The sequence below is a fragment of the Primulina eburnea genome, chromosome 2, assembly GCF_022965805.1.
Source record: "Primulina eburnea isolate SZY01 chromosome 2, ASM2296580v1, whole genome shotgun sequence".
Taxonomy (NCBI): Eukaryota; Viridiplantae; Streptophyta; class Magnoliopsida; order Lamiales; family Gesneriaceae; genus Primulina; species Primulina eburnea.
In genome coordinates this window covers 46,859,964-46,982,227 of record NC_133102.1, presented here as the reverse complement: position 1 = coordinate 46,982,227, position 122,264 = coordinate 46,859,964, and the positions used below count along the sequence as shown (strand labels likewise).

General features: G+C 35.0%; 13 protein-coding genes across 51 annotated transcripts; 9 read left to right on the top strand and 4 right to left on the bottom strand.

The window, feature by feature from the left end:
• The first annotated feature begins 8,717 nt into the window (after nt 1–8,717).
• Nucleotides 8,718–16,553, top strand: LOC140823848 (guanosine nucleotide diphosphate dissociation inhibitor At5g09550-like). 2 transcript variants are annotated; one of them, XM_073185387.1, is made up of 17 exons: nt 8,718–8,789; nt 8,877–8,918; nt 9,389–9,436; nt 9,567–9,673; nt 11,382–11,527; nt 11,961–12,023; nt 12,209–12,292; nt 12,511–12,618; nt 12,715–12,887; nt 13,701–13,812; nt 14,452–14,532; nt 14,625–14,687; nt 15,119–15,220; nt 15,333–15,457; nt 15,637–15,847; nt 16,132–16,206; nt 16,390–16,553. In XM_073185387.1, the coding sequence occupies exons 4-17, from the start codon at nt 9,637–9,639 to the stop codon at nt 16,441–16,443; spliced, it is 1,434 nt and encodes a 477-aa protein (XP_073041488.1). In that variant the 5' UTR covers nt 8,718–8,789; nt 8,877–8,918; nt 9,389–9,436; nt 9,567–9,636; the 3' UTR covers nt 16,444–16,553. The 2 variants fall into 2 exon arrangements, with proteins under 2 accessions (XP_073041488.1, XP_073041489.1); XM_073185388.1 differs by lacking the exons at nt 8,718–8,789; nt 8,877–8,918; nt 11,382–11,527 and having other exon boundaries at nt 9,405–9,436.
• Nucleotides 16,554–18,173: 1,620 nt separating this feature from the next.
• Nucleotides 18,174–22,519, top strand: LOC140823844 (KH domain-containing protein HEN4-like). Of its 2 annotated transcripts, none has more exons than XR_012116298.1 (7): nt 18,174–18,906; nt 19,712–20,146; nt 20,234–20,506; nt 20,624–20,749; nt 20,838–20,896; nt 20,989–21,071; nt 21,646–21,728. XR_012116298.1 is itself a non-coding variant. In XM_073185368.1 (7 exons), exons 1-6 carry the CDS (start codon nt 18,253–18,255, stop codon nt 21,749–21,751), a joined length of 1,824 nt encoding a protein of 607 aa, XP_073041469.1. In that variant the 5' UTR covers nt 18,174–18,252; the 3' UTR covers nt 21,752–21,756; nt 22,002–22,519. The 2 variants fall into 2 exon arrangements, 1 of the variants encoding a protein (XP_073041469.1); XM_073185368.1 differs by adding an exon at nt 22,002–22,519 and having other exon boundaries at nt 20,624–20,896; nt 21,646–21,756.
• A 1,399-nt stretch (nt 22,520–23,918) lies between these two features.
• On the top strand, nt 23,919–47,233 carry LOC140823845 (uncharacterized). 16 transcript variants are annotated; one of them, XM_073185374.1, is made up of 9 exons: nt 23,919–24,076; nt 25,729–25,785; nt 26,272–26,334; nt 26,456–26,735; nt 26,809–26,992; nt 27,074–27,155; nt 27,621–27,728; nt 28,683–28,841; nt 28,971–29,246. In XM_073185374.1, the coding sequence occupies exons 4-9, from the start codon at nt 26,608–26,610 to the stop codon at nt 29,177–29,179; spliced, it is 870 nt and encodes a 289-aa protein (XP_073041475.1). In that variant the 5' UTR covers nt 23,919–24,076; nt 25,729–25,785; nt 26,272–26,334; nt 26,456–26,607; the 3' UTR covers nt 29,180–29,246. The 16 variants fall into 16 exon arrangements, 14 of the variants coding, with proteins under 14 accessions (XP_073041475.1, XP_073041478.1, XP_073041476.1 ...); XM_073185370.1 differs by lacking the exon at nt 23,919–24,076 and adding an exon at nt 25,271–25,396 and having other exon boundaries at nt 26,481–26,735; XM_073185371.1 differs by lacking the exon at nt 23,919–24,076 and adding an exon at nt 25,271–25,396.
• On the top strand, nt 30,571–34,320 carry LOC140823847 (KH domain-containing protein HEN4-like). Of its 3 annotated transcripts, XM_073185386.1 has the most exons (7): nt 30,571–30,609; nt 30,711–30,818; nt 32,429–32,701; nt 32,794–32,876; nt 33,443–33,554; nt 33,798–33,925; nt 34,018–34,320. In XM_073185386.1, the coding sequence occupies exons 4-6, from the start codon at nt 32,824–32,826 to the stop codon at nt 33,918–33,920; spliced, it is 288 nt and encodes a 95-aa protein (XP_073041487.1). In that variant the 5' UTR covers nt 30,571–30,609; nt 30,711–30,818; nt 32,429–32,701; nt 32,794–32,823; the 3' UTR covers nt 33,921–33,925; nt 34,018–34,320. The 3 variants fall into 3 exon arrangements, with proteins under 3 accessions (XP_073041487.1, XP_073041485.1, XP_073041486.1); XM_073185384.1 differs by having other exon boundaries at nt 30,573–30,609; nt 33,798–34,320; XM_073185385.1 differs by lacking the exon at nt 30,571–30,609 and having other exon boundaries at nt 30,691–30,818; nt 33,798–34,320.
• On the bottom strand, nt 30,835–32,314 carry LOC140822996 (methylmalonate-semialdehyde dehydrogenase [acylating], mitochondrial-like; the record flags this gene model as incomplete). Its single annotated transcript, XM_073184044.1, has 6 exons — nt 30,835–31,097; nt 31,319–31,382; nt 31,554–31,711; nt 31,798–31,876; nt 31,961–32,122; nt 32,252–32,314. Coding segments are annotated over 6 exons (615 nt in total), but the record flags the coding sequence as incomplete, so codon positions are not given.
• A 2,730-nt stretch (nt 47,234–49,963) lies between the features above and the next one.
• Nucleotides 49,964–52,189, bottom strand: LOC140823843 (EH domain-containing protein 1-like). 5 transcript variants are annotated; one of them, XM_073185366.1, is made up of 6 exons: nt 51,968–52,189; nt 51,195–51,880; nt 51,041–51,090; nt 50,835–50,963; nt 50,495–50,746; nt 49,964–50,399 (listed from the first exon to the last, which is right to left on the bottom strand). In XM_073185366.1, exons 2-6 carry the CDS (start codon nt 51,280–51,282, stop codon nt 50,316–50,318), a joined length of 603 nt encoding a protein of 200 aa, XP_073041467.1. In that variant the 5' UTR covers nt 51,283–51,880; nt 51,968–52,189; the 3' UTR covers nt 49,964–50,315. The 5 variants fall into 5 exon arrangements, 1 of the variants encoding a protein (XP_073041467.1); XR_012116297.1 differs by lacking the exons at nt 50,495–50,746; nt 50,835–50,963 and having other exon boundaries at nt 51,195–52,189; XR_012116295.1 differs by lacking the exons at nt 49,964–50,399; nt 50,495–50,746 and having other exon boundaries at nt 50,833–50,911; nt 51,003–51,090; nt 51,195–52,189.
• Nucleotides 52,190–66,512: 14,323 nt separating this feature from the next.
• On the top strand, nt 66,513–69,896 carry LOC140823842 (heat shock 70 kDa protein, mitochondrial). The gene is made up of 6 exons (XM_073185365.1): nt 66,513–66,715; nt 67,304–67,371; nt 67,450–67,528; nt 67,629–68,195; nt 68,261–68,881; nt 68,978–69,896. The coding sequence occupies exons 1-6, from the start codon at nt 66,641–66,643 to the stop codon at nt 69,602–69,604; spliced, it is 2,037 nt and encodes a 678-aa protein (XP_073041466.1). The 5' UTR covers nt 66,513–66,640; the 3' UTR covers nt 69,605–69,896.
• A 1,666-nt stretch (nt 69,897–71,562) lies between these two features.
• On the top strand, nt 71,563–79,829 carry LOC140823840 (fatty acid amide hydrolase-like). 4 transcript variants are annotated; one of them, XM_073185363.1, is made up of 21 exons: nt 71,563–71,712; nt 71,831–71,934; nt 72,026–72,135; nt 72,295–72,355; nt 72,681–72,871; nt 72,945–73,074; nt 73,181–73,258; nt 73,333–73,480; nt 73,991–74,103; nt 74,177–74,252; nt 74,491–74,562; nt 75,258–75,309; nt 75,591–75,671; nt 75,745–75,828; nt 75,997–76,100; nt 76,216–76,308; nt 76,562–76,630; nt 77,286–77,350; nt 78,309–78,370; nt 78,942–79,037; nt 79,486–79,829. In XM_073185363.1, the coding sequence occupies exons 2-21, from the start codon at nt 71,856–71,858 to the stop codon at nt 79,546–79,548; spliced, it is 1,827 nt and encodes a 608-aa protein (XP_073041464.1). In that variant the 5' UTR covers nt 71,563–71,712; nt 71,831–71,855; the 3' UTR covers nt 79,549–79,829. The 4 variants fall into 4 exon arrangements, 3 of the variants coding, with proteins under 3 accessions (XP_073041464.1, XP_073041463.1, XP_073041465.1); XM_073185362.1 differs by having other exon boundaries at nt 71,591–71,744; XR_012116293.1 differs by lacking the exons at nt 78,942–79,037; nt 79,486–79,829 and adding an exon at nt 77,903–78,001 and having other exon boundaries at nt 71,591–71,744; nt 78,309–78,344.
• Nucleotides 79,830–81,195: 1,366 nt separating this feature from the next.
• On the bottom strand, nt 81,196–84,836 carry LOC140823839 (uncharacterized). Its single transcript, XM_073185361.1, has 9 exons — nt 84,494–84,836; nt 84,006–84,070; nt 83,865–83,923; nt 82,760–83,761; nt 82,583–82,655; nt 82,345–82,467; nt 82,134–82,259; nt 81,782–81,930; nt 81,196–81,675 (listed from the first exon to the last, which is right to left on the bottom strand). Exons 1-9 carry the CDS (start codon nt 84,690–84,692, stop codon nt 81,420–81,422), a joined length of 2,052 nt encoding a protein of 683 aa, XP_073041462.1. The 5' UTR covers nt 84,693–84,836; the 3' UTR covers nt 81,196–81,419.
• Nucleotides 84,837–86,926: 2,090 nt separating this feature from the next.
• On the top strand, nt 86,927–91,422 carry LOC140823838 (probable pectin methylesterase CGR3). Of its 4 annotated transcripts, XM_073185360.1 has the most exons (8): nt 86,936–87,133; nt 87,227–87,260; nt 87,891–88,020; nt 88,322–88,361; nt 88,768–88,806; nt 89,525–89,899; nt 90,213–90,268; nt 91,245–91,422. In XM_073185360.1, the coding sequence occupies exons 3-8, from the start codon at nt 87,901–87,903 to the stop codon at nt 91,395–91,397; spliced, it is 783 nt and encodes a 260-aa protein (XP_073041461.1). In that variant the 5' UTR covers nt 86,936–87,133; nt 87,227–87,260; nt 87,891–87,900; the 3' UTR covers nt 91,398–91,422. The 4 variants fall into 4 exon arrangements, with proteins under 4 accessions (XP_073041460.1, XP_073041461.1, XP_073041459.1 ...); XM_073185359.1 differs by lacking the exon at nt 87,227–87,260 and having other exon boundaries at nt 86,927–87,133; XM_073185358.1 differs by lacking the exon at nt 87,227–87,260 and having other exon boundaries at nt 86,937–87,133; nt 87,881–88,020.
• A 1,177-nt stretch (nt 91,423–92,599) lies between these two features.
• Nucleotides 92,600–100,037, top strand: LOC140823837 (protein trichome birefringence-like 13). 4 transcript variants are annotated; one of them, XM_073185355.1, is made up of 7 exons: nt 92,600–93,082; nt 93,791–93,968; nt 94,950–95,090; nt 95,571–95,691; nt 95,803–95,937; nt 96,294–96,392; nt 98,890–100,037. In XM_073185355.1, the coding sequence occupies exons 1-7, from the start codon at nt 92,689–92,691 to the stop codon at nt 98,899–98,901; spliced, it is 1,080 nt and encodes a 359-aa protein (XP_073041456.1). In that variant the 5' UTR covers nt 92,600–92,688; the 3' UTR covers nt 98,902–100,037. The 4 variants fall into 4 exon arrangements, with proteins under 4 accessions (XP_073041456.1, XP_073041455.1, XP_073041454.1 ...); XM_073185354.1 differs by having other exon boundaries at nt 98,887–100,037; XM_073185353.1 differs by having other exon boundaries at nt 98,847–100,037.
• A 310-nt stretch (nt 100,038–100,347) lies between these two features.
• On the top strand, nt 100,348–102,342 carry LOC140823835 (uncharacterized). Its single transcript, XM_073185350.1, has 2 exons — nt 100,348–101,023; nt 101,585–102,342. Exons 1-2 carry the CDS (start codon nt 100,424–100,426, stop codon nt 101,960–101,962), a joined length of 978 nt encoding a protein of 325 aa, XP_073041451.1. The 5' UTR covers nt 100,348–100,423; the 3' UTR covers nt 101,963–102,342.
• A 790-nt stretch (nt 102,343–103,132) lies between these two features.
• On the bottom strand, nt 103,133–112,433 carry LOC140823832 (aspartate--tRNA ligase, chloroplastic/mitochondrial-like). 7 transcript variants are annotated; one of them, XM_073185344.1, is made up of 17 exons: nt 111,956–112,433; nt 111,656–111,799; nt 110,873–110,982; nt 110,005–110,116; nt 109,791–109,862; nt 109,174–109,265; nt 108,924–109,044; nt 108,011–108,133; nt 107,558–107,635; nt 107,440–107,524; nt 107,162–107,337; nt 106,980–107,051; nt 106,778–106,876; nt 106,605–106,685; nt 106,140–106,197; nt 103,537–103,565; nt 103,133–103,493 (listed from the first exon to the last, which is right to left on the bottom strand). In XM_073185344.1, exons 1-17 carry the CDS (start codon nt 112,340–112,342, stop codon nt 103,218–103,220), a joined length of 2,115 nt encoding a protein of 704 aa, XP_073041445.1. In that variant the 5' UTR covers nt 112,343–112,433; the 3' UTR covers nt 103,133–103,217. The 7 variants fall into 7 exon arrangements, with proteins under 7 accessions (XP_073041445.1, XP_073041443.1, XP_073041444.1 ...); XM_073185343.1 differs by having other exon boundaries at nt 103,136–103,493; nt 107,162–107,349; nt 111,956–112,427; XM_073185342.1 differs by having other exon boundaries at nt 103,135–103,493; nt 107,440–107,635; nt 111,956–112,429.
• Between the last annotated feature and the right edge of the window lie 9,831 nt (nt 112,434–122,264).

The following is a 122,264-nucleotide window of genomic DNA, read 5'->3' as shown; positions in this document are numbered from 1 at the left end:
TATCCATATTAAAACGTTTAAGGATCTTTTCTGTATAATTTGTCTGGTGAACAAACATTCCACATTCTTTTTGTTCAATTTGTAAACCCAGACAATACTTGGTTTTTCCAAGATCCTTCATTTCAAATTCTTCCTTCAAGTATGACACAACTTCTTGAATTTCCTTATTCGTTCCAATGATGTTTAAATCATCAACATATACAGCAATAATTACGCATCTGGATTTTGTTTTCTTAATGAAAACACAAGGGCATATTGAATTATTTACATATCCCTTTTTCATTAAGTGATCACTTAGTCGATTATACCACATTCGACCTGATTGCTTTAACCCATATAATGATCTTTGTAATTTCACAGAATAACATTCCCTGGGTTTTGAACTTTGTGCTTCAGGCATCTTAAATCCTTCAGGGATTTTCATATATATATTACTATCAAGTGATCCATATAAGTAAGCTGTAACAACATCCATAAGACGCATTTCTAAATTTTCAGATACCGCCAAGCTAATCAAATACCGAAACGTAATTGCATCCATCACGGGAGAATACGTTTCTTCATAATCAATTCCAGGCCTTTGAGAAAAACCTTGTGCAATAAGTCGAGCTTTATATCTTACTATTTCATTTTTCTCATTTCGCTTTCGAATAAAAACCCATTTGTATCCAACAGGTTTTACACCTTCAGGTGTAAGGACTATAGGTCCAAAAACATTACGTTTATTTAGCGAATCCAATTCAACCTGGATAGCATCTTTCCATTTTACCCAATCATGTCGATTTTTACATTCACCAAAAGATTTTGGTTCATGATCTTCATTATCATTTATGATGTCGATTACCACATTATAAGAAAATATATCATCAATTTCTTCTATATCTTTTCGGTTCCATATTTTTCCAGTATTAATGTAATTGATAGATATTTCACGATTCTCGTCAGTTTGTGGTTCTGACAGAACATTTTCATCATCATGTGTTTCTTCAGGAACATCATTATCTATTTTGTGATCATCATGTGTTTCTTCAGGAACATCATTCTCTATTTTGTGATCATCGTGTTTCTCTATGAATTTTCTTTTTCGAGGATTTTTATCCTTGGAACCGACTGGCCTTCCACGCTTCAGGCGTTTAATTACATCATGAGTATTTTCAATTTGATTCTTTGGAATTTCAATTCGAGCAGGGGCATTTGCAGCATGTATATATGATTTAGTTACCCCTTTTGTGTCTGCAAATGCATCTGGTATTTGATTTGTTATTCTTTGCAAGTGTACAATTTGTTGTACATCATTTTCACATTGTTTTGTTCTTGGATCCATATGTAACAATGATGATACATACCACGTAATTTCCTTTTCGGTATGTTTCTGTTCTCCCCCTAACATTGGGAAGATTTCCTCATTAAAATGACAATCAGCAAAACGTGCTGTGAACACGTCGCCTGTCTGAGGTTCAAGATATCGAATGATTGATGGACTATCATAACCGATATAAATTCCAACCTTTCTCTGAGGTCCCATTTTCTTTCGTTGTGGTGGTGCAATAGGCACATACACCATACATCCAAAAATTCTCAGATGAGAAATGTCTGGTTCTTTACCAAATGCAAGCTGCAATGGGGAGTATTTATGATATGCACTTGGTCTGATACGAATTAATGCAGCAGCATGTAAAATTGCATGTCCCCATATAGAAATAGGGAGCTTTGTTTTCATAATCATTGGTCTAGCAATCATTTGCAGACGTTTAATCAATGATTCAGCCAATCCATTCTGTGTATGTACATGAGCAACAGGATGCTCAACAATGATTCCCATAGACATACAATAATCATTGAAAGTCTGGGAAGTAAATTCACCAGCATTATCAAGTCTAATTTTCTTGATTGTATAATCGGGAAATTGATTCCTCAATTTTATTATTTGAGCAAGTAATCTTGCAAATGCAACATTTCGAGTTGACAATAAACATACATGTGACCATCTGCTGGAGGCATCAATCAATACCATAAAGTATCTGAATGGTCCACATGGTGGATGGATTGGTCCAAAATATCACCCTGAATACGTTCAAGAAACATTGGTGATTCAGTTTGGATTTTGGTTGGTGATGGTCTTATAATAAGTTTTCCGAGAGAACATGCTTTACATTGAAACTTATTATTCTGAAAGATCTTTTGGTCTTTCAATGGATGACCATGTGTATTTTCTATAATTCTTCGCATCATTGTTGAACCAGGATGTCCTAATCGATCATGCCAATTGATCAGTATTGAAGAATTATCAACTACCATGTTTGATTCAATTGGACTTATATATGTATAATGCAATCCAGTAGGTAGCATTGGTAGTTTTTCAACTACATATTTCTTTCCTGATTTATATGTGGTAAGACACATATATTTCTCATTTCCTTCATTCATTGTTTGAGTATCATACCCATGGGAATATATATCATTAAAACTCAACAAATTTCTTTTCGATTGTGGTGAATATAAAGCATCATTGATCAAAAATTTTGTACCATTAGGTAACAAAAATTGTGCTTTACCACAACCTTTAATCAAGTCTACAGGACCTGATATTGTATTCACCATTGTTTTTGTTGGTTTTAGTTCCAAGAAATATCTTTTATCTCGGAGGATAGTGTGCGTTGTACCACTATCAGGTATGCAAACTTCATCTTTGTTCATAGTATTTTCCATATTTGAACTTCAAAAAAATATGCAATGAAATAAAATTACTGACAATACATTTATAAAAATACAATACAATACATATGCCAAAATATAACACACGATAAAATATTATCATACAATTACATGAAAAATAAAATGTTTTACATATTTATTCCACCCGCAAATTGATCATTGTCTGAGAAATCAATCAGAAAATCTCCAGCATCAAAATGAGTTGAATTACTCAAAGGTTCACTGTTTTCATCGAAGTTGGTCTCCTTTTCTTTCCCCTTTATTGATTCTTTATAAAGTTTGCAAAGGTGCTCAGGGGCTCGACAAATACGGGACCAATGTCCTGGAGTACCACATCTGAAACAAGAACTTTCAAATCTTTTTGAGTGATTTTCATTTACACTCATGTTCTCTTGATGCCTTTTCGGTGGATGATTTGGGACGTTCGTTTGAGATGAGTTATTGAAGTAACTATCTCGATTATTTTCAAAACCACTGCCGCGTCCCCGACCACGACTATTTCCACGTCCCCGACCACGACCACGACCTCGATTTCGTCCTCGACCAAAATCTTGTCTATAACTTTGATTTTGGTTGCCAGATTTAAATTCATTTTTGCTTACGACATTTGCTTCAGGAAATGCCGTTGAACCAGTGGGTCGTGCCTGATGATTTCTCATTAATAGCTCGTTATTCCTTTCCGCCACAAGGAGACAGGCGATAAGTTCAGAATATCTCAAAAATCCACGCACTCTATATTGTTGTTGTAGAGTTATATTCGATGCGTGAAAAGTGGAAAATGTTTTCTCAAGCTTTTCCAATTCTGTAATCTCGTGCCCACAAAATTTCAACTGCGAGATTATTCTATACATCGCCGAGTTGTAATCGCTGACTTTTTTAAAGTCTTGGAATCTTAACGTATTCCATTCATCCCTAGCGATCGGAAGTATAACTTCCCTTATATGTTCGAATCTTTCTTTTAATCCCTTCCATAAAGCCATGGGATCTTTTTCAGTCATATATTCACATTTTAATCCATCGTCGAGAGCTCTTGCCTTTTCTTGTGATGTGCATATGCCATTTTCTTTTATGGTCTCATTTAGACCTAATGACTCAAGATGCATTTCTACATCGAGAGTCCATGGCATATAATTTTTTCCAGTAATGTCAAGAGCGATGAATTCGAGCTTTGTCAAGTTTGCCATGGTGGTACTAAAAATCACGATGCATTTTATTAGTTAATGAATATTGCAATACAAAGTAATGGATAAACAACAAGTACAAGTATTCGTAAAAATAAAGAAAACACACGAGGAGGATATTCTCCGATAAATACAAGACTCGTGAGTATGATAACTAAAATAATTAAAAATAACCTTGCGAAAGCCATCTTCTTTTTTTCTCCGAAAATTTGATGAAGAATAATTTTTAGAGAAGAAGAGAAAGTTGGGGTGATTGAATGAGTTTGAGAGATCATATTTATAGGGCAAAAACTAGCCGTTTTGTTACCGTTTATGACCGTTGGTGAATAAAAGAATAAATGTATGTATTTGTATAATTTTATGGTAATAATATGGTATATATAATATTAGACATGTTTAAATAATTATATATATCATATCATAATATTATAACGACTGTCATAATTTATTTTGTTTAAAAACCTTATAGGCTTTTATACTTGTCGTATCCCTTGCCGGGAGTGTGGGATGTCGTCTTAACATCCTCCCAGGATTTATAACAAGTTTATGAAAAATTTATTTTTATTATTTCTAATAATAACATTATATTGTATATTAAATAAATACACAATAAACAAATAACAGTAAAATAAATATAATTACTTTTGTTACCTTTTTCTTCTGTTTGGAGCTTGGAAAAATATGTAGGACTTTTAGAGCTTCGTGCTGATAACGTGTTGTGAAAAAGTAAAAATTTATGGTAAAAAGTAAAAATCTCAAACACTCAAAATTTACCAACTAACACACTTTATAATATTTTTCTTTCTACTCAATTGTGATTTTCTTCACAAATGAGAGATCTATTTATAGGAAATCTTTACACATAATCCAAAAATAAAATACATCATTACCTACATCATCACACACTAATTTTCAATATTCAACACCTATTTTTCAACATTCAACATTCACATTTTCAACACAAATATTTTTCACATTTTAAATAATATTTCAACAGTTCCACATATTCAAATAATTATAATTTTCCAAATTTAATATCTATTTATATAATATAGAATATAAAGTCGTCTGTCCAACTATATATGATCCGTCCCCACAACACCTAATATGGGGATGCTGCATTATTCTCGTTCGATCTGAAATCGTTCATACCACTTGAATCATTTTGCTGCGATATTCTTAAAGATCTGAGGATAACTTTCCTTTTCTCTCTCTCTTCCCCCTCTAGGGTTATTGCTTTCTTTCTTTATCTTTCCCTTCTGCAAGTCAGGTGTGTCATACATTAATCTTTTCCTTGAATCAGCAACTGAGAAAGTTTCCATTTTTACTCAAAACAATGTACCGCAGATTCTTGGTTAAAACCCAGAAAGATATCGATCTACTATTTCTTTTGCTGTTATTGTATATTATTATATGAATAAAAGATTCCATTTAATTCTCGGCTGAATATATAAGGGTTTCACTGCTTTCGGATTCTGTGTTGTACTTAAAGATATGCTTTCCTCTATGAATTTTTTAAACCAATAACCCATACCTTATGTCCTAGATAAATTTTCAGTTCTTTGTAATGATATATGTGTTTCTGTTGGATTAGAGATTTAAGGTAAAACTAAAATGGTGAGACAGAAGATTGAGATAAAGAGAATCGATAACTTGACAGCGAGACAGGTTACATTTTCCAAGAGGAGAAGAGGGCTTTTCAAGAAAGCTCAGGAGCTCTCGACTCTTTGTGACGCGGAGCTTGGCCTCATCGCTTTTTCTGCTACTGGGAAGCTCTTCTCTTTCTCCAGCTCCAGGTCTCTCTCTAGCTTCTCTCTCTCTCACACACACACACACGAACACACACTTGGAGCTTGTTCAGAATTAATTGAAAACTTTAGGATTCGTAGATGAAAACCTTGTTGATTTGTTCCATGACGTATAATATTTGGTCAAAACAAGATTATAGAAATCATACGGTGCACTGATATTTTATGCTTCGATTCGTGGTTTGTACAAATTAAATCTTGTTTTCCTGTTTGGTTCATGTACATATATGTGCTCTACAAATCTTGTACTTGGATCCGTCCCTTTTTTATTTATATGGTATATATCATTAATGAAGAAAATTAAATACATCTGAATAATATATCGATGACACTGTTTGATAAATAAAATAGAAAAAAAAACTATCATCTGAAATCCTATTAATTAATTATGTTAGTTTATATCAAGAAACGTTAATGAATCCTATTTGAATCCATATTCTTCGATAATCTCACAGATTCATGTGGTCGTTTAAAGAATCTTTTAATTTTCTCTTTGTTCTTCAATGTCTCTTATGATTGAATATCAAAATAGAATATTAATATTAATTGATATCCATATTTTCTTTGGTGTTTCAATATTAATTCATCATAAAAAGACAAAAATTTGTGTGATACGATCTCATGGGTCGTATTTTATGAGACAGATATCTTATTTGGGTCATCCACGAAAAAAATTTTATTTTTTATGCTAAGAGTATTACTTTTTATTGTCAATATCGACAGGGTTTACCCGTCTCACATATAAAAATTCGTGAGACTGTCTCACAAGAGACCTAATCCATTAAAAAAACATTTTAAGTCTCTTTAAATACTCACTCTCTGTCATGTGTATAATCTGAGTGGAGATTACATAAATCAATAGTTCAAATTGTACTCGAAGGTAAGGAATTTCTCGTTTTTATAGGAATTTATGTACCAGAATCAATATTATTTACAATTATAGCATATTTGAGATGTAAAATATATTTTTTCTCAACATCCCACAATGTAAGAAACAAATGTAGGCATTTTGATTAGAGTTGTATTCTATGGTTACAATTCTACTATATATGTCTTTTTCATTTCGTCAAAAATCGATTTAACAATATAGACGCTTAAGACCTCCTTTCTATACCTTGCGATAATGCTTCCTCTGTCATTACAACATTTACCACAATGACAATGTCCATAGATCAAACTATTCTATAGATTGAATTTCACTTGACTGTTTACCGTCTCATCTCTATCTGACCATATAAAAAACCGGAAGAGGAAGACTAGGCCAAGACCTCCGACAAAGAACAACTACTTTTTACAATGTAGACAAGGTAACACAGTCCTATCTAGTGTAAAACTCAAAATTTGTCCAGGAATATTATTCACATTAACGATTTTACGTGCTATGTGGATATGCGCATCCCTAGCCAAGTAGTGGATATCTTGAACTCTTTATCATGCATGCATGCATGTAAGGCATAGTTTGGTATACATGATAGGATAAACATGTGATATATAATATAAGGATAAGTTAAGGATAAATAAGAGGTATGATATTATATTTAATGTTTGGTATGATTTTAATAAGAGTGATTAAATTTATATATTAGATTGTAATGACAAAATTAACCTTATCATAATAAATTTTATAATTTCAAAGTTGTTGCTTGAGTTCATATTTTTTATATGTTCATGCGTCGATAGTGCTTGCATGATTTATTTATTTTTACCTAATTTTATATATTATATAATATGATAATTGAGCTCTTGATTTTGTGAGTCAAGTCAAATATCAATTTTTAAGGTTAATCGAGTGATACTAATAATTTTATAGAGATTTATAAAAAATATTTATATAATTATCTCGAATTCATTTATATAATTATCATATTATATAATATATAAAAATAAATAAAATATTTATTTGATTTTAATTTATACATACTAGCATAGATTTATAAAAATCATTTACAAATGGAAGGTAATTAAGTCATTTGTAGTGTATTTTATCATTAGACTAAAATTATCACACCTAATAGAAGGGATATTTTATCCTTCTAAAAATTATTTATCAAGGGCCCATAATATTATCATGAGTTTTTAAAAAATGTACCAAACATGAGATAATGAGGATTATTTATCAATCCCTCCCTTATCTCATGTACCAAACTATGCCTAAGATGATAAAGGAAGTATGGATAGAGATCTGGCCTAAGTAGACATTCATTGTATAGTTGTTCGAGAAGTCAAGTTCAAGTAAAATAAGAGATGTACCTTCTAAAGCTAGCATATTCCAAGCATTTGTCCCTTGATCTTTAGACCTTCAGGTTCCTTCAACTTTATACTCGAGATCGATTTTTTTCTTGGACATATAATAGAATCAATCAAAACGAATCAGTGTGCTACCTATTCATATCAAATATGGAGATTTAATAAAATTTATTTGGAACCAGCAATTTTATCACATATATACGTATATAAGTAGAACATCTAATGTTACGTTATAATTATCAAACTCTATTAAATTTAGCTGAATGACCGCGTTAATTAATTGAGTATATTCATATATGCCTATGATTTCTTATCCTTGAAGCATGACACAACTCATTCAAAAGCATAGGCTGCTGACAGACAAGTCCAACAAATTAAGACAATGGCCTCCTCAAGAAGATCAGGTGAGTTCCCACACTTTTCGCCATCTATCTAGTTCTAACACATGTATTTTACTGTGAAAATATGGAACGATTCGTTTATGACCCGTGTGCAGATTCAGATCTAAGAAAAACTTAAATTTTATTACAAAATTATATCGTCCCAACTCCTTAAATTCTTTTGTGATTTCTTTTACCTTTTAGCATGAAAATAATGGCAATGAAGGGCTGAAGAAGGAGCTCATGGAGAGGACTATTGAATTACAGTATGAAACTCATGATCAAGAGCTTGTTGCATATATTTCCACGCACAATGTCCTGATATTTCTTCCTTTTTCTTTTTCTAATTTTTTCGCAGGCGACTCAAGGGAGAGGAGCTTCAAGGACTTGGGCTGGACGACTTGATAAAACTAGAGAAATTGGTCGAGGGTGGATTAAGCCGTGTTGGAAAAACAAAGGTCGTTTTTTTGTCCTATTTATTCTTAGTTTTCATCAAAGTTTTTGTTAAATCATATATAATATCCAAGTCCTTGGACGTGTTGCAGGACAACATGCTTTTCCAAGAGATAAGCTCGTTGAGGATGAGGGTAAGTCATGAAAAGGACTAATGCTAACTTAAATATTTCAAATTAAAATATAGAGCCATGTTTATTACTTTGTTCTCATGATATCTTCTATTTGAATTAAGGCAAAAACTTGTGTGAGACGGTCTCACGGGTTGTATTCGTGAGACGGATCTCTTATTTGGGTCATCCATAAAAAAGTATTGATTTTTATGCTAAGAGTATTACTTTTTATTGTGAATATGAGTAGGGTTGACTCGTCTCACGGACATGAGACCCACTGTTGAATTAAAGTTATAGTGCCCTGAATCTCTAAGCCATTTTACATATGAAATCTTTTAATTAGTTTTTTTTTTTAATGTAATTAACAGCAAGAAAAACTATACATGTCTATAACATATGATAAAATCTGAGAAAAAAAAAGTTATCTTCCGCTTACCTCCTGTTTCTTCCGCTTACGTCTACTTATACAAGTTTCGTCTCAAAAACCGCAGGAACTGGAACTAGAGGAAGAGAATGCAATGTTAAAACAACAGGCAGAGGTGATCCAAATTAAATATACATTAATTAATTTGGGCCCTTTATTATTTTCATATATATATATATATATATATATATATATATATATATATATATATTTATTTATTACTTAGTAATAAAATTTATTTTTAGATGCATAAATCGGAAGGCAAAGGAACTGCACCAAAAGAAGGAAACTCTGCGCAATCATCCATTGTCATCGATGACAGCAGCGCATGCGATACTTCCCTTAAGCTGGGGTATGTCCATACTCCGTTATACTTTTAATTTTAGTAAAGTTTCATTCATTATAGTTACATTTAATATTGCAAGGTTAAAATATACATATTATCTTCCAAAACATGAGAAGCATTTTCCTTGAATCACTCCATATCTTCTGTGTCAAATGAGGTTTTTAACATGTTTATATATATATATATATATATATATATATATATATATATATATATATATATATATATATATATATATAGTTTTGATATCTTGCGCACCTATCGTGCACACCTTTGTGAGCACCGATGAGGTGCCTGTTTCTAATTATCCTTGTGCTTAGATTCACGAAACATGCATGATGTTTGGAGTACTGTTTAGGAAATTATAATAACTTTCAGAAAGATATGATACATACTTTTATCGATGCAAATCATCTTCTTTGATGAATCAAACACTCGATTGAAATATCGTTTAGAACATGAATTTCGATAGGAACACCCTATCATGACACACACACACACACATGTAATCTTGTTCGAATTTCTTTGTTTTTTCTACTTGAATATTAAAGAATACATGATAAGAATTCAATTCCTATACTTGATAAGTAATGGGAAACGATTAATGAATTCTCATCTTTGCATGCAGCTTGCCTGACTTAAACTATTAGGAGGAGACATATGTATCATGTATGAATCTATGGAGAAATGGTTTTTTGCATTTTACTCCTTAATAATTAGTTTATAGCTAGTAAGTTGTTTTCTACCTCACAATATATATATGGGCATGTAATGTATTTATTCTGTTACTAATATTTGGAATGTGCTATGAATTTAATAATTAAGTAGCAATAAAATCTTCGAAACTTATATATTTAATTTTTCTAAAAATCTGTTTTGTGAAAGTTGAAAATACTATATTTGTTAAGAGGGTGGTAATTGTGTATATGGGAAAATAGTTTGATATCTATACATCAAGATTAAATAGCAGACGATGGAGTTCAAAATATTAATTAATGAATGAGAATGGATCAAAAGTGCAAATAAAATCTGAAATTTCAAAATTAAAAATTATTTTAACATGCAGGATATACTTGGAAAAGTAGGGATAAATACCATTTTAAATAATAGTGTACAATTTTTTGGTTATCAATTATATCAGAATTATGTCCCAAATTTTTATATAAATTGTCACTTTCATAGATGCATTACGAGAATTTCTTAAAATAAGCACTTACATTTAAAAACAAATCTTTTACGCACGCCATAACTAAAATAATGAATTCTAGAAAATCTAAAATTAAATTCTAAATTGTTATGCTTCAAATTCTATTTAAAAAGTTTTTAAAAAATATTTTAATATATATATATATATATTTTAATTTGGATACATACCACAATTATCGATTTTAATTTGGCCCAATTTATTTGATTTTAATTTTCAAATTAAATCGACATTTCAGATCATCTGGATTTAATAAAATTTTCTTTTATCTCCTATTTTTAATTTTGATAAATATTAATTATTTCAAATGATTTGCTGTGCCCACGAAATAGCGTCATGATTTAGAAATGGCGATGGCCCCTTCTTCCCATTCGCTGAAGACTCGTTCCTCTGCAAATCACACTGCACAAAAATGTCTTCGTTTCCGTTAATGCTACTCCCTCGATTTCTCTTAATTCCCATTCTGTTCTTCTCCTCAGTTTCTGGGTTTCGTTTTCCTCTCCTCTGCAGTTTCTTGGACTCCCTTTTATTGGAAATTCCCGGGATTTCTTATCTACTACTCGATCGTCATGGATGAAGAGTATGATGTCATCGTTCTAGGCACTGGCCTCAAAGAATGCATTCTCAGTGGTCTTCTATCTGTTGATGGGCTAAAAGTGAGCGATCGTTGTGTTTTGGCTTACGTTTTTGTTTATAAGTGTACGTGTATACTAGATACTTGTGATTTCTGTATGCTTATTGCCTGTGGCAATGCATGAATGAGTTTGATGTTAAATTTTACGTATTTTTTTATTGATCCCATTATTTATTTGGTTCTTTTAATGTTCTTTCATCGACTTATTCATCAGTAATGCATGGCTGAACTCATACGCAGAGAAATTGTTTTTCCCCCTTCCCTGTTCTTTGATCCATTATTCTGTAAGATGAGGATTTTACTTTTTCAGAGAACCTACTCAGAAATCCACTTTTAGTTTTTATTGAATAAGCATGTAATTTTTTGGTTAATTTGTTGATTAACTGAGTTTGATTAGTTTTTTGTTGCCAATTTATCAGTAAAATGTTTAACTAATCTCGAGTTTTTTCGACCAGGTTCTACACATGGACAAGAATGATTATTATGGAGGAGAATCCAGCTCTATCAATTTGACTCAGGTAGTTCCTAAGAACTGATTTTTTTTTTTAATTTGAATGCTAAATTTTTTTCTAAGAAAATCTACAGTAAAAAGGCCCGGCCAGTTTGAAAAAAAATGAAGAATTTGGAGTACATATGGAGAAGTGTTGCTGGATCTTCTTCCAGTTAACGAGCTTTTATGACTCATTTGTTTTCCATTAAGTAGCTTTGGAAACGCTTCAGAGGAAATGATCAGCCTCCTGCGGAACTAGGTGCAAGTAGAGAGTACAATGTTGATATGATACCGAAGGTATGTAGGATTTATGTTTATTACCAATTTAATGCATTTTACCATATAATCAAATCTCATTTAGATTTTTGGTGTCTCGTGCTTAGCATCTGTGGTATTAGAGATTGGTAAATAAAGCCCTCCCTTTCATGGTTTCAATCTTATATTATCATTTTATGTGATTATATGTGTTTATGAAACTTGGCTGAGATGAAATATTTTTGGTTTTATTTTTTTAGTTCATGATGGCAAATGGAATTTTGGTACGCGTGCTTATTCATGCTAATGTTACCAAGTATTTGAACTTCAAAGCAGTTGATGGTAGCTTTGTGTACAATAAAGGAAAGGTATGCCACTTGAACCAAGACTTACCTGATCTTATCCAGTCATTATTATGCACGGCTTTATATTTGTCTTTACTTTCTCTCAAATGTTAAATGCAGATTCACAAAGTTCCAGCAACTGATGTTGAAGCATTGAAATCTCCACTAATGGGGCTATTTGAAAAGCGCCGTGCTCGGAAGTTCTTTGTTTTTGTCCAAGAATTTGAAGAGTCTGATACTAAGACTCACGAAGGGATGGATTTGAACTCAATCACAGCAAAGGAGCTTATTACGTTGGTTTTTTTCACCTTGTGCATTTGTGAAACTCTATTTTGTTATCTATATTATTAGAGGTCTACACATGCACATATTCTTATCGATAATAGATTCTTCTTTGTTGATCGCATGCTTGATCATTTTAGGTCTAAAACTTCATGAAACCATGTGTCCCCATAGAGAGGGAATTTTACCTCCCTCATGCAGGGCAGAGTAATATTGGCTTAATCAAATAGAATCTGTGCTAGTTTCGTGTTATTAATGGATAATTCATGATATCTTCGCCAAACCCGTTTGCTGACTGCATATCTCAGAAAATCTGTTTCCTTGACAATAAAAAAGATTTGCTCAATATGTGAAATCATACAATTGTGCAATCCCTCCCGCTAAGAAAAATAAAGTTTGAGATCGTCTAAATGGTGAAATTTCTGCATGGTTTAGAGGCATCTGATTGAACAAAGAAACACAAAACATGGAAAACAGATTTCCTACCGATATTTTCCTATTTTATTGTTGTGGTTTCTTCAACTGTTGTAGAATGGATGGTTATTGAATTTTCCAAAGTGAAAGAATTTCAAATATGAATTATTCTAGGTTACTGATAGCTGATTTGAATGAATAAAGTGATATATGATGTATTCGACATTCTTTTTTAAAAGAATCTATATTCAACATGAAATATTCTTTAATCTTTTGTTAGATATTGTACTCTTCTTAGTAAAATATGGGTGCACGAGGGAAATGAAAATGAGGGGGACTGTCATATTTTTATGTACTGTGCTTGATATACTCATATCTAGATGGCTATCCCAAATTTTCTTTGAATGCAGAAAATATGAACTTGAAGACGACACAATTGATTTTATCGGCCATGCCTTGGCACTTCATAGGGATGATAGTTACTTGGACCAGCCAGCTATGGATTTTGTGAAGAGAATGAAGGTGGGTATTTTACCTGAAGTGTAGCGTTCATTATCACTTGCATTGATTAAACATTTTCGTGGAATTAAGACATAATACATTTGTTTTGCTCTAGGTCATAGCGCATTTCTGATAATTGAACTATTTTGCATTTACACAATTTGTGGCTGTTTCATGGATGCAGTTTGTCATGTACATGCTTCCTCTGTCTGTATGAGATGATATCTGAATCTTATTACATAAAAGCAAAAGATACATACAACATTAAGCAACTAGCAAGTTATTGTTTATCTGAGAGTAAGTGTAGTATGTTGTAAGAACTTAACCGAATAAGTCATTTGAGGTCTTCTTGGAATATGATAATGCAACTTTATTTTCTGAACTGTATTGGCGTGCATCTGGAGTGACTTGAATTTTGACAAGTAGAATGTTAATGCCATTTTACAACACGACGAGTTTGGTATTAATTAGATTTGCATGGTCATTTTTTATGGTTTTGAAGATGTATAACAACACATGTTTGTGGCACATTTTTCTTGGAAATAACAGAGGCTTAGAAGGCGATCCAAAATTCCTTTAAGCGCGGCATGAAAATTGTTCTTAAATATTTAATTTGTGAAAATTCTGGTAATAATGCCTACCATATTCTATTTTCTAAAGCTATATGCAGAATCTCTGGCACGTTTTCAAGCAGGATCCCCTTACATCTATCCACTGTATGGACTGGGAGAATTGCCTCAGGTTTGGCTCTCCCCATAAGTCATTTTCATGCGGAGAATTATCCTCATTTTTATGGTGTATTGACACATCTTAGCGTGCACCATAATTAACAGTCATTTGCACGCCTAAGTGCAGTTTATGGTGGGACTTACATGCTAAACAAGCCACAATGCAAGGTAATCTTCAAGAATTTGGCATTTTGGATGCTACTCTACTGTATTCAATGTATTCTTGTTCAGCTGATAAATCTGTAATTAGAGATTTGGTTTTAACATTCATGTCTTCTTTCAAGATTGAAGAAAAGAGATAGGTCAACTCCGTCAAAGCCATGCCATACTTGGTCATCGGCTGTTATGGATAAAAATGAAAGATACATTCTGAATAAATAGACATCCTATCTTGTCTACCAAATATAAAAGCAATCTAATCTACTTTAAATTCAAAAAACCTATCTAAGCAACCAATTATCCAAATAATTATCTTTAGATATTCAACAGTCTGTTACCAACAGTAACTTCATTTTTGGTCGTCCTGATTCTGTTAGCTGTGGGAGAGACATTGCTTGTGCTCTAACATTGTAGAATTGTTCTATTATTGGGTTTTACAGGTTGAATTCGATGGAGATGGGAAAGTAATTGGTGTAACTTCTGAAGGAGAAACTGCGAAATGCAAGAAAGTTGTTTGTGATCCGTCATATTTACCAGATAAGGTGATTTTCTACCTAGTAAATAGCCTGACATCTGACCACCTACTTGCCTGTATTTCTGTCGTGCATTTTGTTTTTCATGAAAAATAGTTTCAAAAATATCGGCCTACCACAGGTCCAGAAGGTTGGAAAGGTTGCCCGTGCTATATGCATAATGAGCCACCCAATTCCAAATACCGATGAGTGTCATTCAGCACAAGTCATTTTACCGCAGAAGCAACTTGGTCGTAAATCAGATATGTATGTTAACTAAATTATTATGGCACACTACCATATTGTCCATACATGCATAGAGAATAGAAAAAGTTAGTGCATTAGTCAATTTTACACAAAACGACATTGGAATCATGTCTTTTTTAAAATGTAGAAGGTTGATATAATTTCCTATCTGTAGAATTTTTATCTTTGATTTCCTACAGGTACTTGTTCTGCTGCTCTTATACTCACAACGTTGCACCAAAAGGAAAATATATAGCATTTGTATCTGCTGAAGCTGAGACTGACAACCCTGAGGTAGAACTGAAGATTGGTGTAGACCTTCTCGGCCCAGTAGATGAGATATTTTTCGACACATATGACACATTGGTGCCCACCAACAACAGTGATGCTGACCACTGTTTCATATCAAAGGTCAGCTAGCATTGCAATTTATAATGTCAGCAATTTCCTAAGATGTCTATACTTTCCGAGTTTAGAATTCAACAAAATGATCGGTTGTGTAATTTTTTGAAACCATCTGTGTGTCATTTATTGACTTTAATTAAATCATGGAAACTGATAATGCTAATAAAAAAATTATTCATCTTCCCAAGGCGTTTAAGCATATATATTCTCTTGGTAGTAGCATAAAACAAACGCCATCCCAAATCACTATCTAGACATTTGTGTAATTCTTTCAGCATTGTCTTTTGCAGAGTTATGATTCAACAACGCACTTTGAGTCTACTGTGACGGATGTGTTGGCCATGTACACCAAGATAACTGGAAAGGTAAATTGCCAATATGGGGTCATTGATATGAAAATCAAGTAACATTGGCACTATAGTATGGCATATAAACCACGAGTCTTTCAACATCAAACTGGAGTTGATGCCAATATAAAAGCAGGACTGTTTGGCAGTTTAGTTTAATATTCCCTTTTAATTTTTGTTGCTTCTGTTATCTGTTCTTAGGTTCTTGATTTATCCGTGGACCTGAGTGCAGCCAGTGCTGGTGTTGATCAATGAGCTTCTATCAGAGTGTTATCATCCAACCATTACAAATCAAACTCCAAATTTTTGAACGGTTCCGATGCTACTTCTCAATCGAAGATTGAATCTTGGCCTTGAGCTCCAACTGTAGTAAAAAAATAGTATAGATATGTTTCCCTTAAGCTCCGCTGAATCAGCATAGATAGTACAGATATGTTTCCCTTAAGCTCTGCTGAATCGCATTTCTTGAAAAGAGCATAGGACTTTTAGCTCGTGGGATCTCTCTCATCCATTTTCCTCATTTTCTTGAAGTTGTTTGTGAATGTTTTTTTCGGATATACATTGTTTGTGAATGTTTTCTTCAGATATATATATATATATATATATATATATATATATATATATATATATATATATAACCATAAATCTATTTACACAGTAGAAGTTCGTAAAATACCTCTCATTTATTCCACATGTGATACCCCGTTCGGTTTTCTTTTAAAAAAGAATATAGTGAAGACTTACACAGTAGAAGTTCGTAAAATACCTCACCATCTCCGCCTTGTGTACGAAGCAAATCTGCTTAGAATCTTGTCCCTCCAACTAGTCAAGCTGCACCAAAGACTTTCACTATTTCTTGGAAGTCCAGATGATATCGAAGAGTTGCAGGGTTATGGAGATGTACAGCAGAAAGAGAATCCTGGATATGAAGTTTGATCATGTAGTCGAGTTTTCTGCGTGTTTTCGAGCACTTGAGTTGGTTGCTCATTGGATCCCGAGGTCTACGTGTACATGGTAGAATGTATAAAAATGATGGATTCATGTTTAAAAAAAAGTGCCTTTTGTTGAACGGATGTTTGTCAAGATTATTGGAGCTATCTCATTTGTTGCATGGGAACATTGTAGTGGCGATTCTTTTAACAAAGGTTTATCTCTCAAATGTAGTGAACAGATTCAATTTCTTCACCACATGCACAAAAGGCAACATATGAAAAATAAAAGATTAGATTTTGACCAATTATTTATTTTATTATTAAAAATTACTTGAACGAAATTAATTACATAAAATAATCAATGCTAAGATTTCGTGTCATGAAATTTTTTAAAGGCTTCTAGATATCATAATCCAATTTCCAAATATGTCTATATTATTTTCAATAGAATTGTTCATGGTTTTATTAAAATTCCGACTTATCTTCAAAATCAATTATTTAAAAATTTATACAATTATATATGACGAGTGTGTGTAATGTAAGACGGTCTATTTGTGAAATGAGTTCATTCGATTTATACAGTTAAAAGTAATATTTTTTTATGAATTGTAGATATATATTACAAAATTTATTAGTCTCACTTGTAATATATTATTTAATATTATTTTAACAAAATTTTATTTTGTATTTGTCATAAATTTTAATTATACATCAATTCTATCTTATTAAAGTTGAGTACATGATAATAATCACCTATAAAAATACCAACTTTTTATTTCAATTTTACTTTTATATGATACTAATATTACACTGTTGTTTTTTGTTATTTTGTTTGTTTTTTTTAATTTCAACATACAATTTTATTTTTATTTTTTTATTTCAACAATTCAAATATCATTTTAATCACTTTATAAATGGTCAAAATACACTTTAGTATATCGATAAGAATAAAAAAATTTGTACATTGCATGTACACACTAACTAATATATATAAATGTTCTAATATTTCGAAAAAGTATTTAGAGGCTACCCTATAAAATGATTTGCTGCATCATTCATTCCTCTCCCGCACGCACGCACGCACGCTTTAAGCGATAGATACACGATAGTGTGTATGTAACGCCGGACTATAATGGAAAGTTCCTTCCACTTTCCACCAGCAAAACGCCATGTCCACGCTCCTTCAACCACAATGGACGAACCCACCAATAATCACAACAGCATGACCCATTTCAACCAATCGCTTGATGGAGGAGCCTCGCTTGCCTCACGTTCCAAGCCTCATCAATCGCCTCTATATGTTCCCCCGGGCCACGTAGCTTTTCGCGTCGTCTGCCCTTCTTCATGTGTTGGCGGCCTTATTGGAAAGTCGGGCTCCATCGTTAAGAACCTTGAGCAACTCACCAATTCCAAAATCCGGGTGCAAGAACATAAAAACTTGTCGGAACACCGGGTCATCACTGTTAGTTCCTCTCCCCTTGCGACCAATAGAATCACTCTCCACGGGGATGAGTGGCTTGAGGTGTCGGCTGCACAAGAAGGTGTAGTGAGGGTTTTTGAGAGGGTGGTGGAGGTGGCGATTAAGGTAGACTCTCTCGCTGTTGCAGGGGCGGTTGAGGGTAATGTGCTATTTAGGCTGTTGTTGTGGAAGAATCAAGCGGGGACCATCATAGGGATAGGGGGTAAAGTGGTAGATGAGATCAGGGATGACTCCGGGTCCCGAATCAAACTCTTGAAGCCAGAAGAGTTTCCTTCTTTCGCGTTGCCTACTGATGCAATCGTGGAAGTGAGTTCAGAACTTAAAAGGATGTATTTGTTGTTTTGAGTTCATGGCAATGGAAAAAAATTGATTTAAAGTACTGAATTTTGATTTGAACCGGTATTGATCATGTACATGGGTATGGTGGTGTTGTGATTCTACGAGTTGCCATATGTGAACTCATTGTGAAGTAATTGATTCTGTTGAATTATCATTTGTACTATAATTGATCAAATTATTGTTCTTTGTAAATGTTAATGCTACCATTGATAAACTGAAAGGACATTAGGAAGCTCCACATGGTATTGTCTGGAAAACACTTGTTTTAAAATGTTACACAGTAAGTGTAGTTTTTGGGTTAGTACTTTTCCGAAAATAGGCATGCATTTGTAGAGTGACTAGAAAACGTCTCCATGCAATTGAATTTAAACGGAATATTCCAGTTCACTGGCAAAGATTTCTAAATCCAAACTAGTGAAAACACCATGTCCCTAAAACATGTGTAGTGAAGTAGCTTCAAAGGGGATTCATTTTGACATTGTCATGCCTTCTCGAGTTCTTTTATCTTTAGAAAAATTCAATGGTTAAATTCCTTGCAAAACATGGTTTCTTCCCGTGGGTTGTTTGTGCTGGTTAAGTATCTGTGCCATGAGAAACTTTTGGTGAAAAAAGTTAATTCTGTCCGGAGTTGGAGAGAGAGGAACATGCTATGCCATTTGCTATGTATGAACTTCTAGGATTTTTGTTCTCTCTGTTACATAGCACTTAGCATGCCAGGATCACACTGGTTAGTTTCTGGTCGTAACGGATTATTGGTTTGATGTATTTACAGATTGAAGGAGATGTTTTGGCTGTTAAGAAAACTCTTGTGGCTGTCACTAGCCGCCTACAAGAGTTTCCACCATTTGAAAGAACAACAATGCACGGAGCCCGGCCTTTTGAGGTGGAGTCTTCATCAGTTCCACCTATGGGTTTACCTCGGCAGCAGAATCCAATGCTACAATCTATGCCTTCAAACTCCATTAAGCAAACTGTAAGAGATGATACTTTACTATCAGCGCCTGAAAAGATTTCTACCGTGGACTCTATGCCATTACAACAAGAAGTTGTTTTTAAGATGCTTTGCCCAACATACCAAGTTGGTGCTATTATTGGCAAAAGAGGATCAGTTGTCCGGGCTCTTGAAAGTGAAAGTGGTGCTTCCATACGTGTTGGGCGTGCTTTAGCTGAGTGTGACGAAAACGTAATAATTATTAGTGCTATGGAGGTATTTTCAGTTTTCACTTTTACAACTCTTGTTTTGTTTACATGGGCATATGAGTTTATTTGGTTTCCCTGTTTTGTGGTTGTGTAGAATGTAGAGAGACAATACTCGCCTGCACAAAGAGCAGCCATCCTCGTCTTCAATAGGTGTATGGAGGTTCGTGTGGAGAAGGGAAGAGGTTTGGATTCAAAAGGATCACCTGTATCCGCTCGACTTTTGGTACCAGCGAATCAGATCTTTTGTCTGTTAGGGAAACGAGGCGCAATAATTTCAGAGATGAGAAAGGTAACTGGTGCTGGCATATGGATTGTTGGTGGCAACCAAGTTCCTAAGTGCGGCTCGGAAAACGATAAAGTTGTTCAGGTGCAATAATTTTGAATGTTTGGACTTTCACTTGCTGCCTTCAATGCGGTCGTTGTGCCTTTGTGCAATGATCGTTATGTAAGTCCTAAACAGTTGTATGATTTTTCTTTTTTTCAGATAACTGGGGAGTTTGTAGGTGTTCAAGATGCTCTCGGTAAGGTAACTGCTAGATTACGAGATAACATCTCGTCTGCAAAACCGTCAATTGGAAGTGGAACTATTCAGAACAATCCTTACTTGAGAGTAAGAGATCCTCTTCCATTTGGGTTGTATCCATCTTTTGTCCCACCCGAATATCTTAATGAGCTCAAGTCTTTGCCACAAAGTATAGATAATCGACCTTCCTACGATATTGACCGGCTTCTGTCGCCTACTTTATTGGCATCATTGGTAAGAATTTTTAGATATTTTTCACCATTACCTCTTCTTTTATCTAGCTTTATCATTTGCCAAATTTTTGTCGGATGAATGATTGTTTGCAGACAATTTCTGGAGAAGACCAGGGGCGTGGTATGGAAATGGACAGAAAGACACATTCAATTCAAGCTGATGTGGAACTTGGCAGGTTGGTACCATATGCGATTTTCAAAATCCCGGTTATTTTACGCTATTATTTGTTATTGACAATCTAACATGTGCTAGGTTAACTTTAATTATATTTTTAGAAATATATGAAATTTCTGATGAACAGAGTGTTCGTGAAAAATAGTGCTAGGAATCCTAAGTAATTGCTCTGTCATTTCTGATACCTTCAGAAGGCAAACCTTATATTGGCAAGGTGTTTTTTGTCAAGGTAAAAAAAGAAACAAATTTGAACTGTGGAAGTACATCACTAAATTATTTAATGCTTATGAAGTTTTGATATTTGGTAGTTCTGGGATCTGATGGACCATGAGTAATGATTGATTGTGTTCAGCTCGTTTGCGCCTCTAGTAACTATGATTATATATAATAATATAACTGAGCCCTCAACACTAAATTGTTGATTTGAAGATATTATGACGTGCCCTAACTCTTTTGGTTACCTCGTGTAATGAATGTCATACCATGGGATGGCCATGGTTTGCTTGCATGTAGTAAGTTCTTTTACAAAACGTCCAAAGAAAAATTCAGTGCTTCTTTTCTATCTGTGTTGGCAGAGTAAGAGGATCTGAAATTGTGGCAAACACGACTGTGGAGATTGTTGTACCTGCGTATGCCATTGGTTCCGTTTATGGGAAAATGGGAGCAACTTGGATCGTTTGAGACAGGTATCTGAAAGTTAATATTCTTCCTGTTTTTTCGTGGAAAACATGTAGCAGCCACTGTACATCGCTTTAATTAATGATACGATGAAATATTTGGGGGTTTTGGGACCTTTTAATCGAGTTCTCTGTATTCCCATTGGGGATGATGTGCTGATTTCATATATTAAAATTTGATGCAAACTACAGTAAAGTTTATTGACAAACTTTGTTTATAGACTGTTTTTCATGAGTGAATATGTGATATATAGATCTCTGGAGCAAAAATCGTAATTCTCGAGCCCCAGCCCGGAGCCACCGATAGAATAGTCTCCATATCTGGGACACCTGATGAAACACTGTCTGCTCAGAGCCTACTCCAAGCATTCATATGATCAGGCTCAACATGAAAAAGATTCATTCACGATTTTCTTGCTAAAACTCTTTTGGTACTTAATGCCCACCCACGCCGACTCCGACTCAACATGTATGTAGTTGACGAAGATTATACTGCTTGCAAAGTTAACAGTTGGCTAGTTGCCTTCACGTTAACTCATAGATAGGGGTCTGTCTGATGATCTGGTTCAGTTTCTTCATGCACTTGTATACATTTTTCAGTGAAAAGGTCATACTTGTGAGAAATTGTACCCAATATTTGGGCAAGGATTTTAAAAGTTAGTTTTGGGAGATAAAAAAGGATATTAATTGTTTTTTTCGTGAGATACTTTATATTGTGCGTATTAAATCATGTAATATTTTGTTTGGCAATTATTATTATGCTATTTTCGAATTTGATATTTGTGCGAGTGATATTTAATAAGTTGAATCAAACGTAATGTTTTGAAAAGCATGCGATCGACAAAGATTTATAGTTGGAGAAAATATTGAAACATATTTAATGGAGAAAATATTGAAACATATTTAATTTAGTTTAGAATGGAAAACGAGTTCAGTGAACTAAAATTAAATAAATTGCAGAACTGTGGATTTATAAATTTTACTCTTTTTATTGTAACTCTGTCATCTCCCAATATTTTTTTGTGCTATATTTGCTTTGGCTGCTTTAGAAGATATATTAACTTTTCACAGGGACGTCACTTGATGTTGCTTCGGGTTTGATAGTAATTTCAACATTATCATGAACTCCTTGCAACAATAGTTCACCATCATAAGTTAAAACCTTACGTTTTTTTGCAGCCCGCAGTGTTCCAACTAAAACTTCAAATATGTTTGCACACGTATCGTCATTAAATAGCACGCCGAAGGTGACCTTGAAAATACAAAAAGAAAACATTGCAACATAAGAGATGGAAGATTTATAAGATGGACACTCTGTGTAACTCATATTTTATAATCTCACACAAATTTTTCTGTTAGACGATGATTCTTGTGATCAGTATATATTACAAGATACAAAATATATAATATTTTGATAGATGAAACATCATGTTTGTTATTCACTCTTATATGCATTCATCTTCTTCTACAGCATAATGAGACCGAATTACATCATAAAGAACCTTTCACATCTATTGATAAAATATTGCACAAAGCTGCAAGAACTCATAAAATTGTTAAAAAGAGAACTTGTGAAAGTTTTTGTTCAAAGTATTAAATGAGTAGAACTCTCTCTCCATGAGGGATCACATGCTATGTTATTAATTCATTTGATGCATCTTTTAAACCATTTCACCATTTTTTTTAAAAGAAATTTGAAAAAATTTCGAATTTACTAAACCAATATCATACCAACAGTTCAATTGTTGCCTATCATCTGAAGATACCTGATGCATATCATATATATTTTGGCGCCACCAGCCTACTGTACAGATAATCCAAGAAATACTATAAAATTATGCAAAACTGTAAAATATGAAGGGAATAAGAGGTTTATTATGTAGCACAAATACTTTAAAAAACAATTTCGAAGTATCGGATACCGCGTGTCGAATACGGAAAATCTGTATCGCTGACTTTTTTTAAAGTTGACCAGTCGGATACATTTTGGACATGGCGTTGATACGTTTTTCGGATATATTTGGACCAAAATTGCAAATATTTAAAAGTTTTAGGGGTTAATTGAAAAAAATTAAAATTTCTAATGACTAAAAGAAAATTAATTTAAAATAAATTGGCTTGGCTTTTAAATCTCTAGATACATTAGTTCGTCTCTTTCATTCTATTTCTGCTAAAAAAGAAAAGCGGCTCTCAATTCAATCGTGTCGCCCGTCTTCTCGTTTCTACCGCTGCTGCATCTGCCGTCGCCTTCGCCGCGCCGCTGCCGTCGCCGCGTGCACAGTGAATTTTCAGCGAGTTTTTTTTATTTAGAAAAGCTCTCGCCTATACCGTGAGTTTTCTACCTCTTGTTTTACTATTGAAAAATAAATTTCATGTATCACAAAAGAGTTTAATGTTATAACATTATTTGTAAGAAAGAGGCTTAGAAGTATTTGCTTCGTTCGGTTGGATTAACTAATCTAAGTAGTAAGAACAGCATGAGTAAGTACTTAAGTTCTGTAAAGATTTCTAAATTCTAATGTATAATTCATAACAAAATAAATTCTAAAAATGAATTATCCAAAGTTTTTGTGATGTAAATAATATTTTAATTGCATTCTTATCATTTAATCGTCTCAGAAGAAATAATTTTGAACTATTTGTTGTAAATTAGAATTTTGTCGGTTTGGATGACACATTGTATTCCATGGGTCGTGGATGACTTTATGTTTTTTGCTTGTCATAACTTTAAATTTTGGAAAACCCATCAACGCAGAAAGCAATTTGCATCAGTTTATAAACCGGAAGAATGATTGTTAAACCATAAAGCATTCAAGCTAATAAGAGTTTGGATGTTTGTCAAACAAGTAGTATGCGTACATTTTTCATATTCATGTATACGTAAAAAACATGATTTGAGAAAAATTCTAACAGCACGAACTTAAATTTGCCTTGATCCTAAACCTATTCGATTTAGTGGTCATGGCTTTGGTATTCATGGTTTGAGTAGTATAAAGATAAAACATATAATTTTTCAACATTTTGGTGTTGCATTAGATTCGTATTTTTTGCCTACATGACCTGATCAATTCGATCAAGCACGATAGTTGTATAATAGGATTAATGCTCAATATTAAAGTCAATGAAATCCTTCATATAAAAAACAAAAACGGAGTGATAAAATAAAAATTTATAATACAAGAATAACAGATTAAATTATATGATAATAAAAGTTTCGAACCCAAAAGAATAAAAAATTAACACACACATATAATATTAATAATAACGTGGGTGTGAATCAAATCAAGGTTTTCAGGTGCACTCGAATTTGTACCTTGTAGGAGCCATCATCACCTCCCAAACGTTTGATCTCCTCTTTGAGCCGGCCCACCTCTTCCTCCACGTTCAGCATTTTTCTTGAAACTAATGTCTCTTCTGATTTTTGAATCGGAATAGTCAACTATAAAAGGAGAAATTTATTTTTATTTTTTTTAAAAAAAATTAAAATATTTACCAGCCATTCAGATATTGACACGTATCACCATTGCTATAATTCGCCTATAAATTCATATCTAGGGCTTACGTTTCAAGCCACCAAGATCGAACCTTCATCTCCTCGTTGTTCTTCGCCAAAACCTTAAAGAAATAATGTCTCGCCGTAGCTCCGGAGGTTGATTTTCTGTTTCTTTTACTTTGTTATTATTATATCTTCTCAAGCGAATCAATATCGGTCCGATCTCTGACCCTGTGATTGTTTTGTTTCATTTTCTGTGAGATTTATACATATATACATGTATACGAAACAATCTTAAATGTTTGATTTCTACGAATAATTTATGTTTTCAACCATCTTTGACCATATGGGATTTTCCATTTTCGATTGATTGCGAGTGTGCTTGGTCTAGGGTTCTTCAAATTTTAAATGTGATTTGTGCTGCTTTGAACAACGAATGCTTGTCTGGACATTTATTTGATCGTCTTAATGTGAGCCGGTGACTGTAGGATCAAGGTCGCGGGAGGTGTAACTCAAACTATTCTGCGGGTGCCTTTTATATGCAGGTAAATTCATTCTCTTTCTGATTTTTCCATGTCCACTCATTCTTTATGTCTAACCTCCTGAGACAATTCATAAGCACTTCTTTCCTTTCTCTCTCTTTCTAACACACTCACACACAATATGGATTACCTCATATTGATTCTGCAAAGAACGCAGATTGACACTTGCTCCAGGATATTTAAGAAGCATCTTTTTATCTGTAAAGAGAACCCACATTTCCCTTTATTTTCGTTTGGTAAATTGATTTCTAGGTTGTTCTATTAAGTCTGTTAATTGATGAAATTTAAGACTTGAAACTGTCACTTTCATCTCTTCCCTTTTTTAGTTATTGAATGGATTTTATTCTCTTTCATCTCTTCCCTGTTGGCTACGATCGTGGGGATGAAGTTGATATACCTCTTGATTGTTCCAGTGTATGCCTTAAAATTTGTTAAATAACCTAGAGTTTGAGAGGTGGAAATAATATTGTTATTAATGACCTTATGAAGGATTTGAAAAAGACAGAGAATGAGCTCCAGGCTAAAGAGGCTGAAATGAAAAGGGGGGAACAGGTGATCTCTGTGGCATTGTTGCCTCTTAGTTAAGATAGAGTAGATACCGCGCTGTAATATGTTTTGTTGGCGGCTTCGTTTTTTTTCTTTGAATATTGGCTATGATTGCTGAATATATTAGGACCTTGGTTGAACTCGATCTCCAGATGAAGGTTGTCGATTTTGCAATACGAGGTGGTCCGGGGGTTCTTAGAATAAAAGAGGTTCCAAACCCCAGTTTGACATATAATGACACAGTAATCATACAAGTAGCAGCGGCTGGACTAAATATTTATGACACTTGGCGCCGACAGGGCATCCCTGGCTATTTGTGTGATTTCAGTACATATCTTGGATATGAATGCTCAGGGAAAGTTGTTGCTGTTGGCTCAGCTGTGTTTAAGTTTAAGGAGGGTGATGAGGTGAGTATTGATTGGATGTTTGTTTAAGCAATTAGATTTGTTAATGGTGATGACTTTTTTTTTGTTTTCCAAGGTTTGTGCGTTTCTTCAATTGGGGGGGGGGATATGCAGAGTTTGTAGCGGTTGAAGAATTTCGTGTTCTGCCAATTCCTTCAGGCGTGTCCCTTGTTGATGCCGCAGCATTGCCTCTAGCATCACAGTTAACTGTCTATGCTCTTTCAATGTTGACCAATGCCACCGCTGGCAAAAGAGTCTTGGTATTGCCATTTTTTCCGATGATTTATAAAATATTGAATTTTTAAAATGTTGATTTTTTTTAATTTTGAGAGAAATTGCAGATGCATGGGGCTGCCTCTGGGATTGGCACAATTGCTCTTCAATATGCTAAGCATGTTGGTTGCCAAGTATTTGCGGTATCTGGTAGTGTACTGGTTATTGTTTTCAGTTTGATTATAATTTTCTCATAAGAAAAATATAGAACTTGCACCACAAAACATGTTAATTCCTATGCTCGTGAACTTGCCAATCATTGTAGGAGCTACAGAATTTTGAACTTTTCACTTATAACCTGTTTGCGGTATCAGACATTGTCTGAATTGAACCATCTTTCCTATATTACCACAATTGATCTTTGATTTTTTTCAAATTTAATGTTAGACTTCATTTTTTCCGATGTCATTTCTTTGGGTGCGGTGAAAATAGCGTAAGATTGCGGTTGTTACTAGTATGGCGATAATAATGTACCAGATTGTTTTGCCCATGTTATGCTTCAGAAGTTCAGCAATATTAAATAAACCGATTCAGTTGTTTTAAATGTTAAAATGGTAACTTTTCTAAAAATTTTAAAAAAAGTTAAAATAATAACTAAATGGACCTTTTTTTTAGAGAAAGAAGAAGAGCTGCACCTTTGCAAAAAGCTAGGAGCAGAAGTCTGCATCAACTACAAAGAGCAGGACTTTTGCAAGCGTGCGAAGGCTGAAACAGGAGAAAAAGGTACGTGCAGAGTTATTATGCTTTTTTTACTATTCTAATTCGTGTATAATTAGACAATGATTATTAGTTAGAATTTAGTCAACAATGTTTGGGGCCCATGAATATGCACTTCTAAGGGATAAATAGCATTTGTCCCGCATATGAAAACATAAAAAAACACATAATCCCTGCATGAAATTAATTGTCTATTAAAGCATTGTGTTTTTTTCAAAAATCATGCATAAAAGCCATGCAAATGTGCTAAATGTGTGTGATTTCTAAAAACACGGGGTTGAAAAAACTTTAATTTATATTGGTTGTTTATACTTTTCGATATTTTACATGGATGATAAACACAAATTGTCAGCATTTATCCTATAAACCTATGTGTGCTTCACCGCTACGTGATTATCTTTCATTTTCTTGCCCTTTGTTCTCATGTTAAGTTAGAAGTTCACGAGTAAAGTTACTGACTCTTATTATTTTGAACCTACAATGTGAGATTATTGGCGAAAATTCCCAGGTTGCTCATTGACGTGGAAGTGATGTGCATACTATATTTATATAGCATTTTATTGCTGGAGCATATCTATATGGCTATATTATGATTTATGATTCACATGATAATGTGCGGTTATGAGTACCAGGTTTCCCCTGTCGGACATAAAAAGAAATGTGAAATGAGTTTGTAAATGAAAGGGTGAATCCGAAAAACATGTGCTTTGGAGTATGGTGATCAGTTACAAAATTGTTGCATATTCTTTTTTGTTGAGATATTATAAATCTGTATGATGCAATGTATAGTTTAATAAATGAGAAAAAGAGTTTCAGTAGATTTATTGGGATTGCATTTTAGCAACTTCAATGCTTGACTCAGTATTATGTCAGATGCGATATCTAGTAATCTTTGTCACCAATGCCTTGGTTATCTCGTGAGGCCATTAGTTCTATTTTAACTCAGTAATATCTTTATAGGTGTGGATATTATATTAGATCTTAGTGGGAGAGATCATTTTCAAAAGAACTTGGATTGTCTGGCCACAGGCGGCTCTCTTGTTATTTTTGGACAAAAACTTGGGAGTCGCGTGAATGTTGATCTTTCAGTCATCGTGGAGAAGGATATTAATGTCGTAGGTAGAATCACTACCCAACAATATTTTCTTATTTTTTAAAATGACTGTTTTGCTTAATTTATTTCTTACCCTGTTGATATTAATAAACATTTTATGTTCCATTTGATTAATGATGTTTGATGGTATGTAGGAGGGGATTTGCATAATCGAGGACTTCTAGCTTATGAAGAAACGAAGTTGCATCTGTTAGATGTTGTAGCAAAAATTTGGCCACTAATAGAAGCTGGACATATACAGCCAATAATTGGTAAAATTTTCAGCTTCTCTGAAGCTGGGGAGGCACATAGAGCCTTGGAGAAGTGTAGCATTCCAGGCAAACTGTTGTTAGTTCCAGGATAAGCGACCTCTAACGTACGAATTCGCATGAAATATGTTCTTGAGTAATTATTTTGATGACTGTCTTTTATATCTGGCCGAATTTTTATATCTACGAAATAGAACCGAGAACTTGAAAGAGAACAACTCAATAAAATAAAATAATGATTAATGAATCATCCAAAAGAAAAACAAAGTGATAAGTTATTGAAGTACCACGGGCTATGAAGATTGAAATTTGAAGCAGAGAATGGAGTTGCGCGAATTCAGACGAAGAAGAAAAGAAAACGGCTGATAGAAGTATAGGCGTATAGTGATAAGTGATGACTAAGTTCAACCATAACTCCCAAACGAGAAGATTAGTTAATAGTCAATATTGGACTTGTCACATGATTAAGGTTCATTTATTAGCCTATTGTTCAAAAAGCCCTATAACTAAATATAATATGGTCGGTTCAGTTATTTCGGTTTTCTGGGAATCAAAACGTAAACCGAATCGAAAAATCGAATTTCTTTAATTTTGAAACCGTAACCGGCCGAAAAATGGATAAAACCGAACCATTTAAACAGAATTTTTCGGTCCGGTCGGTTATTTCGGTTTTAACCAAACTATACCCACCCCTACGTAAAATCAATCTTCAATCAAAACTTTGAATATGTAATTCATGAAAAGAGATTAATGAGCAATAAAAAAGACTCTAAGTTATTTTTTACTATAAAAAATATATATGATATAATCTCTATAATAAATATAATTATAATGAATTGATTAGTATTTGTCAAAATATCCGAATTTTTACATATGATATTTAATATAAAAGTTTATTTCTTTTGTTATATTTCAAATTTTAATGGTGAAAATGATATCAACAGTTTAAAATCTATATTTAATAAATATTATATGAGTTTATTTTATATTTATCATATAATCTTATTTGAATGTGTATTTCTTTACATATGTTGATTTATTTATTATTTTAAAACTTATTTAACAAGAAATTAATAGTCATTAATGTTAGTATACGAAAGATCGATATATAGAATTTATTATCCATGATATAGAATTGTAAAAATAAAAAGTAAAAAAATTTTTTAGGATGTTAAATTAAATATTATGAATTTTATTTTACTATAAACATTACTATTTCATTTGTTTTAATATTTTTTTTATGAGTTAGTCAAGTGATTTTAAATTGATAATTATTTGTCTTTAATATATTTTTTTTTTTGTAGATTATTATTATATATATTGATAAAATCTATAATTTGGTTGATTTTAAGTTATTATGCTTTACACACGTTGTTTGAATTGCACTAAAAATATAAAATCTTGTTGAAGAATCCAGAATTTATTACAAAAAAGTTACGCTTTCTACGAAACGCACGAAATGCTATTATAAAATCTTCTCTTCAATATGCTAAGCATGTTGGTTGCCAAGTATTTGCGGTAGCTGGTAGTGTACTGGTTATTGTTTTCAGTTTGATTTAATTTTCCCATAAGAAAAATATAGAATGTCGGGAAGAAACTTTTGCAATAAATGGACCTTTTTTTTAGAGAAAGAAGAAGAGCTGAACCTTTGCAAAAAGCTAGGAGCAGAAGTCTGCATCAACTACAAAGAACAGGACTTTTGCAAGCGTGCGAAGGCTGAAACGGGAGAAAAAGGTACGTGCAGAGTTATCATGCTTTTTTTTACTATTCTAATTCGTGTATAATTAGACAATGATTATTAGTTAGAATTTAGTCGACAATGTTTGGGGCCCATGAATATGCACTTACTTCTAAGGGACAAACATTTGTCCCGCATATGAAAACATAAAAAAACACATAATCCCTGCATGAAATTAATTGTCTATTAAAGCATTGTGTTTTTTTCAACAATGTTAAGGACACCATCGGGCAAACCAACCTCCATAGCCAACTCTGCAAGGATCATAGAAGCCCCTGAAAAAGTTAAAAAAGAAAAAAAGAAAAAAAGAAAAAAAGAAAAAAAGAAAAACAGAGTAAATATTTAGCTGCAAATCAGGCATATAAATATTCTAGAAACATTATGCAAGTGATACTTGTGAAATCATTGAGGGAAAACTGTGTGTGTAATATATTCACAACAAAGACTAACTTTTATTGACAGTATATAGGACAAAAGATGTGAAGCAAACAGTCACCTGGATCTTTTTCAGATGGCTTAAGAACAAAAGTATTTCCACACGTCACTGCAACCGGAAACATCTGACACGAGAGATTAGAAAATGATGGCTTATTACCATGGATTGTTTTGAAATTTCATAAGAGAAAATAAAATTATTAATTATTAAACATAAAGACGGCTGAATGTAGGATAAATGAAAGAATTAAACAACTTAAAGATATGTAAGTATAAGAAACCAAAGGGAGATTTACCCATAAGGGAATCATTGCAGGGAAGTTGAAGGGGCAAATCCCAGAACAAACAGTACCAAGTGGTTCTCTAATGCTGTAGGTATCTATTCCGTTTGACACGTTGGAAACATACTCTCCCATCTGGAGAGTGGCCATTCCACACACATGTTCCACCACCTCTTCAGAAAACCCCAAAAACAATAAGAACTAAAGTCATTATCTATTCTCCAAAACAGTAGAATCAGCAAACACGTAGGTTACTAACCTAGACCACGGAACACGTCACCTTGAGCATCTTTCAATGTTTTACCTTGTTCCGTGGTAATGTTCAAAACAAGCTTATCCTACGGAAAAAGTTAAAATTGTTCTGTTGAATTGATATCATGGACATAAAAATAAATTATATTCAAAGAAATTAAACCACTAACCATGTTCTTACGAATAAGATCTTGGAACTTTAACATTACGCGTTGTCTTGTTGTTATTGGGGTGTTCCTCCATGATGGAAATGCTTGTTTGGCTGCAAAAACATCAGACTTGAACTCTTCCTTTGTTGTTAGAGGTACTTGTGAAACTACTTCTTGTGTTGCCTGAGGTAAAATGTCAAGTAACCAAAATGAAGGGCTAAAGAACTACAGGAAACTCGAACACATGCATAAACACCAAAAAAAAGAAGAAGAAGAAGCAATGCAATCATTTCAGCATCTAAAATCACTTACCAGGTTTATGACATCAATGGAGTCAGATGAATGTGAATCTACAAAGCTTCCTCCAATAAGATTTCGTGGGTAAAATAATTACCCACGAAAAAAATTATTACTTTTTGCTCATTGTGCCCTTTGTGCAAAGATTGTTATGTAAGTCCTAAACAGTTGTATGATTTTTCTGTTTTTCAGATAACTGGGGAGTGTGTAGGTGTTCAAGATGCTCTCAGTAAGGTAACTGCTAGATTACGAGATAACATCTTGTCTGCAAAACCGTCAATTTGAAGTGGAACTATTCAGAACAATCCTTACTTGAGAGTAAAAGATCCTCTTCCATTTGGGTTGTATCCATCTTTTGTCCCACCCGAAAATCTTAATGAGCTCAAGTCTTTGCCACAAAGTATAGATAATTGACCTTCCTACGATATTGACCGGCTTCTGTCGCCTAGTTTATTGGCATCATTTGTAAGAATTTTTAGATATTTTTCACCATTACCTCTTCTTTTATCTAGCTTTATCATTTGCCAATTTTTTGTCGGATGAATGATTGTTTGCAGACGATTTCTGGAGAAGACCAGGGGCGTGGTATGGAAATGGACAGAAAGACACATTCAATTCAAGCTGATGTGGAACTTGGCAGGTTGGTACCATATGCGATTTTCAAAATCCCGGTTATTTTACGCTATTATTTGTTATTGACAATCTAACATGTGCTAGGTTAACTTTAATTATATTTTTAGAAATATATGAAATTTCTGATGAACAGAGTGTTCGTGAAAAATAGTGCTAGGAATCCTAAGTAATTGCTCTGTCATTTCTGATACCTTCAGAAGGCAAACCTTATATTGGCAAGGTGTTTTTTGTCAAGGTAAAAAAAGAAACAAATTTGAACTGTGGAAGTACATCACTAAATTATTTAATGCTTATGAAGTTTTGATATTTGGTAGTTCTGGGATCTGATGGACAATGAGTAATGATTGATTGTGTTCAGCTCGTTTGCGCCTCTAGTAACTATGATTATATATAACTGAGCCCTCAACACTAAGTTGTTGATTTGAAGATATTATGACGTGCCCTAACTCTTTTGGTTACCTCGTGTAATGAATGTCATACCATGGGATGGCCATGGTTTGCTTGCATGTAGAAAGTTCTTTTACAAAACGTCCAAAGAAAAATTCAGTGTTTCTTTTCTATCTGTGTTGGCAGAGTAAGAGGATCTGAAATTGTGGCAAATACGACTGTGGAGATTGTTGTGCCTGCGTATGCCATTGGTTCCGTTTATGGGGAAAATGGGAGCAACTTGGATCGTTTGAGACAGGTATCTGAAAGTTGCTGTTCTTCCTGTTTTCGTGGAAAACATGTAGCAGCCACTGTACATCGCTTTAATTAATGATCTGATGAAATATTTGGGGGTTTTGGAACCTTTTAATCGAATTGTCTGTATTCCCATTGGGGATGAGATGCTGATTTTGTATATTAAAATTTGATGCAAACTATCGTAAAGTTTATTGACAAACTATGTTTATAGACTGTTTTTCATGAGTGAATATGTGATAAATAGATCTCTGGAGCAAAAATCGTAATTCTCGAGCCCCAGCCTGGAGCCACCGATAGAATAGTCTCCATATCTGGGACACCTGATGAAACACTGTCTGCTCAGAGCCTACTCCAAGCATTCATATGATCAGGCTCAACATGAAAAACATTCCTTCAGGATTTTCTTGCTAAAACTCTTTTGGTACTTAATGCCCACCCACGCCGACTCCGACTCAACATGTATGTAGTTGACGAAGATTATACTGCTTGCAAAGTTAACAGTTGGCTAGTTGCCTTCACGTTAACTCATAGATAGGGGTCTGTCTGATGATCTGGTTCAGTTTCTTCATGCACTTGTATACATTTTTCAGTGAAAGGTCATACTTGTGAGAAATTGTACCCAATATTTGGGCAAGGATTTTAAAAGTTAGTTTTGGGAGATAAAAAGGATATGAATTGTTTTTTTCACGAGATACTTTATATTGTGCGTATTAAATCATGTAATATTTTGTTTGGCAATTATTATTAAGCTATTTTCGAATTTGATATTTGTGCGAGTGATATTTAATAAGTTGATTCAAACGTAATGTTTTGAAAAGTATGCGATCGACAAAGATTTATAGTTGGAGAAAATATTGAAACATGAAGCGATGCCAATTTAATTTAGTTTAGAATGGAAAACGAGTTCAGTGAACTAAAATTAAATAAATGGCAGAACTGTGGATTATAAATTTTACTCTTTTTATTGTAACTCTGTCATCTCCCAACATTTTTTGTGCTATATTTAGCGGCCAAAGCAAATGCTTTTATTAAAAAATAAAAATTAAACACTATTAACATAACAAGTCACTCAAAAGTCTCAACCCGAGAAAGTTAAAAGAGATTAACATACAACACAAAAGAATACAACTGTAGTGACCCGTTCCAGAATCACCTACTAAACAAAAACTAAGCATGCAATTAACCTAATTAACAATAATCAGAGATAACAGCGGAAAAAGGCCAAAGAATCAAACGTTATACAACCCAATCGAAATCTAGAATAACCCAGAATAAAAATATTCGGTACAACCATATCGAATCAAATGGAAAACACTGAAAACTAAACCAACCAGCTACTCAACGTCCTCCTCCTGCTCCTCCTGAGCCATCCAACCTGAGGCCTGCCCCGTGGGAATGGGGTGTCCAAGAATAAACAAAACCAAGGACGTGAGCGATAAGAACGCCCAGTACAAAAGTATGAGTATACAAACCTATATGAAATGCACATGCTATGATATGATACCAGGGTAGTCAAGAAACAGGAATCACAAAGGATCTCAAAATGCTCAGTCTAGAGGCGCCAAGTGGATAGTGCCGCGCGGTACACCTCTGGGTCACTGCATCCACTACAAGACAGACGTGGACCTAAAATGTCCCGGACCACCGAAGCCCTCCCGACCCGTCGGCCACTGTGTACTCTCGGTGTCCATGCGTCCACAAGACAGGGCTGAGCGGCCCCAAGATATAGCTTATCTCGAAAGAGATACAGCTCAACAGTAAAAGCTATCTCGAAGGAGATACGGCTCAACGTGAAATGCAACGTGCAGTAATAAACGTGACATAATAGCATGTATCAAATGACATATATCAATGCACCACATAATCATGCAACACATATATGAATGTATACTCAACCAGGATATCTCGGATAGTACTTTCGTACCTCTATCACAGCAATCCTAATCCACTGGAACAACCAGACAACAGGTCTAATCCAAGCCTATTCATCAAGTGAAAACCATCACTAAACTTATCTACCAGACTTAACTAGATAATCCTGAGATAAATACTGATAAAATTCCAAACCTTCGTCCGTCGCTAGCCCGCTGATGCCGCTAGCTCCCAACTAGAGCACAGCTCTGCTACAAGACCAGCAGCTCCCCGCTAGTGCCCAAATCTCGGAACAAGACTAGAACCTGTCAGAAACGACTGAAATGCTATGGAATTCTCTGAATTGGCGAGTCAAAATGAGGAAATCCGACCACTATTTATAGGCCATGTTCGGATCGTTCGAACCCTCTTCGGAACGTCCGAACTCTTACGTGTCCATCAGCTCTTGACAGCTCATGATCGGATCCTCCGATCATACACTTCGGACCGTCCGAACATGCACGTGTCCATCGACTCTTGACACCTCATGTTCGGATCCACCGAACTCACTTCGGACCTTCCGAACTCTTCGTTGCTACCGAACCATCTTCGGTCCGTCCGATCATGACCACGGTCAAAATTACACATTAAACCTTCTTAATCACCATTAATCCGTTAATTACCCAATTTTGGAATTCGGGCTACTACATTCTCCCCTCCTTAAAAACGATTTCGTCCTCGAAATCAGGCTTAGAGGATGAACAAAATGAAATAACAACATTGTTATTACAGCTCAATGGTTGTTGAATACAACTGATTACAACTGAAAACACAACATACATCTGTAATACCACTACAGTACAATTCAAAAGAGCTCTGGATGTTCTGAACGCATACGACTCTCTAACTCCCAAGTAGCTTCCTCAGTGCCTCTGCGCTGCCACTGCACTAAGACAAGAGGAATGATCTTATTCCGCAACACCTTGTCTTTGCGATCTAGAATCCGAACTGGTCGCTCCACGTAAGACAAATCCGTATCAAGTTGAACTTCAGATGGATGCAAGATGTGAGACTCATCTGCTACATAACGTCTCAACAAGGATACGTGGAACACATCATGAATACTTGATAGGTATGGCGGCAACGCAAGTCTGTAAGCTAAATCTCCCACACATTCCAGAATCTCAAAAGGACCAATAAATCTCGGAGACAGCTTACCCTTGAGACCAAATCTCAATATCCTGCGAAAAGGCGAAACTCGGAGAAACACCTTCTCACCCGGCTGAAAATGAAGAGGTCGACGCTTTGTGTTCGCATAACTAGCCTGTCGATCCTGAGCAGTTTTAATCCGTTTCTTGATTACTGCAACCTTATCAATAGCCTGCTGGACTAACTCCGGTCCCTCCACCTGTCGTTCCCCAACTTCGTCCCAGAATAATGGAGTACGACAACGTCGCCCGTACAACGCCTCAAATGGTGCCATACCAATACTACGATGATAGCTGTTGTTGTACGCGAACTCAATCAAAGGCAAATGATCCTGCCAAGCGGGTCCGAAATCCATAACACAGGCTCGCAACATATCCTCAAGCGTACGGATAGTCCTCTCTGATTGACCGTCAGTCTCCGGATGATAAGCAGTACTCAGACTCAGTGTAGTACCCAAAGCTGACTGGAAACTACCCCAAAACCGTGAGGTAAAACGAGGATCTCTGTCACTAACAATACTGACAGGCACTCCATGCAAACGTACAATCTCCTGAATGTACAATCGAGCCATACGATCGAAAGTGAAATCACGATTATATGGCAGAAAATGAGCAGACTTGGTGAGTCGATCCACCACTACCCAGATAGCATCGCTGTTCCTCGAAGATAATGGCAAGTGAATAATGAAATCCATCGTAATATGCTCCCACTTCCATTCTGGAATAGGTAAGTTCAACAATAATCCTCCCGGTCGACGGTGCTCTGCCTTAACCTGCTGGCAAACTAGACACTTGGAGACAAACTGATACACGCTGCGCTTCATCCCTTTCCACCAAAATCGAGTTCTCAAATCTTTATACATCTTATTGCTTCCTGGATGAATACTCAGCTTGCTTCGATGAGCATGAGACAAAATCTCGTCCCTCAAAGTGTCATCCTCTGGTACTACAACCCGATTAGATAAGCACAGAAGACCATTGGACTGATAATGGAAGCCGCTATCTCCACCCGCTAACCGAGCTAATCTCTGAGTCTTCAGATCAGACATCTGAGCATCTCGAATCCGAGCGAACAAAGCTGGCTCAGATAAAATGGTAGCAACACGAATGCTCTCCATACCTTTCCGATGCTTGAAGTTAAACCCCAACGAGCAACTATCCTGGATGGCACTAGTCATAGCACAAGTCTGAAGTGCAGATGCTCTCACCTTGCGACTAAGCGCATCAGCTGTGAGATTCGCAGAACCTGGATGGTACTTGATCTCGCAATCATAATCCTTCAGCAAATCCATCCAACGACGTTGCCTCATGTTCAACTCAGCCTGAGTGAACAGATATTTCAGACTCTTATGATCAGTAAAGATCTCAAACTGAACACCGTACAAATAATGACGCCAGATCTTCAGCGCAAACACAATAGCTGCCAACTCTAGGTCATGAACTGGATACTTCTCCTCGTGAGGTTTTAGCTGTCTAGAAGCATAAGCTATCACATGACCATTCTGCGTCAACACACATCCTAAGCCTTGCGAGGAGGCATCGGTGTAAACACTGAAACCATCAGATCCTGACGGTAACGCCAAAACAGGTGCGGAAGTCAGAAGTCGACGAAGCTCTCTGAAACTATCTTCGCACTCGGATGACCACTGAAATGGAACATCCCTCCGAGTAAGTTGCGTCAATGGTCTGGCTATCTGAGAGAAATTCGAGATGAAGCGACGATAATACCCTGCCAGACCTAGAAAACTACGGATCTCAGTCACCGTCGTCGGACGTGACCAATTCAGCACTGCTTCAATCTTGCTGGGATCCACAGAAACTCCTTCCTTGGAAATCACATGACCAAGGAATACCACACGATCAATCCAGAACTCGCACTTACTCAGCTTAGCATACAATTGCTTCTCGCGAAGAATCTGCAACACAATCCTCAAGTGTTGGGCATGCTCTTCCACACTGTGGGAATAGATCAAGATATCGTCAATGAAAACCACCACAAACTGATCCAGAAAATCTCGGAAGACTCGGTTCATCAGATCCATGAACACCGCTGGCGCATTCGTCAATCCGAATGGCATAACTAGAAACTCGTAATGCCCATAACGAGTACGAAATGCAGTCTTGGAAATATCATCATCTCTGACTCTCATCTGATGATAACCCGATCGCAAGTCGATCTTGGAGTAAACAGAAGTACCCTGAAGCTGATCGAACAAATCATCAATACGGGGTAAAGGGTACTTGTTTTTGATCGTCACCCGATTCAGCTGGCGATAATCAATGCACAACCGCATCGATCCATCCTTCTTCTTGACAAACAAGACTGGAGCTCCCCAAGGTGAAACACTCGGGCGAATATAACCCTTATCAAGAAGATCCTGCAATTGCTGCTTCAGCTCTCTCATCTCTGACGGAGCAAGACGATAGGGGGCACGAGAAATCGGTGCAGTCCCTGGCATTAAATCTATGCCAAATTCCACCTCTCTAACCGGAGGAAAACCAGGAATCTCATCTGGGAAAACATCAGGAAATTCACAAACCACTGGAATATCCTCTAGACCAACACTACCTGTGGATGAATCAATCGCATAGATGAGGTAGCCTTCCCCGCCCGACTCTAAAGCACGACAGGCTTTCAGAGCAGATACCACTGGCATCGGAGGTCGCGCTCCCTCACCATAGAAAAACCAACTAGAGCTTTCAGTCGTACGAAACTGAACAAGCTTCTGGTAACAATCCACAGTAGCTCGGTAGGTAGTCAATAAGTCTATACCCAAGATACAATCAAAATCTTCCATCTCTAGGATCATAAGATTCGCAGTCAACTCGTTACCCTCAAAATCTAAGGGACAACCCATCACTAGACGCTTCGCTAACACCGAATGACCCATCGGAGTAGAAACAGAAAGAATGACGTCTAGAGAAACATAGGGTAACCTATGACGCTTAACAAATCGTGCAGAAATGAAGGAATGAGAGGCTCCTGTATCAATAAGAACAAAAGCAGGAATACCGCATAAATGAAAAGTACCTGCTATGACTCTCTCCGTCTCATCTGCAGCCTGATCCTGGTTCAGCGCAAAAACCTGACCTTGGGCACGAGGTCGAAGATTCGAACTACCCACTGCCTGACCCTGCCTCCTCTGCTGAACAGTCGTCTGAGATCCCGAACCGGATTCTGCTCCACCTCGCAACTGAGGACAATTCTTCTTAATATGACCCATCTCTCCGCACTGAAAACAAGCTCCTGCGGCTAATCGGCACTGCTCCGACGGATGGTTCTTCCCACAATGCGCACAAGACTCCTTCTTCTTACCAAAACGGAAAACACCGCTAGATCGAGATCCAGATCCAGAAGAAGAACCAGACTTCTTGAAAGACTGAGATCGAGGCCTCAAAGTACTCGGAGGTCTAGAAGAAGAAAGAATAGCCCTACCACGCTGGAGACTGATCTCTGCCTGGCGACACCGGTTCACTAACCCATCATAAGAAGTAGGATTATCACAGACAGTGACTCGATCAAAGATCTCCTGATTAAGGCCCTGGAGGAAATGATCATACTTGGCCTCAGAACTGCCACTGATATGAGGAGCGAAGGGTAACAACTCAAAGAATTTCTGCTGATACTCATCAACAGACATACTACCCTGCTTAAGGTTCAGGAGCTCAATCGTCTTGGCCTGGCGAAGGGCTGGAGGAAAGTACAGCTGCATGAACGCTGCACGGAAATCGACCCAAGTCGCTCTACCCTGGGACTGGACTATCGGCGCAGAAGTCGATCGCCACCACCTGCGAGCACGGCCCTCGAGAAGAAAACTAAGGGTCTCCATCTTCTGCTCATCGGTGCACTGGAATGCGCGGAAACAACTCTCCATGCGCTCTAACCAATCCTCCGCATCATCGGGAGTCTCACCGCCGACTAAAGGCTTAGGCCCCATCTGCATGAAACGATGCATATCGAAACGCCTAGGACCATTCCGACGATGACGATGCTCACGATGACGTCTATGATCGTCCTGGTCACCCCATCGACCTACACTCCCCTGACTACTCCCGTCATCAAAATGGTCAGCCATCGCTACAAGATAGAATAGGGAAAATGGTAAAATGGTCAACGGAAATCCCAAAACAGAATCTATATCCCAAAATCATACGCATGCTCTGATACCATAAATGTAGTGACCCGTTCCAGAATCACCTACTAAACAAAAACTAAGCATGCAATTAACCTAATTAACAATAATCAGAGATAACAGCGGAAAAAGGCCAAAGAATCAAACGTTATACAACCCAATCGAAATCTAGAATAACCCAGAATAAAAATATTCGGTACAACCATATCGAATCAAATGGAAAACACTGAAAACTAAACCAACCAGCTACTCAACGTCCTCCTCCTGCTCCTCCTGAGCCATCCAACCTGAGGCCTGCCCCGTGGGAATGGGGTGTCCAAGAATAAACAAAACCAAGGACGTGAGCGATAAGAACGCCCAGTACAAAAGTATGAGTATACAAACCTATATGAAATGCACATGCTATGATATGATACCAGGGTAGTCAAGAAACAGGAATCACAAAGGATCTCAAAATGCTCAGTCTAGAGGCGCCAAGTGGATAGTGCCGCGCGGTACACCTCTGGGTCACTGCATCCACTACAAGACAGACGTGGACCTAAAATGTCCCGGACCACCGAAGCCCTCCCGACCCGTCGGCCACTGTGTACTCTCGGTGTCCATGCGTCCACAAGACAGGGCTGAGCGGCCCCAAGATATAGCTTATCTCGAAAGAGATACAGCTCAACAGTAAAAGCTATCTCGAAGGAGATACGGCTCAACGTGAAATGCAACGTGCAGTAATAAACGTGACATAATAGCATGTATCAAATGACATATATCAATGCACCACATAATCATGCAACACATATATGAATGTATACTCAACCAGGATATCTCGGATAGTACTTTCGTACCTCTATCACAGCAATCCTAATCCACTGGAACAACCAGACAACAGGTCTAATCCAAGCCTATTCATCAAGTGAAAACCATCACTAAACTTATCTACCAGACTTAACTAGATAATCCTGAGATAAATACTGATAAAATTCCAAACCTTCGTCCGTCGCTAGCCCGCTGATGCCGCTAGCTCCCAACTAGAGCACAGCTCTGCTACAAGACCAGCAGCTCCCCGCTAGTGCCCAAATCTCGGAACAAGACTAGAACCTGTCAGAAACGACTGAAATGCTATGGAATTCTCTGAATTGGCGAGTCAAAATGAGGAAATCCGACCACTATTTATAGGCCATGTTCGGATCGTTCGAACCCTCTTCGGAACGTCCGAACTCTTACGTGTCCATCAGCTCTTGACAGCTCATGATCGGATCCTCCGATCATACACTTCGGACCGTCCGAACATGCACGTGTCCATCGACTCTTGACACCTCATGTTCGGATCCACCGAACTCACTTCGGACCTTCCGAACTCTTCGTTGCTACCGAACCATCTTCGGTCCGTCCGATCATGACCACGGTCAAAATTACACATTAAACCTTCTTAATCACCATTAATCCGTTAATTACCCAATTTTGGAATTCGGGCTACTACAACAACATTGGAGTTTACGATCTTCAAACAATGTTTCATTCGATGTAATAGAGCACCAAGTTTGCCCGTAGATGGAACGGGACGCTTTAGAAGATATTTTAACTTTTCACAGGGACATCACTTGACGTCGCTTCGGGTTTGAGAGTTATTTCAATGTTATCATGAACTCCTTGCAACAATAGTTCACCATCATAAGTTAAAACCTTGCGTTTTTTTGCAGCACGTAGTGTTCCAACCAAAGCTTCAAATATGTTTGCACATCTATCGTCATTAAATAGCACGCCAAAGGTGACCTTGAAAATACAAAAAAAACATTGCAGCACATGAGTTGTTTATTTAATACTAACATCTCATTAGCAAATTGCGTTCCCATTAAAATAAACAATGTTTTGATAGATGAAACATCATATTTGTCATTCACTCTATATATCCATTCGTCTTCTTCTACAGTATAATGAGAACAAATTACAGCATATAGAACATTTTACATCTATTGATAAAAATTTGCACAAAGCTGCAAGAACTCATAAAATTGTTAAAAAGAGAACTTGTGAAAGTTTTTGTCCAAAGTATTAAACGAGTAGGACTATCTCTCCATGAGGGATAATCAGGTCACATGCTATGTAGTTAATTCATTTGATGCGTCTTTTAAACCATTTCACCATTTTTTTAAAAAAGAATTTTGGCGCCACCAACCTACTGTGCAGATAATCCAGGAAATATTGTAAAATTATGCAAAACTGCAAAATATGAAGGGAATGACAGGTTTACTTAAGCAGGGCATTTCTCCATCTTATAATAATACTTAAATATCCTCAAATGCAAGAGGAATGGTTGCCTATATCTACCTATCGTGCAGCCTATTTTGGAAAAACCATCAACGCAGAAAGCAATTTGCATCAGTTTATAAACTGGAAGAATGATTGTAAAAAACCATCAAGCATTCAAGATATTTCTGAGTCCTCCGTCATTTATAGAACAGTTTCCATGAGGTTTAATCGATAAAATAAGAGCTTGAATGTTTGTAAAACAAATAGTATCTGTATATTTTTGATCGAGCAGTAATCCCAAAATTCACTTCTTAGAACAACCATTAGTTTAATGGTTCATCCCACTAATTCACCAAAACTCACTAGTAGCTTTTTTATTGTAAGAGCCCTACCCCGAGAATTCGATTCATGCCCAAACTATTGACAAATTACACTGGAAAAGATTTTGGTCTGAAAAACTAATACAGAGGCGTACCTCAAGATCTATGCTCTGATATTCACTCAACTTTTGACCCAACAGTTGCAATAACAAAATATGTATTCATAGAGAATCAGACAACTACATTCGAAGCTAAATAAATTCATTAATCAACATGAAATTTTGAAAATATATAAACAGATATTCGGTCATAATCCAGCCACCAGAGCAGAATCAATATTAAAGAAAAACTAAATCTTGAACGTTACATCCAAAAACAAGCAATGCAATGTGAATATGGTGATCGAGTGGGATAAACAAACATGGATCTGAATCAAATCTACAAATACAATAAAACATGACTAATCCTAAAGCCAGCAATGATAAGAGAAAAATGTGGGATCAACCAAAAAAAAAACACAGCAATCCTACAAATCTGCTGTCAAATTGCATCCTAAAACGAGTAGTATAATAGAAATTAACGTGGGTGTGAATCAAATCAAGATTTTCAGGTGCTATCGTATTTATACCTTGTAGGAACCATCGCCTTGGGGTTTACCCAGACGTTTGATCTCCTCTTTGAGCCGACCCACCTCTTCCTCCACGTTCAGCATTTTTCTTGAAACTATGTCTCTTCTGATATTTTTTAGTAATGTATAGAGAAAATAAATAGAAAAAAAAGGCTATTAATTACGTCTTACCCATGACATCAATTCCTTTTACAAATATTATTTTAAGTTATTGTTTAAAAATATTTATTAAACACGTTTACAACTTTAGGTAGTTCTTTCATAATACGGTTTTATGAAACTTTATCTGTGAGACGAATCAATTTTATATATATATAATAAAAAAATAATATATTTGACATAAAAAATAATATTTTTTTCGTTGATGACCCATATAAAATATCAATTTCACAAAATTAATATATGAAACTGTTTCACGAGAGTTTTTGTGTTCAACTTTTACTTAAAGTTTTCAAATATTTAGTTGACTAAAAATTAGAAAGTACTTAAAATAAATTATTTTAAACAGTGTTAATATATACAGTGTCACATCAACATTCCTAATAAAATAAAAATAAACCCAAAAATTAAAATATATAATATTAAGATTGAAAGTCGATAATATAATGGATAAAAATCGCAAAAAAAAATTATCAAGTCAGTTAACTTTTTTTTTGTAATTTTAGTCATTCCGGCTCTTTTGTTATATTAAAATAAAAAACTAAACAAGTTTATTCAATATTAATTCATGTTTATTTATTACGATTAACTCTCGAACTTGAGATCTATTTAAACATATGAATTTTAAATAAAATTAATTTTGCATACATGTTTTTTCTCTTTTTGAAATTTGTACAGGAATGACGATTATGTGATTTAAAAAAAAATACTTTATTTTACTAATTTGTTTTTACAAATTACAAAAATATAATAAATTATCAAGTTATTGTCTGGATTGAATCGGCGAAGTTTTGAGGTTTTTGAATCGGAATAGTCAACTATAAAAGGAGAAATTTATTTTAAAAAGAAATTAAAATGTTTACCAACCATTCAGATATTGACACGTAACACCATTGCAATTCCTGGTGAGCGCATACGATTCTTATCCTCGCCTATAAATTCCTATCTAGGGCTTACATTTCAAGCCACCAAGATCCAAGCTTCATTTACTCGTTGCTCGTAGCCAAAACCTTAAAGAAACAATGGCTCGCCGTAGCTCCGGAGGTTGATTTTCTGTTTCTGTTTCTGTTTCTGTTTCTGTTTCTGTTACTTTATTATTGTTATTATATCTTCTCAAGCGAATCAATATTGGTCCGATCTCTGACCCTGCGAATCAATATTGGTGCCATCTTTGACCATATGGGATTTTCCATTTTCGATTGATTGCGAGTGTACTGGGTCTAGGGTTCTGCAAATTTTAGATGTGATTTGTGCTGCTTTGAACAACGAATGCTTGTCTGGACTTTTATTTGGTCGTCTTAAGATTTTCCAAGTCTCGTGATTGATTGTGAAAGATCTTCTCTTTTTCGCTATTGGTGGTTATGGCTTCGGTTTTTAAAGGCTTTTGATTTTAAGATTTTGATTGGGATTAGGCTTTGTGTTTCTGGAGATTGTGCTCAGCCTTTATTTGTATATTCTGCTAGAGTTATTCTGAATGTTGGAAAAACAATCACCACGGTTGTCATTGTTACAATTATTCCCTAAATGGTTGATCAATGTTTAGACTTGTTTTCAGTTATTCTTTTAACTATTTTTTTAAAAAAAACAACTCCTTGAACTTGTATTGGAGGTATTTTAAAATTTTACAGACATAGTTGAGGTGTTGTTGGTAGTGGTATGTTATAGATATGTAACTCTTTAATGAGAATGCAGTATTTTTAAGATTTTAAAATTAAAATATAGTTTATTGGATTAGAATATAATCAGTGATGAGAGTTTAACTGAAAGTTACTGATTATGTTTGGAGATGTCATAGAAACAATTGGGTTTTGGGGAACAAAAAGGTAATGCTAATTTCATTTTGATTTTGTCGCTGGAAACAGAACTCAAGTATTTATCTCTTGTATCGCTTCAGTTGACAATACTTTTGGCATTACACGTTTGACATGTTAAAATAGTTATAGGATAATAGGTTGATGTGTGTTTGCATTTCTATGACTTTGATTTAGGTATGGATTAAATTGGCTATCGTATGAGTTTTGAGAGTTAATTTTACACAGTCCATTTCTCATCACCCGCATTATTGCTTTTACAGGAAGATCTGCTCGTCCGGCTCCTCGTCCGGCTCCAGCTCGGAACCCACCTCAAACAGGTAATTTGTTCCAAACCATTCAATTGTTTATAAATGTGCAAGCCAGATTAGATCAGGGTTGGAGGTATTTATGGTAGTTTTTTGACAACATTCAATGTTTAAGCTATGTATAAGATCCTCATTCGACTCGGTTGAATGATATAATGTCCATACTATACTAAGTATGCTATGTGATGAATGTGGCCTCCAAGCTTATCATTTTTGTGTCTAATTCATGCAGTGAATCGTGCTCCTCCACCAGCTCCTCTTCAAAGTAGTTCTGGTGGATCCATGCTTGGAGGCATTGGTTCAACAATAGCCCAAGGTAAGCCTTTTAAGCCAGCCAAAGCTTTGATGTACGACCTGGACATTTTTCCATCAGACAGAAGATTGACTTTACTGCACATTTTTTTTTAAATTTAACTTCAACAGGTATGGCATTTGGTACTGGAAGTGCAGTTGCACACAGGGCTGTCGATGCTGTTATGGGTCCTCGCACAATTCAGCATGAAACAGCAGTCTCTGAGGCTGCTACAGTACCAGCATCCTCCAGCATGGGCGGCTCTGATGCTTGCACCGTGCACTCAAAGGCATTCCAGGATGTAAGCTTCTTAGCACTGTAAAATAATATAACGTAATTTTAACTTGATATTGATGATGGGTTTGATGATCGGAACCGTGATTTTTTCTGCAGTGCGTCAATAACTTTGGAAGCGACATCAGCAAATGCCAGTTCTATATGGATATGTTGGCTGAGTGCAGGAGAAGCTCAGGCTCCATGATGAGTTCCTAAGAAAGGCTCTTAATCAAAAACTTGGCCCAAGTTACAAAATTTTATCCTTTTCATTGGAATGTTTTAGCTTGAACTTGTGGCAATAAAAATGTTGGTTCAAGCACAACTGCGTTTTTCTATTTCAAATCTTATGAAGTGTCTTTTTGGATTTAGACTATTGGTTGGCTTTATGATAATGAATATCACCCAGACTTTTGAATGCAAAATTTTATAATAATGTAATATTTGTTGGTTCTTTATATTGCACACTTCAATACTTCATACTGTGCAATGATATAAAATGTACGACGAGGCCCTCGTTCTAACATTTTTGACGTTACTACGTCAGGAAAATAATTGAATACCAAAATGTAACAAGATTTATTAGAAACAGATGATGGTGATATTTTTTTTCATACCTTTAAGATATCATTTGTCGCATAGAAACACAATGTTTGGTGCCCATGAATATGCACTAATAAGGGATAAATAGCATTTGTCCCGCATATGAATGAAAACATAAAAAAACACATAATTCCTGGATGAAATTAATGTCTATTAAAGCGTTGTGTTTTTTCTCAAAAACGATGCATAAAACCCATGCAAATGCGCTAAAGGTGTCTGATTTCGAAAAACACGGGGTTGAAAAAACTTTAATTTATATTGGTTGTTTATACTTTTTTCGATATTTTACATGGATGATAAATACAAATTTTCAGCATTTGTCCTATAAACCTGTGTATGCTTCACCGCTACATGATTATCTTTCCTTTATTTTTTTATAGTCGATTTTCTTGCCCTTTGTTCTCATGTTAAGTTAGAAGTTCACGAGTAAAGTTATCGACACTTATTATATTTGAACCTACAATGTGATAGAGATTATTGGCGAAAATTCCCAGGTTGCTCATTGACGTGGAAGTGATGTGCATACTATATTTATATAACATTTTATTGCTCGGAGCATATCCATATTGCTATATGATGATTTATGATTCACATGATAATATGCGGGTATGAGTACCATGTTTTCTCTTTTGGACATAAAAAGAAATGTGAAATGAGTTTGTAAATGAATACGTAAATGCTCAAAAGTTCATAATCCTTCAAATGAAATATATATCTGTTATTTATAGGAGGAAATCCCATGATTATCTTGTTTTCTGTGTCCACCTGCTAATTAGGGTAAGGTGGGTGCCCATACCCTACCCTTGATAACTTTTCTGACAGTAATGATTGTCAAGCATAAGGTGTCTCATACTGGTGCACTCGAGTGCAAGTGCTATTTTCGAGGTAGCCCGTGTAGAAATCATCCGAGAGCTTGTATGAAAGCCCGGGCCTCTGATAACCCGGGGAGAAAATGACTCGGACATTCTCCTGCTCGGTTTCTGATAAACTCCTCCTGCAAATTTACCGTGATTTGGGCTATCCATGTAATATCAAAACTGGTCATCCATGACCCAAGCTCTAATAGGGTATCACCACCCATCCTTTAAATAGTCGGGCTATAGTCATACTCGTTGTCCCGATCAGTCATGCTTGGACTTTAACAAAAAGAATGATCAACTTGTCTATAAAAGAATCGGGGGCGTCATTTCTCCCAGAGATGGGATGAGATGTCGGGGCCTCATATATCCCGGGCTTGAGATAAGATGTCGGGGCCTCGTGTCTCCTGGATTTAATGAATGATCGGGTGCGGAGCCCCAAGACAGGATACGGGTCTCTGGACTTAAAGAATGGTTGATGTGCAGAACCTGGAGCCAGGGAATGGAGCCCTGGGCTTATAGAATAACCAGTGTACGGAGCCCTGGACCGGAAAATGGATCTCGGGACTTGGAGTGGTCGAGGTGTGGAGCCCCGAGCCAGGGAATGGAGCCCCGAGCTTATAGAAAAACCAGGGTACGGAGCCCTGGGCCGAGGAATGAATCCCGGGACTTTGAAGCGGCTGAATTTGGTTGACAGTTTTTGTTGATCATGGTTTACTATTTTATATTTACTATTTTAATAATATTCAATATCATTTATTGTTTGCTTCATGGTACTCTGTATACGAGTGGTTACTCGTATGTACATACCGAAGAACCGTGCTTCTAACAATTGCTGATCATCACCTTGTGGACATCGAGCTAGCACACTGTACATGTCGTGACCTATGAGGGTGCAACTCGCAATCGTATCATTATAATCTGATTGAGTTTGTAAATTTATAGGGTCCAATAGAATTTTATAATAAATTTGCAAAAAAAAATCCAAATATAACATCAATTTTTTTAATATAAGTTTGGTTTGTTCGGTTTAACCGAAGTTTTTAAACTAAAAACTGAAGGGAACTAACAAATATTTTTAAAAATTAAAATCGAGTCTATTGCTACGTGAAAACCTAAGAAGTAGAGAGAGACATATTATGTAAACAAGCCGATTGTTTGAATTCAAAACTATTCGAATATACATGAAATCAATTAACAAAAATGAAAATTTTCAGCCATTCAGATTCCTTGAATTTTTCAACAATTCAGGAATGTCACAGCCAATCATTTCTTCCATAGCCTAAATCAGTTTAGGCTTCAGTTTCTCAAATTTATCAATGTTACAACGAGCCAAGACCTCCTTGAACCGACCCACGTCAGGAAAATCTGCCTCAGGAATATGATATTCTCGTTGGACCTGTGTTATTGATATTCCAATCATATAAACCACGAGTTTGTGTTTTATTGCATTATTTAAAAGGGCAAAACTAAGATATGTATTCGGTGGTTTACCTTTGCAAATACATTATCTAGTTCATCAATAAGTTTTTGTGAGTTTTTGTTTTGCCCCATAAAGCTGGAATTTCTTTCTTCAAATGGCTGACAATGTATGCATGGATCTTCACAGCTCTAGCACGTTTGATAAATTCTTTGACCTGGAAATGGACTTGAATTAGATTACCATTTCGAGAATATGAGTCGTAGTGCGAATAATCATTGCAGGCAGCAAATATAGCATGTCGAATGACCTGCAAATCACAGGAAATATGATTGACTTCAGTCCATGATTAACCAAGTTCAAAATATTTCAGATATATATGAGGTATAGATAACAGGGAAAATGGCAAAACTAATAATTAAGAATAAGAACGAGCAGAAATATCTATGCTCTGAAATTAGAAAAGTTCAATAGGAAATTTTTATGAAGTCTTTAAAAAAGGACAATGAAGTTTCAAGTCAATAATGCCCCAAAAACTCATTAATCAACTTGAAAATTAGAGAAGTTCGCTAGGCAATTAAACACTCATTAATCAACTTGATTTTAATGTCACTACTTGAAATGAAACTTTAAACTCCAAGGGTAAGAGATGAGAATACTACCCTATATAGACACACTCCATCTCTGGAGCATTCAAAACTTTCCCAAGTGACCACATTAGTGCCCCATAAACTCTCATCAACTGCAACATGCGGTAAGAATATTGTCAGAATCTTTATTATACAAGAATTGTACCATATAAAAATCCACATAAAATTACAACTCTGTTATCCTCACCTGTGGAGTGTCAACTTGATGTGCTTTATTCAGGATGACACATATCTTGTAATCATACCCACGTAATGATGAAATGACCTGCTTGAATTCATCGCTTACGCCGAGGTTATGAGGGTCAAACAAAAGGAGAATTAGATCACATTTTGCTGTAAACAATGATATTACACCTGTAAAATCGTAACTCCCTTGGGTCCGTTGTTTTTCGTCAGATAAAACCCCAATAGTGTCAACAAGTGTGATGTGTTCAAGCAATTGCAGGTAAAAATTGCATTAAACTTTCAAAAACTTAAGATTACAATCTTTGATAGGCTAAATGTCTCTAAAAAAACTCAAAACTTACGGGATGTGGCATTTGAGCACACTCGAATTTAGACAAAAAAGATCCACCAAAATTTACCAATCCAGTAAATGGCATATCTGCATGAACATCAACACTATTGCCAGGAATGATCCGTTCATCTTGCCCAGACTAAGAACATGAAAACGTATAACCAACGAAAAACCTTACACTCGAAAACAATACAAATCTCATCTCATTTCTAGTACCATGACTACAATGAATCTATCGGTGGTTGGCTCAGGCCTAATATGAGCACCTGAAAAGGATAAAGAACGTGTGTGTCACAAGCTAGAAAATAATAATTGACATGATGAACTATAAAGTTACTTAAATATTCTAAACGGTTACAAGATAACTAACCTGGATAGTTACACTGGAGGAAGTGTTTTATGAATGTGTTTTTTTCCAGTTGAGTACTGAACCAAAAGCATAACCATTGGTTTGACATCCAAATCACTACCCGTCTGTCAATAAAGAAAATATTTATAAGTAATTATATGCCCATGCAAAATAAAAATTTATGTTCTTCTTTACACAAAAATGCCGTCTAAAATCCACCCACCAAGGCAGGAGATACAAACTCATGAAAGAGATAGGTAGCTTATAGTGGCTTCAACTTTTCGTTGTATAACATTTCCAAACCATCAACAACCGAAGTAATGGCTGCAAATGAGGTGATGCTCTGGAGAAAATATTAAAAATTAAGAGTGAGACACTAGGAAAATAAAAATATATATAAAACTACATCCAAGTACCATGATGAATTATCGTATAAAATGATATTAGTACACAACAATTCAATGCTAGTCATTAACATAATGATGATTTACGTGTTTTTCGATGTAATAGTTTCACATTGACTAGCAGGAATCACCTATCATTATGTTCAAGTGCCTTTACCGTTTCCTCTCTTCAGCAAAAATGCAACTAACTGTTTTTGGACGAAGTTTGCAACAAACAATAAGTGAAACAAAATATAGCATTACCTTTTTTTGGACTTCTTGCTAAACAAACTCCTAACAAATTCGTATGCGACTGAGTACTTCCTGCATAGTTTTTAATGTCATTCTCATCAAAAGCACCATAAGAATCAAGATGATAATTTAGATCAAACAATTAAATATTTTACTAACCATTAGTTTCAGAATGGTCATTTGATACTGGAATTCTATGGTTCTGGGTGAGAAATGCCAGGGTGAAACCTCATTAGATCATAATATGGTGCAAAACAAATCAAAAAAGATTGAAAAGTACTTACTTTAACAAAGGTATCCAAACCTTCCATAGATAGAGGACTCAATGTTTCCGGATGATCTTCAATAACAAAACATTCAATTTGAGTTAAATGAACACTAACATATCACAAGTGGGTTGGGCCGTGACATTTGATATCAGAGCGACTCCGCGTGAGTTTGGGATGATGGGGCAAACCTCAGCGAGGATGCTGAGTCCTAAAAGAGGGGTGAGATGGTCCTTAGGCAAAATCTCACATCGCGAAACAACGGGAGAGATGCTGGGCATTTAAATGAGCGTGTAGCAACCCCTTGTGACATGTTTTAAAGCCGTAAGGCCTCGAGCTGAAGCGGACAATATCACAAATGGGCAAAACCGTGACATTTGGTATCAGAGCGACTCTACGTGAGTTTGGGATGGCGGGACAAACCTCAGCGAGGATGCTGAGTCCCGAAGGAGGAGGGGTGAGAAGGCCTTTAGGCGAAATCCCACATCGCTAAACAACGGGAGAGATGCTGGGCATTTAAATTAGCGTGTAGCAACCCATTTTGAAGCGTTATAAACCTGTGAGTTCTCGGGCGAAAGCGGACAATATCACAAGTGGGCTGGCCGTGACATTTGATATCAGAGCGACTCCGCGTAAGTTTGGGATGGTGGGGCAAACCTCAGCGAGAACGCCGAGTCCCGAAAAAGGGGTGAGAAGGCCCTTAGGCAAAATCTCACATCGCTAAACAACGAGAGAGATGTTGGGCATTTAAATGAGCGTGTAGCAATCCCATATGGCGTGTTTTAAAGCCGTGAGCCCTCGGGCTGAAGTTGATAATATCACAAGTGGGTTAGGCTGTGACATTTGGTATAAGAACGACTCCGGGTGAGTTTAGGATGGTGGGGCAAACTCAGCGAGGACGCTGAGTCCCGAAAAGAGGGGTGAGAAAGCTCTTAGGCGAAATCCCACATTGCTAAACAATGGAAGATGTTGGGCATTTAAATGAGCGTGTAGCAACCCCTTGTGACGCGATTTAAACACGTGAGATCTCGGGCCAAAGCAGGCAATATCACAAGTGGGCTGAGCCGTGACATTTGATATCTGAGCGACTCCGCGTGAGTTTGGGATGGTGGGGCAAACCTCAGCGAGGACACTGAGTCCCGAAAGGGGGATGAGAAGGCTCTTAGGCGAAATCTCATATCGCTAAACAACGGGAGATGCTGGGCATTTAAATTAGCGTGTAGCAACCCCTTGTGACGCGTTTTAAACCCCTGAGGCCCCAGGCGGAAGCGGACAATATCACTAGTGGACTGGACAGTGACATTTGGTATCAGAGCGACTCCGCGTGAGTTTGGGATGGTGGGGCAAACCTCAGCGAGGACGCTGAGTCCCGAAAGAGGTGGTAAGAAGGCCCTTAGGCAAAATCTCACATCGCTAAACATTGGGAGAGATGTTGGGCATTTAATTAGCATGTAGCAACCCCTTGTGACGCGTTTTAAACCCGTGAGGTCTCAGGCGAAAACGGACAATATCACAAGTGGGCTGACCCGTGACATTTGGTATCAGAACAACTCCGCGTGAGTTTGGGATGGTGGGCAAACTTCATCGAGGAAGCTGAGTCCCGAAAAGGGGGGGTGAGAAGACCCTTAGTCGAAATCCCACATCGCTAAACAACAGGAGAGATGATGTGCATTTAAATGAGCGTGTAGCAACCCCTTGTGACGTGTTTTAAAGCCGTGAGGCCTTGGGCCGAAACAGACGATATCACAAATGGGCTGGACCGTGACATTTGGTATCAGAGCGACTCCGCGTGAGTTTGGAATGGTGGGTCAAATCTCAGCAAGGATGCTGAGTCCCGAAAAAGGGGTGAGAAGGCCCTTAGACAAAATCCCACATTGCTAAACAACGGGAGAGATGCTGGGTATTTAAATTAACGTGTACAACCCCTTGTGACACGATTTAAACACGTAAGACCTCGGGCCTAAGCGGACAATATCACAAATGGGCTGGGCCGTGACATTAGATTTCAGAGCGACTCCACGTGAGGTTGGAATGGTGGGGCAAACCTCAGCGATGACGCTGAGTCCCGAAAGGGTGAGATGGCCCTTAGGCGAAATTTCACAACGCTAAAGAACGGGTGAGATTCTAGGCTTTTAAATGAGCATGTAGCAACCTCTTGTGACTTGTTTTAAAGCCGTGACGCCTCGGGCTGAAGCGAACAATATCAAAATTGGGCTGGACCGTGACATTTGATTTCAGAGCGACTCCGCGTGTGTTTGGGATTGTGGGGCAAACTTCAGCGTGGACGCTGAGTCCTGAAAAGGAGGTGAGATGGGCCTTACGCGAACTCCCACATCGCTAAACAATGGGAGAGATGCTGACATTTAAATGAGCGTGTAGCAACCCCTCGTGACGTGTTTTAAAGCAGTGTGGCCTCGGGATGAAGCGGACAATATCTCAAGTGGGCTGGACCATGACATTTGGTATTAGAGCGACTTCGCGTGAGTTTGGGATGGTGGGGCAAACCTCAGCGAGGACGCTGAGTCCCGAAAAGGAGGGGTGAGAAGGCCCTTAGACGAAATCTCACATCGCTAAACAACAGAAGATATGTTAGGCATTTAAATGATTGGGCAGCAACCCATTGTGACGCGTTTTAAAGCCATGAGGCCTCGTGCCGAAGCTGACAATAACTCAAGTGGGTTGTGCCGTGACATTTGGTATCAGAGCGACTTCTCGTGAGTTTGGAATGGTGGGACAAACCTCAGCAAGGACGCTGAGTCCCGAAAGGAGGGTGGTGAGAAGGCCCTTCAGCGAAATCCCACATCGCTAAACAACGGGAGAGATGCTGGGCATTTAAATGAGCGAGTAGCAACCCCTTGTGACGCTATTTAAACACGTGAGACCTCTGGCCAAAGCTGACAATATCACAAGTGGGCTAGGCCGTGACATTTGGTATCAGAGCGACTCCGCGAGAGTTTGGGATGGGGGGGCAAACCTCAGCGAGGACGCTGAGTCCTGAAAAGGGGGGTGAGAAGGCCTTTAGGCGAAATCCCATATAGCTAAACAACGGGAGAGATGCTGGACATTTTAATTAGTGTGTAGCAACCCCTTGTGAACCGTTTTAAACCCATGAGTTCTCGGGCTGAAGCGGACAATTTCACAAGTGGGCTGGCCGTGACATTTGATATCAGAGCGACTCCGCGTAAGTTTGGGATGGTGGGGCAAACCTCAACGAGGACGCTGAGTCCCCAAAGAGGGGATGAGAAGGCCCTTAAGCGAAATCTCACATCGCTAAACAACGGGAGATATGTTGGGCATTTAAATAAGCGTGTAACAATCTCATGTGACGTGTTTTAAAGTCGTGAGGCCTCGGGCCGAAGTTGACAATATCACAAGTGGGTTAGGACGTGACATTTTGTATCAGAGCGACTCCGAGTGAGTTTGGAATGGTGGGGCAAACCTCAGCGAGGACGTTGAGTCCCGAAAGGGGGGTGAGAAAGCTCTTAGGCGAAATTACATATCGCTAAACAACGGGAGATGCTGGGCATTTAAATGAGCGTGTAGCAACCTTTTGTGACGCGTTTAAACCCCTGAGGCCTCGGGCGGAAGCGGACAATATCACAAGTGGACTGGACAGTTACATTTAGTAACAGAGCGACTCCGCGTGAGTTTGAGATGATGGGGCAAACCTCAGCGAGGACGCTGAGTCCCGAAAGGAGGGGGTGATAAGGCCCTTCGGCGAAATCTCACATCACTAAACAACGGGAGAGATGCTGGGCATTTAAATGAGCGTGTAGCAACCTTTTGTTACGCGATTTGAACACGTGAGACCTCGGGCCAAAGCTGACAATATCACAAGTTGGCTAGACCGTGACATTTGGTATCAGAGCGACTCCGCGAGTGTTTGGGATGGGGGGGGGGGGGGGCAAACCTCAGCGATGAAGCTGAGTCCTAAAAAGGGGGTGAGAACACCCTTAGGCGAAATTTCATATCGCTAAACAACGGGAGAGATGCTGGACATTTTAATTAGTGTGTAGCAACCCTTTGTGAAACGTTTTAAACCATGAGGTCTCGGGTGAAGGCGGGCAATATCACAAGTGGGTCGGCCGTGAGATTTGGTATCTGAGCGACTACACATCAGTTTGGGATGGTGGGGAAAACCTCAGCGAGGACGCTAAGTCCCGAAAGAGGGGATGAGAAGGCCCTTAGGCGAAATCTCACATCGCTAAACAATGGGAGAGATGTTGGGCATTTAAATGAGCGTGTAGCAACCCCCTGTGACGCGTTTTAAAGCCATGAGGCCTCGGGGCGAAGCTGACAATATCACAAGTGGGTTGGACCGCGACATTCGGTATCAGAGCTACTCCGCGTGAGTTTGGGATGGTAATGAAAACCTCAGCGATGATGCTGAGTCCCGAAAGGGGGGGTTAGAAGGCCTTAAGGCGAAATCCCATGTCGTTAAACAACGGAAGAGATGTTGTGCATTTAAATGAGCGTGTAGCAACCCCTTGTGACGCTATTTAAACACGTGAGACCTCGGGCCAAAGCGGACAATATCACAAGTGGGCTGGGCCGTGATATTTGGTATCAGAGCAACTCCGCGTGAGTTTGGGATGGTGGGGCAAACCTCAGCAAATACGGAGAGTCCCGAAAGAGAGGTGAGAAGGCCTTAGGCGAAATCCCAAATTGCTAAACAACAGGAGAGATGATGGGCATTTAAATGAACGTGTAGCGATCCCTTGTGACGCGTTTTAAAGCCGTGAGGCCTCGGGGCGAAGCAGAAAATATCACAAATGAGCTGGGCCGTGATATTTGCTATCAGAGCGACTCCGCGTGAATCTGGGATAGTGGGCCAAATCTCTGCGAGGACACTAAGTCCCTAAAAGTGGGTGAAAAGGCCTTTAGGAGAAATCACACATCACTAAACAACGGGAGAGATGCTGGACATTTAAATGAGCGTGTAGCAACCCCTTGTGACGCGTTTCAAAGCCGTGGGACCTCGGGCTGAAGCGGACAATATCACAAGTGGGCTGGGCCGTGATATTTGGTATCAGAGCGACTCTACGTGAGTTTGTGATGGTGTGAAAAAAACTCAGCGAAGACACTGAGTCCCTAAAAGGAGGTGAGATGGCCTTTAGGAGAAATCCTACATAGCTAAACAACGGGAGATATGTTAGGCATTTAAATGAACATGTAGCAACCCCTTGTGACGTGTTTTAAACCCGTGAGGCCTTGAGCCGAAGCGGACAATATCACAAGTGGGCTGGGCCGTGACATTTGGTATCAGAACGACTCCGGGGGAGTTTGGGATGGTGGGACAAACCTCAGCGAGGACGCTGAGTCCCGAAAGGAGAGTGTGAGAAGGCTTTAGGCGAAATCCCACATCGCTAAACAACGGGAGAGATGTTGGACATTTATATGAGCCTGTAGCAACCCCTTGTTACGTGTTTTAAACCCGTGAGGCCTCGGGCCAAAGCGGACAATATCACAAGTGGGTTGGGCTATGACATGTGGTATGAGAGCCAATGTGTGGGCGCTCCACGATGTGACGCATTTTAAAACCGTGAGGCCTCGGGCCAAAGTTGAAAATATCACAAGTGGGTTGAGCCGTGACATGTGGTATGAGAGCCAGTGTGTGGGCGCCGCACGATGTGACGCGTTTTAAACTCGTGAGCCCTCGAGCCAAAGTGGACAATATCACAAGTGGGTTGGGCCGTGACATTTGGTATCAGAGCTACTCCGCGTGAGTTTGGGATGGTGGGTCAAACTCAGCGAAGACGCTGAGTCCCGAAAGGGGGGGTGAGAAGGTCCTCGGGCAAAGATGAAACCGTTGGAAAAATTAATACTTGTTTGATGTTGATGCTTTTAGGTCCATGTAGGTACTTAGTAATTAATATTGTTATGATAATTAAACAAAAATGGAACATTTTAATAGTAACAAGTTAGCTACATCGTATATGGTTATATTAATACCAACTTTCTAGCACAACAATATCGTTACGTGCAATCATCCAAGTGAACAAGAAATAAAAAATATCCGTCCGTAATCTTATAATCTAGATTTTTGAATTACTTTTATTTAATGATAATCATTGATAGTTTTGCCCACCAGAAAGAAACCATGGTACATGTCTTGGAGATTATCGTTGTCGTTGGGTGCCGCTCCGTGCTCTAACTCTGTCACTAACCCTTTGGAAAATAATCATGTGAGCTTCAATCTTTTCTTTACATTGTGCGGCAAAGCCGTGATAGTCAAGGAGTTGGCGAACTTCTAGTCGTCCTTCTCCAAATCAATCAGGTCGTGATCTTTGTGGACTTTTTGTGAGAATTTTTCGAATACGAGGAAAACAAACCTCGGAAGGTAGCTGGCGAGCAAATAACCAAATAATTTTCTGACGTCTTTGGTCATCTTTTCCTATATAATACTCAAGAAAGCACCTTGAAACAAACTGGATAATTCATAGTTGTAGTCATCCAGAAGAACAATTTCAGCCAGATAAATGCTGATAAAGGTGAACACAAGAGCCCCTACCCCCTTACCTTTCTTAAGTTGCTCCGGAATGTCCACAGAAGCCGAAGCGAAAAGGCTCGACATTACCACTTCAAAGAGCAGGAATAAGAGCCTCCAAGGGATACTAACATGGTAAACGAGTACATCTCGATAAAGAAATCCTAGTGTATGAATGAGATAAGGCCATAGAAACGTCGCAACGATCAAGCACACGTAACCTTTTTATGAACACGAAAAATGTTCGTATTTCCAAACAGCACCACATCTATCACCCTGGAAACAAATCCAAAAGAGGCCGTATATCTTCTACTGTAGTTTTGAATCCTCGCAGCCCACCTATCGGTGAAGAAACGAAAGTCCATGTGAGAACTCAAATTTTGGGCATGTAATTAATTAAATATAGACATGTATAACAATTTATTTTCGATTTATAATAAATTTGAAAATATTAAATAATACATGGTATTTGAAATTCCAAGTCAATAAATACATGGAATTCAAAATTCAGTACAAATCATGTATTAATTTCGAAATAAGGCTGGATATCAATCAAATTTAGAAGAAAATATTCCATACAAGGCAGTTTTTCTCAACAAAGAAGCATATCAATTGTTATAGAAGGAGCATCTCGAAATTTATGGAATGAGCATCTCTCAATTTTGGAAAGAATATCAATCGAATTATGGTATGATTTGCACCTCACCCTATAAATACCACCCTACATTTATACCATTCTAAACACTCTAAACTTCAAAAATTGCTCTCCACGTGCTGCTGAATTTTCGAAATTTTGCTCTTCAAAAAAGAATTCTGCACGAGTTATCAAAATTCTGTCCAACTTTCATAAATTTGTTTCTCTCTCTCGGGTGCTCAGAATCCGATCTCCATTTGTTTCGAATATGATTTCATATGTTTTCAACAACATATCCAAATTGCAGCAAAATCCAACGGTGAGTTTTTAGTTTATAGCCTTCGTAAGAAAACTGCTCATATTTTAGGCGAGAAAACAGCATACATACGGTTTTTCGTCCATAAGCGGGTTAAAACGACTTCCAAACCCGATCTCCACCGTTCATAATTTATTTGACGTCCTTGAAAACATACTGTTCAATTTGAGCCCGATCGAACGGTGCAATAAGGCGCAGGGAATTTTTAAAGACGGCTGATTTTCCGGTAGATGTGTTGCTGCGTTTTCGAAGTGCCGTTTGGGTGATTCTTCTATGATTTTCGAATTCTTCAAGTTTCTTCCAATCTAAGGTAAGTGGGCTTGTTTTAAAATATATTGCGTACGAATTATTTCATTTTCGAAAGTTTCGGTTGAGCACCTTCACTCTGTTCCTACGTTCTTTTTTATACGATTTTGGTACGTTTACGTATTGGCACTGTGAGGATTCACTTAAAATGGGTGGGAATCCCAACATATGGCCCTTCACGGTGGGATATAACCGTTTTATGGCCTTGCCTCCTTAGAAGATTAAAATTAGGGACTGATATCAGTAACTCATAGAAGGTGGAAAAATAGCAGTGCTGTTATGATATGAATATGATGATATATTATGAAAAGCATGATATGTTTATGTGTTATTTTCAAAAATTGTGTAAATATTTTTATGTTGTGCTCGAACAGTCCCCACTTGCTGAGTGACGACCATATCACTCACCCCTTACTCTACCCTCCCCAGACAAATCAGAAGAAGAAATAGATAAATTAGAATCGGACACCAGGTTTTGGAATGATAGTGGACGCATGAAGAATTTTAATAAAGAATATGTTCTTCTGAGTTTTTAATTCAAGTTATAAATGCTTCCGCGTATTTGTATCATTTTCAGAGTTATTATTGTAAAGAAGATTTCATTTTGATGGTATTTATGATATATAAACTGGTTTTGGTTTATACTATACTACGAGGCTTGTTTTTTAGCAATTATGTGTTTTTGAATAATGCCGGTGTCGACTAACTCCGGTCTCGAGACGTGACAGTCCATATTTAATCACTGCCAAAAAAAAAGGATATGCATGAGCCATAGAACAAGGAAAGAAGGAATAGAAGAGAGACGATAGTCAAAACTAAAACATGTCTTACAAAAACGCAACGGAGAATTAATCAAGAGAATAGTTTGTTGGATAATTTTGATGCTTAATGAATGAAAATTAAGCAAATAAATCAATGTATTTGACTGAAAAAAATTCGAAACGAAGAACGAAGTTTATTGAACGAATATTAAGTTCGGTGGTTCTGAACTAAACTCGAAAAGAGTTCATCAAATGTTGAAAGAACTTCAAACGAGTAGTCGGAACATGTAAGGGACGAAAACCAGGAAAAAAAAAGGAAAATAAAAAAAATAAAAAAATCGATCGTGAATATAAGCAGGCGCGTTCTTGCGCCTGCCTGTAGCATGTGCGCACGGAGCTGCGCACATGTGCGTGTGCCTGTCGAGAGCTCTCGGTAGCGCACGCGCCCCTTCGGGTTTTTTCGTGTCCCTTCGGATTTTTCTGGTATTTTTTCATTTTCTGGCATTTTTTGATGATTGTGGTCAGTTACAATGGCCAAGGGACACCACTATGAATGAATAATCATGTCTTTTCACATGAAAAACATTAAATATTGATTTATTAAAAATCAAAAACACATACGCAAAAACATAACATCATTTTGCATATTGTTCTTCTTCCTTCTTCAACAAGAGAGAGTTCTTTCATTTCTTTGTTATAGAAATTGAATATTTGAGTGTTTATTATTCAAGAGTTGTAGTTGTATTTTGGGAGAAGATTGCCACAAACCTCTAGCACATTGTGAAGGGTGAATTATTCTTAAGGAGAAAGTGTTCAACACTTGCCTCTACAAGCCATTTATTTGTTTTCTTCTTGTTTTTCCTATCACATTTGAATACCACAACCAACATAGTTAGCATGAATCAATTCCGGACCGAAATTAAGCATTACCTGATCAGTATGCATGTGGCGCTGAAGAAACGTTGTTCTATTGCCATATATAAACTCCAACGAGCCTTTTTCTTTCATTGTTTGGCGTAAATTCTTGGGATTTATTTTTGGAAGCTTTTTATTTTCTATATATGGAAATTTAAAAATTTTGTACCTGATTATAACATAAATTTCTTTTCAATTTGAAATAATTTTTAAAATTTTATATTTTTAAATAAATTTATTAATTTAAAAGTTAAATCATTTATTCCATATATACATATGCGTATACATATAGATTTATATATATGATTGTATTTGAATTATATATATATATACACATATTTGAAAATAATATTATTAATTATCGTGTTGATATAATTTTTTATAAAAATATGATAGTTTACAAATTAAATTAAATTCTAAATAAAAATAATCAATTTTTTAATTTAAATTTTAATTTTATTGGCCAAAAAAATTTATGATTTCTTATATCTAGTATAATAATTTAATTAAAAAACTAATGCTTATAATTTTTAACAAAATTAGAAGTAAAAAAATAAAGAAATAAAATGTAGTTTTTAAACAACATAGGAAACAAATTATTTTAGCAATTATATCATAAAATTTCTTTATAAATTATAGCTTAAAATCTTTAATTTTTTTATCATACTTGTTGCGAAGCTATTCAAATATTAAGAATTAAACGGCGTTATTGTTTTGGATCGTCTTTTATTATTATTGAATATTACATTCATATCATAAATTAAAAATCACAAAATTAATTCTAAAATTCAAATATTCATGTGATATTAAAATAAAAAATTATCAAACAAACAGACAACCAAAAAATAAAATATCTAAAAATAAAAAAGAAAATATATATTAAAACCAACTTTATATAAACAGGACATGCTATATTTGCTACATGCAATGATTATTAGCACTACGACTCATATTCTCGAATGGAAATCTAATTCCAGGTCAAAGAATTTATCAAACGTCTAGAGTCGTGAAGATCCATGCGTACATAATCAGCCATCTGAAGAAGAAAATTCCAGCTTTATGGGGCAAAACAAAAACTAAGAAAAAAACTTACTAATGAACTAGGTAATGTAACATCTCAGATTCAACGACTGTCTCTACTGTACCAAGACGAGTCTTTCCAGCGTGTTTATTTCCTCACTCACACGCATCCTATGAGAGAAATATACAAGCCACAAGAAAAGGGAGGACTTGGCAGAAATGTTGGTGCTCGCATGGTAGAACCTTATCGCTCGGGCGCAAGAAAGAGAGAAGTTGGCAGAAGAGTTGGCGCCCGAGCGACAGAATCTTACCGCTCGGGCACAAGTGGAAAACAGAAGAGTCGGTGCTTGGGCGGTAGAATCTTACCGCTCAAACATGAGTGTTGTACGTTGGAAGGAAAAGATAAGGGAGTCGGCCCTCGGGCGATAGAATATTACCGCCTGAGCAGGACTCAAATTTGAAAAAATTTTGAGAATGATTTCTTGCCTTCTGCTGGATTCTTACTAAGTGAGGCTGCAAAGTTGGCATATGGGAAAAAATAGGCATGAAAAATAAGACTTTTCAGCAGCCACAAAGTTTGGAGGAGAAAAAAAACTTGGAGTGAAGAAATTGAAGATTTTCGAGCACCGTCTTTCTCGTTTTCATCACGTCTAGTATTTCTAGCTTAAAACTTATTGTTTAAGCATTGTTTTACGTATTTTTATCATGAATTATAGGAGATAACTTTTCATATTTTTTCTCTCCCGATTTCAGTTCTCCGGGAATTTCACCTGCAAATTCATCAAGTACGAGTGAGCCACGATCATATGCATATGCTAATTCTAAAAAGAACAAAATATAGATGAAATACACGCACACACAATACAAACACACCCAAAACTAATGCAATAACACACGTACTAAAAACACATATCACATTCGTTGAAAGACCAGAAGATTTTTCAAAATAATAAGCTTCAATGTAAAGCATGTTCTCTTGGAAAACTTATTATAAGACAATCACCAGCTAAAATCCAAACTGAATTACCTATGTTTCTTGAATGTATTCAGGGTGATATCTGTAGGTCAATTCATCTATCATGTGGACCATTTAGATATTTAATGGTGTTGATCGATACATCCAGCAGATGGTCACATGTATGTTTATTATCAACTCGGAATGTTGCATTTGCAAGATTACTTGCCCAAATAATAAAATTGTGAAAATCAATTTCCCGATTATACAATCAAGAAAATTAGATTTGATAATGCTGGTGAATTTACTTTTCAGACTTTCAATGATCATTGTATGTCAATGAGAATCACTGTTGAGCATCATGTTGCTCATGTAAATACACAAAATGGATTAGCTGAATCATTGATTAAACGTCTACAACTTATTGCTAGACCAATTATTATGAAAACAAAATTCTCTATTTCTATATGGGGACATGCAGTTTTACATGCTGATGCATTAATTCGCATTAGATCAAGTACATATCATAAATACTCCCCATTGCAGCTTGCATTTGGTAAAGAACCAGACATTCTCAACTGATAATTTTTGGATGTATGGTATATGTGCTATTGCACCGCCTCAACGAACAAAAATGGGACCTTAAAGAAAGATTTGGGATCTTATATCGGTTATGATAGCCCATCAATCATTCAATATCTTGAGCCTCAGACAGACGACATGTTTACAACACGTTTTGCTGATTGTCATTTTAATTAGGAAATATTCCCAACGTTAGGGGAGAAAATAAATATATCGAAAAGGAAATTACATGGTATGTCGCATCATTGTTACATCTGGATTCAAGAACTAAACAATGTGAAAAAAAAATTACACCAAATTGTGCACAAAAGAATAGAAAATAAAATACCAAATGTATTTGCAGACACAAAATGGGTAACTAAATCATATATACATGTTGTAAATGCCCCTGCTCGAATTGAAATTCCAAAGATACAAATTGAAGATACTTATGATGTCATAAAACGTTTGAATCGTGGAAAGCCAATCAGTTCCAATGATAAAAATCCTAGAAAAAAAATGCATAGAGAAACACGATGATCACAAAATAGAGAATGATATTCCAACAGATGACGAGGAAATATTCTGTTAGAACCACAAACTGATGAAAATTGTGAAATCTCTATCAATTATATTAATACTGGAAAAATATGGAACCGAAAAGATATAGAAGAAATTGATGAGATATTTTCTTACAATGCGGCATTTGAAATCATAAATGACAATGAAGATCATGGATCAAAATCTTTTGATGAATGTAAAAATCGGCAGGACTAGATAAAATGGAAAGACATCATCTATGTTGAATTGGATTTGCTAAATAAACGTACGTTTTTGGACCTATAGTCCTTACAACTGAAGGTGTAAAATCTGTTGAATACAAATGAATTTTTATTCGAAAGCGAAATGAGAAATATGAAATAGTAAGATATAAAGCTCGACTTGTTGCACAAGGTTTTTCTCAAAGGTCTTGAATTAATTATAAAGAAACGTATTCACCCGTTATGAATGCAATTACGTTTCATTATTTGATTAGTTTTGTTGTATCTGATAGTTTAAAAATGTGTCTTATGGATTATATATATATATATATAATCTTTGAAGGATTTAAGATACCTGAAGCACAAAGTTCCAAACCAAAATAATGTTATTATGTGAAATTGCAAAGATCATTATATGGGTTAAAGCAATTCGGCCGAATGTGGTATAATCGGTTAAGTGAACACTTGATGAAAAAGATATATGTAAACAATTCAATATTCTTTTGCGTTTTCATTAAGAAAATAACATCCGGATGCGTAATTATTACTGTATATATTGATGATTTAAACATCATTGGAACGAATAAAGAAATTCAAGAAGTTATGTCGTACTTGAAAGAAGAATCACATAATATCATTTGGATGGGCATTTAATTGGACAAAAATCTCAAAATCACACACACGCTTTCATTTCTATTAAAATAATATCAATGCAAACATTAAAATTTTATTATTTTCTTCTTCATATGTTTTTATTTTTATTTATTTTTTTAAAAAAAATTTTTATTGCCAACAATAGTTTAATAAAATCATTTATTTTATTTTTTGAGCTCCAATCACAAAGTCTCGTAAAATCTAAAATTATATTTATTAAAATTATTAACATCGTTTATTTTATTTATCAACACATACATATATAAGGATAATTATAATAAACTAAACATATTAAAATTTTATAAAGTTATACTGATTGTATATATTTTAGCATACTTATTCTCTATTTTCATGCACAAATAATTATTGTGTTTATTTTTTGTTAGACATAGAGTCCAAAACAAAATTGATATATTTTTTATACAAAAATTTATTTAAAATGAATTAAATTATTTTAAGTTTGATTATTTATCAATATTGAAAATCATTGTTATATATTAATTAATTAAATAAAAAAACTGAATTAACTTGAATAACTGAAGTTTAATTATAATAAATTTAGTACTGACTTATTTATTGTCTTTCGTAAATTAAATCAATAAATAAAAAATATTTATATTGATAAATAATTTTTTTAAATAAATAAAAATTATTCACGTTCAATCGTTTGTTCAAAGAAATTTAAAAAACACAATCATAAATTACAAAATTCATAGGGTTCTATGAAAAAATTTACAAATATCAATGAAAATCATGCAAAATAAATTTACAAATTTCTGTAAAAATATTTAGAAATATGTGAGTCTGTAAAAATCAATAGAAATCTATAAACTACATAAAAGTTTGTTATTTAAAAAAAAATCCACAAATCTCTACAACAAATACATATCCTTTAATTTATACTTATATTTTGACATAAAAATTTATGATAAATTTTGACGAGAAATCTTCATACAAAATTGACCATGGCACAATGTCAAATAAAAAATATCTTATTACAAAATTCACCATGACACTTTTCATGAGCGTGTTAATGTGAAATAAAAAGTAGTTGTACCTTGGGCAGTACTCCATTTCTTCACTAATATATTTTTAATCGCATTCTTTCTCCGTCTCATTTTCTCGACCCGCCCTTTCCAAAAACCCTAAACCCTAGCACCGCTGCGGAAGATTTTGTGAAAAGCTCGTCGCAGACAATGGCCACCGCCGTCCTTCTCAGATCTCTCCGTCGCCGAGATTTTACTTCAGCTCCGGTTTCTGCTTTGAGAACAGTATGCTTCATTTTCGATGACTTATTTTCTGATTTTCTTATTATTCTTTGATATGATTATGTGCGATTTATCGTTGATACATGTTTATTTAGGTAGTTTGTCAGATTGATACGTGTAACGGTTTGTTTGATTTTTGAGTCCTTGTGCTTTGTGAACTTGGTGTATGTTTTGATGTCTTCGGATCATTTTGATTCTGATGTGGACACCTTTGAAGCTGGGTAGATGTTTTTTCTTCTTTCTTTCTTTCCGTCGTCGTCTTCTGGGTTTTGTATCGGTATCTGACCAGTAGAAGCACCTCAATGTTTTTTCTGTTCACTTTAAGCTCGAAATCGCTTTTGAATCAACTTCTTTGTTGGTTGTTTCCTTAGCTTTTGCATGGTTCTAATTTGTCTGGTGTACTTTTTATTTGGCGGTATTAGATAATTTACCTAAGCATTTAAAAGTAACAATTATGCATTAGAACAGAGAATATGTCGGATTACAGTTTATCGTGTTATTCTTAAAGAACTTTTCCCAGCATGTTTTTTTTGCGGTGGTTACCTTGAACATGATTACATTTCTGCGTTTTGGCTTGTATTTTTCATTCAGTTTACCGGAAACACCAACCCATCATGGGCTGTGAATAACAAGTGGGCTGGCCTTATTAGACCATTCAGGTAAATTTTTCCTTTCAGTTTCTGCGTTATTCTGGAAGATGCAATTGGGTATTTAGACTCACTTTATTCATGCGACAGCACAAAGCCAGCTGGTAATGATGTTATTGGCATTGATTTGGGAACCACAAATTCTTGTGTATCAATCATGGAGGGCAAGGTTAAGTTTTGTTTTTTGTTTTATTTTATGTTATTTTGGAGTAAATTGACGTTCCAGGTGCTAGTAAATATCATCTAACTGGTTACATATTTTTCCTCAGAATCCAAAGGTTATTGAGAATTCTGAAGGTGCTCGGACCACTCCGTCCGTGGTAGCTTTTAATCAAAAAGGAGAACTTTTGGTCGGTACACCAGCAAAGCGACAGGCAGTCACCAATCCAACCAACACTGTGTTTGGAACAAAGCGTCTGATTGGCAGGCGTTTTGATGATCCACAGACACAAAAGGAAATGAAGATGGTTCCTTACAAAATAGTCAGAGCCCCCAATGGAGATGCCTGGGTTGAAGCCAATGGCCAACAGTATTCACCAAGTCAAATTGGAGCGTTTGTATTGACTAAGATGAAGGAAACTGCAGAGTCTTACCTAGGAAAGTCTGTAAATAAGGCTGTGATCACAGTTCCAGCTTATTTTAATGATGCTCAGAGGCAGGCCACTAAGGATGCTGGCCGGATTGCAGGCCTTGATGTGCAGAGGATAATTAATGAGCCTACTGCAGCTGCGCTTTCCTATGGCCTGAACAACAAAGAAGGTCTTGTGGCTGTTTTTGATCTTGGTGGTGGAACTTTTGATGTTTCTATTTTGGAGATATCAAATGGTGTCTTTGAGGTATGTCCACCAAGTTTGATTTGAATAATCTTGTTGTCTTTGCTGATTACATATTGACCATTCAGGTGAAAGCAACCAACGGTGACACATTTTTGGGAGGAGAGGACTTTGATAATACTTTGTTGGAGTTTTTGGTGAGTGAGTTTAAGAGAACTGATGGAATTGATCTGTCAAAGGACAAGCTAGCTCTGCAGAGACTTCGAGAGGCTGCGGAAAAAGCAAAAATAGAGCTTTCTTCAACATCTCAAACTGAAATCAATTTGCCATTTATCACAGCTGATGCATCTGGTGCCAAGCATCTGAACATTACACTGACTAGATCTAAGTTTGAGGCTCTGGTCAACCATTTGATTGAGAGGACCAAGTCCCCCTGCAAGAGTTGTTTGAAGGATGCTGGTATATCAGTCAAGGAAGTAGATGAGGTTCTTCTTGTTGGAGGGATGACCCGTGTCCCGAAGGTTCAGGAAGTGGTTTCTGAAATTTTTGGCAAGTCCCCAAGCAAAGGAGTCAATCCAGATGAGGCCGTTGCCATGGGAGCTGCTATTCAGGGTGGTATCCTCCGAGGTGATGTCAAGGAGTTGCTTCTTCTGGATGTCACTCCCCTCTCACTTGGTATTGAAACACTTGGAGGCATCTTTACCAGATTGATCAACAGGAATACGACTATTCCTACTAAGAAAAGCCAGGCGAGCATATGAAACATATGATTCTTATTGATTATGATGCTTGGTGTATTGAGCCTTCAGTTTAGCTTGCCTGACCCTAATTTCTGCTGTTTTCAGGTATTCTCTACTGCCGCTGACAATCAAACCCAAGTGGGTATCAAAGTTTTGCAAGGTGAGCGTGAGATGGCTACAGACAATAAGATCCTAGGTGAATTTGATCTCGTGGGTATCCCTCCTGCTCCCAGGGGATTGCCTCAAATAGAAGTTGCATTCGATATAGATGCCAATGGAATTGTTACTGTTTCTGCCAAGGACAAGGCTACCGGCAAAGAGCAGCAGATTACCATTAGATCTTCCGGAGGTCTGTCAGAAGATGAGATTGACAAAATGGTCAAGGAGGCTGAGATGCACTCCCAGAAAGATCAGGAAAGGAAAGCTTTGATTGATCTCAGAAACAATGCAGACACCACCATTTATAGTATCGAAAAGAGCTTGAACGAGTACAAGGACAAGATTCCAAAAGAAGTAGTTTCAGAAATCGAGTCCTCTGTTTCGGATTTGAGAAATGCAATGACCACAGAGAACATTGATGATATTAAGGCGAAGCTTGATGCAGCGAACAAGGCTGTTTCCAAGATTGGGCAACACATGTCCGGCAGTTCCGGTGGTGGTGACTCCGCCACCGGAGGTTCTCAGGGTGGCGACCAAGCACCGGAGGCAGAGTACGAGGAGGCTAAGAAGTAAGAAAGGTGGAGTCTTAAAGCAATAGATGAACGACATAATTTTGATCTTCTGTTTTGGTTGGATATGTATTTAAAGAAACCCAATTCACTTGGTTGTATTGGAAGTTGCTTACTGAGAACTTTTCGCACCTGGAACTCGATAGCAGTAAATTTTGTTTTATCTTTTTTTTCCCCTTGTAATAATTATTGGTGGAATCAATCAATGTCGAAATTCTTATGGATTATTTCTGAATTTCATGTTGTGATATCACGAAATCTGATTCTAGCAAGTTGCCTGTGTTGGGTTTTTTTTTTTGGCCGGTTGTGATCGATCTACCTCTTAAATATAAATATTATTTTTTTTATTTATCTCAAATATAATATTATTTTATTTATTAATATCAATTTATTTCATTATTAAATATATGGATCATTTTCAACAATTTTTCTTTGTTAAAACATTCATGCGAAAAGTTTCAAATAATTTGGATTATTTGTGTAGCACATATATTTGTTGTAGGACAGATTTTTCAAGGCAATTTTACTCTTTAAATCATAATTTGATTTGAGTCAATTGACGACATTAAGTCCAGTTTTTTTTTGAGTGCCATAGTATTGGATTGTGACAATTATTTTTGAATCAGATGTCTTTCTAGCGGTCCAAGCAACAGATCAATTTCATCCTTTTTCGTTGGAAGCTCTGCAGTCTAAATTCGAATCTGAATAATGCTTTAAGCACTGTTCTCATAGTGCCAATCATGCGGCACACGAATTGACTCGGAGAAGTATTCTTTCTTGTCATAAATTTTTTTATGTTAGAGTTTTTGTAATATAAACCTTATGACAAAAACTTATCTGAGACAATCTCACCGATCGTATTTTGTGAGACAAATCTTTTATTTGAGTCATCCATGAAAAATTATTACTTTTTATGCTAGAAGTATTATTTTTTGTTGTGAATATCGGTAGGGTTGACCCGTCTCACAAATAAAAATTCGTGAGACCGTCTCAGAATAGACCTACTCAAACAATAAAGTGGGTTTTATGATAAATCAGAATTTGATAAAAGTTTTGGTTTATTAATTTTTAATTTTTTTTTTAAATAAATGAAAGATCAATGTGTACACCCTAGCTAGATAATTTCTACTTATTTTACCTAACATTAAAAAAAAATGTGAATACAGCCTAGGCAAAAATTTGTATGAGACGGTCTCACGGGTCGTATTTGTGAGACGGATCTCTTATTTGGGTCGTCCGTGAAAAAATATTACTTTTTATGCTAAGAGTATTACTTTTTATTGTGAATATCCGTAGGATTGACCCGTCTCACGGAATGAGATCCGTGAGACGGTCTCACATGAGACCAACTCTACCGCCTAAAGCCCCAAATTAGGCGATGGGTACTTTCTAGCCCATAATTAATAAATTGATTTGATTTGATTTAATTACGCACTTCCCAACTAAAACTCAACATCATCTCATCAATAGTGTCATAAATTACTTTTAAATAATCTCATTGACTCCATATTCATTCTCAACAGAGGAGTCCAAGTATTTTTTGATTTGTCTCGATAAACGAAATTCGAAATGATTTTCAAATTCAATATAGATCATATTATATATATTAAATCGATGAATTTCAAATTTCTTAATTTGTCTCGATGAGTGATATTCAAATTAAATATAGATCATGTTATATAATTCAATAATATTAACCGTAGTAGATTTTAAAAAATAAGTAGTACAAAGTTATTTACCAAAAATATATATGGATGGAGCGCCGTTATTTTTTTTTAAAAAGTATATTTTATTAATTGTTTTTGCCATTTATTTAAAAATGGCGGCACGACTTGTGTCGGCCGAGACTGTAAAGTCCAAAGGAAAAGGACGGCAAAATCATTGGAGAAATATTAGATTTCATCTGCATAAAAAGCTACTCGTGGCCCACTTCTAACTTACGCTACTCGCTCAGATCACCCACTTGTGTGCAGTTTCCATTTATATCTCCCAACCTCTTGTCCTGATCTTCACTCGTCACATTAATACAATAGTTAATTCAACCCCATTCTCCTCCCCGGCGCTGTGTATCATCCTGCGCACTTTAAACAAGACTTCAAACAACCGAGGAAGGTTGATTCCTGAAGTTCTGTGAACTGCAAAATGTGTGTTTATCGGAATTCTGATTCAGCGACTTGATCGATATGTATATTATTTTATATTAATTTTGTTTCTTTCGTTGTTTTGGTAGATTTGGCCCATTTTTGGCAAGGAAAATGGTGAAGAAGAAGGTGATGCTACCGGCGGATGAAGTTGACTTGGCTACGGTGAAATATCAGAATGATATAATTGAAGGTATGTTGGTTGTGGAGTGTCCCAGCTCTGATTGAATGTAATATTTGATTTAATTCCTTGCCGTTTTAGTGATTGCCGCTTTTCGGTGCAGCGCCGTATTTGACTGGATTTTGGCTCCAGTTATTTGTGAAAGTAGTTGAGTCGTCCATAATTGGTCCACTGATTATATCTTATTTTAAGAAGAAGAATAAAGCGGTTGAGGTCAGGGTGTTTTGTTTTGTGTGTGTGTGTGTTTTTAATGACATCGAAGTTAGTATATCATTGCAGTTTTGGTTTTTGAGACTGAGCTTCTCTTTGATTTACAATGGACGTATCATGTATGTAGAGCTCAATATTTGAAATTGATTCTTGTATAAACAGATGCTGAGGAATACTGTGATACCAGAGGCTCCTATGTTTAAACCTGAGTTTCCTCCTCAAGGTTTATGTTCATTTTCTCTTGTGATGCTTTGTGACTCCATTTTTATACTTCCCTATTATGTTAACGAAGTAACTTCACTGGGAGATACTTTTTGGTGTGGAAATACGCAAGGAATTAAAAGAAAAGAAACTGAAGAATAAGACTCTGCTATGTCTGCTGTGATGCTTAGGCGACGGATTATTTTGTACCTTCTCTTGGCATATTTAGGTTACTTTATCGTATAATTTTTGTACTGGAAGAAGGAGCTCTATCTTTAAAAACATTATCTACCTCAGCCAACAATATTGCAAATGGCTAAATATTTTATTGTTGGACTTGAATTCAGAACCAGAAACTGAAGTTATTCCTCTGGAAGAAGATGGAAAGCCTGAAGAGAGAGTTGAATTGGCCTTGCAGTGTCTTCCAGAATATGATCCTGCTAAGAGTTGGACGTCTGATTCTTCTGAACTTTTCCGCTATTGGAATATTCGTGATTACGCATATGCATACAGATCTATGCTCACATCCCCATCTATTGTAAGTACATTTTGGAGTTGTCTTTTCCTCTATCTGATTATCATCGATATGCGTTTTCAATTTTGCGTTTCAGGTTGCAGAGCGCTTCATCTTGGCGATAGATGAGTTCAAAAATAAGAAGCCTCCCACTCCATTGTTGATTTCCTATGACCCTGGGAATATAAGAAAACAGGCAGCAGCTTCTACCAGAAGGTTTGAGGAAGGTAAAAATAAGCATGTCCCAGTTATATCAGTTTTTATTCCTCTTGTGTATTGTTTATTTAACCGATGATGGTGCAGTATTAGTTTCTATCTGAATGGAATGTGCAGGGAATCCATTGTCGATCCTTGATGGTATTTTTATGGCAATTAAGGATGATATCGATTGCTGCCCCTATCCTTCTAATGGTACTTATTTAAATTGCATTTGTTGATTGTCCTTTTAAGCCATGAGTAAGTGGCAAGTGCTCCATGACAAGCAGGTGGAACAACCTTCTTTCACGAAACTCGTCCTGTTGAAGAGGATGCAGACTCTGTTGCAAAACTACGTAGCTGTGGCGTGATTTTGGTTGGAAAGGCGAATATGCATGAACTGGGTCTAGGCACGTCAGGAAACAATCCAAATTATGGGTATGTTACATATAACTGCTTCTCATCGATGGAAAGTCTATCTCTAGATGCCAAAATGTTCAAATGGCCTAAACAATCTATTTCTTGTGGCATATAGTGCAATAAACAATATACCTCGTTCAAATAGCAATTTGTGAATAAAATGCATGCTTTTGATTACGAATCTTTAAAACACTGTAATTATGAATCTTTAAACTTTTAATTCAATACAAGTATTTGATTTTTCTTGTTACAATCTGGTTTATAAGCATTTGCTAGTGATTAAACTTCACAAATGGTGAGGTCACTGCCAGTTTGTTGATTAAAGAATATTAAGTCTGTCCACCTGAAAATGAGACCACTTTTCAATCTTGATTTTTTTTTATTTCTGTAACTTCTGAACAATACATTTATTTGTCTCCTGCGAGTCTTAGAATTCTCCAGGAACATACATGAGTATAACATTTTCTATATACTGTTCACTGGTCTTTGATATTTGAAACTTAGTTACAACAGGAGTTTGGCATGCAGGACCGCAAGAAATCCACATGCTCCTGAAAGATATACGGGAGGATCATCCTCAGGACCTGCGGCAATTGTAGCCGCTGGATTATGTTCAGCTGCATTAGGAACAGATGGAGGAGGTTGTCCAATTGCACCGCTTTTAGTTTTTCAAAAATGACCATGATTCTATTTATTTCGATTTAAAAATTACAGGTTCTGTTCGAATTCCATCATCTTTATGTGGTGCTGTGGGACTGAAATCGACGTATGGAAGGACCAGTATGACAGGGTAAGCTTGTGAACATCATATTTTCATAGGTAGTACTTAATGGCACTTCAGGTAATTTTGTCAGACCACAAAAAAAGTCCTTTTCAAATTGACGGCTATATCCTGACACATACTGGGACAGTACTAATTGAATCTTTCTCGCGTTGAATCTCACGATACTTTTTATAATAGATTTAATGGAAAATACACATTTTTTATATCAGAACATTCACTTTTGAGTCTTCCAATGATTTGACAGATCTATATGTGATTCGGGGACAGTGGGGATTATTGGACCCATCACAACTACTGTCGAGGATGCAATACTTGTGTAAGTAATCATACCTTGATTTTCTTGAAATATAGTTTTCTACCATCTTGGTACACTTGAATACTTCTTTGTAACATTTCACAAATACAAACAATTGGTTCCATCCCGTCATTATTTTTTAATTAAATTGTGGTTTTTCTCTCTGTTGATTAACCACCAAAGTGTTAATGGTAAACGTGCATAGAATCCACTCAAGGCTGTAGAGAAGGAAATACTAATCTAAGCTACTAGTTGTTTACTGTAAAGTTAGAAATGGTATCATCTAGACGAGTGCTGCATGCAAAAAAGAGTTGATCTTTAGTCCTAATGGGGTGATTTTTTAAACCTATTCCGGTAAATATATTCCTTCAATCCACTTGTTGACGTGCTCGGTGTACGTCCTCACTAGGAGTTTATCATGGATCTAGACCATAACCATTATATTATTTCTGCTGTTTCGGAAGATAACTATTTTACGGGGCAGTTTTTTCTGCCCAATTCCTTGAATCACGGTACACTTAATCTTAGTGTTGCTGGGATGACATTAGGCAGAACATTTAAATTTTACGTTATGGATAAGTAAATTCATAAATTCTTGTGTTATTACTGTCTCCATTCAAGCGCTAATTTTACATGCGCACTTGTTGAACACTTGACCTTAGTTTTGTATTACTGGGAAACTGATAGATCCTAATCTATGTACTGATCACTTTCAGGTATTCGGCAATTTTGGGATCCTCAGCTGCAGATAGAATTGCTTTGAAACCTGTAACTGCTTGAGAATGACTTTTGTTTTTTTTATTTTTCTCAATTCATCTCTGAGCATGATGCTGCAATATCTCATTTTCTAACCTTGTACTGCTGACTGACATTCTTCAAACTTGCTATCTATGATCAAATCTGTAAAAAAAAATTGAGCGAATCAAATCAAATCTGCAATGTTACGTTATTTATAACAGGAACTTTTCCTTTTTTTCAGAGTTGAAAATTAGAACTTTTTTATTTTTTTATTTTGGTGATGAAATTAAATGAATTTTGTCCTTTTGCAGTCAATCCCCCATGTACCTATCTTATCTTCGCACAAAAGTTCAAACTTTCTGGGATCACTAAAGTTGGGGAAGTATACTGAGGTGTTCACTTGCTTCTTGTACTAGAAACCTCCCACTCAAATGTCTTTTAACCTGTATAATGTCCTCACTGCAGTGGTTTAATGATGTTTTCTTGACTGATATTACCGAAAAGTGCGAGGACGTGATAAATCGTTTAACTGAAACGCATGGGTGCAAGGTGTGCGTGCAGCTCTTTTCTCATGATTGTTCAATTCCTTTGCTCTGGTGAATTCCAAATTTTAGAGATTTTTATAAGAACACTACAACATATCCGAAATTAGATATTTGTTTATGGCTGCGACTTGAACTTTTCCTGCTTTGAGTGGGTTTTCTCTTTCTGCAAAAGACATTGGAGATTGTAATTCCAGAGCTTCATGAGATGCGCAATGCCCATATTGTTTCAGTTGGGTCGGAAGCACTGTGTGGGTTGAATCCTGATTTTGATGATGGGTATGTTCCTTTTTATATTTAGCATGTATGTTTACTTCAGAAAGTTCAATGTATGTAAGCGAAATATCTCGGTGATAGTAAACAGATATCTGAATGAATAATTGTTTTTCTTTAGTAAAAGTGCGAAGTTTACAAATGATACACGGACAAACCTAGCACTTTTTCGGTCCTTCACAGCATCGGACTATGTTGCAGCTCAATGTCTCAGGTCAGCCGTAATTGTCAATTTTATGGGGGGTGGGTTACAATAATCCATTATCCCGGTGATAGGTCTGCTAAAGATGCATTTATTATTATTATATGTTTATTTATTGAAGTTGCAGAGACAGTTCTTTGATAGGCCTCCTTTTTGTTCGCCTTTTAAATTTCTAGTGGTGATTTTCCGTCCATTATGAATGCTGTTACTTGACCAATATTTCCAATACGTATTAAAATCTCTATTGTTGTCTGATTTATTATAGGAGAAGGATAATGCTGTACCTTATGGATATATATAAAAAGGTGGATGTCATTATCACTCCAACGACGGGGTATGATGAAATAGGTTTCTTGATGTGGTAGATATATTTCCATCTATATGCATAGTTCATGCATACACCAAATGCTGTAACATTTGTTTACTAAAAGTATTTGATACCACTTTTGCTTACACGGACTTCGTCCATCATTCAATGGCTTCAAATTCTGATTGCCAAAAGCATTTTATTTGCATACCACTTTTGGTTTATAATTGCTTGGTTTCGTGTCTTTCGTGTGATTTTGTTTAGTTGTCTCATTCTCTAGACTGGTATTTGATATGTATATATAATATATATCATAAAGTAACTTCTGCTCCATAAAACCCTTGGCTTTTTAGAATCCACAAATCTTGTGTGATATTGTGGTCATGATATGTGGTTTGTATCTTTTTGAGGACAGGTTAGAGAAAAAATGGACTTTTCTTTTCAGAATTGAGTTTTAAATATAATGACATGGAAATAATTAATTGTTGGACCTTGCAACATTTATGAGTCATTTTTAAAATGAGAACTTAAAAAATATTGGTTGGGGACAACGATGGAGTTTTTTCCTGAGAATCTGAGATATTCTGGTTTACACTGCTTTTAACAGAAATTGTGGATATTCAATATTCATGTTTTTGCAGAATAAGATTTTAGTCTGCTTAATATGGAGCTTATTCTTTAGGATTACAGCACCTGTAATACCTCCAGCTGCACTTAAATCTGGAGAGACAGATTTGCAACTTGCAGGTTAGTTATGCTTCATCTAAAAAATTTTGCTTCGAGAAAAAATACTTCTCTTATCGATGTTGCTCTTTTAGTTCCTATGTAAGATCGAGCGGTTGTCGCTTTACCAAAAACTATAGCTAGTGATGATGGTTCAAATCAAATCTTTTAAACTTCACAATAGCTCAAGGACCACGGTTCAATCGCTCTTCCAGCAGGGACTCCCTCCCAATAATTGCACTCCTTGCAATCAATGAGAATCGAACCCGTGACCTTGAGTTTGATACCAATTGTAGGACCAAGTGCTTGCCGCTTTACCAAAAACTATAGCTGGTGCTAATTGTGCAACTCAAATTTTTTAAACCATACAACTGCTCAACTACCACAGTTCGATCACTCTTCCGGCAAGGATAATTATTGCACCCAACCAACATCCTATAAATTTTACTATTTACGGCTAATTGTTTCGCCAAGTTTCTAAGCATCAAGATTCTATGTCTCTCACTATGTCAGTAGAGAATAAATATTGGTATCAACCGAAAAATATTGATTCTGGTGTTATTTGGTTGTGCATAGTCGACAGACTTTAGTCCAAATTTGTTGGGTTTGGATCTCTCTTCTCCATACTCTCCCAATCACATACTTGCGTTGAAGTTCTGGCTAAGTTAGCATCAGGTCCATCTTCTTTTAGTCTACTATCTCCCTCTGTCATGTTGTCTCTGAAAAACATTAACGTTCAACTCTGGTTTATTAAACTTTCATTAAACTTTTCTCTAATATGTTCATTTCAAGTTCAACGCCTTCTTGTGTATTCATTCATTTATCTATCTTGACCGCATCGTATATCATCTCTTTGAGCATAATATCACCAATTAGCTAATTCTAACCTTTCACTAATTATGCCTGTAGATCTCAACAAATGTATTTGATAGCAATTATTGAAGTATAATTGTGTCTGCTAATGAATTTCTTCATCCACCAGAAAAACTAATGCGGTTTGTCACATTAGCTAATCTTCTGGGGCTTCCAGCAATATCTGTTCCAGTAAGTGCTATAATCGCTCTCTGTCATGATATTGTTGTCAAAATATTTACATATACAAAAACAAGAAGGATTTGAAATTATTGTTTAAATTCTGGAGCGGAGGAATTTTAAATAATATTCAAAGACCGGCATTACTGTAATTTATATCTCTGAAAATTGCTGGAGGGATGATTAGAAATATATAAAGAGAGATGATTTTAACATTGGGCTCTGAAGGACGGTGATAAAATAGAATGTTGTTACCCTTTTAAAATTACAATTCCAACAGGTTTATATAAGACTTATCAGATAGGTTTTGTGTAAATTGTATTAAAAAGTTTTTCAGTTTGCTCTAGTTTTTGGTGATGTCTTGACATGCGCTAATTATGAAATGCTGTCTAGGGAGTTAACTGTCGATATTTTAGGTGAAAAGTTACATTTTTGTACAACTAACATAAAATTTGAAAATTTTAGGCTTATAAGTGTATATCTGAATCCCTTTTAGAAACGAAGAATATAAACGCTGGCTTTAATTTACCTTTCACTCTATACCTTCTAACTTTCTGCTTCTATTTTCATTTTGACTAACCAGGTTGGGTACGATAAGCAAGGTCTTCCCATCGGCCTACAACTAATTGGCCGTCCATGGTGTGAAGCTTCTATTCTGCATTTAGCTGCTGCAGTTGAGGTATTTTTTCCTTTAATACTCTCATTCAAAACATCATCACAACATCCGTAATTTTTCTTTAAAAAAACTGGCTTTGAAGGCAGTTTTCATTAGATAAAACTGCGATCCTAATGAGGATGATCAACAATGTGTGCAAGCAACCGAGGGTTGATCAAGTTCAAGTCAACCTCGAGCTATTCAAGCCATTATAGACGAGCCTGAGTATATATAATTTAAAAAACATGATCAATACTTCGGTTTTTTTAGATATTCGCAAATGCTGCGTGGTTTTCGAATCCGGATATATCTATCCGCTCGATCACAATTAATAGCCAATATGCTAGTTAGTCAGAGCTCAACGATAATGGCACGTTTGCCCCCTAATGATGAACTCCTCATCCGACTACAACAAGAAAGCATTTCATTGTGTCCATATAATATTGTGCTTATGGAACTTTCCATGTTTCAGGAACTTTGTTCTACAACTAAGAAGAAACCATCGCAGTATTATGATATGTTGAAAGGGAATTGAAATCACACAATTACTTTGCTTGGGGATCCATCCATTCACAAATATCCAGTTTCTGCCCAATAAAAATTGTCGTTCATCGATAAAATAAAATAAAATCCGTCATTAATCACGCTGCCACGATACCATCAGTAAAAATATAGATGGTCGGTTCTTTAAATTTGCTTTTTTTTTCGTTCTTACATCGCAGTTTTTTGTTTTTTGCATGTTGCATGCAGGTATATTTAAATATTTGTGTAAAAAGAAACTTTTGATGCGGAATAACTACGATATTTGATCGGTTAGGTCGCTGTGAAATAACGATAACTTGGGTAAACTACAAAAATACAGAGTCAAATTTTGATGAATAAAACTTCAACAGAGCCGTGTACAAACTTAACAATCGTGTGCAGACTGAGCTTGCAACCCTGATATAAATGTGGAGGCTATCGCAAAATCCCTTTAAGCAACTGTGTTCAGTTCAGCCTCATATTTCATTCAAAAAGTTGTGCTTGTTATGAAGGCTATAACCCACCATTAGTGACTGAGGTTTTAAGAACGTCGTTTTCCCGAAGAAAAAAAGATCGGAGAACTCATACAATAAAAGTGAATTTATTGTTTATTTTCCTTATAAATGGCCTTCTTTCTCTCAAATTGTACGTGCTAATACACAATCAAATCTTTAGTAGTCTCATGCACTTCACGTAGAACAACCAACATGAATTTTCTGCAACTGCACCAGATTAAATTGTACGTCAACTTTGGTGAATACCGCTTAACCTTGTCTGATTCTTCACGGGTTTCAGAATCACTTCGATCTCCGATAGAGTTTCTTTGTCTATCCCAAGTTCCCAACCGTAGCAAGCTCTGCAGTAGCTGCTACATTTTCGTCAACCTGAATTTCAAAGAGGGTCGGTTCAAAATGGATCGATTATGCAATTCATTTGCTCACGACTCAAACTAATGTTAATTTATCTGCATTTGGTTTCTAACCCATCTTTCTCTGTCATAGGATAAACCTTGAACTATTCTTTTCTTTCCATATCGTACTTCTTCCATCTCGTGTCGTGCTTATAATTAGTTGGTTACTAGGTTATTGCCAAATATCATTACATATATGGCTTATGAAGTATGATTGGTCTTAACTTTGATGAAATATGTAACAAGTTAGAATGTATGACATTTACGTCCCAACTTGAGGGGCAGTGTCGAATTATTAAAAGTTAGGAGAGATATACGTAATATTTAGTTTCTTTTTATTAAGATTAAAATCTTAGATTTAGTTCTGATTTTGTTTTATTTCCTAGTTTCAGGATATTTTCAGATTTCTTTTCCTTGTATTTATAATCTGTTTGACGTTAATAAAATTTAAGAATTTAGTTTATCAAATTATTCATTGTGCTCATAATGAAATAATATAATTAATCTTTTCAACTGCTTATTTTAATTAATTCGAAAATATTTGATATTTGCATGTGTCAACTAAGAAAATATTTTATATAAAAATTCAAGTTTGAGTTCTTCCAAGTTTCAAGATTTTTTAAGTTTTTAAGGGTTTAAAAACTTCTAAAATCTATCCAAATATTGTATTATATATTAAAAAAAACATTTAATGGACGCAAGACAATTATTTTCCTTGAAAATAAATCCTTCAAGAGTGCACCATAATTTCTACATTCACCATCAAATACAAAAGTGCATATACACGAAAAGTAATCATACAAGAGATAGTACAATACACCATTTGATAATCCGCCAAACATGAAATGAGAAGAATCCAAATGGATCAATTCATCGAATAATAATAAATAAAATAAAACAAAACATAACTTAACACAACAATACAAGTAATTCAATAGATGATTGAACACAACCAGACAAAAACAATATTCGAGTTAGAGTTTCCTGGTGCAACCACTCCTTGGTGTATTGGTGCCATGAAAGTTTGGCTGCACAGCAGTCACAGGCCTCCTTCTACAGGGCGTAGATCGAAATAAGGAATCAACAGTGGGGGAAGAAATGTTGTTCCTAGTTTCTTTCCCAACCCTTCTTAGTTCTGAATGCTTGGGTGTATTTTCGTGTATCACTTCAAGTTTTTGACCAGGAATCAAGAAAGAAGTCACTACTTCTTTCCTTGTCGAAGTGAGCCTCCTGTTAAATTAAGCCAAAATCAATAACTCGTCATCAAACTATTTTCAAACAAAGTAGGCGTTTTCTTCTATTTGTCTGATTAACTAAAAACAGAATTCTCACTCACCCTTGAGGCTGAACAGGAGATGCAATTTTTCTGAACTTCTCCAATCTTTGAGTTGAGTTACTTTTGAGAGGTGAACTCAACTGTTTTGGTTCTTGGTATGCCGAATAATGATGGTTCTGTTGCCCTATTGTTGTTGTTGACCTCCCTCTCTGTAAAGTGTAAAAAAAATTCAATAATTGAGTAAGCAAGCAATTTGGAATTTTTAGCACTAAAAATCTGAATTTGGTTTACACAACTCTTGTTTATACTAGTCATGCACTGTGATAACTGATAACTGCAAATGTTTAGCAGATACGGGAGTTTTAGAATACTATTTCTTCATCAGGTGGGAATAAAAGGGAAGAAAGTATACTTGATTATCACTCCCTTGCTTCATCTGCAACTTTCCACCTAACGTGCTTGGATTTGAACTTTCATTTTGAGATGCCATGAGAGTGGCTCTTCTCTCCAATGTAGCTTCTTTAAGAATTCCCCTCTCCTGTAAATTTAAACTGATGTAAGATTTCTCCACAAAAAATACAAGCAGATTCCAAGAGTGAAAGTGGAGTTAAACAGAAGATTACATCTGTTCTTAGTTTAAAAGGTTTAGGATTAGTGGGCTTTGGTTTCTTGAATTTCCGTCCAGGAGCAAGAGCACCAGATAAAATCAAACCCTCTTTCAAATTCTTATCTTTTGCTTGAGCAACCTGTCATCAATTATAGAAAGCAATGTTGTAATCGTAACAAAGTTCGATCAATATGAAAGATAAAATTCGATTTTTTTTTCTTTTAAAAAGATGAAATTAAAGAAAATTGACGAACCTTTTTTATGCCGCCACATTTGTCATGCATGTTAAAGATTTTTCTTCCGTTTTGGTTTGTATTATCATCATGCCTTCCACAAACAATTAAACGGGGATAGGTAAGTTTCTCGTACATGACTCCAGAAATTAATAACTTCAAGAAACACTCGAAAAATTACGAAAAGAAGACTCAAACCTGTTCTCATCAGCACCCGCAACATTTTCTTTGTCATCACAGTCCATAAGTTCATCCTCATCTCTCCCTCTTTCAGAAGAATCAGTCTCAATTGTCTGTCTAAAAGATTCTACATGACTATCTGAGTTAGCTCTTGAAGTTTCATTTAGTTCATTTCCATCATAGATATCATTATCCTCTCTGCTGGTGGCTTGAAAACTTGCATTATCACTTCCTTCCAGATGCACACACCTCCCTTCTTCATTGGAGTCATCTGCTAAGGCCGAATCTGTATTGTACAGCAATGGTGGCATAACTGAAGATGCACAGCCTTCTTCTTGCATAGATTCGTGAATTTCAAACTCTTTCACCACTTCTGCTGCCTGTAACTTTTTTGCAACATCGCTTTCGTTCGATTTTGAACTGTCTATAGGATCATCTAGCCACAATTTCTTGGAGACTTGTTTATCTGGTAGTTTTCCTTTACTCTTACTTCTGTTCGATCCAACTGATTTAGCTTCGATTGTATCACAAGTTTGAGAATGAAGCATACCTTTCTCTCTGGAAGCATCAGTTTCCCAATTATTGGATGATTTACTTGAATATCCCAGTAAATGTTGCTTTCTCTGATCTGTTATCTCGAGTTTGTTCATCTGTTCGCATAACTTTGTTAAGGGTGTGCGCCGTTCAAAAGAAGTCTCGACCTTGATGTTTTTTTTGGGAGAGTGAAAAACCAAAGCCTTTGCTACCATTCTATTTTTTGGCACTCCAATATTTCCTGGTTTTGCATTCTGAACACTTCGAAATGATTTTGGATTCGATAATTTGGTTTTGTTCCTTGGAGTCGTAAGATACTTAGAAGCAATCTGCTTAACCTTAGCCATTGGTGTAACTCCAGGCTTCGAGGGAGGCTTCATGATCCTTTTCATTTCACCATCCATCTTCTGAGGAATAGAAGAGATTATTGCTAATCTTGGTTTGGAAGATTTAGGGGGAGCTGACATAGGGCATTTCATGGGTGTTCTGCAAAATAAAGTTTGATTGGTTTTGAGTCACCTAAAATTTACACTATTAGACAATAAGCCTTATATTTAACCATTTTAAAGAGGCCTAAAGTTATAAATACCTTGAAGAATTTCCAAGAGCTTTCCTAAGCCTTGCATTTGGACTTCTAGCTGCCATTACCTATGGTAAAATTATAGTATTATAAAAGTTTGAAATTATTCCAAGAACGTTCAACTAACCAGGAAAATCGATTGACACAAACCCTGAGGATAAAGTTCTTGTAGATTGCTTCGTGATCCATTTCTTCCTCGTGTTTTTGGTCACATCCTGAAACGATGCTAATCATAAGGTCTTCAAAAAATATTTACTTTTTCAAGAATGGATCTCAATGGCAGAGACAAATTCTTTCCAGCATTTCAATTAGTTAATGAAATGATACAACAGTTATATAATAAATTTTAATACGAAAGCTCATCCAAATAGATTTTCGACCATGAAAGAATAAAGTTCATTAATATGTTTTAAACAAGCTGATAAAATATATTCTCTGTATAGTTCCTCTCTAATTTTCCACCCAATGTATACCAGGTAACTCAAAAAATGTAGGGCTAAAATCGAACTTCGTGAAAAGTGGGGGACAAAGAAGAATAAAACAAAAGGAAGAAGCTAAATTCAAAATATAGGTAGTTCCCAGTCTAGGGTAAACCTAATTACATAAAGAAAAATCTAGCATAAACACTAAACACTAACCAACACGGAGGCAAAACCAGTATCGGTCGTCTGGGTGGAAATGATCTGGGACAGTGAAATCAACGAACTTCGGCGCCTCCAATTTCTCGTAAAACTCCTCGTCCCTTCCTCCAGCTTCGTCGGCCATCTCTCGATCTTTCCATGAACAAGATGACGATGATGATAACAATTTACTGAAAGTTTCTTCAATTTCCACCATTTTTTGTGTTATTTAGGGGGAAATTTTCCTTCAGGTAGCGTTTATTGAAGTGAAAATTGGGAGTGAGAAGTATTGATGGAGCGTTGTGACCTCCGGTTGGTGAAATTTTGAACATGGATCCTGTCTGTAACTAGCCGTTGGAACCCTTCTTACGTGGACTTTTTTCTTTTTCTTTTCTTTTTTTCCTCTCTCCACAGATCGCAATTGGAAATCAAATGGTGGGCTACCGAATTGGCCCGTTTACTGTAAAAGGCCCAAAAATGGGCTACAAGGTATTCTAATCACCTCATCGACACTAATACTCTGCAAACTACGGTTAAAAATAAATTTTTTCTTTTACTATTTTAAAAATTAGGAGTTATTTGCATTCACATATCATATATTTTATATATTTGTTACTCATCTTATTTATCGAGCGTAAAAATTATACTATGTCAGGAGAACTAAATGTCAAATACATAAAACGTAGGATAGATGAATGTAAATTACCCTTAAAAATACTACATATAAAGAGCAGGTCTTTTGTGAGACGGTCTTACGAATCTTTATATGTGAGACGGGTTAACCCTAGCGATATTCACAAAAAAAATAATACGCTTAGCATAAAAAGTAATATTTTTAATGAACAACTCAAATAAGAAATCTGTCTCACAGAATACGACATATGAAACCGTCTTACACAAGTTTTTGTCATATATAAATATATGAATTCAAATATCGAATTTATAAGGAATAAATTTTTTGAATATTTAACAATTAATATTCCGATATATTTAGTTATCAATACTAACATCAAATACATCCTAATAACTTAACTTCATTTAATAGGCTATATAAAAACACCCGCTAAACTACAAAATTTTCATATCAGCATATAGTCTATACTTCGTACACTTCGAATATATAATCAGAATTAATAAAAACTGATAGACAACTCCTCAATTTCAATCAAACGATTAAAATCTCTAATTATAATAAATTATGAATAATTCAAAATAACATCAATTTAATCTTTTCTAATTCGTTAAAATCATTCAATACTCAACAATCTTTAATTTCTGTATGATTTAACAATTTATCAGATTTATTTCAAAAATCGACGAATTTCAAATATCATCAAAAATATAAAATTTATACATCAAATCAAAGACATCGTGTCAACAATTCCGAAACTAAAATCGATTCGTCGATTGAATAAACGATAACTCGTAAAAGCGAAAAAAATATCTTATTTCTAATTCTCTCGTCTATGCTTTCTGCAAGCTTAATGTTGACGAATGATCGACGGTAGTTTCAGCTTTATCTTTTTTTAATACTATATTATATTAATAATATAATATAATATATAATATTTAACATTTTTAACATCAATATATCCATTTAAACCAGTTAAACGATCAAATTTTGTAAAATTCAAAATATGAAACTTCTATGTCTTGGAGTTTTCTACGTTATATCGAAATTTTAAATCATTATGATTTCGTATAACCAAGATATGTGATGGTTCATTCTTTAAATTTATTAATTATTTAGTAATATCGTATTACTAAATCAACGTATTGTGATATTTACTTCGGACATCATATATATGAGCATCGATATTCATTGAAAACATCGAATTCATTCATATTTTTCTCGTCTTACAGTTCTACATGGCTTCTTTTTTCTTTTTTTCAAATTTCGGTTAATTTTTGTTATTTTTCACAAAATTTGAATATTATGTTTTGTTTTCTATGATTTATTTTTATGATTTTTTTGAGAGCTCCTTGTCCAAACTACATAGTCTATATTTATTTTAATTGTATTACATTAATTTGTTCAGTGTATTAGGTCTTTTAGGATTTCATTTTATTTTAATGATTATCTATTTTTCTTGTTATGTTGATTTCTTTGATTTAATTAATTTAATTTATCGATGGTTAATGTTTTGTTATCATTTTTTTATATGTTGCTAATCTAATGTGTCCATTAGATTAGTTATTATATCCAATTAATGAATATCATCTCGTAAATAAACACAAAGATATATACGATAGATGAACGTCATCTCATGATTATCCAGGTTGGATGGAAATATACATATCAATGTCAACTAATACTTGTTGAAAAAAAACACTAATACTAGAAAAAGGTAATAATTATTTGAATATAGTTAGACCTGCTTGGATTCCGCATACACAAAAAATTGATTGGATACGGAGAATTTTGCATGAATCATATTATATCCACTTGGCACGTGTAATCAATAATAATTTTTTTAGGGCTAAATTGATTCGATGAGAACTCAAATAGTGAAAATGACATCAACAAGCAGATAAATTAATTATTACAGCTCATGGAAATGAAATCCCGGTCTTTGTCCCAGTTATTTGAGCTAGAAGTACCGCAGATCTAGATCCCAATCCAGTTCTTGGTTCCTGTCTTTCGATTTTGCATTTTAGGTAATATCCAGTTATTACTCGAATTAGTTGGTTTTTATTAAGATTTAGTGTTTTCTTGTTTATTTGTTAAAAATATGACATGATTCTGTTCAGGGAAGAGTGGATCCGTCTTTCAAATTATTCGAGGGTTCGATTTGATGTTGAGCAGTAAATTGTGTTCATGAACTAATTGCAATGAGTTGGATTTTCCTGCTGCTTCAGACTCCTGGATTAAAGAGCTGAAATAAGGAGATAATTTCTCAATAATTATTTGTAAACATGGAAATAATATATTTTTAACGTGGGAATTGGTCGCACCACCTCTGCTGATTGATTGATGCATAGTACGTTACCTAATAGTAGATTATCAGCGGTATTGTATGATGCTCCAGTATCTGTCAATGTATTGGCTACTTGTGTATGATTACTAATAATTAATCACTTTTTCTTGAAATGGTTATGTTGTGTAATGTATCGTAAGCATTTCATTTAGGATATTTTTGGTTTCTTGGTTCTGAAAAACTTTTGCATTTGTTGAGTTATTGAGTTAAGAGTAACTTTGGTATCTTGGTGGTCTTTTTTGTTTTTATTTTTAATGTTTTATGACATGGTAGTTTTTATACTTGCGTAACAGCGGCCATTGTGTTTTAATATTTGTCCCAGGGGTTGTGATATTTTGGTTAAATGATAGTTTTGTGTGTTTAACTAAGTCTTTCGCTTCCACGGAGGTGATATTATCTTCTCATCATTTAATCCAGCACGTTGCAGGTTTTTACAGGTATAAAACGATGTCTAGAAGGCCCAATACTTCACGTCGTCCCACAGAGAGTGGAGACATTCCTTTCATGGGCGCATTTCATCCCAAATCCCGCCCATCTCCTATGTTATCCATCGGACTTCTCATTGTGGTAAATCTGGGTCATTCACTGCAAACTATTTTTGACGTGTTAGCATGTTTGTTTATACATTATAAATGCACAATGCATGCATAGTTCACAGATGTTCATACGCGTACCAGACCTAAAGTCCCACTCCCTCATTTCCACGCATATAGTGAATTGTATTATGCAAGTCACAAAGCATATGGTTAAAGGAGGCTTCCCATGTTTACCTATTTGCAATGTTTGTTTTTTTTACTAAGACCCAAATCATAAAGATAATTATTTGCTGTAGCAAGAAAATTGATCCGGTGTCTAATTTGATTTTCAGGGAGCATTACTCATTGTTGGTTACATCTTCAAAGGCTCAGGTATGTTATTTGGTTTTTGCACGTGTATATATAGATAAGATTGATTAATTGATATATTCTACATGATAATGGGTGAAATTCATCCATACACCATTGGATCATTAAATAGAACCCACCTATAGTTTATATAGGATCCCACGAGCATTTCTTATGATTTTGTGGTAAGTAGGATGTGAAACCTGCAATCCAGTGTGGCATAAAATCAACTTGAATTAAAATGCTCCATATTGCAGTGATTTTATAGTTGTAGGCTGGACTTTCTTTCTTTTTACTCAATTTCTCTAAATCATGAAGATGTATGAACTCCATTAAGAAAGAGAACTTTATCATCTTCATTTATGAAGCATTTATTTGAAAAATGAAATAATAAACTAGTGAAGTTCACTCATATACATTCTTTTGACAGGTGGCAACGCTGACATAGCTTCTTTAAGTCGACTTGATGGTAAATTCTGTTATATCTTTGATTTATGAGCGTGAAATGCTGTGTTTATGAAGTGAAGTCATATTAGTTAGATATGATTGTTTCCTCCCTTTTCTTCAACAATCATACGAGTTCTTACAAAAGAAACTCAATTTATTTATTCTTTAACATGACTTTTCAATGGATTGAGTTTATCTGTGCATACATTTTGAAGTCCATTTCTTCGTACTTGCAACTAGCTCAGCCAAACTAATTTCTTAGTTTTTAGCTTATTGGTGAAGCCTGTGGTACTGAAGTCCATTTCTTCGTACTTGCAACAAGTTCAGCCAAATTAATTTCTTAGTTTTTAGTTGTATTGGTGAAGCCTGTGGTAGTTAACTCATTTCTACTGCGATATACTAAAAGGCCATTTTATGGGAAAGTTTGTGGTATTACTTATCATATTCATAGTGGCTTGAAATCCAGTTCATGTGTATTTATTCTGGTTATGATTTTTGCTGTAAGAATTTCCATTAAAAAAGTCGTCTCATTGATATAGAAAAAAGTTAACTACTTGGTGCCTTGCTTTTCTGGCTATGATTTTTCCTTTCTTTTTTCGATCCGGGTTTAGGATAATTATGGTCTCATATGCCCCACTTCAGGCACTACTGGTCATGGGCCATCTCTGTCTGGGGTTTTTATGAAAAATAAACACAGTTTTACTGGTGAAATGAATATTATTTTTCGAGAATTGTTGCAGGTGGTATTTCATGTACACTAGAAGTTACAAGATTGATACCTTTTCTTAAGAAAGCATACGGTGATAGCATGCACAAAGTGTTGCATGTGGGCCCTGAGACATGCTCAGTAGTCTCTCAACTATTAAAAGAAGAGGATGCAGAAGCTTGGGGTGTTGAGCCATATGAGTTGGACGATGCTGATGGAAGCTGCACGCGTCTGATGCACAAAGGCATCGTTCGTGTGGCTGATATCAAGTTTCCTCTTCCCTACAGGCCGAAGTCATTTTCACTTGTCATAGTGTCAGATGCGTTGGATTACTTGTCACCCAAATACCTTAACAAGACTGTTCCAGAGTTAGCAAGGGTTGCTTCTGACGGTTTAGTTATATTATCTGGTGAATCTCTGGAAACATTGACATCTTTTATTCTTTTACCTTGTTAGCTTATTCTCAGGAATTGCTTGGATTTTTTAATTGCTTTATGTCTATGTTAGTGATTTTAAAAATTGAAAGGTTATGTGAGTTATAAGATGTTCTGTCAGGATTTAGGTGTGAGAAATTTTGCAAATGGGTTTTAGCAAATATCAGAATTTTTGGGCATCATGTGCATTGTAGCGGCTATCTAAATCTTTCCCACTCATATGTTCTATATTATATGGTTTTCCCATTCCTTAAACTGTGTTTTTGCTCGTTTGACATTTTGATGCAGGATACCCAGGTCAGCAGAGAGTTAAAGTGGCGGAGCTATCCAAGTTTGGTCGCCCGGTAAGTGTCGGTCCATCTTTTACTTCTTTATCTTTACTCAGTGGTAGTCATACATACATCTTATGTATACATGATATGAATCATGTCTGATTCATTGAAAAAATTTACTGCTGGTAGACAAGATAATATTGTAAGGATGCTGCATAAGTTGGTCTTATTTCTTTATTGTCCTCTATAAACCTTAGTTCCAAATTATTTTGTGGTTGGTTCTCTCCTCTGTATTGTGTATTTGAAATTGAAGCCCGAGTCATTCTCAAACTTTTTAATGTCCACTTAATAATCCCTCGTCAACTTTATTTTCACCACCATCGATCTCCCTTCACCTCCTGGATTTGTACATTATGCTCCATCTGATATTCAAATCCTACAAAAGTATATTACTATTGGGCGACCTCTCATAAACTCAAGCTTTAGGGAAAATAGATTTTAACATGGTATTAGAGTCTCGGGTCACAGGTTCAAATCCCTTGTGCAAAACCTCATAGATTTTTTTTTTAGTGAAATATAACATTCATTAAAAGGTAAAGAAGGTTGTTCATTTACAAATAGACTGAACATCCCCATGATATATTATACAAATAGGAACATAATAAAATCACACAAACTAAATAAATTTATCTAAGACATCACTAGTTCTCGAAATACACATGAAAATGTGGATCTTGATTTTCTCGATAATTCTATCCACATGTGCATATTGATATTTCAGATCACCAACTAGCTAAATCCTCTTAATTAATTCTCCTTTTCTTTGCGGAGGCATATGTTTTCGTATTGTGGAATCTGAGTTTCGGCCCCTGGGCACCCAATTCTTGGTCGGAGAAATATCTTGCATACGCAAGTAATTCTGGCATTTGGCTTTACCTATGCTAGCCTCTGCAGTAGTGCCTCAAATCAGCTAGTAATATCTTCCCACATATCAATTTCTAGCTCACTTCCTATATATCATCATCATATCAATATTTTTTTTGTGCAGGCCAAATTGCGAAGCTCGTCTTGGTGGATACGGTTGTTCATTCAGACCAGTTTAGAGGAGAATGAAACTGCTACTAAGAAGTTTCAGCAGGCAGCAGCCAAGAAATCTTTCATGTCTTCTTGCCAAATTTTTCACCTAAAACCATTGCATTGAGTCTTTTATAATATCTGGATTTTAATTTTTTTTTGACACTATGGAAACTAGGTTTATATTGATTCTCAATATGAAATTATCACTAACGAAATCTGTGCAACTTTTTTTTTGTATACTAATTAATTTACGTGACATTAATCTCCGCGGAATTGTAATTTTGTTGGAGTTGATATATGTAACATCAAAATGTAATCTTGATTTCCTCTAAAAAGAAACGAAATCTTGTTTTTTATATATTTTTTTAAAAAAAATCTAATCCTTATTAAGCATGTTGACACCCAAAAATTGGGTATCATTGATTGAAGAGTTTTAGTTATGTATGTGAGCGTGGCGAACTTATATAGAAACTTGACAACGTAAACTACCCATTACTTGTTTTTTTTTTTACCTTAGTTTTTTAGAATAAGAAAATGTTGGTATATTTAATATGATTTTTTGTAATATTTTTTTAAAAAAGACAAAAAAAAAATCTTCTAAATAATAATAATAAACATATTTTTTATTTCTCTAAATTATAGATTTTCTGACTCCTTCAATCCACTGAAACTACATATAAGATTTGTAAAACTTAGAATTAAACCGAAAATTCGTAAATCCACACTGAAGAAATATAAATTCGAATTGAACTGAATCGAAGATTTAATTTTTAAATTCAAATATAAATATTAAAAACGATGTTTATATGATTCGATTTTGGATTATATTTGTCAAAATCAAACTTACTGAAAAAAGAAAAATTTAAATAATTCAATCATTTTGTTTTATTTTTATTTAGATTATATATTTTATGTGATGATATTTAGTGAACTAAGAATATTTTTGTTAATTTTTAATTTATTGTTATTTATTTAATTCATTCAGACTTATATTTAAAAGTTCTATCAAAAAAATTTAAAAAAAAAGTAATATATTATGTTTTATATTTTATTTTAATTACCAATTTTAAAAATAATTATCAAAATCGAATAAATTGAATCGAAATAATTGAATTATTTTGATAGAAAATCGAATCGAACGGATAGAAAATATAATATCAAATTATATATTCCTAAAATTGAAAAAACCAAACACACAATTTATTTTAGACAGTCTTATAAGTTAATCTTATGGATTGATTTTTTTTTTTTTTTACTCTACCGACCGATTTATATAAAAATATTATTTTTTAATCTAAGTACGAAATATATGTTAAAAATGAAACTTGCTCATAACCGAACGGACCGAACACCCCTGACCTCGTCAAGGGGGACAACGTGCTAATGTGCGCCGGGTCCGCACTCCACCGTGCTCCATGGCCACGAGAGACCATCACTCGAAAAAATCCGCGTCGAATTCCTCCCTCACATCTCGTCTCCTCATCACTCTCTTATGCCTCGCCTCTCTGTGCCTGTGCTTCTCTCTATTCTGGAAAGACGCCGAGTCGCCGCCTTCAACCGCATACTCTACGGTGCTGGACAAGAGAAACATCAACTGCAACTACTCGAATGGACGGTGGATCTACGATCCGGCTGTACCGCTTCGGTACGATCACACGTGCAAAGAGATATTCAAAGGTTGGAATTGTATTGCCAGTAAAAAATCTAACGCCGTTGATATTCTCAAGTGGCGCTGGAAACCATACCAGTGTGATCTCCCGCTGTTCGATCCTCTTCGATTCCTCATTGACTTCCGAGACACCAATATAGGTGAGTATTTTTTCTCACCTTTACTTTTTTTCGGAATTTTTCAGCTGGTGCTTCATTGTGAGCTCCTACATCTTCAGTTTACTAATTACTATGTTCCTTGTAGTATTTTATATGATTTGAATTACCCTTTCGTTGGTGTGTGTGAATTATGGAGTGAGCTAGTAATGCACAGTTAGAAAAAGTTCTCAAATACAATGTATTTTGTTGATTTATATGTAGACTTGGCAGCAATTTTACTTGAATGAATAGAAATGAAAGATCTGGAATTCTGGGTTATGAAATCGATTGCCAGGAATTGGGATGTGGCTGAAGAATTTATTTCAGACAGCTTCTATCTTTTTTTATCTAAGAAACGAAATTATTTAGAAATAGTTCCAACCAACCAATCCTACAGAAGCAACAAACGGGCACCCCAATTTGAATACCTAATCTTGACACCAAGGGATTACACTATTATGGATTTAGGTTAGCATGGCCCCAGTTAACTATAAATTGAGTTTCTTTTGTGACTTAATATTTTATGTGCTCCCATAGTTGAAATGTGTCAACGTTGTATTTTTTTAAAAAAATCATTTCTTACTTTATTTCCCAAATTCAATGGGAAGTACTAGCATCGCTATTTTCTCCTCCCATCCATGCATTCAGTCAGTTTCCCATGTGATGATTATATTAATGAAATTTCAATCTGTATAATCCTAAATAATGCAGGATTCATTGGGGACTCATTGAATCGAAACATGTTTGTAGCACTTTTCTGCAATTTAAAAAGGGTATCTGGTGAGGTAAAAAAATGGCGTCCTGTTGGAGCTGACCGGGGTTTCACTTTCCTTGAATACAACCTGACCATTGCTTATCATCGGACAAATATCCTGGCCCGTTATGGTAGGTAAGCCAATTGCAACACCTGTCATATAGGTTTTGCAACAAACAAGTGAATGTGTTTGTGATGATGCATTTTGTCACATTTCTGTAACAATCTTTTGCCATTTGCAATGTAAATCTCCACTGGCTCTATTGTTGAAAGCTTTCAATATTCTCTGCTATGTGATAGTATGTGATGTGTTTGGATTGATACCTAATGTTGTTTTAATTCTTCAGGTAACTATTCGGCAATTTGATATCCTAAAATAATGTGAACCCTGCCACCCAAAAATTAATATATTTTGTAGTTTAATTAGAGTACCAGACCCACAACATTTATTTTTTTACTGAACTTGAAATTGTCTTAAATCCTGACTGTAAACAGGATAGGTGTAAAAACACTAATTCAACGAAACTAAAACTTTCTAAATTTCCCTCGTATGGACACAATCGCTTGTATTTTTAAGGAAAACCACCGTGGAGTATAAGATCTCTCATTCTATTGCCTGTAATCACTTTTTTTTTTCTTTTTTTATTTTCTATTGCATTAGAATTCTTGATTTTGCATAACTTCTTGATAAATTTTGAGTCTTTTATCTCTTACTAGAAATGCGGGTTCCCAGTCTGTAGATAAATCCTGCTCTGAAGATGCATGAAAAAATCTTGCGTTGCTGACCATTCTTGCTGACACTAATGAAAATTTTAATACTACGCATTGAGTCTCCTAGATTTCATTCTTCGTACTTCCTATATACCGGTTGTGAAATGCTTTTTGATGCCCTGTTTTATCGTGAACTTGTGTGCTTGTTATGGCTTTTTACACCAACAGATAGTGTACTCTTAAATTTTCTCCGTGCTGTTATGATCTGAGTTCTAAAAAATAGCTTATGGTAATTACTTTTGGCTGCAATGCTTCCAGTGGCTTGGAGATTATTCATTTTTCAAAATTTACTTGTACACACTTTTTCACAATTATCACATAATTCTTTTTTTATAAACTTTATAGTTGGGCAGCCAGCAATAGTGGTGGCATGCTGGAGTCACTTGGTTTTAAGGTAGGTTATAGAGTTGATGCAGATCTACCCGAAGGAACGTGGGCTGAAGCTCCAAGTTTCCATGACATACTTATCTTTAACACTGGACACTGGTAATTTATGTTCTTTGTGGGTCTCTTTTGTGTAGGATGGTGCTAATATTCTTGTGGCTATTACTGTATTATAATCTTTTCCTAAGGCTCCAGGCTCTTTCTTTGCTTATTGCACGTTTTTCTGTCGAAAATAGAATTAAATATGTAACTATCTTCAAACTTTAACGCTTAGAAACTCCGTGAGTAGCATGGCAGCGATGCTTATTTTAATGGTTTATTTTTTAACAATCAGGAAATAATGGCTGCTTCTATCCACCATATGCATATAAGAATGACATTCCTTAGACTTCAAAGATAAATGGCTGTGATAGCTTGTGACTGTTTCCTAAATTCAGTAAAGTATTTTCTTCTTGTGTCTAACTACTTGTAAATTACTGTGGCATTTTTCGGTGGTTTCAGTTGCTCGATAATCTTTATCCTTTATTTTCTTATGTTCTTTCAATTTTCACCTGGATTTTCTGTTTTCTTGGCCTTTCGTAGGTGGTGGGCGCCTTCAAAGTTTGACCCGGTAAAATCACCTATGCTTTTCTTTGAAAAGGGTTTGCCCGTGATTCCTCCCGTCCCACCTCATGTTGGCCTTGATATAGTCCTAAGGCACATGGTATGAACCTCGCTTGACCTTCAAATGCCCTATAAATTGAAGGGATTGTTTTATCTCCCGCATCCTTTCTGTCATGAAAGCACAATTATATCTGTGCCATGTCTTTACCAGCTATCATATGTGGAGAAACAAGTGCGTCCAAATGCAATACTTTTCTTCAGAACACAATCACCACGACATTTTGAAGGAGGTGATTGGGATCAAGGTGGTTCGTGCTCACGTTCACAACCTCTGTTACCACAAGAAGTAAGCTTCTCTACATGCTGCTTTAAATTTCTTTCTTTTGCTATATTGATGTCCGAACGCATAAATAAAATTATTTCATCTAATTGATAGCTGTGCATCATAAATGATCATGCTACTGCTCTATAATAGAGTGTTAAACTAATAAATTATGTAGTTTTTGCTGGGATGGGGTGGGGGGGATGATAAGGGAGGATGTAGAATTATGAGACCATTATAAACATTTTCTTAGTGTGCGAGAGGATGTAGTATTGATGGTGATAGAAGATTTATGCTGTTGGGGGATGACCGAACTGCCTTATTTTGTTCAACCCATATCCATTGTTATATTTAATCAGAATGTCCTATTCTGTATTCAGGTTGAAAAACTTTTCTCTATAGAATCTAATGGAACGAATGTGGAGACACGACTTGTAAACAAGCATCTGCACAAAGCCCTCGAAGGCTCTCGTTTCCAGGTACTGGACATAACACGTATAAGTGAATTTAGAGCTGACGCCCATCCATCAACAGCGGGTGGGAAAAAACACGATGATTGCATGCATTGGTGCTTACCAGGACTTACAGATACGTGGAACGACTTGTTTATTACTCATTTAAACACCATTAGACTCCGGAATTGAATCTGTTATCCCTGTACGATTTCTGGAAAATATTTTTTACACCTGATTTTAGTTTTAATATTATTTTTAAGAAAAGTATAGGTCCGATGTCGTTCCATTTGATACATTCTCTTTTTTTTTACCCGGTAGAGAGAATGGAGTCAACTAGTGTCTAACGATGCACGCGAGCCCGCTCTTACAAAAGTGGTGTTATTATTTTGTAATAAATAATTATGATCGCAATTTCTAACAACAAGTACTTGTTAGAAAAAAAAGCAGCTTTTATGAAGTATTTTAAGTGGTGTAGGTAATTTTTTTTTTTAAAAATACAATTTTATGACGAAAAATTCATGATAAATGTACTTATTTAAGCATTTGAAACACTGCTATATAGTGAAGCCTGAAAGAATTTTTCTACCAAAAAACCGACACTTCGACTATTAATTATCTGAACTACCCGATCGACTCAGAATCCGAATTACCCCATCCTTTTGCTCACCATTGAGTATGAATATCAAATGTTGTACGGAGGCATAATAAGAAAGGATGAACAAGCATATGACAGAATCAAAGCTTGAGGACATTTGGTCTTTGCACCAAGTAAGGGATAATACACAGTGAAGTATTTCCCTTTCGGTTTCACCATTAAATCCCGATTTTAGTTGAAAGCTTTATACAGGGTCCAGCTCTTGAATGGAAGAAATAATACAAGATAACATAAAATATAATGATGGTAATCAATTTTTGTTTATAAATTAACTACTATTTATTTTATTGATATTTAATTTAATAGTTACTAAATTACAGATTAGATTGTATGAGATAATCTTTTTAGCTATTTATTTTTAGCATATATTTCTGATTAAGTATGTCCACAAAAACACGTAAATCAAACTTCTTACTAATTAAGTGATCGATATTATGATACTGTTAATTTTTAAAATGAACTAAACTACAGTATATGTCACATTATTTTTTGCGTTATTGAGTTGAGTGAGAATTTGTTGTAATCGAGTTTTGAACCAAAAGCTTCATCTCAAAAAGTGAAACTTCTGTCTCGATTATAAGTCATCGACTTATTATATTATTAAATATTCAATAAAGCACATGGGTATATTATGTAGGGGCTTTATTAGCTCCTGATAATATTGAAATACTATACTTAACACAACAAATTCAAAAAAAATTAATGGACTTGTGGGGGTTAATTGTATCAATTCCAGAAGACGAATTGACAAGATCCTAGACTTAAGCAAGTGCAACACGTACTCCTGTACTTTTCTTTTGGTGAAAGTCGGTGAATACAGAAGTGGCACAAATTCACAGGGCCGTGACTCTACATATGTCCAAAGGGAACGTTTTACTTAAAATTGTAATCAATTCAATTTCACCTTCCCACATCTTTTTGTTTTCAGGTGTATGTGTATTGTTTATTATTTTTCTGTATGAAATGCATTTGCTGTCATTGTTATGAACTTTTTGATGGGGTTTTTGGGTGTTTAAGTAATAATTTGCTGTGATTTGAGGACTCTTTGATTTGGGTTTCTTGGTTTACCGCTTGTCTGTATTGTTTCTTGAAATGGGAATTTGTAGTGACTGTAAAGATTTGTTTTTTTTACTTCGATGGCTTTGGGTCTTGGTTCATCAGTTTGGTAATTACTGAGGAATTGTCAAAGATTGATTTGAGTTTCTCCGGCTTAACAGGGATCCTGACCTTAAATAAGATGTGACTTAGTGCACTTTGAAATTACAAAATGATAATGCTTAAAAAATTTCACTTGAAATTTGGAAATATTTTTTCATTTGGGCAGGTGATAGATTTTCATGTGGTTTCAGTACCCTTTTTACATGTCTCCCTAGTGTAAAGCTGCTTAAAGTAAAGAAATAGGATATTAGCATCTAATTTGTTACAACATGGTTTTTCGTCCGGGTATTTTTTTTTTAATCTCGGTCAACTCTTTTTTTAAGATTAGATGAAGAGTGAGAATAGAGATGAATAGGGGTTTATGTGTCTGAAAATCGTAGAGGTTGGTTTCCGCAACCTTTCTTGAACACAGTTGTGGAAGAATCTGTGGATAAACATATGTAATAATGAAACCGCTAGAACTGTTAGATTTCTTTCCCTATGTGTTTTTCTGAATCAAACTCGTCAACCTCTTAACCATTTCCATTACAAGAATTTAATCCACCAAATGTCTTTGTCTCGAGAATTTCCTATTAATTCTCGAAATTTTAACTCACGATGCTAAATGAGATTCTGTTGTCTCGGAATGATGTTAGTTCATTTGATAAGTTGATTACTCTTTTCAGTGTACTCTTATTATGTTTCCACTGGTTTGGTTGGTGTTAGCAGCGAGAAAGATAAGGGAAGTTATCATGTCCAGGCAGTCGCTGAGTAGGAACCAGAGATCCAAGGGAATCAAGATTAGCATGTTCTTCAAATTCGTTTGTTGGTTGCTATTTGCTTTTGGTTGATATACCAAGTCAAACATTCCCATGATAGGAAAAAAGAATTTGACGAAACTGATAAAGTGTTAATTCGTAGAGAAAAGTGGCGACAGTATGATTAAATTCGGAAGAAAGGACACACTCACAGGTGGAAGAAATTGATTCCAAGAATGCAGAACATGATGACGAGCTGGAAGAAGAAGAGGAAGATAAGAATGAAGAAGATGCACAAGGAGAGAAAAAGATTCGAGGAAATGAGAATGAAGGTCTGGGAGTCAGATGCAACAATCAAAGAAACTTTACTGGGCAACTCCCAGAATGGCTCGTTTTCGAATAACACACCGATTGAAGGATCCCAACAAGTAACTAAACAGCTCAACAGAGGTAAGATTGGGGAATCGTAGCTCATCCTTGGGGAACATAACAGAGAGCGTGCCGGGTAATAGTATCAGCGGCTCTATTTAAACTATTTCTGCTGAAACCAAAGGCGTGGGTTCAAAGTCTGAGAAGTTCTCAAGTACATCATATGATGCAGATTCTTTTGAATCAGTACAAATTGGTACCTCAGAGGCTTCAATGGACGCTGGTGATGGTAAAAATGATATCTTTGATTCCAAAATGCCTGAAATTTTTGAGCAAGTTCAACACGACCCAATTGATTTCTCTGATACATCAAATTCTTTGGAGGATAAAGATGTCCCTCCGAATCTGCTCCATTGGATATGGAACCAGGGAACTCATACCGAAGATGCTGGCAGCAGAATGACCATTGTTTTTCCCCCCATTTTTTAGTTTTGCTGGTATTTGGGTTTTGAGGATACATGTGCAATGAAGAAAACTAGAAAAGTTGATGATCTAAGGTTTTAAATCACTTGAATAAGTTTTTAGCTAAGCATTTCGATTCGGTGTGTGCTGAACTTCAACCGTATGGATCTATACAAGTTGTTCGAAAATGATGAGGCCTCTAAATAATAGTTTAATGTCAGAGAACTGCAATTACAGTCGATCAAGAAACTGAATGGAAGGATATAGTAAACGACTTATATTTTTTGACAAATGAAATATTTTTGGATTAGAAGATTTTATATTTTCAAAACTTTTGTCATTGAGGTTACTTTTTTTGATTGAAAGATTATTTTTTTAACATATGATACTAGAAATTTGAATCTTGAGATCAGAACAATAAACAATTATATATTTATTTTTCTAATTTTATTATTATTAAATACATGGGCTTTTTTTTTAAAAAAATTAAAATTAAAATCCACCCATGTATTTGCTAAATATTTGCAAATTTAGAATCTCTTTTTAATTATTTAATTTTTGTAATAGTGAATGCATAAAAATATTAATAAAATAATAATTGTAAGAATACACCCGGCGCTTGGTGTTGCAAGATCTACGCTCTCTATTCGCACTTCTTCATCTCCTCCATTTCCATGGCAAATTCCTGGAAAAGAAACCAATCCACTAAAATCCTAACCCCAAAAAACCTACTTCTCTTCGTCTCCACATCCCTTCTCGTGCTCGCGTTCCTCTACCTGTCCACCCAAAACCCCCACGATAATCCCAACAAGATCAGTAAAGATTCAATATCTGTCAGACCCATCAAAAGATTCGATTGCATTAGCTCTGCTCAGGCTTACCCTGTGTTTGCCAACGTTGTTGAAGGACTCAAACATCCTTTCCTCTATTCCCTTTCGGACTTTGGGAGTTTTCCGGAAAAGCCGCACAAAAACATTGTTCGGACGCTTAAAGGGAAGCCCTTTAGAAGACCTGATATTTCTGCGACGGTACAGGAGTTGATGGAGAAGATGAAGGGGGAGGGCAGAAATGGGATATTTGTGGACGTGGGAGCTAATGTGGGAATGGCTACTTTTGCTGCTGCTGTTATGGGTTTCAGGGTCTTGGCATTTGAGCCTGTTTTTGAGAATTTGCAGAGGATTTGTGAAGGAATTTATTTTAATAGAGTTGGAGACTTGGTGGAGGTGTTTGAAGCCGCTGCTTCTGATCGATCCGGGAACATCACATTTCATAAGGTGTTCAGTTTTCTGCCAAATTATCTCTCTCTCTTTTTGTGTTTAAGGATTGGTCAGAGTATACTAATGTGTGGAACTGTTTTTCTTTTTTTTCCTTCTGAAACTGGCTTTGTGATCAATGTTTTTTGTTATTGAGCATTGGGGGTAAACTTTTAGGAGTTAGGATTGTCTGTTCAGAAATAATCGATGATTTGTAGTATTTGTGCTACAGCATATGATAAAATGCACAGCCCCATCATGTCTTGCAGGGGAGTTTTCTAAGAAAAGCACTTGGTTCTTCTGGTATTTCCGTGTCTCAAAGGATTTTAAAATGCTAGAAAAAGAACTTTTTTATCTATTGTGTTGCAGCCTAAATTCCTTTCTCCCCCATCGCCACATACTCTGCTTCTGATTAAAAACTTAGATTTATGTACTGTATGGTCTATCTACTGTGCGAGAAACTAGTATTCTCCTTCACCTTTGTGGTTTTTTTCAGCGTAAAAGTTTTATATATCCGGTTTATCTTCATAGAACAATTTCTGAATGTGTCTTGCACTGTGTGGCATGTGTGTATATCCCTAGTTGGTTGGGCGGCTTGACAATAGTGCAGTCTCCGCCGAAGGTGCCAAGATGGCTTTTAAGTCCAATGAGGAGATTGAACTACAAGTCAATTCTATCCCTCTGGATGAAGTTGTACAAGAATCCGAGCATGTGCATCTCATCAAAATAGATGTTCAGGGTTGGGAGTATCATGTTCTAAAGGGCGCATCAAAACTATTATCAAGAAAGAAGAATGAAGCACCTTACCTTATATATGAAGAAGATGAACGTCTCTTGCAGGCAAGCAACAGCAGTTCCAAAGAGATAAGGGAATTTCTCCGAAGTATGGGATACCATCAGTGCACTAAGCATGGTACAGATGCACACTGCACTAAAACCGATTCAAAATATAATCCTTAATAAAAAAAATTTTTGAGGAACTGAAGAAACATGATGCGGTTCTTGGAATTCCGTGGCTTGGTATGATATAAATCAAACCGCCAGTTGCTTAATTTGAATCAGTGGAAGACATTGCAGTGAGATACCCCTGTTCTAATAGTTCTTGGATTGCTGATGTATATATAGTTTGCACTCAGTTTTGAGCTTCTTGGCAATATGGAGAGATTTTTTTTATACCATCTTGGAGATTTGATTGAGTCTCAGAAGTCTGCCATGGTTTTCGTGTACGTGATATTTTGATCTTAGGAACATTTGGTTTTTCTTTTCTAATTTGGAACTTCTGTTCGATTTTTTAGCCCTTGTTCACAAGTATAATGAAAGGTAAGATTTTTATTCTTTTATTTCAGTTTTGAGTTCATATTCAATCTATTTTTGTTTTCTGGTTTCTATCCTTATGCAGCTGTAGAGATTCTTTTCGTACGTTAAACAGCATTAACAAAATTAACACACAAAAGACAAAACGCTAGAGAATTTCGGAGTGACTCCATAACTTCTATATCTATATATACATCCCCTTAAAAACTAGTATTTTGGCGTCATGGTCTAATTTTTCAAATACCCCATTTCCAACTAAAGACAAGCGACCACAAACTGGGCCAAAAACTATTTGTACAAGCACGCTTCGATTCACTAGTATATGATAACTTATTGGCAATACACGTATTAAAGGGACCAAACCTCACTTAGCTTTTAAATAAAGCAAAAGAATTAATCAAATTATTTAAAAAGATTCTTGCATATTCTACTTTACGGTTAATGAGATCCTACTTATGTAGACACTGTCCTCATTTCATTTCAACGAATAAGATCTTGCCACACATACAATATCAAAAAAAAAGTGGTCTTATATATGTATGTCCAAATCTTGGTCATCCATCCTATCATAGGGACAATACCCACATGAGTATGATGAATAATCAATGTCATTTTATTTATCTTTTTTGTATGTAGACAGAAATGCAAGGTCGGATGAACATAACCGGGATGGGCTCAAATAGCACTCCTACGCTTTTCTTTGAAAACAAAAAGAGATGATTCTAACATTTGATGGTAAACTAGAAAATAACTATCGATAATCAATACGTGTATTGACATTTTTACATGTATAAATAAATACTAAATAATATAAAATCGGAAAAAAAAATTAAAATAGCAGTATCATACAATGTATATGTACTGCAGGTTCTACTCTACTTATATTCTATTGTAATGATTATTATGCAGGAAAGATAATGCTGCTAGGGTATATATCCAGTAAAAAATGTAAACCGAATTTGACATACAAACAAGAGACCAATGTTATCACCACCCTTCCACTGCTAACCACCCTTTCTAGAGGAGGATATGCAAACTGAATCAAGAAAAAATTACAGAGATTCAAATGTATTGATAACTTATATGGTCTGAAGTGAGAGATCCTTAAGCTGCTGGGCATCCACCTCCGAAGGGGAGCGAGTAAGGGCACACTGGGCAGTGGTAGTCTTGGGGAAAGCTATAACATCCCTAATGGATGAAGCTCCCGATAATAGCATCACAAGTCTATCCAACCCAAAAGCAATTCCTCCTGACCAAATGAACATGCCTATCAATATTTAGGAATTGAATAGCGTAACTAACAGATGAACTACAGGAAAAGGATTATGGTTGGTGGGTCATTTTTCTTGCACAAGTTGATGCTTGAATCTTAAAGAATGGAATGCAACGGGTTGAAGAAAAGCAGAAAGTTGAGTGGATGGAAATGAACTAAAATAAGAGGATTCTGTAAATAGGATACACGCACCGTTAGAAATATCCAGTGGTTCTCAGTTCTCATCTCTTTACATAGATTAAAGAATCAGACAGAGGTCCTGTGGATATCTTCCACCATTTTAATTGTTCAAATTCAAATCTACTCACATATAAATATACCACTTCTAATTGTGAACTCCCTATATGTCCTTTATCTAGCTTAGCAAATTGTATTCTTATATGAGTTAACTTTGTTTATCTTAAATAACTAATGACTAATCATTAATATATGAGCATTATATTCATTGAAAGCATTGAATTCATTCCTCCTTTTTCCGCTTTGCGGTTCTACATGACTTTTTCTTGCTTCTTTTTTCAGATTTCAGTTAATTCTAGTCACTTTTCACAAAATTTGAAAATTACATCTTGGTCTCTAAGGATTTATTTTGATGGTTATTTTAAGTTCCCCCATCCAAACTATAAAGTCTGTCTTTATTTTAATTTTATTACATTAATTTGTTTAATGCATTGGATATTTTAGGGTTTTATTTTATTGATTATCTATTTTCCTCTCTCTCTGAGTTTTTTTACTTAATTATTTGATGTAACATTAGTTTCCTTAATTTAATTAGTTTAATTTATCAATGGTTCGTGTTTTGTTACCATTTCTTTTTCTTCATCATTTTTTACGGTTCGGTTAATCTATATAATATATTTATCATCTTTCACAAAATTATGAGATTATATTAGTTTCTAAGGATTTATTTTGATAGTCATTTTAAGTTTTTTATTCCGAATTATATATTAATCTATATTTATTTTAGGTTTATTACATTAAGAACTTTTAGCCTCATTTTTAAATTACAAAATTGTTAATTTTGTTCAAATCTTATTCATGTACCACATTAACTATATCATGATTACTAATAAATAGTATATTATTATTATCATTATTATTGCAACTCAACGGACCGTATGTATGAGTAATGATTGTAACTACCACCTACGCTCAAATTTGTCATGATGAAATAGTTGGGGTAAAGTGTGGTTATGATAAGTATATTGATTTGCTTTCAGATGAGATCATTTCATTTGTGATTGGGTTTAACTCAATTAATATTTTGTTAATTTAACTAATTAATAATGTGTTGTAAATTACTCAAGAAAAATATATTTAAGGATTGCGATTGAAAATGATAATAACATTATTTCATTATTTGGTTGAATCGATGATAAGTATTACAAAATAAATAAACATGATACTTTATTTTATCAATATATATCTCAAGCTTACACTTCTCTAAAAATGTCATTAAAAACATGTCAGTAAATTTTATTTTTCTGATGATACTTTTCCAATGAAGATGAACATTGAGTACACGTAGATTCTATATGTTTTTTTTTGCAAAATTTTCTAATATTTTATTTACAGTATAATTTGATTTATTTCAACTTTATTCATATAAAGAGAAATTAATGATAAATTAAAAAGAATGAAAATTACTTTCTACTATTGAATTAAATTTATGATATAATTCTTATAATTTTTTTAATCGATATAGTCCTTATAGTAAATATGAATTATAGAAATAATTTATTGGCATTTGTTATATATTACAATTTTACATATGATATTTTTTAACTAAGTATTGCGTCTTATTTTATTTATATGTGTTTTACTATACATATTTGAGTGATATTATGATAAATTTTATTTCACTGAAATTATTAATCCTCAATATTAATCTACAAATGATTGTTTTTATATAAAATTAATTATCTATAATATGTATTCTAAAAACAAACATAGAAAGTTAAATAAAATTCACAAGGAGTTAAAAGTTAGAAAAAGCAAGAATGATATGTAACTTATAACAAGTTTAGTGGTTTTATTTTAACATTATTATGATAATTTAGTAAAATAAGATAATTTTATTTGACGATCATTTGTTTATGTGTACTCTATTTAAGTACATTGTGATTTTTATTTTGGTAAAATTCACTATTTTATTAATTTTATTTTTACTGTTTTTCATTTTGAATGATATTTGGATGAAAAATATCTTTGTTGACTTGAGAGAACTGTCATTATGTTATAATCACGCGGATTGAAAATTGTCATATAACTAAGTAAATATATATGATTTATTGTCATAATGTATTTTTATCTATTGTGTTTTGATATATTTAGATTGATAAATACTCATAAACAAGATATTATTCAAACGATTTTAAACAAGATGTTATTCAAACGATTTTAAACATTATCTAAATATCGTGATTATGTTTTTCATTATTAGTCACCCACGTGCATTGCACATGAACATTCCTAATAAAACAAAATATGTCATGTGCAGACGATTCATATTTTACAAACAAATACATTCCAAAATAATGAAGAAATAAATACCATGAGGAGGAGCGCCCATGTCCAAAGCCTCCAACAGATAACCAAACTTCGCTTCAGCCTGCGATAATATATAGAGTCCAAGCTTGTCAGATAGACAAAGATGATGCTGATCCAAATAACGTTTTCGTATTTACAGGTTAAAAAAGTTCAATGATCACTCCTCCAATCTTACTTGTACCAACAGCTGTCGCGAATCAAACTATCTTCAGAATCCGCATACAGAATATTCGTGGATTTAGCATAAGTGCATTCCATGAAGAAGAAAAAATGTATTTCTGTAGCTTATTGTCTTAATCATGACTACTGAACACGGATGTGATTTTGTTACACCAGGAGATGTTTGTTTTCATAAATATGAGATACATTCAAACATATTCTCTTAAGTCTTACCCCATACAAGTGACAAAAACTGGATTCTAAGGTGCGTGAATTATATAGGCAATGAGATTGCATGGCTTTGCTAACCTGTTCGGAGGAGATTCCAACAATTTCCAACACCTTTTCTTGTATGTCACGCTTGTAGATTCTTAAGCTTCCTCCTCCAATCTGATATTGGGTATGGGGATAGCACAGTTTAAAAAAATATTTTTTTCCTTAGCACATATACAGCTACTATAACAAATTTAGTTTCCCTCTACCTCAACACCGTTATAAACCAAGTCATAGGCCAAGGCACGAGCAGATGAAAGATCCTTCATATCCTCAGGGTTAGGGGCAGTGAATGGATGATGCAAGGCCTACAACGAAACATAGCGAGCATCTCATCAATTATGAATCCCGGAAACTAGCACATGCTTCCATATGGATTATCAATACAACAAAACTAAGGATTTCACAAACCTCAAACCTCTCCTCGTAGTCATTCCATTCGAACATTGGAAAATCAGTCACCCACATGATTGAATGTCTTGACTAGAAACCACAGAGATAAACACAATAAAGTCGAAAAAAAGAAGCTTAACTTCACAAAACTACATTTTCCATCAATGCATTATATTTAATCCAAGGTACCAATAACTTACGTGATCAATCAAGCACAGCTCATTCGCTACATGAATCCTCAGCCGGTCTAAGATTTTATTAACTGATGTAGGTTTACCAACTGCAAACAGGATCAGATCATCTGAACTGGCCAATAGTAACTTCAGTAAACAATCTTGCTTAGCCAGATCCAAACTAGACACAAGTGCAGGAATGCCTTCAAGTGACCCTAAAATAGAATACTAAGTTATGTAAAAAAATGATACAACTCCTTAACATAAGCATTACATATCGTATGCCAAAGCATTGATGTTACTACCATCACTTGAGACCTTTAAGAAAGGCAGACCCTTTGCTCCAGATTTTATGGCTTCAAAGTAAATATCGCCCTTTTTGAGAGCTGTATTTGAATAATATTTTGCTCCTGAAGGGACACATAATGCCTTAATGATTCCCCCACTAGACAAGGTATCTGCAAATACTTTGAAGGTTGAACCCCTGAAAACATCAGATACCTGCAGGCATAACTTCAGAATATTCAACTCCAAAAGAATAAACACAGATAAATATTGCACATAACACATAGGGAGATAGTGTGATGATAAAATCAAACCATCTTAGTGGAGGAAACCAGTCTTGGCATGTGGGTCACAAAGAAGATAAAACGTGATGAATGATGAAAATCACTGAAACGATTAAACACACCAAGTAATAAAGAATTAAACCGTGAAACATGCAAGAGAAATAAATGAAAAAGCATCTAAAAAAACAGCCAAAGAAAAACAAAAATAATAATCAAATACCATAACAAGATAAATTATATGGTCTCATCAACTCAAGGAAATGACAAAAAAACAATTAAACAAGAAAAAAGTCAACGAAGATGTTACATCTTTCAATTCAAGATCGAAACGGGTGTCGGGTCTATCTGAACCATATCTGATCATAGCTTCAGCATATGTAAGCCTTGGAAAAGGGTTTGGTAGTTCAACTCCAATGATCTCAAAAAAAACCTGCAAGAGAGTAATATATGTTCATGCTTGATACCACATCGTTTGAGCAAATTGTCATATTACCTACGGAAACTGCAGGATAAAATAAAAATACAAACAAAAAGTTAAAACCAAGAAACCACGTCAGGAATAGTCACATAAGATGGCATCCATCAACCACAAACTTTGAGATCCCCATAAAACTAACGGAAGACCCAGTAGAGGAGAAGCCTAACAAGGATTTCAAATTAAATTGAAGTAGTGTCTGGTTAAATGAGGTCAAGATTCAATCAAATCACCAGATACAGTTACCTCGACATCATTGAAGCACAATCAGTCACTGCAAATATAATTGCTAAGCACAAAGTAAGACACTCTTTGTCAACATATATGCATCATTATTGCAATCATATAAGGTAAAGCCACAATAGATTATGACAAACTTTGCCGTAACTTGAGCCAACTTTCTATGCAATGTGATGTTTTGTATTCAAATGCTATTCAAAATATCAGATAACCATTCTCACCATTCTATTCAGAAAAATTCCATGTTGACCGTTTAGAAACACCGAGAGTATTTTCAGCTGTGGACAAAGCTAGTACATCAAGGTATATGTGTGTAGAACTAACAACCTTTAGTGCTACCAAGTTAAACAAATTCGGTACCTTGGAACAAGAATTAAATGGAGAAAATTAGGTTAACCAAGAAACCATGGAGGTAAAAGCGAGACTAGTTCACGAAATATCAAAGAGATCTTAGCATCCTCCATCATGAATGAAACAAAGTGAAATCCACACCAAACCGACAAACCTTTCTGATTAACTCTTCATTGAGCTTCAGCATGTCTTCCAGAGGAGTGAATGCCATTTCCATGTCCAACTGCGTGAATTCAGGTTGCCTATCTGCCCTCAGATCTTCATCCCTGAAGCATCTGCAAATAAGGGGAGTCTAAATTATGTTGGTCAGAAAATAAGAAGAATGCCAAAACTACCCCAGTCATCGAATTATGATCCGGGCTCATTGAAAAGGAAAGAAATAAACTAAGTATTAGAGAAGAAACCTTGCAATTTGATAGTATCTATCAAAACCAGAAACCATGAGCATTTGCTTGAAAAGCTGTGGACTCTGAGGCAAAGCATAAAATAATCCTGGCTTCAAGGAGAAGGATCAAGGATCAGATTTCCGTAACATATAATATATAATAAATATGCAAACTCAACCAATAGATCAGCATGAAGCTAAAAGTGCGCCTCTTATGTGTTATCTTTGCATGCGGCAACTCAACTAAATTAGATCATCCATCTGATAAATAGTGCCAATAGAAATTAGCAATGCATTATTTAGTGTTTATAACTCCAGCAAAGCACTCATTCACCACACGTAAATGTGTTTCAGTTTTTTACTGTTCCAGAAACCGAAGGTGCCAAGTTGCAAATTGTGACATTGGTACTCGTGATCCACATGTCGCCACTAGAAATAGCATGAGAACAAAGTCTTTAATACAAATTACAGTCACAGCCAATACATATATAATATTCTGAAGCACGTGTTAAAATAATAGGAATGCAATAAGAAAAATACAATGTCTAACCGTTTTAAAAAAGCCAGTTTTTGTAAGAATCTACAAGTCAAAGGTCACCTACCAGTTGGCGGTGCAACTAGAAAAGACAAAGGTACCTGAATTCTAGAAGGCACTAAATAATCCCTTGCACCTTCTGGAGTAGATCTAGATAAAATTGGAGTCTCAATCTACCTTAAAACATCAGAAGATTGGAATCAACAGAAGGAAATAGGATAGACCAGGAGAAGCAATCCCATAACCCTTTCCATGATTAAGAAGTTACAAATAGCAATTATCATAATTAAAGGAACAGAAGGTCAGATTTATTACCTCCACAAAACCATGAAAATCCTCAAGATATCGTCGAATAAGTTTCACCACTCTATGCCGCAACATTATGTTTGAATTCATATGAGGTCTTCGTAAATCAAGGCATCGATATCTAACAATATTTACATATGATTTTAGTTCATGCAGCCAGAGGAGTGATCAGCAAGCCTGAATTTTTTATACATGTATCATTGGTGATCTAAGTTTTCTCCAACCCTACCCATTTTATTTAACGCAGAGCTTGAATTATGAACATCATAAGCTTGAGTGACAACAACAGGGACAGCATAGCACTGCTATTTAAAAGTAGATAAAAAGAGAGACATGTCAGGGGCGTGAAGAAATAGTGATCTTTATTTAAAGATTTGTGTCATTCATTTGCATAAAAGATTCCAAAAAATTCAAAAGCACAGATTTCCAGACACACATACCCAAGAAAACTAAAAAATGTAAACGAGAAAAGGAGACATCAGAAAGTAGCAAGACAAGATCGTAAGTCTTGAATCTTTCACAATTTCGAGCAGTATCTACACAATTTGAGATTATCAAAAGATGACTATATCTATCCTTTTACGTACAATATCTAGGACAAAGTAATAATTAGTTTTAAGTGTGAATCGGAAGCATATATCTTTGCTCGTTCAAATGATGAATTCCAAATAATACACTCGTTTCCCAACAACATTGAGGATATAAAACAAAAATAAGGTAGAGGGGCTTGGACAAAGATTTTCAAACAATATTCCCCATTACATACCTATATCTTTTAAATGAGCATGAACAAGGTAACGAATTGAAAATGGTTCTAGTAACAAATTTAAAATTGCAATTCAATCATAGATGAAAATCCATAAAAAACACTGGTTACCTCAGTCTAATTTCCTCTTTAATGGAATCTTTTGTTTCCTCTGCAGTGGTCACCAAGAAAGGTAACTTAAAACTTACTGCATTCAACACATGGACGTGTTCTGCAGCTACCTACGCACGGAAGATATTTTAATGATAATTTGAGAACATTTACATAATAAAATAGTCGACACATTTTACGTTTTCCACGGGAGCTTCATAGCAGCTTCTCAGCAATGACTTAAATGCCCATACAAGTACAAATATTTTGAGCTAAAACATAACAATTGTGTGCATAGGCACAAAGCTACGATAAATCTCGATATGGCAACGCCACCATGGACAAGACAATCAAATGAAGTTTATTAATAGGATAATGACTTGATGAAAGTAGTGATTAGGAAAACTTATCTTGACTAAATTATCCTGAGGTATAGCATAGAGATAGCATTTGCATTATTTAATATTAATACAATAAATTAGGCAAGAATGTAAAAATTCCAAGAATCGTGTTGAGAAAAACCAATCGATATAATTCCAAAAAAAAGAAAGAAAATTTAATCATGCTGAGTTATAATCACAACTTACTCGCAAAAGTAAAAATTCTCTTCGGTGCCAAGACTCTCAACATGCTTGAGATTTGAGAAATGGAAATATTTGGCACAAGGTGTGTATACAATTCTAAAAAAGAAGGTGACAACTGACAAAAAAACATTAAATAAATGTTTTTGTTACTGAAGTTAACACGTAATTTTTACATGTATTAGGGTATAGATTTACTGTGATTACAGAATAAATTATCTACCTCTATGGATCCAGTCTTCATGTTCCTGTTGATCGACTCAACTGGTCTAGGCCGAACAAAACCCTCCACGGCTATTACATACTCAAGTCTCAACCCATTCATAAGTGAATGGGCCTCGGGAAACTCATCTGGGAGCGTCGTTACCTAATCGTCAGAAATCCAAAAGAAATAGAAAGGAAAATATATTTGTCAAATGTCATCCACTAAATCAAGTAAAGGGGTTTCCGACCTCGTTTACCACAAAAATTAAATTAAAATACATATTGAACAGATGCGCGTCTGAAATAGAGTAAAACAAACCTGAACAGTTCCGGTATGGTCACGAAGAGTGACAAATGTGAGAGCGCCGTGAACACGATGGAGGGCCACCCACCCACAAAGTCGGACCCGCTTACCGACGTCGGGTTCGGACAATTCGCCACAAAAAGCGGTTCGATTGACCCATTCAAGTGCGGCTGTATTCGCATCGGACGAGGGCGGTGGCGGATGTTTGTGAGCAGAGATACTGATGGTTTCGGAAGCCGAAGTGGCGGAAGCGGAAATTGAGAAGATCGCGCGTCTCTGAAGTGAAGCAATTGGATTCGATTTAATTCTGCCGAAGGCGAGAATGAAAGGCAGATGTGACGACGGCGAGTGCCTAGCGCGAAAAGCGCCGGCGGGAAGGGAGCGGAGGAGGAGGAGGGACATGGAGGGATGATAACTTATCGATACATGAGGAGGAAACGAATCCGAGGGTTTTTAGCAGTGTCGCTGGTCTATTTATTGACCCATAAATAAAACGGTTAAATGAGAATAATACCGTTTACACACAATATTACCGTTGACACGCTTTCCTTGTATATCATAAGATACCTTAAATAAGAAATATGACTATTAATCAAAATTTTGTATTTAAAATTAAATATTGTTTATCGAAATTATCGGTTAATATATTTTTGTTTAAACTTTTCTCAAAATAAATAATAAATAGACATGTAATGATTTTAATAAATTATTTACGTCTAAATATAATGAACGGACTCAAATAATATTTTTTTATTATGAAGGTTATGTTATCAATAGCGGGTGAATTATATATTCCATAATGTAGAAAAATAATAAAAATCAACGAATAATAATCATGTTTTTAATTTTAATGTTTAAGTATATTTTATATCTTATATTAACATTTAATAAATATTTTATAGATCAAAAATGTTTACACCTTGGTATTACTATGTATTTTGTCAAAAATAAATGACAAAAACTTATGTGAAACGCTCTCACGAGTCGTATTTTGTGAGACGGATCTCTTATTTAGGTCATCCATAAAAAAGTATTACTTTTTATTGTGTATATCGATTTATTTGGATCATCTATGAAAAGTATTACTTTTTATGTTAAGAGTTATTGTGAATATCGGTAAGGTTGACCCGTCTCACAGATAAAGATTCGTGAAAAGCGTCCTCACAAAAAACCTGCTAAAAAAAATATACAATAATAATCAACATTTTGTATGTCCGTGTTAAAATCAAGGATAAGATATTTAATATTAAAGTTAGATTATGTTCAAGATAAATATTAAAGTTAGATTTCTTGAATTTAATTATTTTCTTTGTATATGAATAATATCATCAGTTTTTAAATATTAAAGATATAATTGTTGGCATACACGAAAATTGCAGCTGAATATTTTAAGGTAAATATAATTTTTATAATACAGGGAAAATAAATACAATGGTGATACAATCTGGTAATCTAGCAAATAATTAAATAGGTAACATGGATTGTGGGGCTTTTTTAAAAATAATAATTATAAGATTTTCAAAATTAATTTGTGTTATGGAGTTTTGCAGTATCATACAATGTATATGTACTGCAGGTTCTACTCTACTTATATTCTATTGTAATGATCATAGTTATTTGGGGCGCAAGGCGCACTAAAACGCAAGGGTGTCTTGGGGCCTGAGGCGCGAGGCGAAGCGCACGCTCTATTGAAGTAAAGCGCATTTAACACAAAAGACTGCATAAATCCAAATAAACCCACTTCGAAAAAGATGCTTTTCCTAATCATAGGCCACAACAACAGTAAGAGTGTAAGACATCAAGCAAGCAAAGGCATGCAGATTGTAGAAAGATGATCATTGATCCATATACAATAAATCCTATATTGTAATCCACAAGGCACAAAACCACCAACTCTTGTATACTCACAGTTTTTGAAGAAGCAAACTAGCACAGAAGATGAAAAACAGTAGAAAAGTGAGAGACGAACAGAACCAGAGAGTTTCAGATGAAGAGAAAGGCCGCTGCGCTACTCAAGAAAAAATTTCAAGGAACGGTAACGTACATGCAGATTGTAGGGCTTATTTAAAACATTAAAAAGGGCTTTTATTTGTTATTGGGCTTTAAATTTTATTGAGCTTGAGTTATAAATTATGAATCACATGGTGTATTACCAAAGCGCACAGTCGCTCGCCTTTCTACAGCAGCGCGCCTGGGCCGAGGCGCTCCTCAGGCGCGCGCTTCTTTAATGTCTTGCGCCTGGGTTAGGACCCAGGCGCAACAGGTGCGCCTGGCTGCGCCTGTCGCCTAGGCGCAGCCAGGCGCTCGCTTTTCACAACAATGGTAATGATTATTATGCAGGAAAGATAATGCTGCTAGGGTATATATCCAGTAAAAAATGTAAACCGAATTTGACATACAAACAAGAGACCAATGTTATCACCACCCTTCCACTGCTAACCACCCTTTCTAGAGGAGGATATGCAAACTGAATCAAGAAAAAATTACAGAGATTCAAATGTATTGATAACTTATATGGTCTGAAGTGAGAGATCCTTAAGCTGCTGGGCATCCACCTCCGAAGGGGAGCGAGTAAGGGCACACTGGGCAGTGGTAGTCTTGGGGAAAGCTATAACATCCCTAATGGATGAAGCTCCCGATAATAGCATCACAAGTCTATCCAACCCAAAAGCAATTCCTCCTGACCAAATGAACATGCCTATCAATATTTAGGAATTGAATAGCGTAACTAACAGATGAACTACAGGAAAAGGATTATGGTTGGTGGGTCATTTTTTCTTGCACAAGTTGATGCTTGAATCTTAAAGAATGGAATGCAACGGGTTGAAGAAAAGCAGAAAGTTGAGTGGATGGAAACGAACTAAAATAAGAGGATTCTGTAAGTAGGATACACGCATCGTTAGAAATATCCAGTGGTTCTCAGTTCTCATCTCTTTACATAGATTAAAGAATCAGACAGAGGTCCTGTGGATATCTTCCACCATTTTAATTGTTCAAATTCAAATCTACTCACATATAAATATACCACTTCTAATTGTGAACTCCCTATATGTCCTTTATCTAGCTTAGCAAATTGTATTCTTATATGAGTTAACTTATAATTTCTTTGTTTATCTTAAATAACTAATGACTAATAATTAATATATGAGCATTATATTCATTGAAAACATTGAATTCATTTCTCCTTTTTCCGCCTTGCGGTTCTACATGACTTCTTCTTGCTTCTTTTTTCAGATTTCAATTAATTCTAGTCACTTTTCACAAAATTTGAAAATTAGATCTTGGTCTCTAAGGATTTATTTTGATGGTTATTTTAAGTTCCTCCATCCAAACTATAAAGTTTGTCTTTATTTTAATTTTATTACATTAATTTGTTTATTTTAATTTTATTACATTAATTTGTTTAATGCATTGGATATTTTAGGGTTTTATTTTATTGATTATCTATTTTCCTCTCTCTCTGAGTTTTTTTACTTAATTATTTGATGTAACATTAGTTTCCTTATTTTAATTAGTTTAATTTATCAATGGTTCGTGTTTTGTTACCATTTCTTTTTCTTCATCATTTTTTACGGTTCGGTTAATCTATATAATATACTTATCATCTTTCACAAAATTATGAGATTATATTAGTTTCTAAGGATTTATTTTGATAGTCATTTTAAGTTTTTTTCTTCCGAATTATATATTAGTCTATATTTATTTTAGTTTTATTACAATAAGAACTTTTAGCCTTATTTTTAAATTACAAAATTGTTAATTTTGTTCAAATATTATTCTAGTACCACATTAACTATATCATGATTACTAATAAATAGTATATTATTATTATTATCATTATTATTGCAACTCAACGGACCGTATGTGAGAGTAAATGATTGTAACTACCACCTACGCTCAAATTTGTCATGATGAAATAGTTGGGGTAAAACGTGGTTATGATAGTATATTGATTTGCTTTCAGATGAGATCATTTGATTTGTGATGGGATATAACTCAATTAATATTTTGTTAATTTAACTAAATTGATAATGTGTTGTAAATTATTCAAGAAAAATATATTTAAGGATTGAGATTGAAAATGATAATAACCTTATTTCATTATTTGGTTGAATCGACGATAAATATTACAAAATACCAAAACATGATACTTTATTTTATTAATATATATCTCAAGCTTAAACTTCTCTACAAATGTCATTAAAAACATGTCAGTAAATGTTATTTTTCCGATGATACTTTTCCGATGAAGATGAACATTGAGTACACGTAGATTCTATATGTTTTTTTTGCAAAATTTTCTCATATTTATTTACAATATAATTTGATTAATTTGATTTATTTCAACTTTATTCATATAAAGAGAAATTAATGATAAATTAAAAAGAATGAAAATTACTTTCTACTTTTGAATCAAATTTATGAGATAATCCTTACAATTTTTTAATCAATATAGTCCTTATAGTAAATATGAATTATAGAAATAATTTATTAGCATTTGTTATATATTACAATTTTACATATGATATTTTTTAATTAAGTATTGCGTCTTATTTTATTTATATATGTGTTTTACTATACATATTTGAGTGATATTATGTTAAAATTTTATTTCACTGAAATTATTAATCCTCAATATTAATTTACAAATGATTGTTTTTTATATAAAATTAATTATCTATAATATGTATTCTAAAACCAAACATAGCAAGTTAAATAAAATTCACAAGGGGTTAAAAGTTAGAAAAAGCACGAATGATATGTAACTTATAACAAGTCTAGTGGTTTTATCTTAACATTATTATGATAATTTAGTAAAATGAGATAATTTTATTTGGCGCACATTTGTTTATGTGTACTCTATTTTAGTACATTGGGGTTTTTATTTTGGTAAAATTCACTATTTTATTAATTTTATTTTTACTGTTTTTCATTTGAATGATATTTGGATGAAAAATACCTTTGTTGATTTGAGATAACTGTCATTATGTTATAATCACGCAGATTGAAAATTGTCATATAAATAAGTGAATATATATGATTTGTTGTCATAATGTATTTTTATCTGTTGTGTTTTGATATATTTAGATTGATAAATACTCATAAACAAGATATTATTCAAACGATTTTAAACAAGATTTTATTCAAACGATTTTAAACATTATCTAAATCTCGTGATTATGTTTTTCATTATTAGTCACCCATGTGCATCGCATCATTATGTTATAATCACGCGGATTGAAAATTGTCATATAAATAAGTGAATATATATGATTTGTTGTCATAATGTATTTTTATCTGTTGTGTTTTGATATATTTAGATTGATAAATACTCATAAACAAGATATTATTCAAACGATTTTAAACAAGATTTTATTCAAACGATTTTAAACATTATCTAAATCTCGTGATTATGTTTTTCATTATTAGTCACCCATGTGTATCGCACATGAACGAACATTCCTAGTAAAACAAAATATGTCGGGTGCAGACGATTCATATTTTACAAACAAATACATTCCAAAATAATGAAGAAATAAATACCATGAGGAGGAGCGCCCATGTCCAAAGCCTCCAACAGATAACCAAACTTTGCTTCAGCCTGCAATAATATATAGAGCCCAAGCTCGTCAGATAGACAAAGATGATGCTGATCCAAATAACTTTTCGTATTTACAGGTTAAAAAAGTTCAATGATCACTTCTCCAATCTTACTTGTACCAACAGCCGTCGCGAATCAAACTATCTTCAGAATCCGCATACAGAATATTCGTGGATTTAGCATAAGTGCATGTTATCAATGTCAGATGCCAGCATAAAAACTCACAGTATGCCAAGCAGAAACTTGATCCATGAAGAAGAAAAAATGTATTTCTGTAGCTTATTGTCTTAATCATGACTACTGAACACGGATGTGATTTCGTTACACCAGGAGATGTTTGTTTTCATAAATATGAGATACATTTAAACATATTCTCTAAAGTCTTACCCATTCATACAAGTGACAAAAACTGGATTCTAAGGTGCGTGAATTATATAGGCAATGAGATTGCATGGCTTTGCTAACTTGTTCGGAGGAGATTCCAACAATTTCCAACACCTTTTCTTGTATGTCACGCTTGTAGATTCTCAAGCTTCCTCCTCCAATCTGATATTGGGTATGGGGATAGCACAGTTTTAAAAAATATTTTTTTTCCTGAGCACATATACAGCTACTATGACAAATTTAGTTTCCCTCTACCTCAACACCGTTATAAACCAAGTCATAGGCCAAGGCACGAGCAGATGAAAGATCCTTCATATCCTCAGGGTTAGGGGCAGTGAATGGATGATGCAAGGCCTACAACGAAACATAGCGAGCATCTCATCAATTATGAATCCCGGAAACTAGCACATGCTTCCATATGGATTATCAATACAACAAAACTAAGGATTTCACAAACCTCAAACCTCTCCTCGTAGTCATTCCATTCGAACATTGGAAAATCAGTCACCCACATGATTGAATGTCTTGACTAGAAACGACAGAGATAAACACAATAAAGTCAGAAAAAAAAGAAGCTTAACTTCACAAAACTACATTTTCCATCAATTAGATGCATTATATTTAATAAAAGGTACCAATAACATACGTGATCAATCAAGCACAGCTCATATGCTACATGAATCCTCAGACGGTCTAAGATTTTATAACTGATGTAGGTTTACCAACTGCAAACAGGATCAGATCATCTGAACTGGCCAATAGTAACTTCAGTAAACAATCTTGCTTAGCCAGATCCAAACTAGACACAAGTGCAGGAATGCCTTCAAGTGACCCTAAAATAGAATACTAAGTTTTGTAAAACATAAGCATTACATATCGTATGCCAAAGCATTGATGTTACTACCATCACTTGAGACCTTTAAGAAAGGCAGACCCTTTGCTCCAGATTTTATGGCTTCAAAGTAAATATCGCCCTTTTTGAGAGCTGTATTTGAATAATATTTTGCTCCTGAAGGGACACATAATGCCTTAATGATTCCCCCACTAGACAAGGTATCTGCAAATACTTTGAAGGTTGAACCCCTGAAAACATCAGATACCTGCAGGCATAACTTCAGAATATTCAACTCCAAAGAATAAACACAGATAAATATTGCACATAACACATAGGGAGATAGTGTGATGATAAAATCAAACCATCTTAGTGGAGGAAACCAGTCTTGGCATGTGGGTCACAAAGAACATAAAACGTGATGAATGATGAAAATCACTGAAACGATTAAACACACCAAGTAATAAAGAATTAAACCGTGAAACATGCAAGAGAAATAAATGAAAAAGCATCTAAAAAACAGCCAAAGAAAAACAAAAAAATAATCAAATACCATAACAAGATAAAGTATGGTCTCATCAACCCAAGGAAATGACAAAAAAACAATTAAACAAGAAAAAAGTCAACGAAGATGTTACATCTTTCAATTCAAGATCGAAACGGGTGTCGGTCTACCTGAACCATATCTGATCATAGCTTCAGCATATGTAAGCCTTGGAAAAGGGTTTGGTAACCACCCTTTCTAGAGGAGGATATGCAAACTGAATCAAGAAAAAATTACAGAGATTCAAATGTATTGATAACTTATATGGTCTGAAATGAGAGATCCTTGAGCTGCTGGGCATCCACCTCCGAAGGGGAGCGAGTAAGGGCACACTGGGCAGTGGTAGTCTTGGGGAAAGCTATAACATCCCTAATGGATGAAGCTCCCGATAATAGCATCACAAGTCTATCAAACCCAAAAGCAATTCCTCCTGACCAAATGAATATGCCTATCAATATTTAGGAATTGAATAGCGTAACTAACAGATGAACATAGTCATCTACAGGAAAAGGATTATGGTTGGTGGGTCATTTTTTCTTGCACAAGTTGATGCTTGAATCTTAAAGAATGGAATGCAACGGGTTGAAGAAAAGCAGAAAGTTGAGTGGATGGAAATGAACTAAAATAAGAGGATTCTGTACATGCACCGTTAGAAATATCCGGTGGTTCTCAGTTCTCATCTCTTTACATAGATTAAAGAATCAGACAGAGGTCCTGTGGATATCTTCCACCATTTTAATTGTCAAATTCAAATCTACTCACATGTAATATGTCCTTTATCTAGCTTAGCAAATTGTATTCTTATATGAGTTAACTTGTAATTTCTTTGTTTATCTTAAATAAAGAATGACTAATCATTAATATATGAGCATTATATTCATTGAAAACATTGAATTCATTCTTCCTTTTTCCGCCTTGCGGTTCTACATGACTTCTTCTTGCTTCTTTTTTCAGATTTCAGTTAATTCTAGTCACTTTTCACAAAATCTGAAAATTAGATCTTGGTCTCTAAGGATTTATTTTGATGCTTATTTTAAGTTCCTCCATCCAAACTATAAAGTCTGTCTTTATTTTAATTTTATTACATTAATTTGTTTAATGCATTGGATATTTTAGGGTTTCATTTTATTTTATTGATTATCTATTTTCCTCGCTCTATGAGTTTTTTTACTTAATTATTTGATGTAACATTAGTTTCCTTAATTTAATTAGTTTAATTTATCAATGGTTCGTGTTTTGTTACCATTTCTTTTTCTTCATCATTTTTTACGGTTCGGTTAATCTATATAATATATTTATAATCTTTCACAAAATTATGAGATCATATTAGTTTCTAAGGATTTATTTTGATAGTCATTTTAAGTTTTTTTCTTCCGAATTATATATTAGTCTATATTTATTTTAGTTTTATTACATTAAGAACTTTTAGCCTTATTTTTAAATTACAAAATAGTTAATTTTGTTCAAATATTATTCATGTACCACATTAACTATATCATGATTACTAATAAATAGTATATTATTATTATTATTATTATTATTATTATTATCATTATTATTGCAACTCAACGGACCGTATGTGTGAGTAAATGATTGTAACTACCACCTACGCTCAAATTTGTCATGATGAAATAGTTGGGGTAAAGTGTGGTTATGATAGTATATTGATTTGCTTTCAGATGAGATCATTTGATTAGTGATTGGCTATAACTCAATTAATATTTTGTTAATTTAACTAAATTGATAATGTGTTGTAAATTATTCAAGAAAAATATATTTAAGGATTGAGATTGAAAATGATAATAACCTTATTTCAATATTTGGTTGAATTGACGATAAGTATTACAAAATACCTAAACATGATACTTTATTTTATCAATATATATCTCAAGCTTACACTTCTCTACAAATGTCACTAAAAACATGTCAGTAAATGTTATTTTTCTGATGATACTTTTCCAATGAAGATGAACATTGAGTACACGTAGATTCTATATGTTTTTTTGCAAAATTTTCTAATATGTTATTTACAGTATAATTTGATTTATTTCAACTTTATTCCTATAAAAAAAAATTAATGATAAATTAAAAAGAATGAAAATTACTTTCTATTTTTGAATTAAATTTATGAGATAATCCTTATAATTTTTTAATCAATATAGTCCTTATTACTATGAATTATAGAAATAATTATTATTACATTTGTTATATATTACAATTTTACATATGATATTTTTTAACTAAGTATTGCGTCTTATTTTATTTATATATGTGTATTACTATACATATTTGAGTGATATTATGTTAAAATTTTATTTCACTGAAATTATTAATTCTCAATATTAATTTACAAATAATTGTTTTTTATATAAAATTAATTATCTATAATATGTCTTCTAAAAACAAACATAGAAAGTTAAATAAAATTCACAAGGGGTTAAAAGTTAGAAAAAGCAGGAATGATATGTAACTTATAACAAGTTTAGTGGTTTTATCTTAACATTATTATGATAATTTGGTAAAATAAGATAATTTTATTTGACGATCATTTGTTTATGTGTACTCTATTTAACTACATTGTGGTTTTTATTTTGGTAAAATTCACTATTTTATTTAATTTTAGTTTTATTGTTTTTCATTTTGAATGATATTTGGATGAAAAATATCTTTGTTGATTTGAGATAACTGTCATTATGTTATAATCACGCGGATTGAAAATTGTCATATAAATAAGTGAATATATAAGATTTGTTGTCATAATGTATTTTTATCTGTTGTGTTTTGACATATTTATATTGATAAATACTCATAAACAAGATATTATTCAAACGATTTTAAACAAGATGTTATTCAAATGATTTTAAACATTATCTAAATCTCGTGATTATGTTTTTCATTATTAGTCACCCATGTACATCGCACATGAACATTCCTAGTAAAACAAAATATGTCAGGTGCAGAC

Excerpts from the sequence above, each read along its gene's own strand:
- LOC140823848 (XM_073185387.1), top strand. The coding sequence starts at position 9,637 with ATGACAGCAGCGCATGCGATACTTCCCTTAAGCTGGG. Across the intron at positions 15,221-15,332 it reads CGTCATATTTACCAGATAAG|GTCCAGAAGGTTGGAAAGGT; the intron begins GTGATTTTCTAC and ends GGCCTACCACAG. Across the intron at positions 15,458-15,636 it reads CTTGGTCGTAAATCAGATAT|GTACTTGTTCTGCTGCTCTT; the intron begins GTATGTTAACTA and ends GATTTCCTACAG.
- LOC140823844 (XM_073185368.1), top strand. The coding sequence starts at position 18,253 with ATGGAAAGTTCCTTCCACTTTCCACCAGCAAAACGCCATGTCCACGCT. Across the intron at positions 18,907-19,711 it reads CTACTGATGCAATCGTGGAA|ATTGAAGGAGATGTTTTGGC; the intron begins GTGAGTTCAGAA and ends ATGTATTTACAG. Across the intron at positions 20,147-20,233 it reads TAATTATTAGTGCTATGGAG|AATGTAGAGAGACAATACTC; the intron begins GTATTTTCAGTT and ends GTGGTTGTGTAG.
- LOC140823845 (XM_073185377.1), top strand. The coding sequence starts at position 26,608 with ATGACACTTGGCGCCGACAGGGCATCCCTGGCTATTTGTGTGATTTCA. Across the intron at positions 27,156-27,620 it reads CCAAGTATTTGCGGTATCTG|AGAAAGAAGAAGAGCTGCAC; the intron begins GTAGTGTACTGG and ends CCTTTTTTTTAG. Across the intron at positions 28,842-28,970 it reads GAAGGATATTAATGTCGTAG|GAGGGGATTTGCATAATCGA; the intron begins GTAGAATCACTA and ends GATGGTATGTAG.
- LOC140823847 (XM_073185386.1), top strand. The coding sequence starts at position 32,824 with ATGGAAATGGACAGAAAGACACATTCAATTCAAGCTGATGTGGAACTT. Across the intron at positions 32,877-33,442 it reads GCTGATGTGGAACTTGGCAG|AGTAAGAGGATCTGAAATTG; the intron begins GTTGGTACCATA and ends CTGTGTTGGCAG. Across the intron at positions 33,555-33,797 it reads ACTTGGATCGTTTGAGACAG|ATCTCTGGAGCAAAAATCGT; the intron begins GTATCTGAAAGT and ends TGTGATAAATAG.
- LOC140823843 (XM_073185366.1), bottom strand. The coding sequence starts at position 51,282 with ATGTCAAACCAATGGTTATGCTTTTGGTTCAGTACTCAACTGGAAAAA. Across the intron at positions 51,091-51,194 it reads CCTCCAGTGTAACTATCCAG|GTGCTCATATTAGGCCTGAG; the intron begins GTTAGTTATCTT and ends TATCCTTTTCAG. Across the intron at positions 50,400-50,494 it reads ATCAAGTTGACACTCCACAG|TTGATGAGAGTTTATGGGGC; the intron begins GTGAGGATAACA and ends CGCATGTTGCAG.
- LOC140823842 (XM_073185365.1), top strand. The coding sequence starts at position 66,641 with ATGGCCACCGCCGTCCTTCTCAGATCTCTCCGTCGCCGAGATTTTACT. Across the intron at positions 66,716-67,303 it reads CGGTTTCTGCTTTGAGAACA|TTTACCGGAAACACCAACCC; the intron begins GTATGCTTCATT and ends TTTTTCATTCAG. Across the intron at positions 67,529-67,628 it reads TATCAATCATGGAGGGCAAG|AATCCAAAGGTTATTGAGAA; the intron begins GTTAAGTTTTGT and ends ATTTTTCCTCAG.
- LOC140823840 (XM_073185363.1), top strand. The coding sequence starts at position 71,856 with ATGGTGAAGAAGAAGGTGATGCTACCGGCGGATGAAGTTGACTTGGCT. Across the intron at positions 72,136-72,294 it reads AGAAGAATAAAGCGGTTGAG|ATGCTGAGGAATACTGTGAT; the intron begins GTCAGGGTGTTT and ends TTGTATAAACAG. Across the intron at positions 79,038-79,485 it reads ATTTAGCTGCTGCAGTTGAG|GAACTTTGTTCTACAACTAA; the intron begins GTATTTTTTCCT and ends TCCATGTTTCAG.
- LOC140823839 (XM_073185361.1), bottom strand. The coding sequence starts at position 84,692 with ATGGTGGAAATTGAAGAAACTTTCAGTAAATTGTTATCATCATCGTCA. Across the intron at positions 83,762-83,864 it reads GCTCTTGGAAATTCTTCAAG|AACACCCATGAAATGCCCTA; the intron begins GTATTTATAACT and ends TTTATTTTGCAG. Across the intron at positions 81,931-82,133 it reads AGCAAGGGAGTGATAATCAA|AGAGGGAGGTCAACAACAAC; the intron begins GTATACTTTCTT and ends TACACTTTACAG.
- LOC140823838 (XM_073185357.1), top strand. Across the intron at positions 88,362-88,767 it reads TTACATCTTCAAAGGCTCAG|GTGGCAACGCTGACATAGCT; the intron begins GTATGTTATTTG and ends TTCTTTTGACAG. Across the intron at positions 90,269-91,244 it reads TATCCAAGTTTGGTCGCCCG|GCCAAATTGCGAAGCTCGTC; the intron begins GTAAGTGTCGGT and ends TTTTTTGTGCAG.
- LOC140823837 (XM_073185353.1), top strand. The coding sequence starts at position 92,689 with ATGGCCACGAGAGACCATCACTCGAAAAAATCCGCGTCGAATTCCTCC. Across the intron at positions 95,692-95,802 it reads ATATAGTCCTAAGGCACATG|CTATCATATGTGGAGAAACA; the intron begins GTATGAACCTCG and ends TGTCTTTACCAG. Across the intron at positions 95,938-96,293 it reads AACCTCTGTTACCACAAGAA|GTTGAAAAACTTTTCTCTAT; the intron begins GTAAGCTTCTCT and ends TTCTGTATTCAG.
- LOC140823835 (XM_073185350.1), top strand. The coding sequence starts at position 100,424 with ATGGCAAATTCCTGGAAAAGAAACCAATCCACTAAAATCCTAACCCCA. Across the intron at positions 101,024-101,584 it reads GGAACATCACATTTCATAAG|TTGGTTGGGCGGCTTGACAA; the intron begins GTGTTCAGTTTT and ends GTATATCCCTAG.
- LOC140823832 (XM_073185341.1), bottom strand. The coding sequence starts at position 112,342 with ATGTCCCTCCTCCTCCTCCGCTCCCTTCCCGCCGGCGCTTTTCGCGCT. Across the intron at positions 107,350-107,439 it reads CTTAAAGGTCTCAAGTGATG|GGTCACTTGAAGGCATTCCT; the intron begins GTAGTAACATCA and ends ATTCTATTTTAG. Across the intron at positions 107,052-107,161 it reads AGCTGTGCTTGATTGATCAC|TCAAGACATTCAATCATGTG; the intron begins GTAAGTTATTGG and ends TGTGGTTTCTAG.